Here is a 142,976-nt window from a genome sequence, read left to right as displayed (position 1 = left end):
GGAACAGCAAAAATGACATTTCTTACCGATTTTAGTATGAACAACATGAACAAATACACAGTTACATATATTAACTATTTACTGGTGTGTACATTAAACTGTTACAATATTTATGCAAATGAATGCAGCATTTTTACACATTGGTTACATTCTATGGCATGTAGCCAATATTTTTGCATTTTCTTGGCTGCAAAAGATCACTCTAAAGACTGCAAGAAAACATAGAATTTGATCTTTGACTTTCAATATTTTCTCAACTCCATCTCAACTCTCCCTTCATCATGTGTTCTATTGACAGAGAATCAAAGAATCACTAAAATCAAAAAAGACCTCTCAGATCATCTAGTCCAACCGTGCACCTACTTTCAATATGCATCCAACTAAACCATGTCCCTTAGTACCAAGTCTACATGACTCAACCATCTCCCTGGGCAGCCTGTTCCACTGCCTAGTCATTCTTTAGAGAAGAACTGTTTCCTAATACCCAACATGTGCATGTATACATATGTATGAGGGTTGCTTTAGAAGTAATGCCTCCTGTTTTATTATGTTGGCCCACAGCACCAGAGGTGGATGTTGGTGGTAGAGTTTGAACCTTCCCACCGACATTGCATTACATTTTGTTGCTGTGTGACAGATGGCAGCAGAGGGGCAGTCTGACAAAATGATGTCTGATATGGAATTGCGTACGAAGAAAAGATGCGGAATAGAATTCCTCCATGTGGAAAAAACTGTACCCACTGACATTCATTGATGCTTGCAGACTATTTATGGAGACCAAACAGTGAATGTTATCACAGTGAGGCAGTGGGTGGTGTGTTTCAGCAGTGGTGACAGTGATGTGAAGGACAAGCTACGATCCAGATGGCTAAGTAGATTTTTATGAGCGGGGCATGCAGGCTCTTGTTCGCTGCTGATAAAAATGCATATCTAATGGTGGTGACTACATTGAAAAATAGCATTTTTCAATGAGAGATTTCAATAGAGAATTTGCTCATTCGAATAGTGTTAATGTGGTCTTTGTATTTGTTACAGTTTCCGTGGAAATAAGTAGGAGGCATTATTTTCAGAGCAACCTACGTATTTTTAAACAATATGCACATCTATGTGTTCATATACACAAATATATGCATAGTTCAGGAACATATTAATAATAGTTACATTGGCATATTATTTGCTCCAAGTAAACTAACCAAGTGGGTTGATAAGGATATATAGTCTCCAGGTGATAAACTTGCATAGGTGTGTCTCAAGCTAACTTTTTGGCACAAGCAGATCTTGGCCACACCTGAGCATATGGGTGATCTTCTGCACTCTACTAGAAGATAAGTGGGACTTTTCAGATTAGAAGAATGAAAAGGCAACATTACTTACGTGTGTTCGTGACAGATTCGAAGCCACAGGTGAAGAAAGGTATCAGTAGGGCCAGTCACTGGAAGGCAGGGAAAATCTCTGTAAAAAGATAACATTCTCAGCAGCTATGTTTCTTTCTCTACTTACGCCCCGCTAACCCCATTGAAAAGACAAATGCAAATACATGCATACCTATATGTGTGTAGGTACATAGCAGGTGAGGACAGGATGATGCACAAAAAAAAAGAACAGGAAAAAGCAAGCTTTGCTGGACACAGTTCTGAGCGTGCCCCTTGATCACTCAAATCTACAGCCTACCCATTCCCACTGAATTTGTTATGGATGGACAGGAGGAAAGGAGAGCCTAGTAACAGGAGTCTCTGCAGGTAGGCTTCCCTTTTCCATGAAGTGGAGAATCATTAGTGGATTAGGAAATTTCAGTAGGCTGCAAACTGCCAAGGGCTCATTGCATCTGATCGGGCTCCATGTGGGATCAGCCAAAATTCAAGTCATATTTCTAAAAATGTTGTTCAAATGTTTCTTGAACTTGAGCAGCTTCAGGCCATGACCACTGCCCTGGGGAGCCTGTTCCATGCCCACCACCCTCTGGTGAAGAAACTTTCCCTAATACCTAGCATGACCCAACCCTGATGCAGATCCATGCCATTCCCTTGGGTCCTGTCGTTGTTACCAGAACGCAGATCTCAGCACTACTCCTCCATTGCCCTCGTGAGGATCTGCAGGGCACCAAGAGGCTTCCCCTCAGTTTCCCCTTCTCTGGACTGAACAAACTAAGTGATTTCAACTACTCCTCATATGTCTTGTCCTCTAGACCCCAAACACCTTCACAGTACTCCTTTGGACATTCTCCAAAAGTTTTATGTCTTACTTTGTAGTGCCCAGAACTGCACCCAGTTTTGTTCAAGGTGAGGCAGCATAGCACAGAGCAGAGCAAGACAATCCTTCCCTTTGCCCAGCTGACAGTGCTGGGTTCAGTGTGCCACAGGGTACAGTTGGCCCTTTTGGCTGCTAGGGCACACTGCCAACTCAGATTGAACTTGCCATCAACCAGAACTCCCAGATCCCCTTTTGCAAGGGTGCTCTTCCACCTTTTGTCCCAGTCTTTATGTATATCCAGGATTGCCCTCTCTCAGGTACAGAATCTGGCACTTGCTTGCTATAGAAGAACAGGTACAAACTCAGTGCGGGGACAACACAGGACCTGGACTGAGAAGGAGGCTGACAGGGAAATCCTACAGAAAAGTACACCTCACTGCAGTGAGACAGGTACAACATCACAATTTCTAGCACACGCACATAGATAAGTCTCATTCTCTGCTGCTGTCATATCAGACCTTCATTACTGTAGCAGGTTTCTTTCTGGCCTCAGCAACTGCAGTGCAACACTCCTCAATGCCATCATTAAGCTGCTCGTTGTTTTCATCACATCATCATTTTACATCTACTAAATTCTCCTTCCCTATTTCATATCCTTGTCTTCCAAGACTTTTCCTAACTTGTTATTTCTCATGCAGAATTAAAAGCACAACTTTACCTTCTAATCAGTCATATCACTAGCCCCCATTAAACGCTGCTTTTTTTGCTATTTTCCCTGTTGCCTTCTTTCTCTGGAAGAAGTTTCTGAAGTATATACAAATTGAGTGCGTTTTTTACTTAAAATCACTCCTTAAAATCTTCCTTTTCTGGGATGCCAACACCACTCAGGCTGCCAGTACGCTAAAACTGTTACCAACCACCACACAAAAGAGCAAGCACAAACAAAACCCAATCTGGGAATGAAAAGAACCAAAGCAATGAAGAAAAAAAGGAGGACACAGGAAAAAACAGCAGAGTCTGACAGAAAAAATCCCAGTCAGGGAGCTGCAATGTGAGGATGTATGGAGGAACTGGGGCCATGGGAAACAGAAACTCTGTGCAGCCTGATCAAAAGGTGCTGTGGGAAAGGGAGGCTGAGAAAGGGGGCAGAAAAACCACAAAAGTAGTTCTATGAAGATGGAGAAGAACAAATATCAAAGAAGATTCTGTCAAGGAGCAGCGAAGGACAGCTTTTCCCATAGGGACGGGCAGCAATGACAACACAGCCAGCATGGCAGGGCCTCATCCATCCCCCTCTGCCTCTGAACACCAAAGACCTGGAATTGGCGGCCAGCTTCAGCCAGTAGGATCATCAGGGAGGGCCATGGTGACAAGGTCCTAAGAGTGGGGTTGGTTGGGCCAGGCCTATGGCCAAGCAGGTCTCTGGGGTGCTGGAGCCCAGCCCTTCTGCAGCATTGATGGGGCAGGGGCTGATGGCCCAGAGGTTGATGTTCTGGCCTTGGGCAGAGTGGAGAGAACCTTGGGGGTGTGCAAGGTTAGTCAGGGCCCTGTTCGTACTCAGGACCTGGCAGACCATGTAAGAACAAGATTTTTATCTTCTGCCTGGATACCTGGTAATGGCTGCTGGATCTTCTTATGTAAACCGCTAATTCAAAATCCCAGTATGCATCAACAGTCACACCATGGGGGAGTAACTACTTTTTCTTCTTTGGAATCTAGATGAGCCTAAGGAACTTGCAAAGGAGGAAGAAAAGGAAAAAAAGAGTATAGAAGAAAACCTTAGAAAATGGTGCATGCTTGTTTAATGGGACATCTGTCCTCATAAAATCCCTGTGTTTGTTATTATACCAATTACTAGGTATTACTATAATTACTAGGTCTTCGGTTTCCTGACATACCATGACAAGGTATGCTAAGAACATTTGCAAATATGGTTCCAGAGCCTGCTTGGGTACCCAGAAAATGGAGAACAGAGCATCACCCAGACTCTGAAAAGCTGGGTGTCTCAAACCACACAAGAACATTCTGTCAGATAATTCAAATTCTTACCATAGTTTCCTGATTCACTGCAAAACTTCCCCCTTTTACCCTTTTGCAGGAAACCTACTGCACAGCCCTAGAACATATCTATCACCTGTGAACTGTATACCAAATTGAGCATAATAGCACGTTTCTTTAAACAACAACATGCAACTATGAAAAGCTATTGAAAAACGTCTTAATGCAGCATCATAATACCATGCACAAAAATCACTGTTAGTGATAACTTATCAACCTTGGTCATTCTTGTGGTACTCACCCTGATAGAATAACCAATAGTGCAGCAGGTTATCTTCTGATCAAGCCTGGGGTTGAAAAGGATGAGACCCAAGACCATCAGAATTGTCTGCTGACAGCAACAAAATAGTGAGATTCAGGCATGCTGGATGTCATTCCTGTCACTGGTGGAGAGTGATCCTTAGCACAAATTCCCCCTGCTTCCCTCACCGTCTCTATTTGCATGACCTGCTCAGATTCTTCCAATTCTGGTACCTCAAAATCCCACTTGCTTGCACTTTACTCCCAGCACTGCCTTCCCCTCCTGCTGGACAAAGTATTTATACAGGCACCAGTGATTGTCCCTCAGCCATAAGCCCAGGTGGGCCCCCCTTACTCCCCAGTCCCCATCTCCAGTTCTCAAGCTTTTAACCCAGTGTCAGCAAATCCTCACCTCATCTCCAAAAGGCTTCTCATATAATTCCCTGTCAGTTTGCGAATCCTGGCTTCCAGCTTCCCAGATGCCCATCAGGTCTCATCCTGATGCTGATGTTCAGCTTTCCCCATGCATGAACAAGGTCTTTGCCTGCTCTAACTGCCAAACTACTCCCTTAATTTCCTCAGTCAATCTTACAGTCTCCCCACCCACAACACTTCTGAGCCCAGCTCTTCAGATCTGTCTCTCCTTCCTCTTCCAAACCTCCTACACAGCCTCACTGCTTCTCACTTCTGAGGTCTGTAAGCACATCCCATGCTGTTCTTTACCTTTTCTAGCAAATTTAGTATCTCCCAAACAAAAAATGACAAATTTTCTTTTCCATTCCCTCCCACACCAATTTTCTCACTGCCTTTCAAGGCAGTTTCTTTCCACTGATTTCATTCTTTGAATCTATTTTGCCAGTTATCCTCAGCACTTCCCAAAAACATCTTGCTCATGCTTGCCTTGCTATTTAAATGGGGTGGCTTACTTCTCAGCTTACTTCCCTGTGCCACCTCAACCCAGCTAAGGTTTCTCTGAGAATATACATCACCTCATTTTTAAATGCTTTCTGCAACATCTGCAGAATACCTGAAATTTTCAGAGGAAAGGTTACCAGAACCACTTGATGTGACAAAAAAGATCAGTATAAAAAGGCTATCAGCTATTTTTGCTGAAAGGCTTTTAAAAAAAATAATACCCACAGGCAGATATCCAGCACAGAAAAATTCTGCTTGAACACTTGAAGTTTGACAAAATCCTATGCAACTGTAAATTGTATTGAAATAAGAAGAGTCAAGATGTGTTTTATCCTTAGCAAAGCCAGAAAATGAACAAAAGCCATTCTCTCTTCAGACACCAGAATCCCTGCAGCATCAAATTTTAGCTGTGTGTTCAACTTCTCTGTTCTCGAGAGAGGTAACAGAATAAAAAACAGACAATTAAAACCCCTCTGTAGATGCACTTCATCATGGCATGATTTCAAAAGCTCAGAAACGTCCCAGTTTGTTTACTGAGATTCCATGGCAATTTCTGAATGCATAAATTAAAAAAATAAAAAATAAAAAAAATAAAAAACAATCCAAAGAAATCTTCCTTTGTACAGATTCAGCTACACCATGAAAATCAAGGTAACATGAAAACAGACCAGCAAACAAATTTTACTTTACAATCAGACAACCTCAGTGGGGATTACTGTTACTTGAAGGAATGAAAAAATAGAACAAGACTCAGAGAATGACAAGCAGGTCAAAGAGACATGTATTTCACTTTATGCTCGTGTCTGCAAAGAAAAGGGAGAAAAGTTCTATATTCTTCTTACCTGAATTTCAGGCCAGGCAAGGTGCTTCTGTACGCACACAGATGCCTTCCCAGGGGAAGCGTCTGAAACACCCTGCATATGTATTTATCCTCTTTTTGATGGAATGCTCAGCTAAAAGATGTGACTGTTTCCTTCTGAATGTTTAGGTGATCATCTCAATTTGTATATTACAAAGCAGTGTGCTGTGTTTGTCTCTGGGTGTAACGAACAGCATTTAACCACCCCCTGTGTATGGTCTACAGCAGCTTTCAGAGCCTGCCAAGTACTTGAATAGCAGCCTGCCAAGAGGCTGCCTGCTAAGCAACCAAGAGAGAGGATAGTTGGGAACATGAGGGTAAAGGTAATCTGGTTGAAAAAAACTGTGGTGTGATAATGTATGTTACTTTTAGATAAAGAAAAAGAGCAACAGCAATTCAAACCCCATGACTCTATGCAAGTAGATTACAATAAACCCTGGGATACAGCAGGTAATTTCTCAAGGGAAACATAGCTAAGACAGAAGGAATTCAGCAGAGTTGGCAGTTGCTTAAAGAAATGATGTTTAGGGTACAAGCACAAACAATTGCACACAGTAGGAAGATAGGAAGTATGGTCAGAGACCAACTTGGCTAAACAACATGGTCTTCAATGACCTGAAACACAAGAAGGAGAAGTACAGAAAGTGGAAACCAGATCAAACTGCTAAGGACAAGAAAGAACAGCATGAAATAATGAAAAAAATCAGAAAGGATAAAGCACAAATTTAACTGCCAAATGCAACAGACGTAACGGATAGCAAGACAACAATGAAAAAGGAAAAAAAACCAACAGTGATAGATCACTTACAGAAGGGTAAAGTACACTGAGCATCACCTTTCATAAGGGGGGATCTGTAAAGGTATAACTAAACCAAGTATGAAAAAATCCTTGTAGAACAGGAAAACAACAGGTTTGACAATAATTTGGAAAGACTTCAACTCACCTCAGGTAGGTCTCTACAGCACATCTCCAAGAAAGCTCAAGTCTCGCTCAACAGTGACAGGAACCTCAACTCCAGACATAGATATCTATTTTATAGGTAGCTAAATTAAGGTGAAATTAATCCCCTCCATAGTGAAGGCTAGGCCTGAGGAACTGCACTGGCGGATACCCTGAGAATACAGTGAAGCAAATTTGGAGCTGTTAGTTTCCTCTCTGAAAATTCACAAAGTCACGCGAAAAAATTGTGATGCTCATCTTTTAAAAGCCAAGAAATGAGAAAGAGATCAATTTGGAAAAGTCTCGGAATTAATAACAAAAGAAGTTATTCATAGAAGGTTTAGAGGTAATTTTAAAAGCTAGTAGCTGACATGCCAAAAATATAAAGTAATTTACTTTCTATAAAAGGGTAAGAGGTTTCAAATACAGGAGAAGCAGATCATACAACTTGTTAATTTTCATGCTATTCACATTGATTGCTAACATTTTTGTAAGTAAATTGTAAAACATAATGAAAGTACTTTAGAGGGAGTACAAAACTACCTAGGAAAAGCAACCTTTATAATTCATTTATCATCGTTTGTTTTCAAACTGCAAAAAAATATAATCAATGAGATTCCAGCTGTGCCTGTTCTAGGCCAGGTATGTTTTCGTTAATGACGCATAAAGGAATGATCCTTCAACCGTGCAGAAAACACAAAGCCTAGATGAATAGCAAACCCATTTCATGGTTTGTTAAATGCTGAATGCTCTTGTCAAATAAGAAGTTTGTAAGGGAAAGAAAAAATAGTGCACTACACTTGTCTTTACAAGTGGGAGGTCCTTAGTGGGACTAATACTTTGTAAAGACGTAGGATTGGCAGTTACCAATGCCACTTAGGCAGCCATTGCATCAAAAAGGCCTGTGAGAGTTGTAGTCTGTCTGAAGCTATACATTTTAAACTGACTTGACACTACTACAAGAAAGCAAATTGCATATTAGAAAGATAAACTTTTTTATTTGTAAGATACATTAGAGAATCTTCCCATTATATTTCTGGTTAGCAAACAGTGGCATTGTGTCCTGTTGCAGGAAAACTGTTCTTGTAGAAGGCACACCAACAGGAGAGCGCACAGGGGAGAGCAAAGAAAATGGGCAGAGATCTAGAAAAAAAAAGGTCCCCTCTCCTTCCTCTCCCCCCCAAAGAAAGGAAACTATAGAATTGGGAATTTGGGGAATTGAGATTCCTAAGTCTGAAGAACAGAAAGCCAAGTGATGTTCATCTATATCAGCTGTCTGCAAAAAAGCAGAGATTGACTGTTTTTATCTGATGTGGATATTAATTGAAGGGCTTAAAAAACAACAGCACTAAAGTTTATAATATGTATCAAGAAAATCTATTACAAATGAAGATAATGAAATACTTAATTTCCTAGGTACAACTGATCCTCTTCTATAGCTTCAAAATGCAAGAGCCCTCTTGAACTCTTTTCCAGTACGCATTTTTTGCAAGTCTGTGGCTCACAGTAGTTATGTACTTTAGAAGTCCCATCTTATTGCTCTTGAAAAGATAAATTTATCAAAGTTTCCATGCTAGATTATACCAGCTAAATTGTTTTGATATAGTGACTAAGAGAACCAGCAACACTACTGCTATCTTCCAGAAACTAGTGTACCTGAGATTCAGCAACTGCACAGCTTTCCCAAATGTTAAAAATCTGTCTTTCTCTTTTCCTGGGGCCTCCTAATGGAGTCTGTTATAAAAGTACCTATAGCTATACCTATAATAAAAGTTATATACTTTTATAACTCAAGCCTGCCTTTCCTGAGAGCTCTGCTGCAAACCGCTAAAACAACACACAGCTCCTTTGCCAAAGGGGACACTTATGATGATGGGACACGGAAGGGCGCTGCACCAAGGGAAGTGAGATGTGGGGAGGAAATGTGGAGATGTACTTTGTTAGAGGGCTGCAGAATCAAATCACTGCTTTATAATCTCTGAAGTCATTCAGGTGTTTCTTCACATAAATCAAAATCCAAGTTCATGTGATTTTAATGAAGTGCCCTCACAGGGTAGAAATGATTAAACTCCTTCAGCCTATCCTCTAACTTGGTCCATATACAGATGAGCTTGGCAAAAGAACATTATATAGATGTCCATCAGAAAGAAGATCTGGGGAGCGTTTGTTGTATTGATTCACAACAGGAGTTCCTAGGATGCGTGCCACCATTGCCAGCAGAATATCAGTGTTACTGACTGCCCATATCACTTCTGCAATTCACTTATGTTGACAATTTCAAGTGATTTTATACAAAAAAATATGGTCTTCGGAAGCAGTTTTATACTTGCAAAAAAGTTACTTTGTTCTCATTTTAGAAAATATTGGAAAGATTAAAATCCATTTGACGCCGCTTTCTGACCTTTCAAATATCTACTGAATAATGAAAACAGATGCTTTGGTTCTCTGAGTCACATCTTTTAAAATCAGTGTAACATAACCCAGCATGAAGCTCAGGCTTATCCAATATATAATACTCCCAGAGTCACAGAACAGATTTTTTTTTACACAAGGTTCTTCACCTTATGATTTTTTTCCAGGAAAATTTAAACTTTTCTGAATGAAAATTTTGGTCAGACCGATGTATTTCACCTGAGCACAGACTTTTCAACTAACCACCTAATCCACCTAGACTCAACATGGGCTATCAGTGCCTGCCATGTAAATGCCATTATAGCTGCACTTCTGAGTCCTTCCTGTAGTAAAGATAAGGTGTAATAAAATAGAAGTCTGATATAAATAAGCTTAAAAATCCCAAAATCCAAGTATTAGCACAGGAAAAAGCAGTTATCATTAGGAAAAAGTTCTGATTCTTATGGAACAAATGAGGTCAGTGATATTTTCAGATTGGATAGAGATCTTGAGACACTTAAACTGTTTTCATAGAATCATAGAATCTCCAAGGTTGGAAAAGACCTAAAAGATCATCCAGTCCAACCGTTCACCTATTCCCAATAGCTCCTACTAAACCATGTCCCTCAACACAACATCCAGCCTTTCCTTGAACACCCCCAGGCTCGGTGACTCCACCACCTCCCTGGGCATCCATTCCAGTGCCTGACCACCCTTTCTGAAAAGTAATACTTCCTCATGTCCAGCCTGAATCTCCCCTGCCGTAGCTTGAAGCCATTCCCCCTGGTCCTATCACTAATGACACGAGAGAAGAGGTCGACCCCCAGCTCACTACAACCTCCCTTCAGGAAGTTATAGAGAGCAATGAGGTCTCCCCTGAGCCTCCTCTTCTCCAGGCTGAACATTCCCAGCTCCTTCAGCCTCTCCTCATATGGCCTGTGTTCCAGACCCCTCACCAGCTTTGTTGCCCTCCTTTGAACATGTTCCAGAGCCTCAATGTCTTTCTTACAGTGAGGGGCCCAAAACTGGACACAGTGCTCCAGGTGCGGCCTCACTAGTGCTGAATATAGAGGAACAATCACCTCTCTGCTCCTGCTTGCAACGCTGTTTCTGATGCAAGCCAGGATGCCATTGGCCTTCTTGGCCACCTGGGCACACTGTCGGCTCATGTTCAGCTGAGCATCAATCAATACCCCCAGGTCCATTTCCTCTATGCAGTCCTCCAGCCACACCGCCTCAGGCCTGTAGCGTCGCCTGGGGTTGTTGTAGCCAAAGAGCAGGACCCGGCATTTGGCCTTGTTGAAACTCATCCCATTGGCTTCAGCCCAGCTCTCTAGCCTGTCCAGATCCCTCTGTAGGGCCTCGCTATTCCCAGGCAGATCCACACTTCCAGCCAATTTGGTGTCATCTGCGAATTTACTGAGGGTGCACTCGATGCCCTCATCGAGGTCATCAATAAAGATATTGAAGAGGACAGGCCCCAGCACAGACCCCTGGGGAACACCACTCACGACCGGTCGCCAGCTGGATTTGACTCCATTCACCACCACTCTCTGTGCCTGGCCCTCCAGCCAGCTCCTTACCCAGCCAAGAGTGTATCCATCCAAGCCTCTGGCTGCCAGCTTCTGCAGGAGAATGCTGTGGGAAACAGTGTCAAAAGGCTTTGCTGAAGTCTAGGTAGACCACATCAACAGCCTTTCCCTCATCCACCAGATGGGTCACTAGATCATAGAAGGAGATCAGGTTGGTCAAACAGGACCTGCCCTTCATGAACCCATGCTGGCTAGGCCTGATCCCCCGGTCATCCCGCACATGCCGCATGATCTCCCTCAAGACAATCTGCTCCATAACCTTCCCTGGCACTGAGGTCAGGCTAACAGGCCTGTAGTTCCCCGGATCCTCCTTACGATCTTTCTTGTAAATGGGAGTCATATTGGCAAGCCTCCAGTCTTCTGAGACCTCACCAGTCAACAAGGAGCGCTGACAGAATCACAGAATCACCCGGGTTGGAAGGGACCTCAAGGATCATGTAGTTCCAACCCCCCTGCCTAGCAGGGCCACCAAACGTACACATTCAGATGCTGACAGATGATGGAAAGCGGCTCGGCTCTCACCTCCGCCAGTTCCCTCAGCACTCTCGGGTGGATCTCATCTGGCCCCATCGACTTGTGGCAGTCCAGTTGGAGCAGTAGATCTCTGACTGTTTTTTCCAGAATCACAGGGGGGTTAGTGTGCTCCCCGGCTGAGATTACCAGGTCAGAGAGAGGGCTATCCTGAGGATAACTGGTCTGACTTTTAAAGACAGACGTAAAGAAGGCATTCAGAACCTCCGCCTTTTCCTTATCCTCAGTGGTCACATTCCCAGCCTCATCCAGCAAAGAGTGGATATTCTCCTTTGTCCTCCTCTTACTGTTAATGTATTTATAAAAGAGTTTCTTATTCCTTTTCACCCCAGTGGCTAGGTTAAATTCAAGCTGGGCTTTTGCCTTTCTGATTTCACCTCTACACATCCTAACGACTTCCTTGTATTCATTCTGAGTGGCCTGTCCCTCTTTCCACAGGCAGTAGATTCTCTTTTTTTCCCGGAGCCTCAAGAATAGCTCCCCGTTCATAGTTTATAGTTTTATAGTGTTAGTACTCTTATAAGGAAGTTGTCCTTATACCAGAACATCATGCTACAGCCTCAGCATTCTGTCACGTACAGTGACCTTTATAGCACCATTTTCCAGGAGCACATTTTGCTTCAGTTGGTTAGACTGATGAGAGACACTAACTTTAACAGTTCTTATGAATAGCTACAATATTTAAAACTAAACAATGAATAACATAAGCAAATGCTTCTCCACAACTTCTATTCCTCCAAAAAGAAAATAAGCAATAGCAGTGTCTATCTAGGTTTAGGAGCAGTGATTGTAGAATGACCAGGGTTGGTAAAGACCTTGAAGATCACCCAGTCCAGCTGTTCACCTATGACCAACATTTCCCACTAAGCCGTGTCCCTCAGTACAACATCTACACATTTCTTGAACACCTCCAAGGTCGGTGACTCCACCACCTCCCTGGGCAGCCCATTCCAGTGCCTCACTGCAATCTTGGAGAATTATTTCCTAATGTTCAACCTCAATCTCCCTTAGTGCAACTTGAGGCAATTCTCAGCTAATTACACGGGAGAAGAAGCCAACTCCCGTCTCACCACCACCTCCCTTCAGGTAGTAGTACAGAGCGAGGGTTAGCCAGTAAAAGGGTATCTACATGCAGTCCTGCATTAATACCCTCTGGAAAGGCCAACCAGTCAATAAAATAAATAAATAAAATGTGTTTTTTCTCCTATCTAAGAACAGTCATTACCGAACCCCGTTAACCACACTTTTGAAATTAATGCTTCATTGATTCTTTTTTTTCCACAGATCCTAGTTCAGCCAAAATGTGGCAATACAAGGAAAACAGAGCTTTTATGGTGGGTTTATATATTATTTAAGAAATCAGACATGGTACCACGCTGTACTGCCAGAATACAGGTTGTACAACTGTGACTATCTGCAGCAGATGGCAAACGTCTGTACAAGCAAAGCAGGAAAACGAGGGAAATGCCAGAAGCACTGTGCACAGTCATAGCTAAATGTTCTGTTCGAGGTATCTACTGCTACATCTTCAGAAGAGAGGAATACTCAGATGTATAAGACATACCTTTCTTTTACACCGCAGATTACCTGAGTAAACACAGACAATACAGACAACAAGAATTTCTAGCTATAAGCATTCCTAGCATACGTGAAGCCTGAGAAAAAGCGTGACGCCTTGTATCAGTTTTCTGTGCTTTAGAACCACCAGTACATTTCAAAAGATGAAACTGAATAAGAAAAATATATAGCAGATTGTAAGACAAATAGAACAACAAGCTAATATTTAATTTGTATTCTCAATAAGCCTTGATATCTCCCTTTCAAACACTATGGGAGCCAAAAATATGAAGGAAGCTTACCACCAAAACATTATGGTACGATTCATCGTACAGGAGAAATTGCTCCAAAGTTTAGAAGCTCTGTTAGAGGAGGATTTTCAAAACAGCTTCAGGTTTTGATACATAAGAACGTAAAAAATCAGAGTATTCTGGAAACACTTCCACTAGTGAAATGACAGCAGAAGAAATTTGTGTGAGCTTTTGGATTCTCTGTACACTTTCATGAATAAAAATGGGTTTATGGCATCTTATTTATAGCTGAGAATGTCGGAAGTTTGAGGGGAAAAAAGATTTTGTGCTTTGTGAGGATTTTCCAAGGTTTACTTACAGCTATACTTACTCTAACAGAACAAACAAATAAAAAAATACAAAAGCGGAAATTGAAGGCATTAAATAAGAGTGCGTCCTGGATTTTAAACAGCAGAGAGAGAAAAAATGCAGAAAATTTAAAATGTAATATCAACTGAAATTTAAAATAGCCTAGGAACAACATCAACACTTCTTACTACTTCTTGAAATCTATTGCCTACAAAGCATTTAGCATTTTAAAACAATCCAAAACAACAAGAAGTCATTAACTACTGCAAAATGATTCCTGCGTCTGAAGAGACCTACTGAAAAGTCAACTGCCTTTGACATCACTAACCCTAAAGTCAGAACTGAGTATCTTTTAAAACACGCATACAGAATACAGATGCTCTGATTTTCCTGTAAAACACCCAGAGGGGGAATAAGGTCATATTCTACAAAAACAGAAAAAAAAGAAGACAAGTACCTTTACATTTTCTGCCTCTGAAGCTGCTTGCGTGGATACAGCTTTTACAGCTCTGGTTCCAGTTTGCTTTCTGTTTACTCAATAGTGTAGCTCATAAAAAGAAGGTGTGACCCTTTGATGCTACATGTACAGCACAACCCCTCCAGCTCTCACAAAGATGTAAATAGACAATGGGCCAGTCCTACCGACAGCGTTCTGCAGATGGACTGCTTGTGTTGTTAGGAGCAGAAGGGCCGCAGTAACCTGGGTTTTCTGAGCCTGTCTCAACACCTGCTGACATTAATGAAATGTCTCTCACCAAAACCCTGAGGTCTGACATGGGACACGGCAACTCCCTGCAGTTCTGGAGGCTTTGCTGGGACTCATCTTTTCTTTCCTTTTATACCCACCTTTTACTTCAGAACTGAGACTATCAGCAGTGAAGCTTGGTTCTCAGTTTGAAAATGAGACGCTGTGTGGTGAGACCCTGACTGACAGCTGAAGACCTGCATCACTGGTACTCGTCTATCCAAAAAGGACAACACCCCAAGAAGCACATCTACAGCATAGCCCTCATGTCTTCTTTTCCTTTAACGCTTAATTGACACAATTTCTATTAACAAACACTGTGTTTTGTTTGTTGATGATTCAGTTAACAGTGCAAATTACTCTCTTAATAATTAATATTTGATTTTATTTTACTTGTAAGAACAGTACTTGTTGACTACTGCCTGTTTAAACAGAAAGGAAAAAGAGCCATAGCACAAGTTCACTGGTAATCACTCCATTACTTTTGTTTGTTGCCTGTATTTTACTTAACCTCTCTAACTGATAATCAACAGGTTTGATTATGAAAAGCAGCCAACCCTGCTTAAAATGTCGTTGGGTTGGGTTTTTTTGTTTGTTTGTTTTGCAACATAGAATTTGTCTTCAACTCTTCTGTCTCAACTCGCCACCACTCTTGTATCTTCTTGTATCTTCTCTAATCTAAGAAGATATGTGAATTTTTCCCAGCCTGAATTTGCCCAAACTCTGTCAACCAGCCCTAGAATCATGATAAACATTTCTCCAGCTAGACTGAACAAATTTCTATCATCAATCTTTGGTCTGTGAAGTGAGACAAAGCCAAGAATGAGAACAAGTCAATAAAGGCTTGGATGACCTGAAAACAGAGTTCAGGTATATGGGTTATTCTTATGATTTTCCCCAGTCTACGATATCTTCCATAAAGTACCAACAGAAAGACTGGAGCTGCCATAGTGAAAGACCACTGATACACAGAGAAAACACTCAGCTTCCTTAACCCAGAGTTTGAAATGCAGTATTTTCCAGGTGCCTGAAGGGCTGCCTACTCTTTCTCGTCATAAGAGATCTTGCAGCAGGTATTAGTTTCTACTCTCTTCTAGCCATTATCTTTTAAAGCAATGACTTGCAACTTAATATACTCTAATATGCTTTAGAAATATTACACAAACTCTACTTTTAAATGCAAAGAGTATTAGATAAAAATCAAACTTACATACTTTCAATCTCAACAGCAAAATCTAGGGAAAAAAATTCCAAACAACTGAAACTATTAAGTGGAAGACACTGTACAACTTTAAAAGCAGGAGCATATATATACGATGCCCTTTACCTCCATACGTGGATAAACTTTACCATACATACTCATGCTATAGCTCAAAGTGTAATATCAGTTACACACAAAGTGGTTTATTATTTATCCCAAGTAAACAAACAAAATTGAGTGCTATATATTTAAAATCTCCAGAAGATAAATTTGTAAGTGCAGGTGTGTCTCAAACAAACACTCAGTAGGGAGGAAGCTTGGTCATAGTCAAACACAGGGTGATCTTCAGCACTTGATCCAGGGATAAGATTTTCCACGTCAAATAATGAAATTACAGTAATTCCTGTATGTGCTACTGATATGTTTGACTGCTATGGCAAACAGTTGAAATGATAGGATTGCCAAAAGGCTGGAAAGATCTCTGGAAACAGCTGCATTATCAACTTCAGCGCGTTCTCCACATAATCTCTGATAATCCCTGAATGCTGGTTGGTTCACCATTCACCCTTTCCTTAATTCAAAGCTATTTATATTTGATTACTTACATAACGAATGCCAATTAAAGTTTGTTCTGAGCTCTGATGAAACCCCAAAGGTATCCAATACCTCCTGATGCTCAGATCTGGGGCTTTCCCCCCTTCTGATAGAGCAGAAGAAGGGAAGTAACATACGTTTGAAAGACGAGAAAAAGCAAATACATTCATTAAAGAATATAAGAAAACTAAAATAGTATAAGCAGATAAGCTCCCACAGTACTTCAGAGTACAAGTTATCTAACTGCTCAAAAAAACCTGCTCATAATTAGTTACTTGCCCTTCACAGCTATTACCGCTGCCTCTTCTCGACAAAATCAGCCTTGACCTGCTGTAACCATAAATTCAATAGTCTGCCACATCCCATCCACTCTCCTTTCCATTTTACCGTTCAATCATACCAAACATCAATTGCTCCTTGTTGCTCTGAAGATGTCACGTGTCTTTACTCTTTGTTCATCAAAAGTGCAGCACCCTCAGCTGCAAGATTTTCAGAGTGATAATATATGAAAGGCTTCCCCAAAGTCCAGGCAAATTAAAGCCACAGAATTTTTTTAACTAGACAATCTCTTTTATCAAAGATACCAGATCAGGACAGCATGGTCTACCTCTAGAAAATGTATGCTCCATTTTTTTATTTTGTCTCACCTTAATTACTTCCTTTTGCACACTGTTGAATCAGACTAATGGCCCCATTGTTGGTTGGGTCATTTTTACTACCACTCCTGACCCTTCTTTAGTACAGGTACAGTATCTGCTAGAAGAGTAACAGACGATAGTTCTGTGAACAGGATCAGCAGTCAACTGGTAGCAGATGAATTTCATAGATTTGCTAGAAGAACATTGCAAAATGTTTTGTTTACCTGCACATAAACTGAGTTTCTTGATAGGCATGTAGATGTATAAGCATCTTGTTCAAGCCTGAATATAGTAAATGTACTACAATTACATTTTGAAAACTAAATTTCCCCCCAAATTTAGGAGATCCAAATCTAAATGCCATGTTTCTGCCTTTCTGGGTGCTGTACTCAGATTGACAGTTATGTACTCGCTTGACTTGTGTTTTTGTAATATATGCCTTCTAGCATCCATTTGATCAATTCTGGCTAGCCAAATTTATTGAGGTTAAGATAGGATATTCTTGATGTCATTGCATTAGAACATTTTTTTCCTAGGCTTAAAGATGTATCAAAAAAACTCATTTATGAAAGAGATCGTACATTTTAGGGTAGCCACCAAACGGGTAGAGCAAGAAATAGAGCCAAGCATACAGGAGGAAGTATGTATCAGATAAACTTAACCATATGCTTAGGTTTGCTTTCTTTTCAGAGAGAAGTTCAAGAATGGTAACATTTTAAGTTACAAGCCTAAATCCTTACAAGTTAAGACAATTTGATCAAATCTGAGTTTTATTCAGTTTTCCACAATGAGAAAAACTGTAATCTTCTACATTCAGTAAAACCTTTGTTATACATTCTACATTGCTCTAAGAATTTTTCATGCCAACATGAAATGGAGAAATAAAATTTGCCTTTGTAGCTTTTCTGCTAGTTTCGAAGCCCTGCATCCACATTTAAATAATGCTTACATATGTGTATTCCAATTATTTTTCATGCAACTCAATAATACTTTTTGACATTTCCAAAACTGTAGATTTTCTTTATTCATATACTCTCTTATGGCGTCAGGGCAAAAGAAACATTCTGCAGATAAAAGGTTTTTTACAGAAAAGTTACAACATTTTGATTTTCTTTATTCTGTAGGCTGAATTCTGAAGTCCAGCAGCCTTTCATTTTAATTTGTAGAACAAGCTAATAAGAACATAAGAAATTCGAGGTATGATTCAGAGGGCTGGAGCACCTCTCCTGTGAAGAAAGGTTGACTGTGCTGGAGATCTCTGAGGAAATCTCACTGCAACCTTACAGTGATTGAAGGGAGCTTACAAGCAAGGGGGACTGAGTTTTACATGGTCACATGGTGACAGGATGAAGAAGAATGGCTTTACCCTCAAAGAGGGAAGAATTAGGGCAGATTTCAGGAAGAAAATTTTTACCCAGAATGGGGAGGGACTGACTGACACATGGATGGCCCATCCCTGCAGGTATGCAAGGCCAGGTTAGCTGGTGCCTTGAACAGCCTGGTCTGGTGAGTGGCAGCCCTGCCCATAGCAGGGGGATGGAACTGGGTGGGCTTTAAAGTCCCATCCAATTTAAACCATTCTTTGGTTCTGTGACTGCCTGAAAGAATTGGCATCACAATACAGAAATGTCCCTCTACAGACACACAGTTCAAATAATGCTGGCAATTAATAAGCATCTGTATTATTTTCATAGGCAGGAGTATAAATGCTGACTCCTGATTTAGACTGGAGCTCACACATTATGTACACCAAATTCCACCAACCATTTACCAACGTATACAGAAACTCTGTAAGGTTTGTCCAAATAATCTTGCAATAATTTAATACTTTCTTCAAAACATAAAGTTTGCAGTGAAAAAAGGTTGAAAAATGAGAGAGACATTTTATGTTAGTGTATTTCACTCTGTGGATTCCTTTATCATGTTTCTCAGGACTATTCACTGAACTGGGGAAAACCCACACAATAGTGTATTATTCACATGTGGGGTTGGTCATCTTTGGCACAAAAATAATTTCCTGTTCCCTTCCCCAGGTCCTTCAGGTATGTCTGAAAGACATTCACATCCACACTGATCTTTATGCCACTGATTTCAAGTGCCAGACTGCATGTCCAGAGAAGTCACTGTTCTTCTGATCTGTTCATTCTATTCAGTAGCAAGTGGACATTTCTAGAAGGCTGATAATGCAATAAAGTTTGATTAAATTTCAGAGTTGCTGAATCTAAGAAGCAGCTCTTCCCCTGATTTTTTTTCCGGCTGAGTTCATTCTGGGCCATCATTTCGGAAATGTTTTGTACCCTGCGAGGCCAATACTGGGACATTTTTGGTACTTTCTTTGGAATAGAAGGCTTCTTTTTGCTCTGCTATCACATCTGTGACATAGGGAACCTTGGGTCAAAGCATGTTCAGTAAGGGATTGTGCCTAACGAAGTCCTTCCAATAACCCTTATGCACAAGGAAAGTAGTGCACGCACAATACGTAGGTTGCTCCAAAAGTAATCTCCTACTTCTTTCCATGGAAACTACAGGAGATACAAAGAGCATGATAACACCACACCAGTTGATAGAGCAAATTCTCAGCTACAAAACATAGTCATGGCCATTAGTTATGCATTTTCACACCAGCAATGAACAAGAACTTACATGCTATACTTGCAAAAATTTGCACTGGAAGAGCTGGCCCACTGTCACTTTTGCCACTGCTGAAACACACTAACCACTGTCTCACTTTGCTCACTTCCATGTCAGACACCATTTTGTCAGATTGCCCCTGTGCTGCCATCTGTTGCACAGTAACAAAATGTAACACAGACTGGCAGGAAGGTTCAACATCTACTGCCATACTACCAACATTCGTCTCTGGTAATGTGAGCCATCATAAAATAAGAGGCGTTACTTTTAGGGCAGCCCTCATATCGCTGGTAACAGTTACCCAAGCCTTTACTCCTGACCACCCCCACCTGCTCCCACACAAAAAGACAACTTTTTTTTTCCAGAGAAAGCTTCTCAGAATGTTCCTGTACTCTCCTTAACATCAGCATTGTGGTTATTTCCATTTCAGAAGCAGGGATGTACCTCTGATAACTCTCCTGGGACTGTTTCCATTCCTCTTGCTGTACATCTGAGAACAAAGTGATCAGCTAAATCAAACTGCATTTACATTGTGTGGTGCCAGCACTTGTGGTCAGTTAACAGCATTCATTACTTCTTCACACAGCGCCAGATCATCTTGATTCACTTAGTAGCAAAAGCAAGTTTGCTTTCAGCTTTCTGATAAGAATATCTCAATTACATATGGTATAGCCATTGTGCCACATCTTTTTAGATTCCATTACACATATGTAACTCACTTTTTTGATTACATACGAACATCAGTACGAAGTTACTTGTCTTAAACTACACCCTGCCAGAAATGATAAGGCTTTATCTTAAACAGGACTTAAACAGAGCTCAAAACACACTGGAAGCGTGCACTGCTAACTGCTGAGGCCTGCTATTACTTAAGAGAAAAACAGCTTCTGTTGGGATGTGCTAAGATCAGACCATCTTGCACAAAAATCTGCCACAACAAGGAGCCTACCTACCTCTGTATCAAGGAAGTGTCCCTTGACTACTCCACAACTGCTGTCTGTGATTTGGGTGGACCTTTCTTACTGTCTTTCGCCTGCTCTTGGGAAGAACAAACCACTGTGCCACACAGCATAGCCACCTCTAAATAGCAACAGTCTAACAAAGGGGCAGCTTTAGTCTGTATGCTGCACCCCAAGTACTGGATTGCCAAGAGCTAATTAAGATGACTCACATGGAGATCGGCTTTCCACAACCCATTGGAGATAGCGAGGGGAAGCAGTAAATCTAGAGGCATGGACCCCAGGTTAGAAAAGAGCAAAGGTTTCTTGAGGCTGGATATGCACAGCCAGCATTCCTGATGGGGGCTGCTAACAACGTGAGGAGCAAACTTTCGGAGGAGAAAGAGCTCTTGGCAGGCTGATTTTTAAAGAGGTCAGCTAATATATTTTGAACTGTCATCTTAGAGCTGTCCTGGAAACCTGCAAGTTACGGGGGGGGGAAGAAGTGAAAGAATCCTTTCAAAGATGCAAATAATGTTTCCGCTTTTTTGTCAAAAAATATTTTTTTCTTCTTTTTTTACTGCTGCCACAAAGAAGCTTTGAGCCGTTGCAGAGGCATGGGGGCATACATTGCGTGCTGCTTGTACAATACATACAAACAATTTTATGAGGAACTGGGGAAGGTGAACGAGGAAGAGGAAAGAAAACTTCATTGTTTTCAGGTATCCTCCTACACCAGTAACTGCATACCTCACAACAACACAGAAGAGGCTGGGCTTTTGCCCACAGCTTTGAAACACTGTCCTTTGGGTCTTAAAAATTTATTGAAGTAGTTATTAAACAGCAGATTTTACCTGCACAACATAAATGACTGTTTAGGATAATCCTTGATACTGCTTATCACTTCATCGTGGCATATTTGACAAACACAGGACTTGTAAAATCCTATTAAATAGAACAGGAAAGTAAGGCCTACAGAAAGATCTCATGACTTAGTCTAACATGTGTGACTAATGCAAAATAAAGCAGAGACACAGCTAAAATGAGCACAGATATCCTGGCATTATGTGAATTGTACTAATCTGCAAGATTTGAGCAAGTCACAGCTTCTGTAATGTCACTTTTGATACTTGTCACTATTTGAGGAAGATCCTAAGGAAGATCCATTTAGGGAATGTTTCAAAGAATAAAATGTGAATGAAGATGACTTGGGGAAGGTGGGGCAACAAGGGCCAGGGGTTATGTTTTTTCCAGACACTGGTATCAGACTACTGCCTGAAAAATATCCTTTCAGCTACCCAACTAAGCTTTGCAAAACTGAAAAAAGTGATCTTCGTTTTTTAAAGATAAAGCTTTCCTTCCCATAGTAAAACTGATTAAGCATGGCTTTCATCTGCTGTTGCTTTGAAGCAAAAAGCAAGTCCTTTTCTGAAGGAGTGGCATCAACTTCAGTTAAGAGATAGAAGGAGCTCTGGTTTGAGCTAGCAGTCATTTCAAGGCTTAGTGAGACAGCAAAATTAGTATTAGAAGTCCACATGTTATTATGTGCCTCAGATAACTGTCTGCTCCAGATTCTCTTTTTTTTTTTTTTTTCTAGCAACCAGGGCACTGTGCTGCTTCTATCATTTCAGTTCAGTATCAACTCCATTTTCTTTCACAAGAGCAGAGACTTGCTTCAAAAAATCCTGCTGTTTCTTTCTTCCCTTGTCCTATTTTTGTACGAGTAACATCACACAATAAGAAAGTAAAGTAACAGCCTCCTAGACACATCTCCCAGTTGAGATGCAAGGTGAGATGCAAGAATGGCTTCCAGCGGATTTGGACTAGATGGTCTTCAGAGGTCCCTTCCAACTCTAAAGATTCTATGACTTTAACATTTCCCCACTTGAAGTAAGAATAGTTGGGTGTTTTTTAGAAATCCATCCCTTTTACATTCACAATGTCTGTAGGAAAAAAATCAAGCTGCAGCTATGCTTGCTGAAAAGCAGGGTGACTTCTGTGGCCCAATACACACAGCCCAGTATGAATTTCACTGATTCTCATTGGTAGAAAAGACTTTGTGGCCTCTGCAAGAAGAGATCCTAATTTGTCTTGTTTTGCTCTTTGACATCACGGCTGCAAGCACAAAGGAATAATCAGACTTTTACTGCCATATGCACTCTTAGTGAAAAAGGTACCTGAGACACCTTAAGAAGAAGTACGCCTAGTTTCTCTGTCAGAAATCTCAGAAAAATTGAAGAACTAATCCCAGTGGCACTTCTAGTGGAGAAAAACAGATGTTTATTTTGGCCTCCAGACAGTCCTAGAGGATGAGGATTGGAAACCCATAGAGCAATCTAATATCATCATGTCTGATACTAAGCACTATCTCTGTACTATTCTAATTTTAAGCAAAATGGCTGACATAAACAAATTAATATGAAGGATCTGAGCAATAATCACATATTTAACTGCGTAAAGATTTTGGAGGATCTGGGACAATGATTCTAAGTCAGGCTAAACATTGTTGATTTTAATCTATGTCCTCTGCTTTAGATAATATAAATAAGATGAAAAACCAGACACCTAAGAGCTTTCCATCCAGAAAAAAAAAAAAAAAAAATCAAATATCTGATAGAGATTTCAGAGTGTCGACTTGGAGTTGGCGGAAAATTGGTTTAGGAAGAGATACCTATCAAAAAAAGAGGTCAGCTGTAAAAAGGAAAATTATGTCAGTCTTCATTTATTCAGGAATTTACGACTGATGTTTTTACTCATGGAATTAGGCCATCTGCATATCTATTTCTTGCCAGTTTTTCTTCCTCCTACATAACTGACTAGTGTTAGATTTAAGTCTTCTCTCATTATTCTAGAAGATGCTGGTTTCTGTGTAGGGAATAAAAGGAAGTTCATTGCTAAAAGGAACAGAAGAATTTCACATAAAGCACTCTGTAATGTCCTACAAACCACTCCCCATCGCACAGAAAAGAGGTAGGAAAAAATCCCAACATTTCTGAAGTACAGAATACATAACAATTTGCAAATCAAGGTTTTTATCCTAAGCTAGGTGGGAAAGAGCTCCACAAGTGACCTCACCACAGGCATCTTCCATGGCCAGAACTGACTGAAGAACAGCTGCATAGTTTGAGTGACCACCAAATAAATCTGAAATTTTGATCCAGCTTGCTTAGGAACACGAAGAGAGATTAAACGCATCTACTTACCCATTAATTTATGTCTAGCAGTACAGCTCTGTTCTGGTAACGAGAGAAAAAAGCCACAACCCTTCCTCAGGCCAGCATTCCTGAGATGAAGCCCGTGTTTGCAGGGAGGCTCCTGTTTCCAATCCATGGCATGGCAAGGGCCTTCAGGGCCTGCCCCACCACTCCCAGCCAGACACAGAGGCCAGGTCCCATCGAGGGCCCAGGTTCATGGTGCTGGGGCAGGCGGGGCCAGAAAGGGAACCCCTCTTCAGAGCTGGGGCTAAGGAAAGGCCACAGCAAGGTGCTGAGGCCCTACTCAAGCTGCACCACAGGTAGAGTCTGTGGCCCAGCACCCCTCCAGCACAGTGAAGCCCATGCAGGGCTGAGGGCCCAGAGCCGAGCTCAGAGGCGCCGAGTGTGGGAGGCCTCAGATGAGGCCCACCAGGCCCCTCAGGCCTAGCAGTGCTTCTCCATGGCAAGCCTTTAACCAGCACTTACAGCAAGCCACACGCCTGAGATAGGGCCAGCTGACAGCCTGCCTTAATTTCTTTTAGTTTGCTGCACTTTGTGAAACACATGTTCTGCTAAGCCCTTCAAAATTCTTTCACTTGAACCTGCTGCTGCTGGCAGCCAAGGGCTTCTGCTCTCCCCTTCACAGCCAAGGCTATAAGAGAGACTGTACAAGAGATGGAAAAGGCGTCAGCCTGGCAGTTCCCAAAACCTCCTTCGGCACATTCTATTTCTCTTCCCATTTTGGGATCTGTTCTTACAGCTGACACATCCACCAGGCCAGCAGCACCCCCAGCCTTTCAGAGAGCCTTTGTGTTCTAGGCACAGCGTGGTGCTATGTGCGATATTTCTTTATCCTCTAGTGCATCTTTGTTTCTTCTTCTTTGTTAGGGTCTCTGTCACAAGATAGACGTACAGTTTAAATGGCTGTGATCAACTTAGTTGCATTCACATAGCACAATCCATACATCATTCTTCCATAAGTTTCTTTGTTTCCATCTATGGTAGGCAAAAAGGATGGATTCTGGAGCTGCCTCCTTTTATTATCAGGTACTGGAGTCCCTGTACTCATCTCAGAGCTGAACCATTTCCGCCACTTAAGACCCAGTTAATGCAAATTCTCTGGGGCTGCAACAATCCACAGTGTGTTCACCTCATGCTTCCAGCTCCCTTGAAGCACTGTAATGACTACTACCTGAGATAACAGGGTTTTGATTTCCAAGGAAATGCTCACCAGCTCTGGTTCTCTTCCATGTGTGTAGTTAATCATTTTTTAAAAGCAATATCCCAACACATTTTCCTATCTGCCAGTGTAGTTTTAATCTGATTTGTTGAAAAAAGATAAGCAGTGAATAGAAATAATCATACCACTATGCCATGACTGCTTTTTCTTTTTTTTTTAAAATTCATCTTTTAACAGACCTTCAGATAATCCTCTGAAATGTTCAGTTAGCAATTGGAGTTAAAATCTTTTTTTGTACCTTGTTTGTTCAGTCTTCAGTCCCACTATTCTACTGGGAGAAAAAAAAAAAAGGATAGCATGAATATCTTGAGCCAGATATAATGCATGTACCAAGCTTCTGCAGTCTATTCATGAGCAACTGTGTTGTATAATTAGACAGTCTAATTTTAAACACTGGACAGTTTTTCTTAATTTTTTTTTTGCATAAAACATAGCAACCTCTGATCTACCACAATGACACCTCAGAATTCTGGTCTAAAACTTGTAATTAAAGTGTTTTTGTCTTTTTTTTTTTTTTTTTAACATACAGTTAAAGTACTGTAAAAAGAAAAGATTAACTTAGAGTGTTAAGTACAGACAGAAATCCTATATATCTCTCACTACCTCACATCAACAGCCAATTTCAGAGAGTTTCAGCTTCAGAGAGAGACAATTACCTTTACATCTTTGTCTTCTCTAAGAAAAAAAGATCATACAAGGTATATAGCATTAATTTTCAGAGCGTCTCTGAGCTATGCTTTGTTTTCATAATTCTCCAAGGATTACTCTGCAATCTTTGGCTCACTATTACCATCAAATTTTAACACCCTGTCCTGTATTTTAATTTGAAATAAATTATTCTCTTTTTTTCCCCTCACTTTCCCCTTTTTATATACATTTGAAAATATTCACTATTCCTTTTACAAGCCTTACACACACACGCACACGCACACACACACACATACACACACACACACACCTATTTTAGAAACTTCATGAAAATTTAGAAAGTTTACAATCTATTTTCTTATTTGCTGTTACACTGTCTCAGGCATTCTTTTTTCCTAGAACATTTTTAATTTTATTTTTCCCTTGTGCAAATAACAGACCACAGTATTCACATTTTTAATACTGCCTATTATCTTGTAAGGAAGTCCCCTTTTCAACTTTTTACTGGAATCCTCCTCATTTTCCAAAGATTTTCAGTTAAGCCAAGTAAGAGTTTGGGCTTAACTCTCTAGTCTTATAAAAGCCTTTTAAAATGTCTGTTCTTCATTCCACAGTACTACCAGATCGTGAATAGTCAGTACTCCATAGAAAGTACATACAGTTGTATCCTTTTACAAAATATTTGAAATTATACTGATCAAATGGGGAAACAACAGTGCACTGTTCATAGCAACCAATAAGTCATTATCACATTTAATATGCCAATTCAAACATACCAGATAGTATTTTCTTTTTACGAAGTTCTAGATTTAGTACATGAACTCTGAACCGTTCAGTGAGAAAACAAGCCACACCAGTACATCATTTAGGCCATTTTGAGCAGCAGGCCCTAAATTTCTGCAATTACCATGGCAACTTTTCTTTGGTATTTCTATCTTTTTTTTTTTTAAACATATATACATTCCATATCTTTGGCATATTTCTACATCTATTGTCACTCGAGTTTACAATTTTAGCCACTTTTATATTGCTTTATTCGCTGAAACAAAAGTGAAGCAAAATTTTACACCTTTTTCCATGATTATTACAGAATTCAGACATTTAATTGGCTTTTCTTTACTGTTCTGTTTATCAAATCTCTATTGAATATCTAAGTATTTATTGGAGCACAAAAACATTTGTAATTTTTTTTTTTATTATTATTTTTTTCAGTGTAACTGTATCTTAGAATCACAGAATCATCTCAGTTGGAGGAGACCTTTAAAGGCTATCCAACCCTACTCCCCTGCAATGAACAGAGACACCCACAGCTAGATCAGGTGCTCAGAGCCCAGTCTAGCCTGACCTTGAACATCTCTAGGGTTGGGGCATCCACCTCAGCTCTAAGCCACTGGGTTCTAGAGCTTCACTAATCTTATTTACAGTGATTTCCTTTTTCTACCTTCAAAAAATTTGAGAGTAGACCTGTACATCTGAAGTACTCATCCTCCTGATAAGACTAAAACAATAAGCTATTTATTTTCAATGTTTTATTTTTACATTTATCTCTGAACTATTCATGTGTTGAAAAGAGCTTCCTTGCTTTACATTGAGAACCACACTTAAGAGCAGTACAGTTTTCTTATTATTGTTGAAAACTAATTTAATGCTTGATGAATGCATGTTAAGAATTCAATCAATAAGCAGATCTATTAATTTCTTGAGATATCTTTCCCTCTATCTTCAAAATAACTGATTTGTACTGTACAAAGTAGATTTCACAAAATCATACAATGGCTTCGGTTGCAAGGGACCTTAAAGATTGTCAAGTTCCAAGCCCCCTGACATGGGTGGGATTGCCAGCCACTGGATCAGGCTGCTCAGGGTCTCATCCAACCTGGCCTTGAATGCCTCCAGCAATGGGGCACCCACGTCTCATCTGGGCTGCCTGTTCCAGCACCTCACCACTCTCTGACTGAAGCATTACGCCCTAATATCTAATCTGAATCTTCCCTCTTTTAGTTTAACACCTTTCCTCCCCTTCCTTATTCATGTAAACAGTTGTTTTCCATCCTATTTATAAGCTCCCTTTACGTACTGGAAGGCTGCGAGGCCAGAGCCTTCTCTTCCTCAGGCTGAACAACCCCAGATCAGCCTGTTTGCACAGGAGAGGTGCTCCAGCCCTCCAATCGTTTTTGTGACCTTCCACCAGACCCACAGTCCAACATCTCTACATCTTACTGAATCAAATCACACACCAGTTTAAATCTATTATTGTAAGCCTGGAGAATAGAATTTTTTTTGAATCCTAAAGGACTGATTTCCATGAGAACAGCCATAGTTTTATTCAGTCCACAGTTTTCTGTGAAATTCCCATTCTGTGTGCCAGAAACCTTGTCTTAATCTTGATGCATTTCACATCTTAATTTAGGTGATGAGGCTAAGCTGAAAGTACATTCAAACCTGCAGAGAGAGAGAGCTAGATGGATGGAGAAAAAGAGATGAAATCACCATTAAGGTATATGATTGTTTGACAACTTGAGAGCTTTAAGACCTTTAAGTTTGTTGAGAAATATTAATATGTGAACATAGCAACCATTTATCTTTTCTGAAAGCTTATTGTGTTGTTTTAGGGTAGATTTTCATAACATTTGTTTGTGACAGAGAAAAAAAGACAATTTCTCTTAGCTACTCTTACTTAGCACCAATGCACACATTGTGTAGTCCTTCCCATAGAGCACGAAATGAAACAGCAACTCCAGTAAGTATTCCAGGATATAATAGCATTTTCTTTCCCTATCTTCTAATTATTTAAAAAAAAAAAAAAAAAAAAAAAAAAAGAAAAAAGCTGTTTTGTTTTGTCCCCCCTCCTCTCCCTGGTAGGAACAAGCAGTTCTGCAGAAAAGCAATGCAAGAGGACAGCATAGAAAGTTGCATGTTCTCTGAGGGGGGAGTTACCAGCAGTGCAGTGATGGAGTGGCTGACATGCAGAGGGACAAGGGGTGATTTAAACAAAATACAAAAACCAGCAAAACAGCCCTGAAGCGAGATCAGCTCAAGCAGTTGCATGTAAATAAGAAATGTCTATCAGACATCATTAAAGGAAAGCCCACCAGCCTGCCATTCTGCTCCTCTGAAGTTTCTCTACACAAATGCATGCAGCATGATGAATAAACACAAGGAATTAGAGGCATGCTTGCAGCTGCAGGCTTGGATCTTTTGGGGGGCAGAGTCATGGAGGAAGTGCTCGTGTTGCTGGAGTGGAATGGATCATGCATTATCAACCTGACTGCTCGAAACAAGAATTTATGACAAATCCCCATCACAGTTATCTTGCAATTAAAGAAGTTGGCAGTGTCACGTAGATGACATCCAACAGGCTCTGTAACAACTTCCCCACAATCTTTTCTCAGAACAGCACAGTTTAGCCAGCTAAGCTCAGGCAGCACAGGAGATGGTGAGTACAACTGCCTGCCAAAAGAAGAATGCTTGTTCTCCCACAGCAGCAAAAACCCTGCACTGCTTCTGCACATATTTCTGCAAGCAGCCCATTGCTCTCTTGTTCCCAATAAGAAGTGCAGGCTTCGAAAATTGTCATTGGCAACTGCTCACCAGATTCATATCTGTACTACACAAACTGAAATGTACTTGAGCATCTGTTTCCCCCAGTACCAGGAAATCCTTTTTTTCCCCCTAGTTCCTCTGCCCCTATTCCCTGCATAGGGAAAAAAAAAAAAAAAAAAAAAACCATCAAGATCTTTAGCAGCAAGTCAGATACTTCAAAGATCCCATTCCCACAATTCCTATGCAAAAGTTAGATGCCCTCAGGATACATTTTCTTCTTCCTCCCATAGGCTGTTACTGAGTCCCAGAGAGTGCTCCTCTCTCTGCTCCTTGGCCCTCAATGTCTTGTAGAAAATGCGGTAGTTGACACTTTGTTCTCACCTTTGTTCCAAAAGAGGCTGAACAAACAGAGGCAATAGACCCATCTGTAGTTAAGTGTACTGGTTTCAAAACAAGGTCTAGTTCAGGATGCCCCGGAACAGAAGCTGTTAAGAAGTCAGGTTAAGATATCAAGGGGAAAAAGAACTTTCTGCCCTGTTTCTTGTACTGCTATCTAAGGCAGGATAACGGCCCAAAAGGATATTTGATTAGACTCAGAAGAGTCATTTTGCTGCCCTTCCCAACCTAGAAGAGGAGCACTACTTCACCCTCTAAAAAAAAGTGATTAAATATTTGCTAGCATAACTTCTGTCAATCTGACTGCATTCTCGCAGGAGCCCTTCTTCATCCAGCATTTGTTCCTCTATTTTACCAATTTGCATGATTTTAAACTCCTCTTGCTGAATACCTATTATAAAACTTACCCCTCCCCCCCACTTTCTCACCACACAATTTTACTATGAAACGTTCAATCCCTTGATAGAAAAGACAAACGAACTCTATACAGGCTGGTCAGATCAGTCAAAAAGTGAAGTTTTTAGTAGCTGTATGTCTGTCAGAAAAAGTAAAGTATTACCTCAAAAGAGATTCTTACAAGTTTTCTGCTATTTTCAGTGAATCCCAAATCAAATTTAAAGATCAAAGAGATTATTCTGCAAAACTTCTGAACTCCTAGCCTGATTAATAGCTTCTGGATTCTCCGCTCTATCAGTGGAGACTGAGTACAGTCCTGGCATCTGATGCTATTTCTCTATAGCTTCATGATCTGCTATCGTCCAGAACAACAACAAATCATCCTTACGTTTTGGAAACAGTCTTCTACATAACAGAAAAACAGTCCTCATCTTTTTTTCCTCGATAATGCAATAAGTGGCTATTAAGTTACTTTTTATTATTATCAAGAATTAAGAGACAAAAAGAAACATATAAACATTTCCTTGCATCAAAGTGGAGCACAGCCCAAGCAATTCAACAGGCCAGATCTCCACTACTTCCACAGCCAAATGCAACAATTTCACTCAGATCTGAAGGACTCAGTCCTCCCCTACCAAGTGAAATCCCCTCAAAAATCCACAATTTGCTGTTTTTAGTCAGTGTTAAAGCACCTTGCCTTATAACAACAACCCAAATGCTAATCCATTAAAAGGAGATTCATCAAATCAAGCAGCTCAATTTACTTTCAAAATACGAGTTCTCCCTTAGTTTTGTTTTTTTTTTTGTTTTTTTTTTTTTTTTTTTTTTTTTTTTGCACGTGTATGCATAACAACTCTCCTCACTAATAGTTGCTCTATTGTCTCAATGTTTTGAGCAGCTTAATTTCAGCCACAGGATTTCTGGACCAGAGCCAGCAGATTTTCTAAGTGCTGAGCCTTCATTGTCTTCCATTTATAGACACAAGTACCACGTAAGACATTTTCATCAATTTTATGTGATTTGTTTTACTGAAAAACTTCTGATGTGATTGATTTCCTGAAGTGTGTGCTGTAATTATTTGTTACTCTTTAAAAATGAAAAATACCATTCCTAAGCCTCTTGTGCTCCTCAAGGTGAGTTTTTGCATGTGTTTGCCCAGGTGGAAGGTTACCACGGCTACCTGACATGGCTGAGTGGTACTTTACCTTCGATTTGTCAAGCTGAGCAATTTGTTTTTAATACTGAATGATTTTTTACAATACAATATCGGTCTTTTCCCAGGATTAATTTTCAGCTACAGTAAAAAAGCAAAAATGTAAACATACACACACACACACACACTTTGATACAGAAACCAAGGCAACAGTAGCCCCCAGGCCTACTTCTTCCATCATCTCATCAACTACAGCTCTGTTATTACAAACTGGTACCAAAAAGCCTTGTGAAGGCATTTATAGAAGGGTGCTCGGAAGGCAGTGCTGAGCTGTGGGAGTTACATAGCACATTCAGTAGCAATGCTGACTCCTTGCCCTTCTGAGCTCAGAGAACTGGGAAAAAGTTGCCAGGTTTCCACAGGTCAGCCTTCAAAACACTGCCTTTCACCCTTCCTGTGACCCAATATTGTGATCCTCTTTCCCACATCACAGCCATTGTTGTGCTGGGGCACAAGGAAGAAAAGGAAAGAACACAGGACAAAGGAGCAGCTGGAAACGTTGCCATCTTAAAAAGCTCTCCCTTCAGTCCATTTTTCTTCAACGTGATAAAAATTGAAGAGTTTATTTCCAGGCAGAAGTTGAGAAACAGGAAAACACAAAGGGGCTGTAAGCAGCTTTCAGAATTCAGATGTCCCCTAATTTTAGGCAGCTTACAGTTAGGAACCAGACAACAAACGTGTCATGAGCTTACTTACTCTATGCTGGATTACAGTGGATCTCACTTCCTTAGGACAGCAGGACCAGTGAAATCAGCTAGGCTGTCTGCCCAGCATTCAAAATGCACGGCAGCCTGCTAAGACCTCAGAATCAGTTTTCAGTGAACAGCACAAAATGACCACCAAGAGGAAGCAGTCTTACCCCGTGACTGCAATTCAGGTCACCCATGAATGAAAATACTCTCTCTGAGGGCTTCATCCAGATCCCAGTGCCTACCCCAGTATTCCCATCCATTGCTGCAGAGGCTGGGCCAAAAGATCAATAGATCTTTACATAGCACTATGGATTCTGTGTTTGCAAACTCTTGGCCATTGATTCTTATAATGTCTCAAGACAAAGTTTATAAACATAATTTTTCTCCCTTAGTACTGTTATCTGCTTCTAGAAGAGTACTAGGTACAGCAGACTGTTAGTTGAAACAGGCAACACAATGACAGGAAAACTATGAGCACATGCCCTGTTATTAAAAAGTCTTTAGCGCTAAGCAGTAAAGGGATTTTGGCTTAAGATGAAAGTTTTTGCTAAAGCTTATCCAAGAAAGGATATCTCATGCTGTTAGAGTAGTTCCTCACCATTCCCAGTGTTTGCTATGCTAAATTGCTCAAATACTCACAGCAGATCTTTCTATTAGGAGCAAAGCTGAAACCCCCACAATTTTCCAAGATGCTAGAGTTGTTCTTGGCCTACTTTTATATTTTTGTCATCGTATTTTACTACCCTCAGCTTTCTATCTATGAGCACTTGAGAAAGTATTGTGGAAATTTGCAAAGAGTAATAAACTCATAATCAACTAATAGTCAATCAAGCAATCCAGATACAAAACTGAAAATGATTGTTTCTGTTTTTGTTTTTCCAAGTTCATTTAGTTTTTTTCAGATATAGAGTGCATTTACACAAACCTTCAAGTTTTGCCTGGATAATGGAAAAACAGTTTGCCTTCAGTGTTAAGATACTTCCTACTGGAGAGTTTCATTACATGAAGAACAGCTATTGTTTTTCATTACCAGTATACCTTCAAGACTACGAAATAAAACTTTTTTTCCTTTTCCTTTGTAAACAATTTGCTTTTCTAGTCACATAGATCAGTTTTTTTCACTAAATCAAGGGAGTCTAGAGCATTACAACTGTTTAACATGTTTATGATAACCGCAATCAGAAAAATCACTGGATCAGGGTGCTCTTTGGAGAATATCTAGTTTCATTGTGTTCTAAAGCGTAACTGGGATGTAACACTTTTATTCTATCATATCACCAAACACCAAAGAAATCAGTTGCTGTTCAAATGAGATGAGAAATACCTGTGATGTACGAGGAGCTGAGGATGTACAAAAGCTGCCATCTCAGCATCCACACATGGGCTGCTGAGTTGCTCACATTCAGGCCGCTGCTTCCCAACAGCTTCTCATTCACTACAGCTTCCAGTAAAAGGTCTAAAAACTGATAGCCATGCATCTAGATTGAGGAGCTGAGATTATTGTTTTAATGCAGCAATTTCACCTGCTGACAGACCCGCCATCACAAATTCCAAACAAGTAACGAGGCAGTTGCCATTTACACTTGTGCTTGAGGCCAAGACTCTTGCCCCCAGCTGAGGCATATGACAACTGCACATTTGTCTGCAGTCATAGAGAAGAAAACAAATTTAAGAACAGTCTTCTCATGAAATATGAAGTCACAAACAACAGGGATTTCAGATTTTGGGCAGTCCTGTGTGGAGCTAGGAATTGGTATAGATGATCCTTATGGGGCTCTTCTGCCTTGGAATAGAATCATAGAATATAGTATTGTGTTTGATCCTGGGTCATTTTCCACAGCTGTTGAAATCCAACCCCCTCCCTGCTGTTAAGTCAATATCTTCAGAATTTCTTTTCTGTAACTGGCAGAGCAGATCAAGGTACCATGAACTTCTCTACTCTGGCTGCAAAGCCACATCACTTCTGAACAGTTATTCCCATTTCTCCAAATCACACAATCACAAGTCCAATGTCCAAAAGACTTAATTGTCGTATGAACATGAACTCGTGACAGAAAATTATCTGCAGTTTTCACTTTTATGTGCATTATTTATCATTACTTTCTACTTACAAATTTCATCTGAAATGAGTAACTCTGCCAAGCTTGTCAGAGTATTAAATTGCATACATACACTGCAGATAGATTTTATCAACCCGCATTCTTTTATGCAGAACAAGCTGATGGAGACTTACCAATAAACCAAAGATCTGTCCTGGTTCTTCAGTTGCAATCACTTCTGCTAGGAAATTTATCTGACCCAGATAACTGCAAACAATATCAAATTAAAGAAATTGCTCACATGATATTCCTTCTAGCTGGGGGGTGAGGAGGTCTAGCATCTAGAATGGCGATGGTGGTGATATAGAGCCACTTAGGACTTAAGCGTTCCAGCTAAAATCAAAAGAGAAATGACCCGTTTATTTGGCTGCTAAACATCTCCCTCTGAGAGGCTAAGTTACTGCGCTGCATTTATATCAGTATTTTAAGTACTAAAGTACTTAATTCCCACAATTAAGAACCCCAAAATTCAAAGCTTAAAGTAGTCTGGACACGATTTTCTTCTAGTTTCAATGGGGAAGGAACAAAGATGCCAGTGAAAGTTTGAGTTGACCTCCATGTGTCCTTTTATCCCCCAGCATGTGTAACCTTAATTCCTGTAAACTCTTAAGTTTTCAGATCTCACTTTCTTATTAACCAGTTCATTCCTTTTCCTTCAAGAAGCACCAGCACATCTCATTTTTTTCCTTTGACTCTCCTTCCCATAGCCAGTTGAAAACTATCAACCCATCCTCAAGATCACTTGATAAGATTCCTTTAAGATCTGTGATTTTGCACATATGCTTGATAGCACACTAATTAAAAACAAACAAACAAACAACCTAAGGAGGGAAACCTATTTTGTTATTCCAAGTGCAACAAGGAAGATAATCAAGTCCGCCACAGCTCTGAGAGCAGTCTCACTCTGTCTCATTCAGGAGATGAATGCTTTAGCAGCTTGGACTACAAAAGTAGCCTTTATAGTCATGAGACAAGTGGAATTTGTGTTTTTAATGAAACACAAGAGAGATGCAAACGAACTGGCCTTCCAACGGGTTCCATTTGATTCTAGTGGTAAGAAGAGTAGAGAGTGATCCAGCAGACAACAGCTTCTCTTGCAAAAAAAAAAAAAAGGCCTTATTTTTCATTAATTATTTTACAGTGTTAGTATTCTATTTTTTATATTTCTAGACTGATAAATGAAGTGTAAGTTTCTGAAAAAACAAACTTCCGCAGATAGAAAACTCTTTGCACTTCAGATCAAGGGATAAACATAATCAACCTTATTAAACCAACAAACCAAGTTTATTTATAGAAGTCTGTACAATTGTAATGAACTATATGCTAGGACACCAATGAAACAGAGCAAACAAGTCTCTCCCTAATGAGTGGGAGATATAGTCACTCACCTTTACATGCACTTAAAGGAAAAAAGATTACAGCTTTCATACACAGTTCTGTAACTATTCGGAGTACTTTCTTGATGTATTCTCAATGTAAGAGGTTTGCATGATAATTTACTGTTTCCTCTCTCTCTCTCTCAAAAAAAAAAAAAAAAAGAAAAAAGAAAACCAAAACAAACAAACAAAAACAAAAACCAATCCAGTATTTCAGCAGAATCCAGAGACTTTCAGAGGGTAGGTGGCAGTTTGATAGTTGCAGATAAACAGGACACTGTCCATCATTCAGTTCTGCATTCTAAACTCACTGCATCTCCCATTTTGGTCATCTCCACTAGAAGTTTCTTGCAACACTCTATAGGTCTTGACATTTTTACTGCAGTACAGCCTACTCACATTAGCACCGAGTGCAGACGCTTGCTAATACCCATGAGTCAAAGGCAAGCACGTTAAAAATACTGAATTTGAGTTAACTCGACCTCCAGAGATCTCTTTCCATTGAACCCAAGCGCCGAGGCACTGCCATGTGAAAATCAAGTTTTGGGCTGCTTGATTTTGCAATTATTTCTGCAAAGCATTGGAGAGCGATTATTTTGAAAACTGGCTACTGCAAAATAAGTTTTGATTTTCTTTTTATTACAAATCGTTAACATCATTGAAGCTGTTGAAAAAACAAAATCATATCAAATGCATATCTACACAGTGAATTACGATGTCTCCTATGAAGTTATTGTGGTAGATTCCATAAATCCACTCTTAAAAAAGTTAAAAGTACATATATGTGAGAGCCTACAACAACTCCAGAGAAGCTGCTAGAAAAGGCCATCAAATAAAGCAGTCTATGATTACATATTTACAGAATAATCCATTTGTCCTAGAATTATGGACTATTCAGTAAATAAGTACTGAAATATCCCTAATTATTTCTTTACATGGTAGATTATAGCTGCTTCATATGTTGATTTTCTTTTTATACACAGTTCATAGTATCAATCTGCACACAATTACATGATGTTTCTTTAAAGCTACCATTAAAAAGGAATAAAAGAAAGTTAAATAAGAACTAGATTAAAGTTTCATTAAGAATCCAACAAGAAGGTAGTATCACACACAGGTTTAAACATAACCAGAGTATGATGTCAGAAAAATAGTAATGCTCTGACACAAAGAGAGCATCAGCATTTTCCCTCTTTGGGGTCCCCAGAAACATTCCTATCCAGTTCAGTGCTTAAATTAGCATATACGTACTGGCCTGGGTAGGAACAAGCACGTGCTTCCACGATTACCTGAACGAGGGCCTCTAACCTTTTAGATTTCTAATTCTCTTTTAATTTAGTTCTTAGCTCCATATATTCAGTTGCATCTTGTTTGGAAAAGCTCTTTGTTAAATGTAACTTATTTACACTTCGATTTTTTTTTTTTTTTTTTAAACACCTGAGTGATAATTGAGCTGTCATCTTGTGTCCAGTCAAATATTCCATAAAGCCATACAATTCTTGTGCTAGTGTTGCACTTCACTCGTACCAGATCTCATAAGAAAAATATGCATCAGCTACCTCTCACATATTACCTGCTGACCTTTCTACTGTGTCCTTACTGCGTCCTTCCCCTTTCACACAAAGTGATTTTATTTCTTAATCTTTTATGTTTGTTTCATAGAAGCCCAGTTTATATGGTTCACAAGGCAAGAAACAAATGTGAGCTAGACCCCAACGAAGACGTGATGACTTAACAAATACATGATACTGGAGGCTGGGAGAAAAAATAAAGCCCAACCAATGAGCACCCCAGGGACACCCCAGAAAGAGCTACTTCACTAAGTAAAGCTGGAGACTCCTGATGTGCTACAGATGACAAGTCCAACATCAAGAGCCGTGTACCTCTCTCATCAATTAAGCGTAAATAAAGAAGAGAACATGAAGTTAAACAGCTATATCAGCCAAGCCGTTTTAGTAAGAAGAATCACATTTAATGAGTTTCTTTCTTGCAATTTCAGATGCTCAAGTACAGCTGGTAGAAATTCAAAACAGCCGTAAAGAACTGTGACAGACTGATACAAATAGTACTGCAGCTTAAAAATGATAAAAAAAACACCTGAAAAAAAGTCACACAACCCTCCCAAAAAAATTTACACTTTGAACCTAAGCCAGTTTTTGAAGATTCCCTTCTCCAAAGCTAGAATGAAGGAGGAGGAGGAAGAAGAAAGTGCAGGTGACCTTCCAGCCACAAAGGTCTTGCGCCAATGTTTATTCACCGTGCCTGTGGTGGTATGTAAGGGGAGATCACCAAGTGCTGATTCTGCAACCACCAAAAGAGATCCCTACAGAAATCCACACCTCAGGCTAATACTGAACACAGAGTGGACCAACGAGCTGCATCAACAAAATAAAAACAGAACTCAAACTAAAAGAAATGGGAAGACCCCAAATAGCACAGATCCACATTTGTGAGGGGGGCAGGAAGAAAGGGCAAGAAGGGAGGTCTATACAGTAAATAGTTGAATGGTTTATGTTACAGATGACTGGCAGTTTTAAAGAGTCTCTTCCCAGCTCCATTGCTGCTCCAACCCAGAAGGGAGAACTGAAAGGGGAAGAAGAAAAGGTAGGACATCATCATGGAGCATGCAGGATCAGAAGCAGCAGAGCGGGCATGCTCAAATAAGCCCCCGCCTCTTTTTGTAGTCCTCCAAATTCAATGATCTCCGAGGAGCACCATCTTTTGCTGGTGGAGCCTTGGAGGTGATAGCCAGTGCCTTTGATTCTGTTGGGGACAAGGGAAGAGTGAGGACCAAAATACAAGAGAAAAAAACAAAAAAAAAAACAAAAAAAACCCAGAATTTTACTTCTTGTTTTTGCTAACAAAAACCACCACCAAAGCGTATTTGGCTTTTCTGGAATACATCAGGTTAAAAATTAAGAATACAGCCATCTTACTGCTTATCTTCAAAGATAAAGCACATGCAATTTGGCCTTAATGTCATCTGCAATACCAAAGACAGCAAACAGCAACTTTATAGAACAGCAGGTTCATAAATCAATACTTTTTTCCACATAGTGCATATGCAGGTTATGGAACAGGACAGTATGGGCTTATCAGGCTTCAAAAAGTGACTCCACAAATTCATAGAGCAAGTATAAAGGTAGATATCATGATTTATTAAATACAACATTCACATCTGTTCCTCAAGAACTATGTGAGACACAAACACTGCAGATTAGAAGAATGAATCAGAAAACTCTCATATTACCTCCTTTTCTTTGTAGATGGAACAAGGACATACATACTTTCAGTGCAACACAGTACACCTCTTCCTCAGCAAATATCACTAGCACATGTTCACACTTCCTCAATGTGAGACACTTCACAAGAAGACAAACACAGAGTGCTTGCTCCCATTTTCAAAAGCCCATGACTGACTCTGAAAGAACTGTTCTGGAAGAAGTGAGCTCTTCTATCATATCCCTCTACAATCGTACCAAACAGCAATCATTGCCCCAGACTCAACTGAAACACTTACCAGAACTGGGAACCTGAAGATCAATCTTTACATCGAAGTCATGGACTTTGAAAAGATCTTCTGAGAGGTCACTGGCTGATTTAGAGTTCACATCTTTATCCTTCCCTTGACCCTGAAAGAAGAATATGTAAATATCCAACCCACATCCGTACAGACAAAGGTCAGAGATAAGAATACTTTTTCCCTTCACTTAATCACAAACATATTTAGTTCAGCTGTTATTGCTAAACAAAGTTAACTTTATTTCTCCACGGCAGAAAAAGCTGTTCTTTTTCTACAATAATGCTTCACACAATACTTATTTCTAGAACTGAAAAATGCCTATTTAGTTTTAGTCATAAGCTTCTAGGGCAAAATGGTGACAGTGGGAGGAAACATAACAGAAGCAAAATGGGAAACTTGCCTTACTCATGTCCTTTGGAGCATCTGGTAATACACCAGATCCATATTTTGCATTTAGCTGGGCAAGAATAGCAGCCTGGACAGCAGGATCTCGGGACTGCAGGGGAAAATAAAACACTGCATTTAAATTGGTGGCCATCTTTTTTTTTTTTTAAAGACAATGCTCACGCTCATTCATACAAAACCAACAGAGAATGGGGATCAGTTAGTCTGATCTTCAGGATTTCAAAGACAATTAAACTCATTCTAATAGCTATGTAATGCATTAAACTAAAAGTTATCCGTCAGAAAGTCCTTCTTTAAGATGACACTATCTTTTTTGTTGTTGTGATTTGCTCCTGTGACTAGACTTAACACTACCCTCAGATGTACTGCTTTTATCTTTCAGTTCTGGCTAAAATACTGCACTAGAGAAGAAACTGTTACAAGACTATTTTCTTTACATGATAATGGTTGTCTAGTATAACAATTTTACTCAATTATGATTCTACCTTTCAATAAATAATCATTTAATAAATAATCATTTAGCTCAATTTCCACAATAAAATCCCTTTTCTGCTTTGCTAATCTGTGGAGACTGACAGTGCCAACTTTACCTGAAAGGAGAGGAAAAAAAAGTAATTTAAAAAATGGTACTGGTGGCATTTCAGAATAGGCTTCAAAGTTTCATCACTTACAGGTAAGAGGTGATCCTTCAGCTTCATTATCCATCACTAATGTATCTATAGATGGCAGTAGCAGTTTTTGCCACTATCACAATGGAATTCTGTGTTAAACTGCTTTACATCACAGGCCCAAGTAGTCTGGGGCCCCCTTTCACAAATCTTTAAAGATGATCTCAACTAATTAGAAGCAAAACCAGACCAAAAGTAAACTGCCTTCCTAAAGCTAACTAAATACACAGTAAGTATTTCTATGTGTTAGAATTCACTAAAAAAATACACAGTTGCTTTTCCATGTGCCCACATAATTTACATCCTCTATGTTGGGGGAGGGGGCACTTTTTTCCCCTTTTGGGGGAGAGTAAGGTTAGAATCTCAATTACATCTCATCCTGGCACCCGGTATTTTAATAGCAGATGGCACAGCTAGGCACAAGTACAAGCAACATTTTCCTTCCTACTCTCTCCATTGTTTTCTGCTGCTCTGCAAATTGCCCCAGATGAACTTCAACATTATACTTACATTAGACACTATTGTGGGCTTGCACTGCCGCCTAGTAAAGGGGTCCATTTGCTGGTTTTTCATGCTGTGACTTTCAGCCTGAACAAAAAAGGCACACCATTTTGCAGTTAGCTGCTTACATCCTTGTAAATCTTCCCACAGCACCCCAACCATGCACACACACACACCAGGTACACACAATATCAAGGTCATAGAAAAAACAGTATTACAGACAAGAAAGATTTTTTTAAACACCCACCGCCCCATATTTTACAAGTCAAAACTGCCCTTTCTGAATACAACAGAAAACACCCGCACAACAACCCTAAGGGTAACTGAGGCTTTAGCATTTGTTAGGAAGCTTAACTTTTCTTAAAAGTGTCATCACAGAGAATTCAATACTATTTTCTTCTTCAAAGTCTCCTTTCTGATATCTTTGCCTTATAAAATGTATTACATTACTACTATAGTCAGGAATCTCCTGACTGAATTGGTCAAAAGCAAAGCAATACACTTGAAAAAAATAAAATCATATCACTTGCCTATTTAAAAGTTTTATAAAATCATTAAAAAAAGAGCAACTTCATCATGCAATTATCTTGCTCTGCATCATTTCATCTCTATATACACAGAAGTATTAATTTGGCATTATTTACCACAAGAGCCTTCTCAGACTCAACAATATTCCACTCTCTATTTCGTTGGTTGATGTAACTGCAGAAAAAGGGAAAGAAAAAAAAAAAGAAGGGAGGGATAAAGAAAAAGAAAATGACTGTCATTTATCAACTCTTACACAATAAAAAGCCTGTCAGCATTCTTGCATCTTCATCTGACCACAGATTACTCTTATTGGAATGCAACTGCTACCAGGGTTACATAAAGAGTTTCTGCTTTTGACATTTTTAACTGAATGACACATACAAGGAAGCGGAGGCGAATATCAGCAGGCAAATATTAGCAGAGCCATCAGTATGCAATCCATACAACAAAGAAACAAAGACTTACAGTTAAAACACTGCTGATTTAATTGATTTCACCACTCTTCCTAAAATAGCATCAACCAAAATACAGAAAGTGCCCAATATCAGTTTCCTACCTGATGGCAGAAATGTTTTTTGTTCGTTGACGATCCAGGGCCTCTGCTCTCTCCTCAAGTTCATTTAGCTGATCTTGAATCTGTTTGGCCTTATCTTGGTCCCCCAAGTCCTCTGCCATGGCCTTCAACCAAACAATAACTTATTAAGCACTACCTTTTTTTTTTTTTTTTAAACCACAGAACTAGTCAAAGAAATGAGGGATAGACCCAATAATGAGCCAGCAAACCCTATTCAATTCCAAATGTCCTAACCACATATAATGAGAACACAGCAGAGAGCTAAACTCCCCTTTGCAGCTTAAAACAAAACTGGATTTCTCATTCTGAAAAATTCTGTGAACTAAAGATTACTTAGCACCAATAGGACCAGTCAGCTAGCTGATTCAAGTTACATGATTTAAGCTACATGTTTGAGTAAGTTTTATCATTGCTATTTGACAGCTCAAGAAAAGACACTATTTCTGCAATTGTGAGTTGCCACTTATTTTAGCAAGCTGGAGAGCAGAACGAAGAAAAACAGCTTATTATGCCATCTGGTGATAACAAAAAGGAATTGCACCCCTCTGCACCATAAAACTAACGATTTATATATTCACACTTAGTAAAAAGTGACGATCAAACACTGCAGTTTAGCAAAAGAACGTAGAACATATGATTAATATGAACTCTTAGGTTTTGTATGAAACGCAAATGTCCTGAGAAAGGGCTGTACCAAACAAAACAACGTTTTCTATCTGTCTTCTGAGATACTTAAGACAGTTTGTTTACTTGTCTTCTGAGCTTTGGCTTCTCAGCACTGTTAAATCTACGCATTTCAGGAAGTGTACATGTAAAGCAATTTGGTAGCAGGTAAATCTTTCAGCAATGTATTCTTTTCAACACAAACCACTGGCCATTATCAAAGTAAAAACTGTTCCCCTCAAGCAAAAGGCAATTTAACACTAGTTTTGAAAACAACTGTCAAGTGTTACTAAGGAGTAGCTTACAAAAAATAAAAGGAAAACTAGTTTCTAAAGCTGAACAGCTTGAGAACTTCAAAGGACACAAAGAGACAGGTAGAATTGTTGGCAATTGCCTTCAGTGAAAGAATGCAATAGCTTAAGCTGGGTTACTTAAGTATTCTGAACTCAGTAATGAATCTTGAGATCCACCTCTTAGCTGTATACTTAAAGTTGAGCTTTCAGCTGATTACTGCCAAAATCCAGAGGAGCTCCAGTTCTTCAAAATCAAAGACTGTACTAAGCTTGCAGGCATCGTCTCATCTCTCACCTTCTCCTTTAACAGCTGAGTTTTCTTCATAGCATAATTTGGAGGGGCTTTTCTGAACCTTTCCTTCTCTTTCACAATCTGTAAAACCAGAAGAAACAGCAAAGAAATGCAGGTATGCAATGTCTACTTTAATACTTGTACTCTAGAAGCAACAGATCAGAATCATCTAAGAAATTTACTTACTGCCACAATATTTTACTCATGCTCTTTCTCTGCTGCATTTTTTGTTTTGTGACTTGGTAATGAGTTACAATTCCATTCCCCTCACTTAATGACCTACAAAAGTCTCATGCTAATCACATTTGGTCAGTATGAAGGAAATAGTAGGCTGTAGGAACTGTAATAAATGCATCTATCACCACGCTGTGAGCTTTTTATAATTTGAGAGATACCTTGCCATACTTTGATTAGGAGTTCAAAGCCCTGCAACAAAAGTTGAAGAGGAGGTAACAAAGATGAAGTAAAGCAGAAATGTGAACCAAACAGCTGGATCACCAAGATACTCTATCCAGTTATAAAATCTCATTTTCTTTTTAGGAAGGTGATACCATGATCATTCTGCTTCTAAAGGCTAATCTGCTACTCAGCTTTTAAGTACTGCCATAGCCTCACAATAACATGCTGTTTACCTCCTCAATATCCTGATCGTTAAACTTGTAGTTGAGAGCTTCTTTGATGGACACTTCCTTCTTGTTTATCTCATCTAATGTGGGTAACTGCATCCCAGCAGAAAACATCTAAATGAAATAGAGAGTTCATTTTTCACTTAGAATACCAGCTGTAGAGGGCTGCTGAGAAGAAATTAAAGACTGCCAAACTTACCGCTTCCTTCCACTTCATAAACTCACTTTCAGTGAATTCCTGATTTGAGACAAACTCCAAACGAAACACACGCTGATCACTGCCATGCCTGCAAGAAGAAAAACGTAACACCCCTTTGTGAAGGTACAGAGCTGTAATCTTATACTAGTTGGTAATAAACTGACTCATAAAACCCCAGAACAGACACTTAAGGCTGCTCTTTTGGCTCACATACTATTTATTCCTAACTTCAGTAAGATCAGCCACAGCTCAGGAGCTTCAGTCAGCTACTAGTACCAACAAATAGTGCAAGGGAATACTTGATGACATGTCTGTAGGGAACAGTAGTATCCTCAGTAGAAAAGGGAAACTGACTTATCTCACACCTAAACTTCAAATCCCCTATTTGGTGACCCATGGCATGATCTTGGGAAACAAAGTTCTTTCACATTTGGACCGGTAGAAGTAATCTGTAAGTAGTACTGAATTGTACCAAACGCAGAAGCCAGCTGCAGTTTAATTTCTCATTCACTGGTTAGTCAAGAGCCAGTAAGCCTTAAAGATTACATTCTGTGGAGACCTGCTACTAACCACTCCTAAAATTAGTTGCCATCACGTATGTTTCAATCAAAACACAGAGTTCTCTCCTGAAGTAGCATAAGCAGCTACTGTATATCACCGTGGATGCAGATAAGACCTATTTTTTTCTGCTGTTACTGCATATTTTCACCCACATCTATTCTCCACATACTTTCCCATTTCTTCCAAATGATGAATTTCTTCTTGACCTATCTCACCAGGATGTTTTATAATGTAACTGTTAACCTTCACCTGATCCTAGAAGGGCTGTAAAGACAAGCGAGAAATCTAAAACTATATTCAACTTCTTCCCTCCAAATTACTGTTTATGTTGTAACACATAACCAGACCTCATCACTCATGCCTTTAATACACTTGATTATCTCAACACTTGACTAAAGCAATTGTTGGAAAAAAAAAAAATAAAAATACAGAAAGGCTCTCATCATCCCTCTGCAGGAAACATTACGTGATATAAAAACAACTTTGATCCAGGAACTGATGAGGGTTATTTTTGTATCTCACCGCAACTGCAGTCCTTTGTTTGTCCGGGTACCACCGAGTTGGTAAACCTTTGCAGTCTCTACCACACCAGTTATTTCAGCAACCTGTACACAAAAGAAACAAAAGAATGAATGCAAATGCATGTGTTTGTGTGTGTGTTCCTCTAACATACCTGGGCACGTTTAAGTCTTTTCACTAGATATCAAAAACCTTAGTCTCATTAACAATTCTAACCAGACCAAAGCAAGCAGGACTCTTCAGCAGCCATTATCAGGTACTGAATTCATTGCACCACGCATCACCTTCAAATTGGCAAGAAGGATTTTTTGGTTGCTGTTATCTTCTTAGTCTACCTCCAAGCCAAATGATGCACACTTTCCTATTTTCCCTTACATTAAATTAAACTAAGGTTAATTGAATTTCCAAAATGACACCATAGCTATCCACACACTAAACACAGCCTCCTCTGGGACCATTTTAATGCAATATTAGACAGTATTATTACACCCTATGGTTGTAGTTACAGCAATGATAGAAACACGTGTTCGAAATCATCTTCTCTTCTAAAGCACATTGCTGTTGAAATGTGAGAACTGAGATCATGCAGTAACTGGGGAACATTTCCAGAAGAAGGAGCAACTCTTACTCATCCTTACTCTGTCAGAGTACCCTGAACTCAGGTTTCTTACACAAGTGAAGAGACAAGACAGCAAGAACCAAAGCAAGAACAGGCTTCATTAGTGCTCCTTCCCTCATGTAATACACACACACACACCACACACATACACTGTATACATTCATACATTTACACATCTGTATGTATCATGTCATCAGCCAGCTTGATTTAAAGGCCAATAACTGTTTCCACATCTTCACCTACCTGAACACACAGGTATTTACCTTAAAAGTATTTTTCTCCATTTCTTTGGCAGCAACTACATTTTCTGGCTAGAAAATACCTTTTTTACATTAATCACCCTAATCATAGATTCCTCAGAAGTACTAAGCTGCAAATACTGTACTACAGCACTACAAAAAGAGCTAAAACCCTTGGAACTAAACTCACCCGATAAACAGGTTTGCTGTTATGATTTCCAATGCCAATACGGACAAAGCAACCAGTGACTGTCTTGGCAAAGAAAGGCATATGACACCAGCGTTCCAGCTTGTGCCGTGATAACCGTACTCGGTTCAGTTCTTCAGGCAAAGACACTGGCTGAGATTTAGGAGGAATTTCCTCTTTCCTGCAGTGGGAAAGATGAGAAGGAAAGTGAACAAAATAAGAGATATAATTATCAGAGCAAGGCGCAGTAGAAGTTCCAAATATTTAAATTACTAGTAAAAAGAAAACAAGATTAACATACCAGTTGACCGTAGATACGTAAATTTAACATTCATGAGAAAGGTGTAATGCAACTGACTAATGTTACCCATTATCTTTGCTACCACAAAGCAGAAAGACTTGTGCACCAAGCCAGCACATCTTTCTCTCTGGCTAATATGCAAAAGTTCTACAGCAGCTGAACTATAGGACTAAAATCTAAACTGTGTAAATTGGGATTAGGATAACACCTAGACACACTCATCTGTCCCCACACAATTCTCTAAAACAGATCTACCTAACGTGAGTACCTGTGTTTTTCATCCCACAATAATCGTAGTCCTATGTTTACTACTTACTCTTCTTCTTCATCCGAGGATGAGGATCTGGATGAGCGATCACTTTTCTCACTAGACTTATCATCCTCTTCCTCCTCTTCATCATCAGAGTATACTTCACTAGTCTTTAATGGCTGTTTTTTTGCAAGCAATTCAGCTGGAGGAGAGAGAAAAAAAGCAAGCCGTGTTTTGTTTTGTTTTTCCAATCAAGCTTATTTTTTTGTGTGCTGAAATCTCATTGTTAAAAAAAAAAAAAAAAAACCACTAAAAAAACCCCAGCATAACTGGAAAGCTGTTATCTTTATATTAGATACAAGTACCACATGCTTAAATCTACTAGCAAACTAAACACTCCATTGTATATATTCAAACTGAGAAATCAAAGTAATTTAACTGCCAACTTAGATCTCCATTGTAGTTATCTTCAGCTTCCCTACTTGACTGCATATAGCCATAGCAGATAAGCATAACAACTGGATATACAAGTTAAAAAATATCACAGTCAGACAATTTATTCTTATTTTGCATGGAAAATAAAAATCTCACGTGTTGGAGTTTGGAGCCACAATTAAAACCCACCAGAAAAACAAAAAAGTAATGCATTAAAAGTCCGTGACAAGAAGGACAAGATGACTTGCCAGTGAAGAAACTAGCAAATGCAGACAAGATAGCACAAGTACAATAACCACGGTTTGACGATTCAGAGATGAAGTAACGGACTCAAATACATGAATTAGACATTACTTAGTAAGTGGTATTCAGTAAAATATCAGGGAAGTTTGCTGTGTTTTCAGATCATTCCTTATGGGGGAATAGAAATATAAAGAGTTAAGAAGTATCAAATAATTTTCTAGGTCATTATACTGGTCAAAAGACCAAGGAAGATGCAGACAGATCATTCATCCAAAGCGTAGGACCGCTGCGTTAATTAGAAACAGGCAGAAGCACTCGCAGAAAGCAAAAAAAGCACAGAACAAACAAAGCCTTCATACCTGTTCTGTTCTTCCTTTTCTCTCTTTCTGCTTTTAGTTCCTCCATTGCCTGAGATTTCTTGTCTAATTTCTCATCCCGCTTTGATCGTCGCTCTTTGTTATGTGACGTGACCTAAAAATATGCACAGAAATCCCTTAGCACTGGGGAGCAATTCATGAACTAAAACGAAAACAATGGTTTGCAGACCAAAAACTCTTCAAATGGAAAATATTAACAAATTCAATTTTAAAATCATCAGGTGGTGTGGGTTTTTTTTTTGTTTGTTTGTTTGGTTGGTTTTTTTAAGTTTGTCCTTTCATAGTCTAGGGAAGAGTAAATATACAAAAATAAAGGACTTTTGTACTTTGTGTCAAGAACGATTAACACATTTATTCTTCAGCATTTCTGCCATCAATCTCAAGCTCCACATTAAGAAGATAAAAAAAGACTAGAGAAATAAAACTGAACTAAAATTCTGTAACTAACAAGTCATGAAGGAAAAAAAAAGGATAAATATTAATCTCAAAGACTACTTCTCAGGCCAAAACACTCGTTTTCCTTCAGCAGCAAGGAGAGCTGATAAATTACTAAAATCAGATATAAAGTGTAAAGTCTGCAATAGGAATACAAATCCAAAATGCTGGAAGTCTTCTAATTCTTACTAAGGTTCTAACTAGAATTAGAATGCAGTTTATGTAACAAATGGTCATTGAAAGTAAGTCAGGCGTTTCTGGAAGGCTACACTTTTATGTACATGTATGTATGTATGCACTAGCACACTCTACATATGGATCTACATACATATCATATATGGTCAATATGTGTAAGTACATTCATATGCAAGTACATATGTGGAACTGAGAGGGGCGTGGGGAATGAGACTCAACCAACTTCAAGTGGGCCTGAGGGAAAAATTCATCTCACCCAACTTAATGTAGGTGGTAAACATCTATTTCATTAGAAAAAGAATGTAGGCTGAATTTCCCCCTCTGAATACATCCGTCTGCACAGAGGAGGCAAGAAACTACAAGAGTAAACAAACAACGATTCACAGATGGCGTTAAGCAAGATTAATTTCATCACATTCTGGGAAGCTAACTGCCCAGACTTCTAAATTAAAGGCAGGCTCTCAACCTAACAATTCAGCCATTTGAAACTATAATTCAGTTACACAGGCTTCACTCGCACACACAAGAAATGGCATTGCCCTCTTTCTCCTGGAGATACGAAAAAGAAAAAAACAAACAAAAAAACAACTTGTGTTTCTCCTAGAATTCAAGCTATTCCTTCACACAATGTAAAAAGCTGAGTAGTTTCTGGCTCTCTCAAACTTTAATTTGTAAGAAGGCAGCATATAAGAATTCCAGACTGAATGACAAGCCTTGTCACAGGAACTCCATGTGTAGCCACAACTCGTTCTTTATTTTGCGTTTTTCATTGAAAGGAGTTATCAGTGCACCCCTCAGCAGGCCAAAGATGTCAGTCTCTTTTTAAATGAACTTGAAAAGCTAAAGATAGCTTAAGCATTGAAATGAACCAAATCCTGACCTGCTTACTGTGCTGTTTGACATTTTTAAGGGAAAAATGTCAGGGGCAGGGAGAAACAGCATCCCATCTCCTGTTGCCAAGGAAAAAAGAATCAGTTACTAAGATACATTTCATTTCCTACCTGGGATTCTTGGATCTGTGTGAGTTTTTTCTTCTCCTGCTCTTCCTCTTGCTTTTTCTTTTTCTCTTTCTTTTCTTTCTTTTTTGCCGTTTTCAGTTTTTTCTTGATTTCAAATCTATTACATATTTGAAAGAAAGAGCACATGAAAGAATGCTCCCTTCTCAAGTGAGCCAAGTACCATTACATTGCTATCTCAGTTTAAGTGGTCAGTAAACTTCAAGAAACGTTTGCACTGCTTGGCCTAAGATAGTTAACCCCTTAACTCTGCCCCACAACACTGGTGGGTCTTGCTCCCCTCCCATCCTCTCTTCCCCAAGAAAAATAAGATAAAGAGAAGCTGAGCACAATAAAGTTCAGGCTTACAGAAGATGAGAGCTAGCTTAAAGGGGTGGGGAGACCACATACTAATAGTTTCTCCCAAGAACCCTACCCTTATGTCAGCTTAATCTTTGCCAGAATAGCGACCATTGCGTGCTGCCTTCAGCTATAAAAATAAATTGGCATTTACACATAACTTGAACCTTAACAGCAAAAAAAACTTGGTTCTTTTAAGCCACCACCATGCTAACTTCTTCCTGCTGAAACTCAACCCATCTACCTGAACTCACGTCTGTAAGAAAGAGAAGTCACAGCAAGTCACCTGCTACAGCACATTCCATCAGACGCAGGCATTTTTTGTGATTCACCGCTTCTATTTTGACCTTCCCTAAACATGTTATCCTGAAATCTCATTTTTAGCCACTGGGCTCAGAAAAGTCAATTCTGCTGGAACCATCCTGTGGCAGATTCCACTGCAGCACACACTGGTCACTGCTTTAGCAAAGTGTGCATGTGGATTAATAAGCAAAAGCTTCCAGCAACTGAAATTTAAAATGCATTATCCATATGGCACATTTCACCTTTAAAACAAAGCATAGCACCCTGGACACAGGCATTGTGTCACACGCCCTGTTTGCTGTCATCTCCAAAGATTTAGCAAAAGATACATACAGACAACATTCTGAACAATTCAACTTACCACAAGAAGTTAAGTAACCATCCCTCCCACAACCACCTCTTAGCTCTACCTGCCAACCCCTTCCACTGAACAGGACAAACTTGTTTAAGATTGTATCAGAAACTCGAGCTTAAATTCTTTTGCTAGTTTGTATCAAGTATTTTCATGTGATTACTTAAAAAGAAAAATATTCAGTTATAAAAAAAACAAACTATGAATGAAATCCAGAAAAATGGTGGCCTTCTACCTGATCTAAGCCTAACCTTTCCCCCATTTTGATCTGTTTGAGGAGGGCAGCAGACAAGAAAAGACACAGCAAGTAGTATTAAGAAGCACATTCAGTCAGTGCTCTAGGATAACTAGATAGCTGATTATATTGATTTGATTCACACGATAGTGTCCGTCCTCTAGAGGAATTTCTCAGCAAACAACAGAAGAGTCACTGAAGAGGGAAGAAAAAGAAGAAAACGTGCCCCACATACACCAAATCTTTTGTTACGTAGGTGCAGAAAACAAGTGAACAACCTACAAGGAAGCTGCCTGACAGTAAAGCATTACAGCAACAAATAACACCAGAACAGCTAAGGCAGAAATCCACAAATGAACCCTGGAAAATGACATGTCCAAAACCATTCGTCTATATCCCCCTCCCTTCTACTAAACCCCCAACAAGCTTTATACCCACAGAGGCAACCTGTAGTTCTGCTCTGTGCTTCACTATTGCTTTTTGAAAAAACTGACGAAGCTCTATGGAACTTTATTCTTTCTCATTTTCTAAAGTAGCAGCATATGACAGTCAGTACAGGAAAGACATATGAGGAAGTAATCCTAATGGCTGTCATCTACTGCTTAAAGCAGCACACAGGGATAACCGCACACATTCAGCAGCTATGAAACTTGCAGAAACCAACCTTTTTCAAGAACATGCAGAATTTCTGCTGTATGCTTTAAACAAGCTTTAAGGACAATTCACACAAAAATCTGTCATGAAACTTAACCTGCTTTAGAGTGCTAAATGCCTAGACCTCAGACATGAGAGCACAGTCCACGCAGCCTCCACACAGAAAAGTCCAAATTAAGAATACAGAAAAAATATCTGTAAAGAAAGATCAAGCTGGAGAATATTAATCCTAAAGCACTGGAACACTTTGATCTCAGTTTCCTATACAATGGTATCTACGAAAAATAACAGAGGGAATAACAATTTCATGAACACACAGAAGGGTTCTCTGCTTTTCAGTTTGACACTATGCAAGAGTTAGACTTAATTACTTGCAATCTGCTGGACTGTCTAGCTATTTACCCCATTTTTCTGCTTTATTCCCTCTTCTCATTTTTTTTTAATTATTATTCAGTGTTTTAAACAAACAACATAAGTTACCTGCAAGTCACAGAAACAGCAACTTAAAGTTCCATAACGTTTACTCATATAAATGAGAAAATAAACAGTTCACACAATATGAAATATGTAGGATATGTTATACATCACTGTTTATGTGTAGGATTTAATTTCAACAGTCTAACTGAACGGTGCATTGCAGAGGATTTAACTCAGTGCTGTTTATACAACAGCCTGTATAAACATGCTATCAAATATCAACAGTCTAAATTTACCTTCTCTTTAGCACTTCTCTCTTCTCTATCCGATTAAACAGCTCCTGTTCTCTCTCCTTTTCTGTCATTTGTTCCAGTCGAGCCCGGTCTTCTTCATCTCCCATAAGGTCTTCTCCATAGCCATCATGGAATTCCTCATCTTCAGATGAAGAATCTGAATCTGAGCTAGATGAGGAGCTGTTGCTTTCCGAGTCAGACACTTCTCCTAAAACAAAATCACAAGGCAGTAAAATTCAGCTGGGGCAAAGCCCAACCACTTCAATGTAGCGTGTTAGCAGAGGGCATATATATGAAAAGTCTGCATGTAATAAAAGCAGAACCCACTAAATATTTTAATATAGGAAGATGCACATACTGCAAAAAATGAGGAAACAAGTAGCACTGTGTATGAACAAGATGCATCATAGGTAAAATTCTTTGCAGAACAAGAAAATCTTAGGAGCCCTTTCGATTAGTGTTTGGGTCTTACGGTTAGATTTCTATGCCTACATGCTTACATTACTTGGAAGTTTCCTGGACATCCATAACACCTGTGTGTGTTCACACCTCAAATGCCACTATGAGCCACTGTCAATATTCCTTATTACAGCAAGTGAAGTAACCAAAAATGGTCACTCGAAGACTGCAACTGTAGGCACTGCTACATCACAAGATGGAATTAAAGCACACTACCCTTGTAACTGTCAAAGTTGCAAAGCAAGCTGCATTACAGCAATAAGTACCCTCAATTACACCTGGGCTTAGGGAACAGCTGAATCCCCAACAATACTGGGTAACACTACCTTTGAACTTGATCCAATGCTGTGACTATCTCATCTAATCAATCACATTACACCAAAATCCAAAAGCAAACAGATACTAGAATTCTTTATTCCAGCGTCAGCCAACCCTCAGTATTCCTGGAAATTTCCAGCTTCACAACCTTACTCACTTACTTATAAGCCTTGGTTTGTATGTGCTTATAGGTACAGGTTCAGTCACTTCATGCTTTGGACTGTCTCCACAATGCTTTAATGTACCTAAATCTGTAAGTTTCTTCAAATGCTTTCTTAACTTTGACTTTTAGTATTAACTGAAGTTGTAACTAATCACCTGCAAACCTTCACAGACATGATAAAAACAGGAAAGAACACAAGAAGTCTGCCCAGTGTAGAAACAGTCAGTAGTAATGTTAAAAAAAAAAAAAAAAAAAAAAAAAACCAAAACACCTGACAAAGTTAAGAATTAAAATTGTGACTAATTTAAGTGTAAATGTGCAAAACATCTGATTCAGGGCAAACACATAAGATAAGCTTCTGCTTGCATTACACAATCACGGAATTGTAGGAGTTGGAAGGGACCTCTAGAGATCATTGAATCCAACCCTCTGATAAAGCAGGCTCCCTACAGCAGTTCCACAGGTAGGTGTCCAGACAGATCTTGAATATCTCCAAAAAAGGAGACTGTGCAACCTCTCTGGGCAGCCTATTCCAGTGCTCCATCACTCTCACAGTAAAAAAGTTCCCCCTTAATTATTTAATGTTACATTCATTCTCTTTGTTGTCACAATAATTCTGTGAAGGCAAAATACACCAACTGGAATAAAAGTAAATGCTACCCAAACTACAGATGGAAGGAAGAAGGGTGCTTTCCAGAAGAAAGTCAAATAATTATGTCATACATTCTCCAACTGAAGCAATATTGAGTGATGCATTTCCAGTGGAATGCCTACAGCCACGCTATGTTGAATTACAGTAAAAATACATTACAAATACAAATTGCCTGGAACTATGGCAAGTTGAAGCCATTCGGTCTGCCAGTAACATAGAAAAAAGCTCTCTCAAGTAGTCTTTAACATCACCATTTAGCTTTACTTTACAATATACCCAAAGATGCAACTTCACTTGGCATTCTGCTGTAAGTACATGCTGTATGGAGATGGACAGGTATTATCTTACCCTCTTCAGGTGCTGAGCTCTCAGCTGAGCTGTCTTTATCTGAGCTGCCTGAAGAGGCAGCTTTGTTCATCTGTTTCTTCATGGCTCCTTTCTTCTCTGCCTTACCCGCCTTTCCCTTTTTTTTGTTTTTAGAACCTCCAACGGTCCACTGTAAGGAAAAAAAACAAGGAAGGGATCATAATGCAGGAACACTGCTCCTCCCTTCTCCATCCCTCCTCAAAACACTGGAGGGAAAATGATTGGGAAAAAGTCCAGTATCTGACAGCAGCAAATCAATCATACAAAGGGTGGGTGGGAAGAGGGAAAAACAAAAAATCAGTAGGTAACTCAGTAAATGAAAGCATTTTATGGTAGCTTTTTTCTTTTATTTATTAAAGGCAAAAAGTTATCATTCAATCGAACAGTTGAGAAAACACTCCTTTAAAATAGGACGAACACTTCAGAGTTCAGTCTCATGTACACTGGGGAAAAATTACTGAAGACAGATAGCTAAGAAAACAATTTAAGTAACAGGTGTCCAGATGTATTTGTAAAGGTTATCATCAGCTTACTGCTATTAAACAGAAGAAGCAACAGATGCATCTCTGAAACTAGTTTGTTCAAGAACAAATTTTAGATTTCACAAAGGAACGCTCATTACCTGAGGCTTATGGATAGCTCAGTTTTGCCAAGAGTTTGCAGTACCTGTGTATTTTTATGCCAACAAACCAACAGCACTCTCATTCTTAGACAGTAGTGCCACCTTCTGCACCTTACATATAGTGCACAAGTCGGAACCACATCAGAATCACAAAAGAAAAAAAAATGCCTAGGCTTAATTTTAACTTTGTCTTAGCACCATATCTTCACTTTAGGCTGCAGTTTCTAAGTTTGGGGTCTATGCCACCACATATACATAAGCATCAACTTCAAGCACTAGACTCTCAGGAGAAGAGGCAGTATTTACCTTAGTGTGACTTCTTACTACATTTTTTCCCTGGTCCCAACCATATGGGTAAAGCCAGAAGGAAACAGAATTGACAAGGATGGTGTGTGTGATTGACAAGAAGATTTTAAGGCTTTACAGTGTTCTGCAACATGCTGCATCTCCTAGAATTCCTCCAGATTCTCTCTTCAGAAATAAAATGGTTTGTTTCTAAATAAATACATTTAGAACGTTATCTTCTTCATAGCTGTATGCTGCCCTCACCACTCATGCACATCAACAGCTCAAGCATGCCATCTATTACCCCTCAAAAAGGAAGCAAGCAATGACAAAAGCATGCAAAACAATGCTTAACAGAGATCTTATATGGAAGATTATAGACTTTTTTCAACTAAACTATACATATTCATAAGTATATGTATTTACATTTATATGTATTTACATTTAATCTTCAGTGCACACACATTTCAGGCTTCTTCATCAAATCTGACCTCCACTTCCACATCTTTTAGAGTATACCAAACATCTCCAAATGGACTTCAACCAAGTAGTCAGAGGCTACTACCTCATCTATCAGTATCCTTAAAATTTCCCACCCTTTGATTGAAGTCACAACCATCCTTGTACTTTCCACATTAGTGTTTACTTCAACATCACTTTTAAGTGTCAGCGACGCATTCAAATTTATCTGACAAAGGTCAGGCAGAAATTCTCTTTTCTGAGGGGTAAGAACAGCTACCTAGTGGTGAGCCTTGGATTGCAATCCATGCCTCAATCTCTTTTGCATCACAGGACAGGTGAGAAACTGCACAGAAAGCATCTAATTTTGTATCAGCCTGAGCTTGTGTTTACAACTTTACCGGTTCCCATACCGAAGCTCTACTTGTTCAGTGTCACAGTGCTGCTGCCTAACTTTACCAGTATATTGCCACTAATTATCCTGGTCATCCAAGCCCAAGAAAAAGAAATAAAAAAGCACTACTGGAAAGCCATGAAAGGCTTGGCAACTCACAGCCCAAACTGAAGTCTCCAGCCCCTTCCTCCTATTCTAGCACATCTGCAGAGATCAGAAAGGGAAACACATGTTCACAGCTAGCATTAAGTAAAAACATACATCCAGATACAGTCACCAGAATTTGTTTGCTTTGCTTCCCTTCCCTCCATCTCAGACATAGAACCATAGCTTCCAAAAATCTGTCCTTCACTGCAGCTCCTCCAGTTTCCCTTTCCCTCACTCGAAGCAGGCAGCTCCAGTCAACACTTCCCATGTAATATCCACAGCTACAAAGCCTACTCCGAGCAGCCTCTGCCTCCTTGGCCACCATCTGGAACCCTCCACAGTTCCAGATGTAGCAAGTTAATAAACCCATGCCAAAGTGTGCTGTAACATTGCTTTCTGCTCATTTTTTTAGTAATATTGAACAATAGAACTTTATGGTTCACTCACAGGAAGCAGACAGAAAATATTTCAATTTTCCCTCCTGCTTCAAAGGTTCACAGAGCTGATCACTTACATATTTCCCCAAGAAGCCCAAGTGAAGATACAATATCCAGAATGGACTGCCAACACAAAGTGTCCTTAAAGTCAGCCAGATTTAGAAGTCAGCTTCTAAAAAAGCAACCAAACAAAATGATTGAAGAAAATAATTTATAGTCCAGGAAACCTGGACCATATTTCAAACGGGGAGATGAAGACCCCAAGAGGAAAAAAAAGGAAAAGTGAGCCGTGATTGTGCAGAATGAAGTAGAATTCTTACCAGTGCTACTCAAATAGCCATCAGCCTATTCACACAGTGCCCAAACATACTAGCCATTCAGTTTTCCTCTTTGCAATTAGCTATTCTTCCTGCTTTTTACATCAGATCAGGCAGAGTTGTAAAACTAAGTTTACCAGCCCATCCTTGCCACATCCTCCCCTTCTGAACAAGTGGGTTTTTTTTAATATACAAACAAAAGGCAAATTACAAGTCACAACTTCAAAGCAGACCAGGACCCCTCACCAACGCGTTCTTTTTCTAGCCCAGATGAACTTACATGCCATGGCAACGCAACATCTTCAGTGCCCAAGTAGCAGGACTGCTTCAAAAGTACTGCTGCCTGTTTTATGATGCTGGCCCACACCATCAGAGGCAGACCTTGGAAGTATGACAGTAAGGATGTCAGCACAGTGGGGCAGTCAGCGGTGTGCTTCAGCAGTGGCAACAGTGGCTCAGCTCCACTGGTGCAGATTTTTACCAGTGTGGCAGGCAGGCTCACAGGCATGGCTGTATGGCACTCTGTAAGCTGGGCCAGTGCCAACAGTTCACCTCCATTAATGCCACTGACAAAAAAGGCAGTCCTCCACACAACACAAACTGCAGTTTCAGACTGAAGACAAACTGCAGGCAGCATGGACATTAACATATGGCAGGATTTATAGTCTTCAGGGTTTTTCAAGATGACAATGATCTCTACCACCACCCTGACAACTAAACAATGAAAAAAAAGCCCTTGTTACTTCTCCTGTCTTTCAGGGTCTGCACCCATCATTCAGAGAGCCTCAAACACCTACACAGTGACTACTGTCTAGCAATTAGAAAATCTAAGGGGTCATTTCAGGCCAAGAGGAGACTTGAAGTATAAACACCAAAACGGACAGGGGAGAAGGAGGCAAGACTTTCTAAAGTCATGGAAGAGGCTTTTTTCAGGAACTAGCTGAATGAAGGCCAAAATTCACCTGTCCTCCCCTATTGTCTGAATCTCACTCAGACCAGCTCACAAAAAAAGGAACTAAGAAAAAAAGAATACATTTAGTAAGTTTAATTTCAGTGTAAGCTGCAAATTAACACTTGCTCTGGAGTTATTTTTAGAAGTCACTGTACTGAAAAACACTGAGACCTGCAGAGAGACAACATGGAGATGGCAGATATCAGATGTTCTTAGGAAGCACTGTACTCCACAACTCTCATGCAAGACTCTCATGCTCTGAGATCTGCGTCCCTGTAGGTTATTCCCATGTTAGCCTGCAATTCAAAGTTACTCGCCAACTAAATTTTGTATCTGCTTTGTTCCCACCTGGTTCACAACACTTCTTGGTGCATGTTAGCCTCCAGACCAGTAGCCTGCACAACTCCAGTTGACATCTGCAGTGTGTGCTTCCATGCTAACAACAGCCACCTTTATCTTCCTTAAGGACAGCTCTACTGTTCTGCGTTAACACCTGAAGGAAATTGTCTCCACAGAAACTCAAATTAGAAAGCGTACAGCCGTGTAGAGGCAAATTAAAACCCACTGTTTAAAATTCTTTAAGTTTGAAGAAGTATGGCAAAGGCCCCACAGGAGCAGAGAACATGTCCAGTCTAACAGGCATAGTCAAGCAGCATTATGAAACAAAAGCACACAGGGAAGACATTTAACACACTAATCTCTACAAACCCACAAGATATCCCAAAACAGAAGGAACACATGCAGTTTTCTGCTTATCTGTGGTTTACCAAAGCTCTTGAACTTTCAACACAGATTTAAACTTTCAAGTCCTTTCCTAGTAACAGCAGCACAAACCCAGAATTGACTTACTGTCTGCATGAACTCTGCTTTACTTTTTCCTCTGTTCCACAGCCCTTAGCATGGCTGAAGAGTTTGTCTCCTCCTACCAAATCTGCCTATAAAGGCCAAAGAACAAATCCTCAGTGAATTCCAGTCTGGTAACAAATATTCATGACCTAACTTTCCATGCCTTGAAGTATCCTCTATTATCACTCTACAGCTGTTAAAAGGCACAAGCAAACCCTTCAATACATTAGAATGAGTGTAAAAGGATGCCATCTTATACAAGCATTGCTATCACACCCTTCAGGAGCATTGCTGCTTTTTATCTAAACTAAACTGATGTTAGTGAAGCAGTTCCAGAAGTCATCCAAGCATAGCAGAGAGAATTATCCATGAGCGACAACGCCAGGATAAAAGGAAGAGCAAAAACCTAGAGTGAACTTACCACAACACCATCTACACAACACCTTCAATCCGCAACGAGGCCAACACGTACTTCTACTGCAGTAGCCTCAAAAGCAACTGACTAGAAGCAAACATGCAACAGGTTGATAACACTCTGGGATGGTGAGCTCGTGAATGGTCACAGCCACACGTTGCTCATCAGTTACAGAAACCACCCTTACACCTGCGTCCAGCTTACTGTATCTCTTTGAGAAGGTGGAGGTACTTGCTAGCACAAAGCTTTGTGGGCATCGCTGTTCATCTGCAGTCTAAACAGCAGTTCAGCCAACTCAGCATATATATTTGGCAGACCCACCAGAATACAATTCAGTGCATCTCTCCTACTTCATCATTTATAGCTCACGCTCAGGCTCTTGGCTGGGTAATCTGATTAAGACAACAGGTCCTTAAGAAATTATAGAACTCAGTATTTGCACACAATGAACATCCAGCATGGCTGAGTTTTCCCAGAAGTGCACTCTCACTATAAAAACAAGCAATACACAGATGTAAAGATCTCATAAATCACTTGGGCACCACTATACACGTTGTATGATTTGTACAAGCTCTTAATTGCAAAAAACGCATCATCGTTCTCTGCCCTAAGTTCCCCAAATTTTCTTCCCTATGGAAAAGTAGAACGTGGCATTAAGTCTCCAAAGCAGAGACTGAGGCACCTTTCCTGTATATATGCAATATACCAACTATCCTGGAACATTTAGGGCTAGCCAGGAACCACAAAGGATGTAAGCTTAAGCACATTTACCCACAGCAACAATTTCCATGCTGCTGCCTCAAAGTCCTCATCTTCCAGGAAGTCAAGCAAAATGGTTTCAGCTTATAGACCCCTCCTCCTAACCCCCAAGCCTAAGCAAACCCCAGAGCAACCATAAGAGCACTAAGCAAGACCAAGGTTGTTCAAGCAGGAACATTAAGCAGTGAAGTCCAGGGATGCACACAACACAGTGACTGGCTAAAGCAGAGCTGTCGTAACCTGGCCTGTCTCACCGTGCTACAAGAAGCAGTTCGGAATGCATATTTCAGGCACAGGAATAGAAGCATGTCCTAATTATCTCTTCTCTAAACCTTTTCCTCCTGCTGCTTGGAAGTCAGAAGAACAGTATCGGGAAGAAATGTTACATAGATATGGAAGTTCCAGTTGCACGAGGCACAACAGAGTTACTACTGCATCTGTAAGGTCCGTGCGTATGAAAAAAGACAGACTTGACTTCGGAAACATTTGTTTTCCTAGCACTGCTGGGAATGCATTGCTGTACACCACACGTAAAGGAAAGGTACACCTTACATGTAGTTACACTAAAAAAAATTGAATAATAGTATTTATTCTATCAGTTTTCACAGATAAACAAAGGGGAGAAGACCATAATCAAGGTGCTCTCCAAACCTGCTTACATTTTCAGATGAACTGATCGCCCAGCAGCGTGGGATAAACATTGCTGTGTGCTGTGAGTTCAGAACACTCAAAGCAACAGGTTGAGTGGTAGCTCAGTAAGATGGCTAACATCTAGTCCATTCACAATTTTCTCATTCCTTATTTGACAGTAACAATAATAGCAACCAATTTGCTGTGTTGGTTTTGTGTTTTTTGTTTTGTTTTGTTTTTTTAAATAAATGCTTGAAACAGTGTCCCAATCATACTTATTAAAAAAAATCCAGCAAAAATCTACAGCACTAAATATACTAGAGTGTATGCACTCTTAACATGTACTGGAAAAACTTACAGAATCCCAAATGCTGAACAGTTAATGGTTCATCACTGATGCTTCCTGCAAGCTGTCACAGTGAATAATCCCTCCCATAGTATTGAGGGGGGGGAAAGCAGAACAGTTCCTTCCTTCATTGTTAAGAACAGATGCAATAAGAGACCTGCCATAGTACAGAAAGCTTGCAAACCCTTCAAGAAAACGTTCTTATTTAAATAACTAAGTGACCCATTTGTCAGATCCTCTGTTTTAATAAATCAATTTCAATTTTCACTTGCATAATAAAGCACAGACTTTTCCTCAGCTCTAGAATGTAGCACCAGATAAAAAAAAAGACATGTAGCAGACCTGTCTATAGCACTGCTATACAAGAGTTTGTCAAAACCCTAAACCAAAGTAATTCTAAACTCTTGCCTGCCTTCCTTTCTTCAGAAAGACCAACAAAACCAGCCCCTGCTGCACACTCAAATGGTTGAAGTATTTCACTGTAGAGTTACTAGAGAATCAAAGCAGCAAAATAGGACAGTTCTGCTGTGAAACAGTCCTACGTGCTTTAGCCCTCCTCCTCTCTGAGTAAATTCTCCCAAAGCTGAACACCTCGCTCCCTTGAATTCAGAGTCCAGCTTCAGCTACTTCATTATCACATCAGCCACAAACACCATACAGCAAAAACACTAGATGTAAGGAGATATGTCAGAAACATTCATACCACACGAACCTGGGATTAAACAGGCAGTCAACTTCACCACATTCACATTATTTTGTGTACAGTTACTCTAAGCTCATTACTCACAACAAAGATAAGGCTTTCTGAGTACACATCCTCTGAGCTAAATGGTTCTCTACCAGTTCCACTGATGGCCTGTCCCACTCTACAGTATAAGCAAGCTAAATACACCACGTGACAAATACCTTCACCACAGAGGTAGAGTCAGACAAATCAGAAGTTCACTGCTAACATGACAAACTCACCTCATCATCGCTGTCTGATGTCTCAGAGTCCGAAGATGCTGTAGGTTTGCTCGCTGGTGGCTCCTTTTCCTCAGAGTCACTTCGTTTCCGTTTGGCCAATGACAAGAGCTCCTAGTGAGAAAAAACACACACTGATTTTAGAAAGCCATAATTAGTTCTACCTATCCAGGTCAGTGCACGCACACCTTCCCTGTGATATTGGAGTGGAACAGGATGATCTCCACTAACTGGGAAACAAAGTCCCCTCACATTTAATAAATATGCATATACTGAGAGTTTTAATACAGCTGAATGTTACAAAAGGATTTTGAAAGCCTTAAGTATCATCACCATTACTTTTTTGATATAAACAAGATCAAATACATCAACTTTCAGTCAGAGATATTTAAATCAGGTAAAAATTTAGAAAACCCTAATTACATTGCCCGAAAGCCAAATGCCACTAGAGAGAAGTGCAATCAGTGCTGGGGCAGTTCATCTTGCTTCCCTTTTATTTTTCAAGACATTTGCAACCATACATGTTATAAAGAAGATATATCACGGCTGATGCTTTTAGTGAGACTGTTCAACTCTGTTTCACTGTCCCTAGGTGCCACGGAATGCACTAAAAGCAGCAGACACACACAGAGCAGGCACCAAGCTCAAACTTGTGAAGCAACCCCAAAAGCCACACAGGTAATCACAAAGAAGTAACGGCTCACGAATAAACTCCCAGTTTACTGTGAGTAAACTCTAACAGACTGTTCAGATGACAGAAGCAGTAATTCAAAACAATTATTTCTGAAGCTGCAGTACTGCCTTTGTAGTCCATGACAAATAATTTACTACTAAAACATTGCTCTGGGGCTGATGAATCTTAGTGGTGAGTAAAAATAAAGCCACACCAACTTCTGCAGGCTTGGGAAGACAATACTGGATGGGCTTGAATGAATTTCACAACTGGAAGATTATCTCCACAGCAAACAGATTAGAGTTTAGGACCACAAATGAGAACGTAAACATTGCTGAAACTGACAGCCTATACTTTTACCAGCAAAGTTGGTAATGACATTTCACAAATCGTTTTCTGAAGACAACATGCTACACTAACAGAACGTATTTATACAATAAGCAGCTTTCTTTAGGAAGCACCTGGTGTTTTCTACAATCATTTTCTAGACATCACCTCTAACAACTGTTGCTAAGTAGTACTTACTCCAGCACAGATTACCTTCCATCATGATACCCCGGAGTTAACATTCACTGCTGCCTTTACTCCAAGCAGTTTGCCTCTTTCTTTCTAGCCTTACTCTTTCCATTTTCTGTGTCAGCACATGAGAAAGACTCCTACTCCTTCAACTCAATCAGCCCAGCTCCCTACCAAAAGCTGTCAAGCATTTAACCAACAGGGGCCTCACTCAGCATACACTCATCCTTGAAATCTCACCTCAGGAACAGCCCCGCTGCACAGTTTCCACCCTTGCATGTGCACGTCCCTGCTGCGCACAGCTCCCCAGGGGACAAAGCAAAAGCAGACAGTTTTGGTATCACCACCAACCAACACTGAAGTAGAGCTGTCGATGCACACTCCTAGCAAGTAGCAGAACTGCGCAGTTGCTGCTCCACCATCACTCTGCTCGCCTTATCTATGCTAGGGTTAGACCGACTCCTCCTGTTTTCAGGTTCTGAAGCGACCACGGAATTAATACAGCAGAGTGAGAAGCTGACAGCTTTAGAGGGCAGCAGTACTATCAAAGCAGGCTCTACTACGGAATGTTTGTCTAAAGGGGCGTAGAAATTGCAGCTCCAGTCTGCAAAAGCATTTCTGAGCATTTGAGGTGTTATTTATTTATTTGCAACACAGCAACAGCTTCTCTGTTAAAAACTCAAGGTCCGGCACACAACTTGAACAGACGCATGGGCTCCAACACGTGAAACCAACCTAACTTCTTCACAGAAGAAGGGTGACCACAGAAGACACACCGCACTTGGCCTACGTCTTTATTTACCACCTGTCAGCACGTGCCGCCCCGAGAAGGCCCGTCCAGAGAGGAGCGCATCCCCTCCCGGGGCCCCGCGATTCCCACGGCACGATGCCCCACGCCGCACCCCCCGCCCCGGGCCGCCGCCGGCAGGGCACGCGGTCCGAGTGGTTTCCACCAGCGGAGCCGGGCCGGCAGGGCCCGGGAGGGAGCACCAGTTCGCAAGCCCCCGGGACCGGCGGTACGGCCGGGCACGCCGCTCCCGGCGGGGCGGGAGGTACAGCGCGGCTTCCCGCGCCCTCAGCCCTCCGGGCGCTGCCTGCCGCCGGGCCCCCCGCCCGCGCCTCAGGAGCCCGAGGGCCGAACCCACGCGCGTCCCCGCGGGCCCACAGCCGCCGGCACGGTCGGGCCGAAGCGGCGCCGAGAAGTCTCTCCGCGCAGCCCCCGCGGGGGCCGCATCCCTGCCGGGCCGAGGGGAGGAGGGAGGGAGGAGAGAGAGGGATGGCGGCTCCCAGCCCCGCGCGGGCCGGAGGGCCCGGGCCGGGCCTCTCCGCGCACCTGGTCCAGGTTCTCCTCGCTGCCGCTATCCTCGGTGTCGGAGTCGATGAGGACGCGGCCTTTCCGCTTCTTCACCATGGCGGAGGCGGCTTCCCCGCGTCCCTCTCCGCCGGCGGCGGCGCGGCGCTCCGAGCGGCCCGGCCTGCCCCGCGCCGCCCGCCCGACCGGGACACAAAGGGCACCGCGCATGCGCACAGCGCCGGGGCGGGAAGGAGGGCGGGGCCGCCGCCGCCCGCGAGGAGAGAGTGCTGCCTCGGTGGTCTCCGCGCCTTCCTAGCTTCGGGGGTCGGGGCTCCGCGCCGAGGCCGCTCCCCCGGCCTTTTCTCCGTGCAGTCAGCGTGCCGCTCCTCCCCGTCCCCTGCGAGCGGTCGTGTGCCCCGCTCCGCTCCTCGTTCAGCACAAAGACACGGGGAGGGCTTCTCCGTTCTTCCGCGCCGTGGGTCGGGGCGGGCGTTCGACCGCTGCCACCAGCGGAACCCGCGCGGCGCGGAGCGCGTTCCTTTCCGGGCCCGGAAGCGCCGAGGAGCCGCAGTAACGGTGAGTGGCTGAGGTGAGCGGAGCGGAGCGGTGGGAGCGGGCCCGTGAGTGAAATCGCTGTTGTTACGGCGCGGCCCGTCCTGCAGCCTGATTCGGAGAGAAGCGCGGCGTTGATAAACGTCCTTCTTTGAGAAGCGCTGCTCCTCAGGTCGTTCTTGCTGCTTGTTGCTCGGCAGTGCCTAAACGTATGTGGGGTGAAAGGGATTAACAGGAATAGCTTTTTTTCTACTGTTTAATTTGACTCTTTGGTGTTTTGGTATTTCGTGGGGTGAGAACGTACTGGGAGAAATACTGAAACAAACTAGGGGGCCGAGAAAGTGTAATACTGGGCATTCATTGTTATTCCTTCTTTCCTAATGGCTTGGATTTCTAATTAATATCCTTTCTATTAAAAAAAAACACACCCAATGCTTGTAAGACTTTAATTTTTCTTTTCTCTTTTTCGTTGAAGGTGGAGATTAATTGCAGTAACAAACCAAGATACCTCCAGATACTAATTTGGCTGTTAAATTAATTTCAAACCCATAAATTGCCTTGCTGGAAGCAAATTCTGTGTCTTTACCAGCATGGCTGTAGCTGTTACGTTGCTGAATAGCGTGTGCTTACATGGTAGATGCTGCAGACACAAAGTTTTGCGACCTTTGCTTGGAACTCTCCGTGTTGATTCCATGTCAAAATGTTACAGCAGCTACAGGAGGCCAGGGTCACAGCCTGAGGTAACACCGTCTTGGCGAAACATTGATTTCAGCTTTAAGAAGGGCATTAATGCCTTAAAGACTCAGTTAAGCTTGCTGAAGAAGGAGACCGAAGACCACCTAAAAGGACCTGATGGCCATTCGTTCAGTCAATACATGTTGGAACAGACAAAGGTGATGTGGGTGTTTCGGAGCCAGGAAGATTTAAATAAATGGGTTATTTCCTCCGATGTGGAGATTGGAGGAAAAAGTGAAGTTTACCTAAAATTGGGTAGGAACAACCAGGGTGCTATGCTGTATGGAATACTCAATACTGAAGTACCTCGCGATGGGGAGACAAAATACAGTGGATATTGTAGTATGAGAGCCAAACCAGCAGTGGTAAGTACAGCATCTGTTATTTGAGTGCTTTTCTATAATTCCAGTGATGACAAGTGGACTGTTGTTTACTGCAGTTGTAACTGACCACCTTCAGGATTATTACATGCTCTGTTTGTATAGATGTCACTGCTGACCTACTGACCTGGAAGGAACTTGAAAGTCTTACTCAGCTTTTCTCTTTTCTTAGAAGACAACACGTTTGGTCATTTGCTGATGTAACATCGCTTGTTAAGACAGTCCTGTTTGCAGCCTCATCGCAAATGAGGAATTTGTAGTGAGCTTTTAGATCTGAAATTGATATGATTAAAATTGATGAGTCTCCGAATTTTGAATTCATTGCATGTGTCACAAGGACAAATATGCTGGGCTTCAACTGGGTCTCTTTATCAAACTTAGTTTAGGCGAGTTTGTCTTTATTTCCCTGGCAGGAAATTAATGCTTTGAGACGTTTTCATAAAAGTCTTGCCCCTACTGTGTATCAGAAAAAGCAAGATAAATGTTCGATAATTTTGAGTTGAACAAAATGTAAGCGCATGGCTCCTATCGCACTGCTTCTTTCATTCCTTTTATTTAAACATCCTTAAAAAGAAAAATAACACTTTGACTCAGCATGTTACTAAAAACCTTTTTAGTCTGTACTGTTGTTTATGATTCAGCACGAGTAAGCAGCTACAAGTCTTCTGAACTGTAAACCTGGAGAGCAGAGAATGTCAGCAAGGAAAATCAACAGGCAAACGATAGGCAGAATCGATAGCCACAGACTGGTGTGAACACCACGGACTGGTGACACCAGCACAGGGGAGTTGGGCAGGAAGTTGCATCTCGTTGGAGTTAAATTGCTCTGGCCTTGCGTGAATGTGACTCAAACTTTCTTCTCCTAATTTTGAAGTAGCAAAGTGTCTGTCAGTCCAGCTTTGTAATACAGTTTGAGATCAAAAGGTGAAAGCATGAATACAAAGACTTATTCAAGTAAAAAGGGTCAAAATTGGCAAATCATAAAATCAAGTAGCCGCAGTCTTTGCATTAATGGGTTAATTGTCTACTGATTGTGAGCTTATAAAAGGAAGGCTAATTAGGTAACTGTAGTAACCATATCAAGTTAAGGAGAAACCTCTGGATTTTTGGTGCAAATTTTGGTTTGGTTTGAGCAATTCTGGCCAAGAATATCTCCAATGACACCCTCCTGCTCCAGCAACCTCAGTAACATTCTGCAGAGGTTACTGGATCTGTCAGAGTGCAAATCACAACTTTGGGACTTGGAAGATCTTTGGAAAATACATTTGAGGATTGAATGTGCTTGTAATCCAGATCATTGTGCACAGTTAGTGTCAAAAACCTTTGGAAAATGTGTAGGTGCTTTTAGTGCTCACGTCAGTCTTCAATGAAGAAAGTAAGTTACCATAGGGGATAAATTATCCCACATTGTAACCTCTTCTGTGTAGTGCTAACCACAGAATATTAAACTTAACTACAGGCCTGGTGTGCTATTACAGAATTTGTGTTCTTGCCTAGGAGGGGATTTAGTCTTAGGATATAAATCTGCTAATTACAAGATTTATAACTAATGCATGGATCTTCAGAGCAGTGATACTACGTTTTGTGGGCTCTCATACAGTGCTGAAGGAAATTCATTGAGATGAGACTGGTCTGATGAGGAAGGGCCCCATTTTCACTGTATCACAGTAGATACTGCTTGTAGTGAGAACAAGGGCAGTGATTCAAGCAGTAGCACTTTGCTCTTCATAATGGAGATTTCTTTTTAAGTATGAAAGGAATAATTCTATTTATTAATATTTGTAGGGATCTTTTGCCAGGAAGAAGTATTATGACTGGTCAAACTTCAACAGTCTGTATTTACGTGTCCGTGGCGATGGCAGACCTTGGATGGTAAACATTTATACAGACCCTTACTTCTCCCACCAAAAGGATGACCTGTACAACTACTTCATGTTCACCCGAGGAGGACCGTACTGGGAGGAAATAAAGGTAAACAAATGAGTAATAATTAGTAACAAATAATTAGTAACACTAATTACATTAATACAATAATATGTTGATATCTACTGAGTATTTTAAATAATCTACCGTGTGTCTAAGTGTCCTAAGTGTCTGTTGTTTGCTGTTACAGGAGGCAGACCTTTGAGTTATGCTGATGCTGTACATATGTAATATATATTATACTATATACTGTACTATAGTATGGGAATATATATGTACTATAATACATACATTATGACAAATGTATGTGTATACTTAAATGTTATGAGTTTATTAAAAAAAAAAAAAAAGCAACAAATTCTACTCCTATCTGAAATTGGCTTCCTGAGCTGAGGGCTCATTCATTCAGATTAACAAAAAAAGACCCACCAAAACCAGAATCTCCTGGTTGTCACACCTGTGTGTGGGGCTGTACTGGGGCTCAGGAGCACCTGCCATTCTGTACCTGTGATTGTCTGGAATCCCGTGGGTCACCTTTTCTTAACACTGGAAAACAAGCAGCCAGGCAGGGTGCATAGTTAGCTCATACAGTGGGTGGTCAGAGTGTGCACTGAACAGATGCAGCTACTGGAGCTTTGCAGGCAGTGCCAGGAACTTTCTATGCAATTACCATTTTATCTGTAATAATAAATGGACTTGATGTAAGATTTCTACCCTGCAGTGTGGTTTGCCAAACTTGGAGTCAGTTGGAGCCTCAGAGGTATGTGGGCTGTTAGTCACAGCTTTGAATCTATGACATGCAGTAATGTTGGCAAGAAGTGGGAGTTTCAGCTCTTTTCTGAGGACACTGAAGTGTGTCACTGCTGGCCTGTGTGTGTTCCTCACCCACACCAGCCAGTTCTCTTCTCTTGTATCATCGTTTTATTTTTGTGAACTGTTTTGCTAGAATATTGATGTCTTTGAATGAAATTTGCAGTACAAAATATGCAGATTGGATGTATATGAGCTGTCGGTGAGCTTACAATGCATCCTAGACTTTTTATTAATTTAAGCTGACATTGCTGGAAGCAGATATTCTAGATGTGAACGGCTGTCTTCCATGCTTCAGCCCCTCCTGTGCCCTGGCTGGCTCAGAATCCAGCACAACCGCTGGAAAAGGCTGCCACAGGGCAGTGTGGGGCTGGAGCTGGCAGCATGTGGCTAATGGGTGACGCTTCTCACTGATTCTTTGGACCCTGGAGTGCTGGTATCAGATTTGGTGTTATTTTCTAAGGCAGCTGTTTGTTTTTCTTTTTTCCCTTGGGGTTTTATTCTATAGACTGGTGACACTAACGTCCATTTTTCTTTTGTTTCTGCTGTCAGATTCCGTTCTCCAAATTCTTTCTGTCCAGTCGAGGAAGAGTACAGGATGCCCAACACCCTATCTGGTTAGACAAGGCAAGTTTTCTATAGGCTTAATCTGTCAGAAACATACTTTGAGATTGTATTGTTGTTGTATAGGTAATTGAGAAATCCTTGGGATATTCAGTGGTTTTAAATTTAAAATTCAATAAGAGTCTCTACTTGTTTTAAAGTACTTATTCCTGTGTTCATACCTTTGCATACAAATTATCCTACTTTGTGATTTCCGTCAATTTACTTCAAAGTAGTTCCACAGATATTTTTAAGAGATTTAGATAACTTGTCTGTTAAAAAATAAATAGTTTTTTTAAAGGAATGATCAAAATGACTGAGATATCTAAAATGCAATTTGGCACAGTACTGCCAAAAATAATAAAAGCAAGCATGTATCACAGGCAACGTATCTAGGCATTACGAAGGGATAAATTCCTCAGTACACAGAGTTTAGGTGACTCCTGCAGTCACCTGTAACAGAAAGCTTTAAAACTTCTGTAGCCTGCACAAGCCAAGAGCTGACTGCAGAGCTCACTTCTGGAGAAGATAAAGCAATTGAATCCTTAGAATCAATCTGAGGAGCGTTACTCTGCTCTACCACCTTAGCTTTACTCTGCTACTTATTTAGCATGCATGTGCAACTTATGTTTATCCTCAATTCTCAGCAAATTCTCAGCATGCAGTTATTCAACTTGAATCTGACACATTCCTGCATGTACGGCAGCCCTTAAAGTCATGGGTATGGATCAGACCTGCACTTCCAGCGCAGATTCCCTAATCCCTAAAATACCAGGAGCTTTGTAGGTGTGCAGCTACTTATCACCCAACTTGATTTGAGAACAGTTAACACTGGAGTCTCTGAAAGGCTGGTGATGGACAAGAGCAGAAGGCTTTCAAGGCAAATGCTACAGGCTAATGGGGGACATGTCTGAGCTCCAGGAATTTGTATGGAGTTTATTACAATTAGAATAGTTATTATTAAATAAATTAGTGTTGCAATTGAGAATGAATGAGGGATATTCTTTTAAAAAATGCTATTGTAACTGGAAAACTATGGCTAAATAACTCAGTGTGTGATATAAAATTCAGGAGTAGTTTGGGGGCACTTTCACAATGTACCAGGCCTGTCTTGGGATGGAAGTTCCATCCATCCTTAATTACATTCTATTTGTGCTTCCTGTTCACATCAAACTGCTAAAAAAAAAAAAAAAAGTGACAGAAGTATGTTATTAATTCATCTTATCGTGACCAAATTGACAATATTCAGACCTCGAAGGCTGAAAATGCCAGTATTGCTCTAGACTCAGGCCATTTTCAATATGTTTCAACCTAATGGTAGAAAAGCACCTGTGAATCCCATTGGAGCCTGTAATGAAAATGTAGTAATAAAGCATTTGTGCCTTTGGAGATACTGCTGCATTTTGAGCAGATACCCCTCTTTTAAACTGAACTGTTGTGAACTATTTGTAGGATGTGGAAGTGGTAGTTACAGGTTGTAACATTATTTTAAGATTTATTCTAATGTATGCATCTCCTTATTAGATCAGTACCCTTGGATTCACACTGGGAGATAAAGTAGATGGTCCCTTCCAGCTGGAGATTGATTTTATTGGCCTGCTAAATGACAGAGCTCACACAGAAGAATTTGCCTATGAAACATATGAAAGGAATCCTAGAATATAAGTTGGTTCTGTGTCCTTTGGAACATTCATCAGCTGCTTACTTAATTTTTAAGCATTTTATAAAGTGTGAGAATATCCTTCAAGTTGTTATAATTATGTAAACATTAAATGTTAAGTGGATGAAGTGTTGACTCAGTAATCTGACTAGACTGACACTGTTGGCATCATCAAGCTGCCAACAACAGGCTGAGAGCTTGTACCTACAGGAACTGGAATACAGCCTGGTGAGAGCTGCAGTACATGCTTACTGTGTATTAACTGCTGTCTGGGTACATTTTAACTTTTGTCCTGATCTTTAGGGGAATAAAAGTATTCTGTTAACGTGGTGTTGGTTTTTTGTACTCAGTTTGATTTTCTAATACACTTTTTATAGGGCTGTAAAAGACTTCAAAATAGGTTGTAACTGGAGAAGTTACAGTGTGAATTAATACAGTGATAATACTGCTGAAGTGTGTCACAGCTTCTGAAATTTACAAAAGAACAGGACCTGAAATATGTCAGACTTGAACTTTTGGCACCATAAGGAACTAAAAGAAAAACCTGCTGCTGCCAAGAGCAAACAGTAGCACTGAAGGGGATTTAGCTCTTATTTTAGAGTTATGGGTGATAAGAGCTACAAAGCAGTAAGACTAAGCTGTTAAACAGAAGTAAGGTTCCAGGCACTGGCAATTCCCTAGAAATGCACCTCAGCTTTATTAACACTCTTACCCACAGCCTATGGCCCAGGAAGAACAGGTGATGCTTTTCTGTGGTGTTGTTAGTTAACTGTGTTGCAGAAAGGCACAGTGTCAAGAGGTGGGGCAAATGCTCAGTTCCCCAACCCCTCTTTTTTGTCATCCTCAGTAATTTAAGAAATACTTTAAAGAACAATTGCTGAATGGTTTCATTTCAGATGTCACAAATAGTCTAGTCAAAGCCTTGACATCATTTAGTGTCCCCTCCTTAAATGTGCCTTAAAAAAACTAATCTTAGCTCTGCCTTATATGGAGACCACAACAAAGCAAGTTGACACCATCTTGCATCAGCAGTTTCCTCTTGCACAGATTTAGATTAAGAGCAGAAGGGGAGCAAAGCTTATACTTCCTCATGGTGTCAGAACACTAATGCATTCACAAGAGGGTATGCAGGCAAATCAGTACAGAAACAAATCTGTTCAGAGATAACTGAGTAACGTGCAAACAGAACTGGTGCTACACTAAGGAGGTAGGGAGAGGTAGTCACAATAGATAACTGGTAATAAACAAGGTATGTACAAAAAAATTTATTTCCCCCCCATTTGGTTTATAAAAACAATTAAGCTTTATGTTTCAGCATTTGATATGACAGCACTGAAGTATTTGCTCACCTAGTATTTTTGAAGTACTAGTATTTGCTGAGATTACAACTGCTGAGTTACCTTTCCAGTCACAGTTTTTCATTCATAACACATCCAAATAGCTTTTCTGAGCTTTTTTTTTTTTTAAATAATATTAGTTTTTGCATTTAAGGCATTTAAACATCTCACTCTTCTTAGCATCTTTGAAGTATTTCAATTGTTTTTTTTTTTTTAATCATCTGTTTATTCTAGAAAGGACCAAGCCCAACCATAACTGATCTAAGCATCCAGTACTAGTTTGTAAAGCCACTTTTCATCTGTGACCTTACTGAAAAAAAAAAAAAAATAATGATAATTCTGCTATGCCTTGTAGTTTTCTGTAAACGTTGTAGATTTCCAGAAAGCATGCATATTTCTTTCCCTGGAGATTCCCTACCATTTCACAGATCTACAGTAGGACACACTGAACAGTTGCTACAGGTTTTAAGGATCCACTTGGATAACAGAGCAAGCAGATATCTCAGTTCCTTTAATTGACCAGTGGAATGTTTTGAAGCTTGCAATCCAAACTATGCGTTCTAGTGGATAACAAACATTTTGGTGAAGTTTGCACCAAGTTATTAGGAGGCTCCACGAGCATCTCTTTCCTACTTGCATTTTCTCCTTTGGCATCTTTTAGTTACACGAGATACATAGTGTGATACATAGCAACGTTACAAAATATCAGTAACCAACTGGAGAGTTCTGCAGCTAGAGACAGTTCTCCAAGGAGATGAGAGTTCTGAACATTTAAGAGCTTAGGAGCTGATTGGTAAAACGTTATGCTCAGATGCACTGTAAGGTCTTATTCAGTCATCTGTGGATTCTACCTAGCTAATAAACAACCTGACCCATACTCTGAAGCACAAACAGCACAAATATTTACATGCGAGAAACAGTATTTACAAGTGAGATCCCAGCTATTTCTGGTTTTACCTAACCCATAGATAGTCCTCTACGGTTTCTAAGAGCCTGAGCTTTCTTCTTTTTTCTCTCTTGCTCATGCTTCTCCCGCCTGTCTTCCCTAAAGGAGAAAAAGGAGAGAGACCATTTCAGATTACAGTAAGAGCAAAAATAGAAGCAACCTCAGAAATATGAAGTTAACCAGGGCTTAATACCTGTTCTAACAGTATGCGACATTAGCTATGCAAAAGAAGACTGCTCCAGTTAGACATTAGTCTGAATATTTAGATTCAGTTGAAATACTTAAGCTTAGATGCACAGGTCTAGCACTCAAGGTAGCAACTCATCAATACCCAGTTTCTTTTGAGATAAATCACCCAGTGCAGGAATTGATAGCTTCTCACAGAAGGAGATCTATCAAGTCCATAGCTGCTAGATAGGTATTGAACTACAATATGAATACAAAAAGTGTTCTTTCCTAAAGTGTATATTTTAATGCTCAAAGAGATAAACGAGTCATGATGTTATTTTAAATGACACTATTCATAAAAAGCTGTTGTACAAAGTATTGTACTGACCTTGTCTGGAGATGTGGCTGTTTGTAGTCTCTCTTATGTGAAGTAAGGCTGCTGTTGACAGACCTCTTTGGGGGAGCATTTTCCTTAAGTTCTCCCCAAGGTTTTAGCCGTCCTACAAATTAGAGGCAAAGAGAGGATACTGAACTACTACAGCTTAGCAACAGCGTGCTTAACAACTTCTTGTGAATTTTACACTAGCTAGCTTCTCCTTGGATGGTTTCCTTTGAGAGAAAATGCCTCTTCAGCTGCATAATACATTAGCTTCATCAGCCCATTTCTTATGAGCAGTTTTTCAGGTAGCAGTCTCTATGCAACAAACACTTCAGATGTTTCGCCTTTGCTAAGAAAGTGCACTTTTTAAGCAAGCATTATTGTGTACAGAATTATCCATATATTATATTCTGTATATCCAACATAATACAAGAATGTTTACTCCTCTATTTATGAAACTTTTGTTAGAGATTTTTTTCTCCAGTAGGGAGACTCTCAGAACACATGAAGTAGGACTTTCATATCAGTGCACAAACTATGTGGAAATCTCAAGAAATAGGGTAAAAAAAGAAAGCCAATTCACACCACAATGTAGAAAGTTTGCTCAGTGGCTTATTTTATGAACACTTTGCTATAAATAACACTACATGCATGATCACAGTACCTTTGTGTGGTTGATACCGAAGCGGCCTTGAAAGACTTGCTTTGAGATCAAATATCTTCTTGGTGCTTGAGGGTTCTGCAGATTGAGCTGTGAACTTGAACGGGGTAATAGCTACAAAAGGCATCAAGATGTCATACTTACTAATGGTAGCAGGAACATCGGTGTACAAAGCAACTCAGGAAGTGTCTGAGGACCATGTGACAACTGTCAAGACTAAAAAGTTATTAAACACTACCTTCTGCCACTAAAGAAGAAATTGCAAACAGCTCACTGGCAAAAGGGAGCTTCCAGAGAGGGCAGAAGTCATGAAATATCTTTTTGCTCTGATTTTAGATAGCATTCTGGTAAGCAGCAGATCTGCTACACCTCAGGTCAGTTGAAGTCATTCTCACATTAGTTCAGAATCCCTGGATTCACTGATCCCACAGTAACTCTCACTTTACTGACATCTAAAAGCACACATAACACTGTATGTCATGTTAGTAGCTTCTCACTGTTGATGCAAGAGGAACAGCCTACAGCCATGAGTAGGTAAGTGAATTAGTTATGTGGCAATGCACTGTATCTGCTCCACACAGCTCACAGCACAGCCAGCCCCTCACCATCAGGGCAGCAGCTCCACAGCCATTACTCAGCAACAACCAGACAGCCTTGTGCTATTTATTAACCCCATCTGTGCTGAGACCAGAGCACAGGGGGTGCGGTGCAGTGCCAGCTCGAGGAACAGCAAATAAGTTCCTGCATTTTGACACACTGGCTAAACAGTGCTGTGAACAGCCAAACAAATACGCAGCCTTACGCTTTGCATTTTGATGAAAGAATTGAGAACAGGTTTCAAGACTGCCAAAAAAATTATCGATTTTTTTGGTCTATTTGCACTTCCGTTTTCAGTCAACATAAATGTGTGTTCTGTACATTTTCAAATGGAACAGATAAAGTTGCAGTCAGATACTCAACTTGAAACTGATCGTGTCTCTCTGCTGGATTTCTGCACGCACTCTCTTACCAGAGAGAAATACCTCTGACTTCACATCATGTCCTATTCATGCCATCGCCTTTTTGGCAGTAAACAGTTTGTGAACAACTCTGGTGCTTTCAAGGATGAAGCATAGGAGTAAAATTTCATCAGAAATCTCCTCACCAGAAGTGCAGCTCTGCCACTGAGCGTGGCTGATGCATTAGTTTAGCAAAACCAGCATGCACTGGTGTTTTTCTTTTGCTCTCAATTGTTATGTTTTAATAAAAAATATTAAGCATTTAAATGTTTTGTTACTGATGCGTGTTAATTACAGTATATATTGTACAAGGGCTGCTCCAAAAGTAATGCCTCCTATTTTATTATGTTGGCCAGTGACATCAGACATGGATGGATGTTGGTGGTACAGCAGCAGAGGTTGAACCTTCCCACCAATATTCCATTACTTCTTGTTGTTGCGTGACAACAACAAGACAGACACCAGTTTGTCAGACTGCCCCTCTGCCATGGAAGCAAAGGTGTAGAAATGAATTCCTCATTGTGGAAAAAGCAGCACATGTTCACATTTGTTGATGCTTAGCTGAATGCCTATGGAGGCCAAACAGCAGTTGTGAACAGTGAGTAGAGACTTTTTTTTTTTTAAAAAAAAAAAAACAAAAAACAAAAAAACATAGCATGTAGGTGCTTGTTCATTGCTTGCAAAATGCAGAGCAAATGGTGATTATGTTGAAAAATAGCATTTTGTAGCTGAGAATTTGCTCTATCAAACAGTGCCACTGTGCTCTTTTCATCCATTGAAGTTTCAAAGAAATTAAATAGGAGGCATTGCTTTTGGAGTAATCTACATATATGCAGCCCAGTGCATTTCCTTCTCACTGAGTGTGGCCAAGGCGAGCCAAAAGGTTGGACATTCATGCTTTAAGGAGAACATGCGGCCTTTTTTTTTTGTCTTTCATGCCACTTAACAACTTACACTAAACTTGTAAACACAGTTCTGTAGCCAGAGAGGAATGTATTATGGCTCACTCAAACTGATTCTGTGCTGAGGTTTAGGTTATGCTTTAGATGTTAGTTCCTCAGCTCAGCTGCTTAAGGTGCCCCAAACCATATATTGAAAACAAGATTTTATCAGTTTTACCCTTATCTGTTTTTAAGGATGAGAGACACTGACAATTATTTTCCTAAGGTCATTTCTGCTCTTTTAGGATAGTAATTCTTACATTTACAATAAGAACTGGGATACCAAAACAGACTCGCCTAAAATGACTAAGCAATACCATATACAGCCCCCTGCATTTTTCTAGTCCTTCAGAGGAAATAGATTATTTCCTTGTCTCTGCATATTTGTTTGGAAAAGAGGATTTTCACGTTTAAGGAGAAGAAACGAATAAAAACAAGAAAACATCAGCAGTGAGACCTCCAGCTGCCACCCCAACAAAAAGAATGTCAGTATTGTCATATATACTGAGGTCAAGAACTTAAAGCTGATGTACTTAGTGATGCTGGGGCATCAATTCTTAGCAACACTTTGCTGTTGCAGATTGCTAGCGATCAAAAGACTTATTTTCCCTACAGACAGGGTTTTATAGGGTTTTGGATTCCAAACTAACTAGGATTGCAGAGGTGATGATATCAAATTGTCTTAAGATGCGTGCATCCTACAAGGAGAATGAGACCTCTGAGAAGACATCAAGCCCACATCTTCAGTGACAATCAGAAAACTGGAAACTGAAGGAAATAAATTACTGCAGTTTCTAAAGAATCACTCATTCACTACTGGATTAAATTGAAGTGTATAATCTATTAGGTTACTGGTCCACAGGTTACACGAACACTCAATAAAATATGTCTTGATGTGAAAAAGACAAGTATTCAGTAACTACTTTACCCTTTAATGCAGGCAGATCATTATTTCTCGTGCTTCTCTTGCTGTTTTTTGCATTTAGGGGTTCACAGCTCTTCTGGCTGTCAGGAGTGCAGATCTCTTCCACGTATGGAGACATCCTAGATGGAGTCTTAGTAAGGGAACGTTTATGTTCATTATCTTTTGTGGCTTCAGAGAACCTGAAAGTTAGAGATAATCAAGAAAAGTCACATGCAAGGAATGCAAGCAATGTCACAAAACAAGGAGCAAGTGTTGCACTTACAATAAAGCTGGTAACTAGCAAAGACATTCACAGGTAACAAGCTGCACTAAAAATACCTTCAACAATTTTCAGCTTGTGAACCATCATTAACAACTGTAAATAACAGTGGAAATTTTAAAGAGGTGACTATCTTGCTATTTCAGAAATCAAATGTATTTGAATGCAATAAGCTAACTGCATACTAAGAACTGTGTGCTGCAAGGGTAAATAGACACATTTAAGTATACGTGTGTGAGATCATGAAATAAATTTAAAATCTTTTGTGAATTAATAGTCTCATCAATAAAGATACTGAGCTGAAAGCCTGCAAGATATGGGAAAAAAAAAAGTTAATATTGAAGAGAACTGTATTTCAAGCAAGTTTGTGGATGTGCATTTGCATTTCATTACATTTTTGGACAAATGACATGGAAATAAATTCTGAAAGAGCTTCAATTTACACACTGTGAAAGAATCAAGTAGGGCTGCCGCAGAGAGGAAAAAACATGCAACACGAAGCACAGAGACAGAATGAGTTATTTCTGTTTGTTGTCACTTCCACAGGAAGAAAGAAAGTGATACAGAGTAATTGAAATAGGGTAAATAGGAAGAAGAAGCATGGAAATCAAAATTGCACATTTAAAATAGAAACAAAGCCATCTGGATTCAGTTTGATATTTCAAGGAACGATCGGTCTTGAATTCTCAACAGTCAAATAACTTGATAGGAAAAGTTACAAGTCCCATAATGTAAATAAATCATTAGGAGTTGGTCAATAATGGAAGATGTACTGACTCACCAGTAGAAAAATCCACACGTGTAATATTTATTCTGGGACCAAAAAATAGTCCCAGCAATTATTCACTTGGCACACAACTATTAGGAAGTGAAGGTTATCAGAAAAATTCAAAGGAATGCAATAGAGACACAAGATTCACCTGTCATTAATAGGGTGATAAGTATAAAATACAGTGTCTAAATGTGAACTTCAGCTGCTGTAAAAAGCCCAGTGAAAGCAAGTAGTTGGTGTCAGTACAACAATTAAAAGCCAGGAAAAACAGCAGAAAAAAATGACTTTTGCTGAAAGGAAAAGCGTGCAAAAGAATACTTTTAGGGACTGTATTTTCAATTCTTTAAGAAGATCTTTTTCCTCAAGACCCAGAAAAGTCACTATTAAGCTATTAAAAGAATTACTTATAATAAAAAAATTAATCAGGAGATGTTAATATAATTGCTTACTTATAAAAATAATGAAGCATGCATAGTATCTTAAATGCAAACAAGGTGAGGCTTAATAACATCAGCTCATTTATTTAGCAAGTCGTGATGACTTTCTGGCATCAGTTTGGTTCCCATCTGTTAAAAGCAACCTGCTTATATCAGTTGATCACAAGAAGCCCTACTGTGTTATGGGCACAGAGTATCTGAAGTCTCTGCAAATTTCACCTGGGATACTACATAAAGTTCTGGTTGAATCATCTCAAAGAGGAATTAATCCAAATATAGGAGACACTATTAAGTTGCTGACAAAACTGAATGCCTACACAGTGAGAGAGGGAAAAAAAAATTTGATTGGTTTGCTTAGGAAAATGCAGGTTGGAAGTGAGACAAATTTCCTCTGCAGTCAAACATCTAAATACAGAATCAAGATAAAAACATTTACTGTACTGCCTAAAGCTGTCAGTTCTATCTTTCAGCCTAGCTTTCTATCTGTACCTGAGTCATACTTGGAATTGTAATAAAGCAGTCAAATCACAGTCTACCTTTATTATTTTCAACATGTCATATTACATCAGTGACAGCTTCATTCTTATTACCTGACATTCATTTTGGTTGTTGAGAGAACAGAAGGATTAAATGAGGATTTCCTAGGCAAAATACTTTGACTTCCAGCGTTCAGCAGACCGCGTGGTGAGCGTCGCAGGTTACTGGGAGTGCAGGTGCCAGAGAATCTGCCTCGTTCTGGATTGGGGCTGAATAACAATGTTTTGCCACTGCTGTGTTTCTGGGGAAAAGCAAACTGGGAGTCAGCACAATCTGCTAGAAGTTGTTCCATCGAGAAGGCAGTTAAGAAGCAGGGAAACTATAGTGCGTATGACAACCACACCATCTCTTATGCTTTGAAAGGGAACAGGAGGGAAGTGTTTTAATCTTAAGATTTTACACGATTAAATTCATCTGAAAGCATATATTGTAGAAGTGCTACAAAGTGCCTTTTTCTGGTGCCCTTCAACGATTTGGGTTTTTTTGGCCAGCATCTGCCAAAATCACTTCTCTTAAGCATACATTCATACACTGTATGCCTTAAAGAAAGAGAAATGTAACGTTCAGAAGTTCAGTGTTACTATTTTGGTATATCCAATGACATCCATCTATTCACTGACACATTGCTATTGCTTCATAAAACTGCCATGCCCAGAAAGAAGCTTCCCTTACAGGTGTCAGATGTGCACTAACTCAAAGCCACTGGAAGCTACACGTTACCTATTAACGAACTAGTAGGTAACGTATGTAGTCATTGGCAAAGGTTCTTTAAAGCACAAAAAACCCTTTGTTTAATCCCTATTTTTTGGAAAACAACCCATCCCATGTTATGTTCTGCTGCAATTCAGAAATGCCTGTTACCAGAAGTTCCAGGAGACCCTTTCACAAGCAATCGTGAATTACATTTTACACATGATTACCAAGCTAATTATTGTTTCCTATAACTATTTATAACCGTACTCAATTAACAAATAAGTTACATCAAACTACAGAGAAACTGCATAGAACCAGTTATATAGGACTCCAATTAGAGAGCTCCATCACATATATGCACAAGGCCAGCTTCTCAGCTCTAAAGAGGCTTTGTGGGAAACTTAAGGAGAGCCTTTGTGGAAGTAAAAATATGGCAACAATGAAAGTCTTCGTTTGTTAGCACTTACCTTGGCTTCACTGAGGGAACTGCTGCAGGTCTCATGCATTTTTTTCTTCCTCTCAATGTAATCAGCAATGGACTCCATTTTCTTGAAGTGAGCTTCGTGCAGCCTTTTAAAGTCTAAGAAGTTCCAAAAGTAATAGGAGTCATGCATCTAACAGACTCCTAAGGAAGCTTGCTACAACACAGAAAGTTTACAACACAGCCTGTTATGGCCTCAAAGACCATAGCATATTCCTCTAAGTAAGGTTGGGTACCCACAGGTAAGCGAATAGCATGCAACAACATCTACATCACCAACACGGTTACATGGTGGATGCTCTAGAGAATTCCAGGGTCAAAGGAAAAAACATAAATACTTCCATTGTCAAGTAATAAGAAAAAAAAAGTGAGTATTCTACAAAATGATGAATTGTTATGACAACTGTAGTATTGATAAAGTAAAAACAAGTAGGAATCGGGAGTCAGAGCACACCTTCCTAACTCTTTGCTGTTTTGAAAACTCCAAGTGTGTTTTATCCAGAAAACACCAAATAAACAAGTGGGAAGATATACATCAGTGTAATTTTTGGTGTTCTGGGTTTGTTTTGTTTTTCTGCTTTGCTTTTTAAAGAGAAGACAGCCTCTTGGTTCATAGAATCCAGATTTGTATTTTTGCAAAACCTGCAATTTATCTCCCTTCATACACAGGTAATACTTTCTCTTTTTAAGCATGGAAGATTATCTTACTTGGTGTAGTAGCTTTCAGCCCTGTTTTCCCAGACTTAGATGCACCACCAACATACAAAGGAATCTTCTGTCCTGCAGGATGAGGATCACCTGGCACAGTAAGATTAAACAAAACTATTACAACTACTAGAAAAATATTTCAACATCACTAAAGCTCTTTATTAAAGCACATGAGGTGTGTTTTGCCACATCTCCTCAAAGTGGTTTAGGTTTCAAGAAATAAAACCTCATTTGAAGTAGATAAGTCCTAAGTATCTCAGAAGCCTTGTAAATGATATGTCAGTAAAAGCATGCCCTGATGAACTACAAAGCGAAGCACAAGTTTGGCAGTCACACCAGGTTATTTTCTCTCAACACTGAAGTATTTCACAGGAGGAGTTAACAAGAGAACTTTGCTTGTAGTAAACAACTACAACTCACAGGTCTTTATCCAGTTCATAAGCGAATGTTTTTAAAATATTGATAACTGAAAAAAGAAATATCTTCCAGCTAGCCTTTCTGCCACCACCTTAAATATGCACACAAGAGCCTCAGCTTTTTAAATCATTGCTGCCTTCAGGTCAGTATTATGACAAAACCAACACGCATTAAGTGTAGTTATAGTCTTTCCTCTATTACACAGCTATCTTACCATCTGAAGTTACAGTTGAGAGGAAAAAAAATAAAAACTAAAGCAATACAGATACTTGTGGTTGCAGTTATGGGAAGAGATTAGCACTGTTTGAAGTGTCAATGTGAAACTAATTTTAGTACTGCTTCAGCCAAAGCATTTTTTTACATATTTTATTTGCTTTTAAAAAAAGCTTCATAGAAAACTTTTGTTTTCTTAATTAGCTTTAAAGTTACATACGACCTCTAATAGGAAAGGCTTTAAATTCTATCAATCAAAGATACTCATGGTACATCACAAGGACTGTGACACTTAACAGGAGGCAAATAATGGTACATGTCCAATAATTTTTTGTGAATCTATCAAGCAAGATAGGGAAGACAAACTTAATTCCTCTCTAGTTCAGCTGCATGCACAAAACAGTGGAGGAGCAGCGAGCCCATATTTTCAGCAGCATCATACTCTAAGGTCATGAAAATTTATCAGATACAAAAGCGATCCACCATTACACTGCCTAACAGCATCTGTGTGTTAACAAATTAACAAGGGTGTTGCCTGCGTATCTTTTTATACTAGCTGTACTTCCAAGAAGGCAGTGAAAAAGCCCATTCACCTAAAGAAAAAGAATACTGAGGCATTTTCCCTTTTTGTGCTATTTGGCTCCTTTAAAAACTGGCATCTCAGGTGTATTCCAGAAGGCGCTGATCCTAAACAAAGCAGCAGGAGGATCAAATACACTCAGACTCCTTCACTGAAAATATTTACAGACAAAAAATAACCTAAGTAGTAAATCTAAAGTACCACAAAGCTTCTGTTTGTGGAAGTTTTTACTTACGTTCTGCTCTAGTGCTTTTAGTAGAAGTCCTGTTTGGCTGCTGCTTCTCAGCAGTAGCTGTGCTTGGATTCTCATCAGCTCTTTTTTTAGTAACTTGGTCCGCATTTTGGAATACCATTTTTTCCTTTCCACAATCACCCTGAGGCACTTCGTTCTCCTTTGTTTCAGAACGCCCCTACAGTTAAGCATACTTCATTAAACTCTTTGTTCCAATTGAATATAAGAAAAGGATTTTGTTCTGAGAGCAGCTGGTCAGCGAAACCAGTGTTTCCAGAGAGGTGGGGTAACAGCCATGCTGAAGAGTTTTACAAAAATTAGCTCACATAAAACCCCAAGCATTGTGATCCAACCTCATAGCTGACCCTGCTTTCAGGGAGAGAATGAGGAAGAGGCTTTATGAAACACAATGTAAGTCAACCTAGGAAATATTTGTAATTATCTATATTAAGGCTTTTCCCTGCACAGTTCTAACATTCTAGCACGATGTTTCTTCTATTAACAAAATTATTTTCAAGAAAAAGTCCATTCAATTGCTATGTTACTTTTGACTATCACAGCTGTAGTTACCACTGGCTTTCATTTACTCATGCTGCTAAAAGGACCAACACCTCTCGTGTCACCATTTCCCTACCATTAAGTTTTCTGCACAATTCTGACTTCACCCACTCATCCACCCGAATTGTGAAGCTCCAGTATACATTCAGATGTATACTATGATGAGCGAGTGAAATCAGTCCTACACTCAGGGTAGTAATCATGCACTTCCTCAGAAGGTTTTCTTTTCTTAGACTAATTTCATAAGTCATTTCTGTTCATTGTGGAGTAGCGTACAGTCCAATTAGACAAGGTCTGTGGTATAAAGTACAAGTTCTTGTTTTCTGTACACCTACATACAAAAATGAAACCCTTACCTGCTAACCTGGTAGCAGAATTAATCAAGCCTTTATTTATTTATTTTAAATCTCCAGTTTCATTGCAAGACACAGACACACAAAAGAAAGCAATACAAATTACCTCCATCTCAACAGAGGGCCCTGTATTTTCTTCACTGTCATTAGCTTCCATATCAGAGCTCTTCTTTTTCCTGGTTGTTTTCTTTTCTTTACATCTTTTTGTGACAAAACGTGCTGGATTAGGCATAAATTCCTGCTGACAGCTCGGTTCAGAGTCCATTGAAGCAGGCACGCTTTTTTCAGAATTCTGTATCAGAAAAGTACCATAACATGGAACGCACACATAGCAGATAGGCGCTCTGAAGGGACAGCTTCAACACTATTATTGGAAAAGGCACTTCACACAGACGAAAGCAAAAGTACACTTAAGTAGTACAGTAACTAACTTGGCAATATCTAGATTTCCCAAAACACCTTAACTACATCTCCATGAAAAAGCTACGTAATAAAATGATTGTAGTACTTATATTCAGTAAGCGGCTACTTATATAAAAAAGTAAGCAGCCACTTAGTATTTGAGATCTGACTTGAATGAAGCTGCTATCCTCCAAAATCTGTTAAAATTATCCTACAGAAATATACACATACAAGCCACAAAAGACTACACAATTTCCTCATGAATTTAGAGAAGTAGGTTATAAAGGCAAATTTTAATATGAGTTGTTTTAGAAAAAGTAGACACAAATTTATCAAAAGCATAAGGAAGTGTTAGATGCGATATTTTGGCTCATAGGAAACTTAATAAGAAAAGCAATTAATATAAATGAATAAAAGAAATATCAATTGTATTGAATCATAGAATGGTTTGGGTTGGAAAGGATCTCAAGGATCAGCAGGTTCCAACCCCCTTGCTACAGGCAGGGTTGCCAGCTGCTAGATTAAGTACTACTAGATCAGATTGCCCAGTGCCCTTTCCAACCCGGCCTTGAAAACCTCCAAGGTCACAATATCCATAACCTGTCTGGACAACCCATTCCAGCACTTTGCCATTCTCTCAGTAAAAAAAAAAACTTCTAAATCTAATTACAATCTAAATCTCCCTTCCTTTAGTTTATGACCATTCCCCCTTGTCTTGTCACTATCTACCCATGTAAAAAACTAACTTCCCTCACGTGTATAGGCTCCCTTTGAATATTGTAAGGCTATAATGAGATCTTTCCACAGCTGCCTTTTTTGCTTTTGTTATAATGTCAGTGTAAGTGAATTGCAGATGTAAAAAGCTTTGGGATTAGTAAGTATAGAATATAAAATGAAGAAGTTTAAATGTCAGTGGTTACAGGGAATGATTTTGTATTGATACTAATAGATAAACTTCAGGCAGAATTCATGCCTTCTGTTGTTCAGGAGGGCATGTCAAACATTCACACACACATCTATTAATACATGAGCGCGTTCAACTAAAAGCACCATTGAAAAAGTACTTTTATTACAATTAACACCACTAAAGCATTCTTTCTGAAAAAGAAGGGCTGCTTGATCATCTATTACCGTATTTTCATTTTCTTGCATTCTTCCTTGGAAGTGTTGCTTCAGCGCTTTCAACAACTTGTCGGCCTGAAGAAAAACCAAAGCGACAGATGAACTTAACACTGCCTAAGGAGACCGCCTGAACCCAGAGAGGGCTCGTGCCGGCCTAGCCGCCCTGCCCAGCGCCAAGCGGACCGGGCCACAGCGCTGAGGCCACAACGGCCACGGCCGCTCCCGGACACGCCGCCCGCCCCGCCGCCCTCAGCGCCGAAGGGACGCGGTTCCCTCAGCGCCAGCAACACCGCGGGGACGACGGCACCACGTTCCCGCACCGCTCCTCCCGGCCGCCCCCACTCACCCGGAGGTTGGCCCTCAGGCCGGCGGCCTTGGCGACCTGTTGCAGCTCAACGTACTTCAGCGCGTCTAAAGACTGAAGCTGTAAGGAGAGCGCCATTATTACCCCACTACCAACCGCCACTCTTCGAATCTCGCGCTTAACCGACACGGAGCGCCTTGCTCCCGCCTCCACCGTTCGAACTTGCCCGCCGCGGCCGGCCATTGGCCGGGCCAGGTGAGGAAGGCGGGCTTAGAGGCACAGGAATCGGCCAATGGCTGCTGTGGCCACCAGAGTGCTGTTTTTCAATCACGATTGGCGCAGGCTGCTCGGGAAATCCCCGCCCTCTAATGCTTGATTGGGCGCCAGAACGAGGAGCCGCAGCCCACCGCCCAATGGCCCCGTGCTGCGAGAATTGACGTCGCTATTGCCCAGTAACAGCGCTCCCATGGCGAGGCCGAGGAGGCGGGCGGTGCGCTTCAGCGCCGGACGGGAGGAGATGGCGGTGCGGAGGCAGCTGCGACGATTCTTCGAAGAGCCGCAGATCCGCGGCACGATCGTGGTGGAGCGGCCGCTCTCCTCCGAGCCTCCTCCGGCTCCTGCTCCCGCTTCGGCTTCAGAGGTGCCGCAGTGCTGCGAGCTGCGAGCGGAGGACTGCGCCGTGTTCCAGTGCCGCGGGTGCTGGGCGGTGCTGGGCGACTCGCTGCATCTGTGCGCGCTGGAGGAGCAGCGCCTCGGCCTCGTCGTCTGCCTCAGTCAGTGCTGCGGGCCGGGCTGGGGCTGGTTCCGCCTCCGCACGCTGCTTCTCCACGCGCTTCTCCTCTCTCCTCAGGAGTCACCAGCAACGTGCTGTGCGAGGAGGAGCTGATGGTCGGCCTGGAGGGAGCCCTGACGGGATGGTGCGTAGCAGCGCCCTTACGTCACTTTGGAGTCTCAGAGCCTAAAGCGTTCCGTGCGATGCGCTGTGGATTTAATCTCTCCTTTCAACTTTGATTATTACAGAGGTTTTCCACGCCTGTTTGAATCTACGCTTAATCTGTGTCCTCTTGACAAGTGAGAAGCTGTATCTATGGTTTCAGAAGCTTTTATTTAATAATAGAATTGCTCTGCTTTTCCTTTTAGTGCTTACAACACGTTGTCTTGTCAGTCGTGTGGTACAGTTGTGGGCTTTGTTCTCTATTCTGCCTTCAGAGACCTGACCCATCTCCGAGGCTTCTTCTGTTTCTTCAAGAAAAGCATCTTCTGGTGGGTGCTCTGCCCAGTGTTTTGACGGTCAGGGATTTCATGGCAATTTGCAACTTATTCCAGCACGAATACAGCTAACACGCACCTAACAAAGGCTGCTTTATTGAGAGCGTCACTGGGATTTTAATATTCTGTTCTCACTTTGTGTCGTCATGATTCCATTCGATTTACCTTATACTTTCTGAGTCTCTTCACATCAAAGTTTAAATTCAGCTATTTGCGGTACTGAGATCTCCTTCAGTTCCAGACCCACCTAACTAATGTCAGAGATAAAACAGGTCTGCGATAGATGGACCTGATTATAGAATCACAGAATTGTTTGAGTTGGAAAGGGCCTTTACAGGCCTTCTCGTCATCTAGTCCAACTCCCCTGCTATGAACAGGGACACCTACAGCTAGAGCAGGGTGCTCAGAGCCTGGTCCAGCCTGATCTTGAATGTCTCCAGGATCAGGGCACCTACTTCAGCTCTGGGCAACCTGTTCCAGTGCCTCACTAGCTGGTACTGAGGGGATTTTATGATTTGGAAGTAAATGTGTTATGGTTTTTAGTATTTTCATTATCTAGGTACTTTAGGGAAGTACTTTAGGGAAGAGTTTTATCCGCTTTAAAATCAGCTCAAATAGTCTGTCTAAATGAATGCAACTACTTGTTTTCAACTGTTTTTCTTGTTTTTCCCATTCCCCATTTGTTTTCCAGTTATCTCTTAAAAAGCAAAATGATAATAGAAGCTTCTAAGGTGAAATTTCCTGCTGTGACCCTAAAGGATCAAATAGAGAAAGTAAGGTTTCCGCATGACTTTGTATGAAAATAGCAAGAAATACTTTTTGATACCAGTATTTTTGGCTAACTAAAAAACTTAATAATATTATTTTATCTGTAACACATATCAAGTTCTAGCTAATTTTCTGACAAAAGCATGGTTTTTCTTTTTTTAGTGAATGTGTATGTGTAATTTTGCTACCCAAATGTTGTCAAGAGGGAAGGGTACGTACTTCTCTGCGTATTGAAAGCAAAACAGAAAATCCTTTTTAAATAAAACTTTCCCTAAATATTGCTAGCTGTGTTGTTCCTAGAACTGAAAAGTCACTGTTGAAGAATAAAAAACACGTATACAGATTTGTCAAATTAAAAGGGATTCCATTATTTTTATATGGGAACTGACACTAAAAAGCACAAATGTCATCCAGGCTTAAGTTTCCCTGAAGCTGAAATAGATCATTCTGAGGTAAAAGTATGAGTGCTTCATTGCAAACACGCGTTGAGGGATTTTGGAAAAGTTGTATGTTGATTAGAGCGAGTGTTGGACTCTAGTGTTTGCTTTTTAAAATGTATCTTAAAGATATATCTTAAAAGATGTAAAGATAAGATAAAAGCTATAAAGATATATCTTGCCTACAGTACTTTTCATGTGTTAACTTAAGCCCCAAACTCTAGAAATTTTTGAAGGGTTGTCCTAAACTGATGATGATGCCATCTCCAGATTTTGTAAAGCAGAATCATAGTCTATGTAAAAAAACATGTAATGAGTTAACTAGAAAATACTGCCCTGATCACAGCAACGCTTCAGCAGCTCTTCAAGTGCAACATTTCCGTGCATCTCTGACACACTAATTGTGCTGGCCCACAATCATTTTTTTCTAGCACAGGTTTCTGATTTGAGTCCTGGTTAGTTTTGGCTTTTCTAGACATAGAACATAAAGTCCAGCATCATTTTGCATTTTGAAAGTCACCTGTGCTTTAGCTGCTGAAAGTGGGATGCATATCATTGAACATTAAACATCCAGAACAGTTTTCTCTAATCTTACAACTCCCATCTCTCTTTTTTCTTCTTTTTTTTCTAGCTGAAAGAAAGCCTTGTGATGACACACATGCGCATCGAATTGCTGATGAAGAAGGTGGAGCAACTGAAACAAAATAATGTGGCAGAAAACAAAGCTCTGCATCACATGGAATTGTCCTAATGCCAGGATATGCAATAGTCGATACCAAGAAATATTATGCCATTTTGAGGAACTACTGGAGTCGTTTCTGCAGCTCTGCTAAGTTTCATCATCTAGCATGAACGATTTACTTGTGCAGCATATAATTCTCTAAGACTGAACTTTGGTTGTGATTCTCCATAATGACTTCAAAGAGGTAGAATACTTTTTGCAACAATAAAATCAGGGCTATAGAACCCTACCAGACACACTATCATAACAATAACTGAGAGGAAGCGTTGTAATTTAAAGGTTCTTAAGGAGTTCTAAAGTTTTGTTGTATCTTTTCATATATATAGAATATTCATGGCAGCTAGCTGTCAGGTGATTCATTAGCTACATCTGGTATGTGAGACTTCTGAATAGCCTCCCAATGAATTGTTTGAAAGAATCTGCTTGTATATGTGGCCTGCAAAAGGAACAAGTTAGCATTTCCCAGAAGCTGCACAGCAGTGCTTGGTGACTCTATATGGTGCAAAGCTAACAGATTACAGCTAACAGGTTACAGATTTCAAATCAAGGTACAATGCTTGTTTCTTCCAAAGTCACCTGGAAATGCAGTCACATGGCTGCATGGATCAAGTTCTGTGTGCTCCATGAATCTTACGCTGTGAGCAGCTGCCTTCAATAAATTTGACTCTTTTATTAAGACTTCTGGATGGTCTTAGTCTGTTCTGATCAAGTAATAACACAGCCTTGTTAAGAGCTGTTCTGCTGGGAAGGAAGCAGATCTCTATTAAATTCCTCAACTGTGAGCTATAGAAATGGTTATTATCCATGTTTTACAACTTCTTTAAGTGCACAAATGCAGTACTTTTCAATGACAGCTAAATTTGGGCTATTGAAACACCTGAAGGCAGTGTTACTCACTCTTAAAATCTGCTTCACCGCCTATAACGATAAATGTTTCTTTCAGTGTATGCTCTAGCCTGAACCCTTAACTGGAGAGCTGTTGTTCTCAACAGCTGTCACTTTATACTCACGTAAAGTCTGGAGTTATATTTGACTGCTTCATTATTAAAAACAAATAATTTTTTTAAAGACTTCTTTACCTAAATTACATTTGAAGAACTGCTGCTCTTTGACTGGAGTTCTGTCACTAAACACACCCTGTGCAAACACCCTTCCCATCTCAGGTGTTTTCCATTATGTAACTTCACCTTTGCATTACTTCTAAGTGGCAGTTATTTGTTGTTGCATCAGTCTCAGAAACATGATTGATAATGGGACTACTCACTTCTGCCCTTCTGTTTGCTTTTTTTTTTGCGTTGACTTTTTTCTTGTCATAAAGCTTTACATTTGTACTACGTATAATATAAATAGTATTAAGTTCTCTTGCTTCATTTAGCTAAGAATCCACCCCTAAGAGAAAAAAAAATGCAGCTGTTGGTTACATTTTTATATATTATCTTTACAATGTGTTTTTTTAAATAAAAATGATGGGATTCACAAATAGGTATTATACAGACCTTGTTAGTATCATGCGAGTTGTAAGCTCACTTTTAAACTGCATTTGGCTGATCTTTTGAACTGGAAAGACTTCAGCTCTACTGTGTCATCGTGTGGAACTTTGTGCCTACTTGTCAAAAGATGTTTTTTCCTGGCACTGACTACTGCCCAACTGATCTGCTGGCACTCACAGCAGTACAGTTTAAGTAAAACCTGTTTTGAAAAGCAAACCACCTTAATTTAAAGAAATAAAATGCAACTGTATTGTCAGCAGTCTGCAGCAAACATTTACTAAGACAGTAATTTAAACCTAAGGCTCCAGTTTAAGTGATGTTTGAACTTTTCTTCCTGAAAGATTCAGCTTTCAATTTCACCCTGTCCCAGGCTCAAATTCTGCTGGAATCTACAGTTAATGAATGACTATACAGTTTTACAGTGTGCAACCAAATCTCTAGCTAGGTATCTTGAGATGTGTAGCCAGGGCCAGGCTGGCTCAGAAATATTTGCTTGAAAAGCAAGTCTCATGGTCAGGCCACAGCTGTCTTTATTCCTAAATGAGCTAACTGGCTGTTATCTTCTCTGGAACCTATAAAGAAAAGCAAGCAGAAAATGAAACAAATTAAGGTGAAGTGAGTTACTGAAGCAACAATCATACAATTAGTGTTTTATAAGCTAACATAAGAGTTAGCAATCTCTGAGAAGTTTTGGAAAGTTTACAGCAGTGTTAGTAGCCATGGCTTCTTCAACACAGTCCTCAGGAAGTGGTGTCTTACTGCTGTCTTATAGAGCTTCCCAAAATTGCTTCTAGCAGCAGTTGCAAGGAAAGTTGTGCCTACCTACAGGTTGTGAAATATTGACTGAAGGAATTGTTGAAAAGTTTCAGTCACCAAAATAAACACTCCACATGCATGAGAAACAGTTTCCAGAGAATTAGTCCTTGTAGGCAAGCCACTTTACAAGCATCCCAAGCTCTCTGCTACTGTCTAAAACAACCTTTGAAGCTTTTATTGGTAACTTGCCCATCTTAAATTAAGTTGCAATAGAGTGACAATTATTCTTGGGTTGCATTCCTGGAAGCTGGAGAGCCTCTTGTGACAGAAATCTGCTGAAACAGCTGGATCCAAAGCAGCCATACAGCAAATGGGTGTTTATCTCAAATTGTTAAGCACTGACAAAGGTACAGCAATGTTTCAGAAGTGCAAGAAGCACCTGACTGAAGATGCAGTGTATTGCAACTTGGTTAATCTGTCTTTTGAACAAATGACACATCAAGTCTTCGTGCATTCTCAGCCTGTGCTGCTTTATTGCTAAAAAAATTTGTATACAGGTGCAGAGTTTCCAAGTTCATTTTTAAACAGTTCCTCTTTACAGCGTCAAAAGAATAAAATCTTATCTTGAAATCCTCAAAGATGCATAGATATAAAAGCAAGCTGCCTTTTGGAAAAAACATCAGAATTTGCAGGGAAACATTCTTTTACTGTTACCATGTAAAACACGTGCAATGCAAGTACACAGATCCTAGTGATACCAGTAATTCTCTCCACTAACCCGTGTGAGTAATGCCATCAGAAGTTCAGTATAAGAAGTCTTCTCTAACCTGGTTTCTAAGTATTCAGCTTATTTTTAACAATCTATAAACACCTCTCCTTTGCCATTAGATCACATTTCTCAAAAAGAAGATGTCTTTACTGAAGTCCTAAAGTAGCTTACTCCCCAGGTTTTATATTGGAGAGGATAAGCGTGAACAATGGATTCAAGTGTTTGCTCATTACACAAAAGAAAACATACATAACAGTGTTCAAAACCACATGAAATGTTCAAAAAAAAAAAAAAAAAAAACCAAAACAAAACAAAAACCCAACTCAGCATTAGGTGGCCACAATTAACTGCTGGGCTAAACTTGTTTCACCAATTCCATTTTTTCTTGAAGAAGTCGGCTCAAAGGATTTCATTTCATCTAACTTTGTACAGTAAAATAGTTAAATCTTCTCTTACAATATTCCTATATTTATTTGGCAATTCTTGTATATCTAGAAAGCATTCGTGACAAAAACATGGCCCCATTGTAAACCCAAATCAGGGTGCTTTATGGATGGTTGGCTACAAAGTATGAACAGGAGTTAACTTGACACAATTCCTTCCTCCAAGACACCACCTCTTTCTGCTTAAGAAAGAGGACCGAGCCTCTGTACATGGAGAAGTTTTCTGCACAAGTTAAGCCCACCTGCAAAATTAAGCTAAGCCAGAAGTATGGAATTCTGCAGTAACACGCCAGTATTCTACTTGAAAATAGCAAAAGCGTTGGTGACATCCGCTGTGCTGTGTTATTTTCAAACCACCAGCAGAAATCCACTGCATTATTCACTAAAGGACTTGGGAAATATTACTGAAAGCAGAATAAAAGTTTACAGAAAGATGGCACCCAAGTTCCCTTTTACTTAATAAGTGAAATAAAGAAAAAATATTATATTGCAACCCGTGTTGCAGAAGATAAAGACCTTCAGTGATCAAATCTCATTTTCTGTTTTTAAAAATCTCCTTTTCAAAGAACTTAAAAAATATACAAGATTACCAGTATTTTCAGGTTCATTCCTGCAGATGCCATTATTGCTGGCTGGTACCAGTATGCTTCAGTACAGCTGCCTATGTGGCTAGAGAGTTACCTGAAAATACTGTCTATTAAAAAGCTATTCAACACCTGAAATATATGTACTGTGCTTATTAATTTCAGTCTTCTCCAAATAAGTTCTCTCACCACAGACAAGCTTATTACCTACTGTCTGGCAAACGCTACACTCATTTTGAGTCTGTTGTTTCTGTTACTGTTTTTTCTTTTTTTCCACCAGTTGCTCCTCCCTGCACCATGTAAGAAACTCTGCACCCTTTTCTTTGCTACAGCTGCAGCAGGTGAGAAACCTCATCTCGCCCCTAAACATGCTTAGTTCATGCCCTGCTTTTTACATGCTCAGGGCACTAATATGAACCAGACAAGAGGTTATGAAGGCGAGTTCTGCTGATCCTGGTTCCTGATTTACAGTTTTGGTGCCATGCTTCTGACCCTATCTATACATTCTGCCCCCTTCTCTACAGAGGCAGCACATTCTCTAAGAACAAAAACAAAACAATCCCAAAATTTGAGAATCAAAGCAGGAAGTTCAAGCTATTGGTATATAATTTCCTATTGCTTCATTATGTATAAATGCATATCTCAATTTACTGGTAATAACTACATTACACTAAACATTGTGAATCATGCATAATTAGAATACTAGCTCTAAGATTTGGTTTGTGGGCCTGTGCCATTTTCCTTCAGTTTCTCCATGCAGTTCTTCGTGCCTAAGGCATCACAAACCAGACACCTTTTATTTGACCTGCAAACGTGCTCATTTGGAGGGGAAGAGGAGAGAAGCAGACAAGACTTACACGGGACACGCTAAACAGTAAGCCACCTTTTATCTTTAACCTCACATGTTGTAAAGCCTAGGGAAATCTGTCTACATTACAACCTGGTACGTAGGCTCAGAGACAGAAACACACTCCTTGCTTATGTCAAGTACACCTACACTTTCTCAAAACTCAGGAGAAAGTGCAGAGCAGAATGAAAGGGAACAAATTATGGTAGTGTTCTGCACTGTTAAATGAGACACCCTGGTTAGACTGCTGGCTTTTGTGTGCCAATCAAAGTGCTACAGGGGCAATATGCTGGATTGTTCACTAAAAGAAAAGCAATGGAATCTAACTTGAACTGCCATTATGCAGCTCTGTACCCGAACAGCAAGCTGGATGAAGCTCTGAAGGAAGCCCAGACTGCTTACTAGAGAAGCCATTATTTCTAAGACTGGTTATCCATCAAAAAACATTCCTCTTCCACACTTTTCCATTTTCTGCTCAAAAACATACTGCCAACCTTTGTTAACGTAACCCTTGTATAACACATTAGTGCCCTAAAGCACACTACAGTTTGTTCTCACTCACCATCAAGTAGCCTTTGCAAGCCTTTTATTTTTGCCCTACATTTGACAACTATGCTCAGCTGCAGAGGTTGCAATCTGTCAGGTTGCAGCTCCCAGCACAAGTACTGGCTAGACTTACTGCAGCAGCATCACTGGGCAAGGGACTGTACTTATATGTAGCTTTTGGGGTTGCTACTGCTAAGTGGGTGGTGTCAAGAACAACCTCAGTGGTGGTCACTACACTTTTGATAACTCACAGTGTTGTAGCATATAACACTGCTACTTAGTTTTAGAAGCAGTGAAGCCAAGGAGTTCAGTTTGGAACAAAAGTCATGCCATAACACAATTGAAAGGCAATGGAATTTCCTTTGCAGCTGTGAAGATTGATATCCAGGATAGTATACACTGAAGCCTGAACTGAGAAGAATATGCAGATAGCTTGCCTAGCTACAAGTCTTGATTCCCTCCCCTTCTCTAAGTTAATGAGACCTTGACAATTTCTATTCCATCACAAAGTTCACACTTCTGAAGCCTAAACATGACCATGTTTTCATTGTTAATTTGCTGCTATGTAAATGTACTTGCCAATCACAAGCAATTAGTAATTTATTTAATGCAGTTGGATCACAAAGCTTCCAATGTTATCAATAATTCAATAGCTGGAATTTAAGCTGATTTTAACTTCCCAGATCAGTTATCTTTTCATACTCATTACACATGAACCAATTTAGACATGTTTATGCTTATCTTGGTTACTTCATACTGTAAAAATGCTCACAGCCCTTAACAATCCCACTATCAACTTATGAAGAGCCAAAAGGCTTCATTCTAGGTCACCTCAGAACATTCAATGCCTCCCTCCAGCTGGAAACTGCATTCCAAATTACTTCAGCTTTCTAGAATAAATCTAGCCAGCCAGATCTAAGCTTCTGATGCAGTAATTCTGTTCAGAACACAGTACCATCTGTGGGCCATATAGTCTCCACACACTTCTGTACCTGCACTGAAATCACAGTCAGCTATGGATGCTTTAGAACTCCTGTGGCTCCTTTATGTAACACTTCGACAGCAAATGCTTTGCTGGGTGCAGAGGCTACAGCTGTAGATCAATATCCCTTTCTGTAACCAGAGGCTTCACAGTGCTTGCCTTGGCTAGACTTCAAACACTAACAGTAACCAATGGTCTGAAACTGAATGTTTAGCAAGTCTAAAATTATGTTTGCTGTACAGTAACATTTTTAGAATCCTGAAAATCTCCTTTGGAGTATACAAATACTGTCTATTTTATTTTATTTTTTAAGACCTGTCATTCATATAAAGATCGGTCTTTTTAAACAAAGAAGTACCTACAATAAAATTCTAATTTCAGAAAGTTTCTTTCCACAGTCCAGTTTTGGAAGGGTCTAGTTTCCCTTCAGAGGCTGAGCAAGCACTGGACTACGAAAAATGAAAAAGAAACAGGGAAACTTCAGCTATCTGAAAAGATATTTCAGAAAAAACTGCCTGCTTTTTCCCAGCACCCACTGACAGTGCTTCAGATACGTGACACAGCTCAACAGTAGTACAAGGTTAATGAACTAAGAATTCAAGTGCCAAATTCCCTCCAATGAGAGGAACACTAAGAGGAATTCACCCATCTTAGGAAAAGAGACTTTTCACCCAACTCCCTGCAGCACAGAGCGCCACAAACTTATTTGGTTATTACCCACCTACTCTACTGTACAGCCTTGCTAATGCAAGTTATTTACTATCACATGCAAAACAGTTATTGCTACTAAAGTTCTATTTTCTTATTAAATCATCTTATGGCTTTGTTTGCATCAGGGATTCTTCCCCCTACGTACTGTGCTATTTTGCATTCCAGTTTCAGAGGTATTTTTTTCAATTGATTCTCCCAAGCACTAAACTACTTTATTCAATGGTACAACTACTTCTGTTCAGAATTGAACCTAAATGAGCACAAGTCCCCCAGAACTCTGCTGTAAATGGCCCAACAACCCAATTTTCCTGGCAAAGCATTGGATGCAGAGAGACAGGGGGACGTTGTTATCTACACTAACTCTGCAAGGATTACTGGTTTTGCATCAAAGAACATGCTACTTGATTGATTACTTTAGAGATATATCCTATTAAAATTACAAAACCGAGCCACCCATTCCATCCCCCCTCCTAATGGCCATTTACAGGCAGGTCTCAGGAAAAATAAGATGCAGTATCCTCTCTAAACCAACAAGAGAATTTTGTTCTCGTAAAGAGAGAAGTGTGTGAAGAGCAACACTGGCACCAAATAAAAGATTTTTTTCCTAGGAAATCAGAGGATGCCATCCACAGAGCACTACACACCTCAGGAATCATACCAGTCTCTTATCCGACCAGCCCAAGCTGCCCACTGAGTGCTAAATCAGTTCAACTTCCCCGGGTCTAAGTTTTCCTTCTGAAAAAAACAGAGGGAGAAATGTAAGTTATTAAAATTGAGATTAGAGCTGGAAAGCAATGCTGGGAGTTACCCAAAATACGAGATACTGAATCCTCAATAGGTGGGGAATCTACGATCCATAGGCTAAATATTGCCTGCTGAACAGATACAGGCTGCAATGTTGATTTTCAACAGCCCTTAACCCTACTACATTCTCTCTTATTAAGATGTGTGTAAACGCAGGATCCACCAAAGGTGTTAAAAGATTCAATAGGACTTCAGAAAAGAAAAAAAAACAACCAACAAACCTATCCATTATTGCACAAATTGTTTAAGTCTTCTATGTAAAATTGGCAGATAGCATTTTGCTACCAGCAACTAAATGAGAGTAATGTATTGTTTATTGTAATTACATAATCAGATTCGAAATATATGTATGTTTTTAACTTAACAGATTTTGCAAGTAATATTAAGGTAGCAGAGAGGTGCAAAAAATGTACGCTAACTCTTCAACATATTCATAATCCTGATAATATCATATGATGGGTTATACTAAAACTGAAAATGCTGCTCAGAAGAAGAAAACACCTTCAACAGAGACTAAAAAAGAAAAGGATAACCTGTGACAGAGATGAGAACTTTGGATGCTTACGTACACTAGTTTACAAAGATACACTGAAAACAAAACACTAACGATGATTCTATGAAGCCCATTTCTAACGATAGCATTGTCAAAGGGAGGATACTGCATACTTAGACCATGTTTGTGATATTTCTACTGTATCCTTTCTATTGTTAATTACATTATCATCACGGTTTATTAATAAATTTGTCACTCTGAAATTGTAAAAATACTACTAGGCTCATGCACTGATCCTAACATGGCACTACAGTTTGCTACAAAGCACTAATGCTTATGGAACTATACACATCTCAAAATGGAAGACATTGGTGATTTTGTTGTTTTCAAACAACTTGTAACATCATTTTGTCCACAAGTATTAAAATATATATATGTATATATATATATGATCTATTGCACATGCCCCTTGTTTCTGTAATCTTTCACACAGGAAGATTTCCAACCAACACAGAGAAAAAGTGGAGCAAGAAAAAGTAAGTATGTTGAGGCAGCATTTCCTAACAGCGGTTTTATAAGAGGCCGCTGGAAAGGTATGGCAGTGGGGTCTTCTGGGCACACATTATTGGAGTATTACTTCTGAGAAAGCCACAGATCTTTAGCCCCACTAAAAATATTATGTTCTAAGCTACAACTTGAAAACTAACATTGTTCCATTGCCAGGGTTAGAAGTCAGTTCTATTTTTTTTTTTGTTACAACGCAGGGTTCCAAAACGTTGAGGGTTATTCTTACAGAAGTGGAAAGGGCTGAAAGCGTCTACTCTCTAGTCAGAAAGATCTTTATGGTTTTGTTCATACCCACAGAAGAAAAAATTTCATTCCTGTCCCCCAGTATTTTGTTATCAAGCTCTGCGAGAATCTACTGCTAGCTCTAATGTTAGAAGGATGAGTATGGGCAAGAAGAAGTAAAAAAACCAAGATTCAGAATCAGATGATTTTTATACCAGACACTTTTCAACACATAATCCTAAGATATTAACAGTATTTTCCATCAGTTAGAGATGGATCCTGCTTCTACAGACATCTACTATGGTAGATGTTTCCTATTGGTTTCAACGTAAGAAGGTTCTAAATGAAAAATGTGCTTTTCTAGATGCATCTGGTACCAGAAAATTCAGATCACATTCAACAAAGAAATCCTATATTCTTAAAAGAAATCAGACCAAGTTGGTGGTTGCCTCAACTGGATTAATGTAACTCATCTAAACTAATAAAAGGAACACAGCTTATCACAATGTTGCATATAATTTAAGTGCACCTCTGCTCATTACAGTGGGCATAATTTTGATACGCAGTGTCTTAACCACCCTGCTTAGCTTACATGTTTCCACGTATCAGACCCAAAAAAACGGGAAGGGCTTTCACTAAATCTTACTGTTACAATGCAAGTCTAAACACAGATCTAACCTTACTCTGAGGAACAGGATCAGTACCAACATCTGTCCTTCCTCTGCCATGGAAACTTGGTCCCCATAAAATTTCACCACATTTTATGTTTCAGAACGCCACCCTTGCAATTTATCAGTAAGGTTTAAGAAAGATTTCAATTGTTGGCTTTTCCAGCCATTTTCAGTCCGTCTGGCTCTCTCCAGTAGTCTTCTGAAACAAAAGACAAAACAAAACACCCCACCCAACCATGCTATTATTCCCCAAAACATAGCACTAGAGCCTATACCCCTTATTTGATCAAGATTTAAAAATATTTTAAGCTAAATCATATTTTGTAATGTTTGGATTAAGGTGCACTAAGAAATCCAGACTTGAAATGGAGATTATTTTTTGCCAAGAAATCTTACTTGCCATATCCAATAACACAACAAGGAGCGTGTGAACAGTATAAGATCCCACCTCAAAATGATTGAAAATATCTTATTTCATCACAAACAATGGAGACAGAGAACCCAGTGTAAACATAAGAACAACAGATAGCGCCTTAATTTGGGAAGGAATAAGAGGAACCAGAAAAAGGCCCACTCTACGCATTTCTGCTATCTCTCAACTCGTACCTCTCACGTGGCTGAGCTCATTCTGGGCCTAGACGATGGAAACACACAAGCCGTCTCAGTTCTCAGTCGCAACAGAATTAAGAATTTGATTCCATCAGCAATATGAAAAAGCTGAATCTGTGTCATGGAAGCCCAGGGGGTAAGCTGCAGCTTTATACCTTGGGTCTCTTCCATCTCATCAGAAGTTAATTTCTTTAATAAAGAAGTTCTGTCACATCTTTTCAACTGTAGAATGGTTTTGTTCCTTTTGCTGCTAAGGATCCATAAAAAGCCCAAAGGAGGGAATGATTAATGCGAACTTAATCATTATCTTGTAACCCTAGAGGTCCTTAAAGCTTCATTTTTCTTTGCTAAAAATGAAGTGGTGCAGAGTAATTTCTCCTTCTGCTCAAAGTTCTTCATAGCCAGAACTTATGTGGGTTTACACACGCAAATATACATTTTGATCACAGATTGGGATGATGCTGTTACACACTACAGACAAGGTGATTCTGCACTTGTTCCTATGCATTAGCTGCTTTGTGTGAGTTAACATCAAGACATTTATCTACAGAGTCAAGCCAGGATCCTGAACTACAAAATACCTGTTATGTGTGGAACTTCTCCAGTTGCTTGGCAAGTTTCTTCCTCGTAACAGAGCAGAAAGTATGTCCTGGTTTCTCTCTGCATACATGGCAATGCATGCAGATACTTTATATGTCAGGAATTTCAATATGACACAGTGAAGAACTTAATCTTCTGAAAATGAGGAAGATATCAGTGAAAAACACCAGCTTCCACTTGCATCTGATTGCAAAGTTTTTTCTTATTTTAAAACAAAGTGCAGATAGCCAAATGAAGAGCTGGCACTGAAGACATTTCTTCAGGTAAACTAATGCTGACTTCTGTTACTTTGCTTTTGAGTTCTGATGAAGCAGTAGGTTCCTTCCGTAGGAGATGTAATCTCAGGAATCAAATGTTGGGTGAGATGGCTGACACAAGAAGGGAAGAGATCTTTGTTCATCCAGCTCCATGAAAGTGAAGGACAGGGTTTTGTTCACTAGAACAGAAACAGCCTGTGAGCAAGCAAAAGGACAATCATCTTAAATGTTAGGAGAGGATCTGGAATTCCAAAATGAGAAGGAAGAAAGGTAGTTTAGGAAACAGAATAAAACGTACTTCACATTAACACAGTCGCTGGTTCATTATTTTTTTTTTTCTAATGGACAAAAATAGTTGGATTCAGACTGCAATTATCCCTTGTTCTATAAGATCTTATATACCTCATTTGGATGTCCATAAACTGGCTAATGATAGACTATAGAAATACTGAACTACACACTTACTCAGAAGCAGTGCATCCGAAAGTACACCAATGTTAAAAAGCTACGAGACTTCTCAACTGTGGCTCTGACATATGCTATGACAATGTTGAGATAGTACTGGAATGCACACAGAGAGAATAAAGTTTGCTATAGCAGGTCCCAATTCAAAGAGACACTCTAAAGTGTTACCTAATTAATGACAAAACTGCCAGTGCTGTAGCAGAAAAAAAAAAAGCACTTATGACAGCTGTAAAATCACAGATCAGGTGGTTGGTTTTTTTTTTTTTTACTCATTTTCTCCACACTTGTCCACAGCGTAGACAGAGTTCGCCAACTGCCATCTTGTCACTGATCTCCTGGCCTTTCGTCAGTGACACACCCAGAATTACCTAGTCACAGAAGCTGTTAAAATATGTTTGTTTTTTCCTTTAAGGTTGACGTCAGCCTGGATTAGAAGGTAACATGAGTACAGTCCTGCATTCTCCTATTCAACAATGAGAGATGTGAAAAAGGAAGCGTTTTTTCTCTCTAGTTTCTTTCTCAAATATAAGAGCATGAGGATACATCACGTTTTCTAACTTTTCCCACCCCTCGTTTTCCCCGATCTGTCCTTGTGTGCCTTTCTCATATTACTCTAATTACCTTACTCCTTTAGTTGTTCAGAAACAATCTTCAGGTAATAATTTTCAACTCCTATATTAGAAGTAGTGAGTAGGCCATGAAAATGGCAATACAGCACACCGCCATCACCTTTCACCTTCTTCATGAGGCACGCAAATATTTCAGCGGATCATGAGCTTGAGTATCCATGCCCACAACTGATGGGAAAGTCTTATTCTTATCATGAAGGTGAGGAAAAACAGACCTGCAGAGATGCAAAAAACACGCCAAAGATTTATAGCTAAGCTGAGAATGGAATCTAACAGTCTGTTATATACCTTAACTACCAGAATATGCCTACTTCATTTACAGGGAAAAATAAACAAATCAAAATTCTAGAAGTTGATTGTCACACTCAGACATTTTGAATTCGCTTTCTTTTACTTGATAATTGACATTTGGTTACATTACTGTTCTTCCAATCCTTCTGTTTAACAAATCTACCTTTAAGATAACTACTCTAAGATAATGGAATGACACGGTTGCTGTCTCAGAAGAGTAAAATGACAACATGGATCAGGTACTTAATAACTTCCAAAGCATTTATTTCTGTTTGCATATACACAGTTAAATCAAGGTTTATTACAAGCAAAGCCCAAGTTGAAATCTGCGCTGAGACAAAATTCCAGTTCTCTAAAAGGATTCTAAGTTTTTTCTTAAAATCTCACTAACTGATGCATTCAGTAAGGGAAAGAAAGAAAAAAGGGGAAAGAAGGGAAGGTAGAGAAAGAAGGAAAGGAACAAAAAACCTGGTAAGTTTAGTATTTTATATTTAGTACCTACATAATCTTTTGGTTCACTCACCACTATTTTTCAACACAACATTCTCTTCAGAGAATCTAGAGAGAGAGATGAAAAATTAAATGAAATTTACATCTAGGAAGCTATTCAGATAACAGATTATTATTTGCACAAGACACAGAAGATCATCTACGTCTTCAAGGAACTAGTTAACACTTTGAGGCCTTTTACATTAAACACGAGGTTGCTTTTCAGATGATCACTGCTACCGCCTTCTTTCAGTGTGAGGGAAAGGACGGTTAAGTGAGTCAGAGCTAAGTACGGAATACCCAGGATGGGTAACTTTAACAGGATGGAGTGGGAAGCACATGCCCAAAACATGCCTGGAATGCTTTGGTCCAGAAACCATTCTCCTTCCTGAAGTAAAACCATGTGTGTAATTCCTTCCATAGAACGCAGTATAAGCAGTACTGATTTACCTTTTCCCTGGAATCTGCTTTGCTGGTCACAGCCCATATTAATCTCATTATATCTGGAGAATTAAGTATACACCAATGCTCAAATTAATTCACTGTATATATTTTGAAAATAAGCAACAGTTTATAGTAAGCTATAATGTGTCAATTTCATAGGAACTGAGGAGGACACAACAATTTCAGCCTCCAGTAAGGCAAGGAACTCTTGTATAAATATAAGCCACTACAGCAAGGAGTCAAAATACCTTTTCTCAAGGATGCTGAGCCACCAATTACAAGCGTAGTTGGTTGCTCTGAACACACCTCTCAGATCACACAAAACTACTGGCAGCCTCACCAAAGTATTCCTGAGCTTTCACCCTCCTGCACAACACAGTGCCACTCTCGGTACTTCTGCAGGCAGCAGAGACCTGCACCTCCAGAAAATCTGCACTGAGCAGATGATCCCTAGCACTGGGCTTCAGGCTGCTTGGACCATCGTCCTGTTGTCAGTTCTGACTCTCCTGATTTGAGCCCCCCACAAGAACTTGACAAGTACTGTGCAGCTTCAAGAGGCTGAGGAATCAGTAGTAACTGATTACCAAAACAATTGATTTAATAAATAACAGTTATCTAATTCTCCAAGCTTACTTATCAAGCAAATGGAAACAAGACATTGTCCAAGATTGGTCTTTGAGAAGTTGGGTTTTCCTTCACTCGTCCTAAACCTACAACTTCAGAAAGTCTTTTTACAAAAAGGCCACAGGTGACATAAATAAAATAAAAAATAATGTCGCACCCAATACTGATTATTTATTTTAAGTTCACTGATTTTGGATACCCCAGTTTTTAACCAGTCTTCTTGATATGCTTTCTATCTGATTTCCATAGGGGATGTGGGAGAAGGTTCACAACAGCATCAAAAGAACTTGCTAATGCAACCAGATATAAATCAAGGCTATTTAAAATTAGCAGGCAGTGAAACTGACAGTGACAGCAGCAACTCCATAATTAAAATCTATGGGAAATGCAGGGGAAAAAAGTTATTTTTCTTGTTTCATACATTACTCTGAACATATAATCTAGAACAAGAAATACCTGTGAAAACTCAGCATTATATATATAGTTTCTTTCCTGTTAAACATTTCAAAACTACTATTTTACAGAGTTTTGACCTATTGCCCACTGATATTCCTTTCATCTACTGTAACTAAAGGTTAATTTCCGTGAACTCTGGGGGGGGAAAAAGGTCAATCTATTGACATAACCAGCACACCAGAAGTACAACGGACACTAAAATGAAGAATATACAACTATATAACCTGAGAAGTGTATGAGGAAGACTTAGAAACAGGCTTATGGAAAAGGGTCACAGAGACAAATAGTCAAAAGTTATATTTGATGGAGATATGTGAAAATGCATAAAGCAAAATTAGCACTTAGGATACCATGTCCATTGAGGACTTTCCAATAGCTTAAAGTGCCAAATGTAACTAGAAAGCTGATAATGACAAAAGCTTATATTACAAAACAAGAAGTAGCATAATCATAATATGTATATATACATACCATCACAGAGCAGGTACAGGGCTCTCAGAAGGGCTTGCATTATCAGCACCTTAGTTAGTAGGTCCTCGGGTGCATCCTTCCGCAATTTCAGGAGACATCCCATCTGGCAAGAGAAAACAGTGACAATTCACAGAACGGAACAGGGTGGAGAGACAGATCACTGTCAGCTCCAAAAGGATACACTGAGTGCACCAGCAGTACAGAACAGACAACACGTTGGGAGTCCATAGGACATAAGAACTTGCCAGCTGATGTCCCTTGTCCTCTGCAAAAGATCCCTGACTGCTAGACAGATGAAGTAAGCCATACTCCTGCCACACTCCCTTGGCTGCTGGACGGACATCTCAGGCACTGCACACATCCAGCTGTTAATTAGATTCCAAGCCTAAGTCACTGTAACCTGTTCCTATTTAAAATAAATTTACCCTCACCTCCTCTAAGGTTCCTAAGGATATTTCCTATCTTTTTGGTACACTGCTACTTCCTACAGCAGTAGATAAAATAGGCAACGCTGTTTCACAGCTGCAATTTCTATACATATCATAGTGACGGAATAGATAGGTCCTATGGCTCTCTACTTTTCAAGCAAAGAAACATCCCTGGTTGCACATCCCATTTTAGGGAAACTGCTTGTGCCTTTGCGTCTTCCATTCAGGTAACCATCAGCACTGCTTTCAATCATCATTTCTTTTCTAGTTTTACAGGATGAACATGGGAGGTGTTGAAGAGGTACTTCAGACTCTTCACAGACTCGGTCAGAAAGTGCAGCCTTAGTCAGCCCCTAATTTTTGACATCCCAATGAGAGGTGTAAGATGCACAGCCTAGGCACATATTGCATAGGCTCACAGCACCACAAGCAAGACTGTAAAGCAGTGCAATCTGTCAATGTGGCAATTTCTTTTTCTAATTTATTTTTGTACGACTTCTGAAAGTTCTTGAGCATTCAAAGCAATTAAGAATATATACTAAACCAAATGTACTTCGTTACTGCTCAAAACTGTACAGCTTCACATGAAGAGAGCCGATAGGTTACCATTCTTCTAATTACAGTATAAAGAAAACTTATCTTTATACATTATATGATCAAGGCAAATCGCTTGGTATATTTCAATCATTTAATTTCAAACCATTCATACACAGACACGTCTAAGCAGGTATACAGCAGCAGTCTTAACACTGGGTTGCTCACAAGCTGCCCTTACTGTTACTAGGAGAATGATACAGCATAAGGGATAGAAACATGCTGCAGCACATACAAAGCATTCCTTAGGAAATGGTCTTAGAAGTAGCTACTGCTTTTAGAACTGGTTGCCAAATAACACTTAACGTTTCTTCCAAGCTATTCCATTGGCTACAAACAAATTTCTTATTATCAGGTCATGCAAGACGACATTCTGTGTCTACACGGGATCTAAAACTTGTCATTTAGCCACTTTGGTGGGTTATCTTTTTTTACTTTTACCTGACAGTGAAAACATAGCCATTTCGAACTCTGTAACAAACTAGATTTAAAGAACTATTATAAAACATGAGACACAAGGCACTCCCGTGCTAGAGACGGCTTCCGACCCGTACACGCAGAGAAGGGCAGGAGGATCTCAATGACAGCTTACCGACGTCTAAGGCCCTTTTCACCTCCCTAGCGGTTGCCACCCGCGCCGCTCGGTCCACCTCGAACCCCGCAATGGGCGCCGTCCCGAAGTTACTTTGCTCCGTGGATCGCTCCCGCTTTCCGACGGCGTCGGCTAGCCCGGAGCCACCACGTCCCGCGTCAAGAGGGCGCGGAGCCTCCGGACGGCAGCGCAACCGCCCGCCTCGGCTCCCCTCCCCGCCGCGGCCCGGCTCCGCTGCCGAGACCAACCAAGACCACCGGGCGGTCGCTTCTCACCGGGGCGCCGCCCGCGGCTCTGCCGTCCCATCTCGCCCCTGAGGGCCGCTGCGGCGGGGAGGCCGCGCTGCGGGGCGGGGGGCCGGGAGTCGCCCGGGTGCGCGCCGGATCCGGCCCAGAGCCTAGGGAAGCGGCGGTGCGACGGTGCCCGAGCCCGGCCCGGCGAGGGATCGGGGCGGCTGGATGGGCGCGGCCTCCCGACGGAATCCTCGTCCACCTGCTGCACTCACCTGAGCGCGGCCAAGGCCGCGGGGCCGCGGCCGGCCCAGCCCCTCCGCCTCTTCCTCTCACTCCGCCATCTTCCCCTCCTCACCGCGGCCACCCGGCGGGGGGCTCTCGGCTCCCGGCGACGGCGTCCCGCCCCCTCGGCAGCAAGCCTATTGGATGCCGCTCCCAGGCATCCGCCGTCCGGCTTGGACGTCGATTGGTAGTCGGCACCGTCCGTCACGGATGCTCACCGCCCACCTCTGAGGCTGCCCTTTCCGATTGGCTCCGCGAAGAGCACACGCCCGCGGATCGACTGGCTCGGGCCGCGTGAGCGGGCCGCCCTCGGGCGAATCCTCCCTTGACCTCTACGGGAATGGGAAGGAGCGGCTCGGGAAGGAGCGGCCCCGGCGGAACGGGCGGCGCCCGCGGGCTGAGGCCCTCCGGCCGCAGCTCGGCGGGGAGGAGCGGGCCTGCTCCACAGAGCATGCCGGCGGCCGCCCCTGGCGCCGGGACCGACGCTCCCCGCCCTCCATTCGGCGCACGTTAACGGTCACGTCCTCGGTGCCGCGTACGGAGCGGCCGAGCCGAGCTGAGGTGGGCCGCTCGTTAGAGCGGCTGCCTCCGCTCCCACTGCCGGATCCCGTGCGCAGACGCATCTATTTTTATCGCCCCCGCCAGCAACTGTAATTTTACGCTTGAAGACGACCGGTGAACGCATCGAGTAGTGTGAAGGAGTACGGATCCATTCACAGAGCTCCCGAGAACACCCCCAGCGCGCACTGACTCATCACGGCTACAGGCGGCCCGCTCCGCTACCGGGCAGCTTCGTGCCCGCGGTCGTGTCAAAGGAAACCTGCCGCCTCCACTGCTAACATCTGAACACTATTCTCAATTTTTTTTTATTTTTTTTTTTTTTGCGGAGATCTGTTTACATCTGTACAGATTCCTTTTGAAATATTTTAAATTAAACATGAAATCTCCCTTCTGTACAACTTGTCTACCACCTCTCACTTCACAACTCAAATACACAGGCTGCAGAACACTGAATAAGATACTCAGTTGTAGACAGCCTAAGCTGTAAACTAGAGAATCATGTTCTTGTAGTTTATCCTTGACTAGCATGGGGTATGGAAGCCTCAGGAAGGTTGCTAACAATACTTATCAATCAGCTGCTTCTCATGAAGGAAGATAAAAACAGCTTCTCGATAACCAATGCCCATCTCTAAAACTAGCCTATAAACTTCAGTAAAGACAAAATACCACAAGCCTAAGGTTGCCGTCCTATTGCTTTGCATCCCATACAGCTTCTAGTTGATTTGAACAGCTAATAGGAAAGTCAGATCTGCTTTTTTCCTTCCCCTTTCTTTCCTCCACCCTCAAGGAAAAAAAAGCACCAAAACACCCCCCACCCTTGTTTGGAACCATGGAGAAATGTAATGCTCCTGTTCTTACAGAATCCATGTTGTAGTGTTGCATGTGCTCCTGCGGAGGTCCTGTTTTGGACTACTGGTTTCTTCCACTTTACCAGCAGAAAGAAGGGTTTTGGCAATACTCTCAAAGTTATAAGAATTCATTTGTAAAGCATGCTAGCTATACTATTGCACTGGTACTTAATTTTTCTAGCCTGAGGATATCAGTTACAATAAATTGTGTGTTTGTTTTTTAATACAGTGGAAGGTTTATTTATGGGTTGATAAATACAATATCCAGTCTCACTGGGACAATAAGGCACAACTGTAGGTTACAACTATACAGCCAGAATAGGAGAGCAACACTTTAAAGCAGATCACAATGCGTACAACTTCAAAAAAAAAAACAAAAAAACAAAAAAAACCCCAAAAAACAAACTACTTCATTAACATTATTACAATCCTATTTTACATGACAGTCAAAACATTTTTCCTCATACAGAGGTTTTTAATTTGTTTCTGGACTTGTGCTGCGCACTGCAAAACAAAGGATAGCATTTTATTCTGCAATTCCTTAATTTAAAACAAACCAGAAATCCTTCAGAGACCTGCATGTTATTTTACAGAAGTAAATGAGTCAAGGAACAAAGAAAATAAAACGAATATTTGAGGGTAGTTTGAGACTGGCAGTATTTATAGAAATATAAACAAATGACAAAGAAGCAGTTGTAACACTGATTCTTCAATAAAGAAGCTCCTAGGGCTTTTTGGTTTTACTGTAAGGTCTTCCCAGACCATAGGCTGCTCCAGCTGAACTAGGTGAGATCATTTGCCAATCTAACCACAGAAAAGTGTGCTGCTGTTGAACCTTCAATACTTCCGACATCTTGATTTGATTGGGAGTAAATATATTAACTGTATTAAATGAAAGATAAATGAAAGCATAATTATCTTATACTTGCAGAGAGATTTATGTAGGAATATATTCTGAAATATCACTGGTAGTACTCAAAATATGTACTTCCAAGCAATATTTGCATGCCCAACCTTCCATAAACACACCTAGTACAATCAACACAAATCTAAAAGACCAGGACTTCCATACTGAAAAGTGCAAATAACTACTAGTGTCTAGGTCACTAGAATTAAGAAAAAAAAATAAAAATCAGTGATGTTCCAAAGACACTTATCAGGGCAGTGACAGAAAGACAAATCCCAGTTTTTGGCATGAATAGTTTTCTTGCATTATGTATGCTGGTAAACAAGTTTACACCTTCAGAGGCAAAGCCACCCGAATGGGAAGAGGCATCTTAGAGTAAAGCAACCTGGAAAAGGTACTTCATGTTTCACCTGACTTCATGTCATGTCAAGTTTGGAAGCTACTCATAGGAAAGAAACATTCCTGCAGCAAATGCAGAAACTATTTAAGTGACTTAGTGCAGAGTTCCTATTTCCTTTGAGGACACCATTGTCCATCTCCACCACACATTCTCTTATTCTGTGCCTATTCTCCTACTGTGAATCAATCCCCAAAAGAAGGTCTCCACACCATACCTCTGGACTGTTACCATGCATTCTGTGCTAGTTTGCAATGACACCATAAGAACTATATCATCTTTTTGTAGAAGTCAAGATTTGAAAGCAGGGAAGAAAAAAAAATAAAGAGCCAACTAAGGAAGAAAGAGATAGCTATGATGTGAAGCCACTACTGGAAATGAAGGTGAACAATTATCACTGCACTTAGTATTTGAGTAGATACTCATCTTCAAGAAGCGTTTCAGAAGGCATTTCTGTGGCATTTTCCTTTTTCCATTCTCAGATTCAGAACTCAGAAGAATCAGTTTGTAGATTAAACTGCAGTACACCAAAAGGAGAAACATTTACTCATAACGCAAAAGGAGACAAGGGAAGAAGTAAAAATTAAAAATGGAAGGATTTTTTTTTAATGCTCCTTTCCAAGTTCCATGGCAGCTACTTCTCTTAGTTCCTGATGCACAGGGAATGTTCACATTGGTAGAACAAATCAGTGAAGGGTTGGAGATGTATTTTGTATGCACCAGTAACAATGCTTTGGGGGAAGGTGGCAAGGAAATAATGAAGTTCTATTCATTTTATAGTAAGGGTGGAAAGGAATGGGTTCTCCATCCATCAGTGAAGAAAACGAATACTCATTTTCTGCTCTACGTCCACCTTCTCCAAAACCTGCAATAAGATCCAGAAACAGTTATTTTAGTTAATTTACACAAGATATTTCTTTCTTGCAAGTAAAAAAGACATGGGCAGGAACATAGAGCATCTTCAATTTGGCATGACATTCATCTAGAGACTGCTGTGTTTTGTTCTGGAAAGAAACTCCAGCCATTTAAATCTGAAGAAGGATGTCAACTAAAATACAACTGATGCAGGTTGCCAGTAGTCCAGAAAGGGCTGAGCTATTCTCAAAAGTAGATTGTACAAGAATGCATGGTGAGGAAACAATGGACTAGAAAAAGGGACACAAGCAGTTGAACTAAAAGACCACAGCAGACCATTTTAAAGCTGAATTTAAAGTAATTTAAGTTCTAAGAGATTCCTGGATATCATTTAGTTCAGCTTTCTCAGTGCGTAAAGCAGGGCCAGCTAGATTAAGTCACTGAAGGTCTCACCCAGTTGAGTTTTAAATTTCTCAAAGGAAGAGGGGTTCTGTATCTCTAGCACCTGATCCTACTAAGAATTTCCCACATTACATTTTGTTTATGCTGCCTCATCTCATCTTTGTCCATACATCCAGGATGTGTCTGATTCCTATCATCAATCCCATCCCACTACATTAAAATTGTTACTTGGAGGACCACTTTTTTCTGCTGACTACATAATGGCTCCTTACTGCTAGCTATGCCTGCAACCATCAGGAGATGCAATTAACAGGACTACAGCTAGGAGTCTGTATGTTAGTATATAATTGGTTGTGTAACAGAAAATATAAAGTGAAATTGGACCAACACAGCTATACAGAATTATTTTGTTGTTACTGCTAGTCAGGCTATTTGTGTAGAAAGAAGCATTTATAATAATATTACATTGTTTGTTGCATTGCAAATCTCTATTGCCTCATTATGAGCTGGTTTCGGGAGTATATTGTTATCTCATTTTTAAGCTCTTGTCACTATTTCATTAACACCTTATTCTACAATATACGTTTAGGATCAGATGCCTGAAGTAGTCTTCTCATGAGATGAAAATTCTGCAGTATGTTCAGTGCTGTAGCTTACACGAGAGAAGCATGGACTAATTATTTGCACCCTAAGAGAACAGCTTAAACATCTGTCCTAATAAGCCAAATGCAAGCAGAAGAAATACTTCAACAACTTATTTTCCCATCTGCATTTAAGTCTGAATGATCTGTCTGTTTACAGCTGCATTTACTTGTGTCAAATACGTAATTTACCAACCTTTACAAACTCTGCAAAGGAGATGGCACAATCCCCATCTTGATCGGCTTCCTGGATTGTCCTGTCAGCAATGCTGCCAAGCTGCTCATCTGAGATGTTGACACCAACCATCATCCGTAACACCTGTAACGTATGTAAGTCCTTAGATTATTATTTTTTAATCATAGGTGGTATAAATACAAGTATTCTTAATATTATTTCTCATGCATGCTGTTTAGGTAATGACTTAGAAGAACAACTCAAAGATTTCCATGGAAATATTTCTGGACAGTTTGGGTAGTTTTTTTTTTTATTATTACTGGTCCTTATACATAAAGAATTGCAGGAAAGAAAGCTTTCTTCTTCAGCCAGCTTTCTCACTAAGCAGCTGAAAGACACAGAAGTAGTAAAAAAAACTTCTGAAACTAGAAAAGAATAACATTTTGTTCCAATGCTTCTAATTTTTCCCACAAAATGTATGAATACTTGATTTGAACATCTACCGTTCAAAATGCTTCCTACAGGAATTTTCTAAGTATATGCACAAGTGATAGCAGCCATTACCCCCTAACATTTAGTAAAGCATCTTCTGCACAGATTGAAAGTGGGCAGTTTCAGTCAAAATCAAAACCTTGTCTTACATCAAGAACCACAAATTGCCATGTCTACCTCCCAGGATTAGCAGTATGTAATTACTCCTAGCTTAAGCCTAGCTTAAATGCATACAGCCACTGATGAACTTTGATCATCTTTGCTGGTCTTTGCTGCAGTTTCACAGAGTTTTATTCTAGTTAGAGAGTACAATGACAACCAGAAGAATGACTGCATTCACCCTTAGCAATGTCCCCTATGAAGTCATGTTAGAAAGTTGCAGAAGACAGCTCTTAAGAGACTTAGTGTATTTGTTGGATTTTTAAGCATCTCTATCGATCAGACCTTCCTTATAGGAATCATTTCTAGTAAGATCTCATTTAGCCTAACACTGTAGTTTAAAACTAAATCTAGAATCCCTGGTTTCTATCAAACCAATGGTTTGATCAAACAATCTGGGCTACCAAATGAGATTAAGGCTTCATATATCTAAAGCTTTAAACCAGAGATAACAAATAACCACAAATTCCTGCAAGAATTCCATCAAGATTGTTACCAACACCCCTCTTCATTCTAAATGGTGTGAAATGACAGATGATGGAATAGTCTGAAGTACCTGAAGAAGCTCATCCCTGGAAATCTTGTCATCCTTGTCTAGATCATATAACCGAAAAGCAACTGCAGGGAGAGAAAAAGAGCACTGAATTCAAGTGCCATTGTTTTTCTTCCTGACAACTACCTATAAAAATAATAACAACTCATCACAAATCATTTTAAGATAACTCATGTAGAATTTTGACTCCACACAATTCATGTTCAGTTCCATAGAAGGTTATTACCACATTTTTGCCGAGAAGTGAGGAACATTAAGTACACACGTAAGTACTCAAAGTTACAGAAGCATTCTACTTGCAGAGTTAATTCTTCAAAGCCCTTAATCACAGTGGCTCTAAGATGTATTCACTACTTTGACTTCAGAGCCAGCTATTTTTACAATTGTCCTTTACCTTCCACTATACTCTTGCTGAGATTTACAACAACTTTTAAGTGCTCTGGGAAGCACTGCCTAGTGCATTCAGTAAGCACTATATTACACAGAAGACTGGAGAAAGATATAGAAAAGCCCATCTGTGCACAAAACATGGCTTCTTAATATGATATAACCATTGCAAACCATTTTTAAACATTTCCTAAATGTTTCATAACAAAAGACATATGAACTTAAGATTCAAACAATTCTATCAAATCTTACACAAATATAGGTTGACTACTGATATTCTGGACAGGTAAGATTGCAAGTTCATTTAAAAAAAAATCAGGTTATTATAGGGTATCATTCCACAGGGAAAGACTGGGTAGAAGACGCTAAATCCCTTTGCTCTCTTCTCAGAGAGAGAAAAGAATCTGAATTGCTTCTAACAGAAGGTCCCTATTTCTTACAGTGGAGCTTGTTACTTCGGCTGTTCAGTGGTTCTGGTCCATTCTGGTCTTTGCTCTTTTCATTATCTTCTATGGGCCGGAAGTGGGCTAGTGTCCTCATGAATCCACGGAAATTCACTTGGTCCTCCCTGCACAAGCATTTTAGCCAGTCAGCTTCAGCATAGTTCATACAGGTTTTTTATTTCAATAAAGAACAGTAAAAATGTCTCAGTTGTCCATACCATGGAAATTCTTAATTCCTATCTACCCAGGGTTTAGCAACCTGTGATCAAAGGCAGCTCTTGTGTGATATACAAGGGAAAAAACCTGCAAGAAGTCTTGTTACGGACTACTCCCCTCTTTGCCCACAAGCAGTGTTTAAATTCAAGCTTTCACCTTTTACCTTTGCCTAAGTTATCCTGCAACTACACCCAAGTCTAGCAGTACGTCTTGCTGATCTGAATCCTGGCCTTCAATACTGGAAATCTGCCTCTTTGGACTCATGCTGCAAGTGTCATAAGCTACACCTTAAATATGACGCAAATTAAAAAACAGAAGTTGATCTGTTAACTAAGGCACACTTAGAAGGCAAAAAAAAGCAAAGAAAAAATTTAATTAGTTAACTGCAATGCTACTTCACCTAAAGTATTACTGCTACAAGTTTGCTTTAAGAATCAAAGTCCATGCCTTTGACCTTCTTCAAAAGCAGGATAGCAAGAAGAACAGACAATAGTGACATGCAGGCAAATCTTGTCACTGAATAAAGCATACAAAACTCTCTCAAAAGAGACAAGTGTCTCTTATTATGTAATGAAAGCATACAGAGGAAGCAACATACCAACGTGACTATGAGAAGTTTGAGATGTTGAGTTACCACCGAATTCAAATTCTGTGCTTTAATCATCATTTCATTCCTATTAAAAGTAGGAATGTACTGACAAACTGTACATTTTGTGACTATTCACAAATCCAGGCAGTTGGAACTCACCCTTCTGAAAAAAAGGCATTGATAATTCGGTCTCCCAGAGGATTGATGGCAAGCTCCGGAATCCGCTGGAAGTCTTCACGGCTAAGTGAGGTAAGAACACAACAAGCCTGCATAAACAAGTCTGCAAGTCACAGGAGAAATAACTGCTTAAGAAGAACTGAGATGCTAACACTATCTGTGCTAGAAGCATCCCTAGAAATGGTGCTCACTAGTTTTCAATTTAAGGAAGGAAAACTTCTGAAATGATTTTGAAGGAAAAGTAAACTTCTTAAACGATGTGTTTTGGAGCTACATCTGGCAATGATTTCTCCAGACTAGTTCACTCCAGATTCTAGGACAATATCATGCTATGCTCCTCCACATATACTTGCAGGTGATCTGCACTGTTCAGTTTCATGAAAGAACTTCCTACATGATGAATGCTAAATTTCATATTTTTATCTCCCACTAAGAAGCACTTCTATTTTAAAACAGTAAGTTCAGTCCTAGCTTGTGTACTAGATGCTGCTTCACCAGTTCATTGCCAAGATTCATTGCTCTTGCCAGCCTTCTCCTTTCTACTCATGATTATATATATAGGCACATGCTAGAATAAGCATAGCTACACTTATTGTTAGAACTTTTTTTCTGCCAAAGAAAAAGACAAAAGCTATGCTGATCTAAAGTAATTCCTTCATGCCAGTATGATCATGAAAACAGTGTCCACTTTATTATTAAAATCGCCTGGATAATTTTTCTTCCAGCCTAACAATATCTCCTTGACAGGAAAGTGGGGTAATCCTGTCATTGCCAAGGCAGGCACACTAAGCAACTCTTTGTAAATACCTCCAGAAACAAAGTTTTTTTCAATATAATAGAGCGCAGCAGTTCATTGGTATAAGATATATTTCATGGTCATCTGGGCTTTAAAGTACAATAATAAAATATAACAATAACAATTACAATGTTAATATTGTACATTATTATGTATAATAATATAGCCACCATATTAAGGCTACAAAAACCAAACAAAACCCACAAAACCAGCCCCCGTAATCCCAGACTCTTCTGTCCACACTGTAAATGAACTCTGAAGTATTCCTAGTACTTAGTTACACCACTGCACAGTTAGCCCCAATTATAGCACATCTGTTACAACATGGCTAAAACTGTTTGACCTTCTAATAGAATGACCTGATCATATTTTTAAACCTACATCTGCTCTGACCAGGTCTGAATTATTTTTAATTGGCAAAGTCACCATCTGCATAACACAATCAACTTGTTACCCTACCCTCCAGGACTGCTACCTTTTCAAGCTATAGCTGAAGGGCAGAGCATGCATTAATGACTCAGGTATGAAAAGCGGTGATGTGGAAAACATGCACCCTAGAAGCAACACTTCAGTAACATAACTTCAATGCTAGCATTTAGGATCTAAAAGCAGCAACTGCTCTCAGATTCCATTCAAGGCAAAAATCTTCACATTTCAAGGTTTTCTACTTGTATATCACTATTTCTTAGTATCAAGCCTCAATTAACACTCAGCATTCCAACTTCCAGTTCTACTTTATAGCAGGAGATTAACAATTAACCACAAATAACTCCCCAGGTTTCAAACCTATTTGTCCTGTCATTATCAGGATTGCAGCAGACCATTTTTGCTTGTTAAGAGCGCATTACTGAGTGAGTGTTATAATTGAAATGGCTCTCATGGCCATAAAAGTAAATTAATGCATGATGCAAGTTATTCTCCACTTCATAAAGGAAAACTTCCTGCAGTCATTTGGGGCCAACTTCATGTGGCTGAGGCTGGAACTTGCAGGAAAATCAGATGCCCTCTGTTTCTTCTGTTTTAGTAACATAGCAACTTCTAACATGGTTATTTCCAGGGCTAGGCTTCAACTAAACCCTTGCTTAAACATAACGTGCAAAGCAACCTTTAACTGCATGTTATTGTGGAGACCGGATGTTTTATATGTATTCCAGAGCATTCACAGATTGCAGCAAGGAATTTCTCAATTTTAAGACTGGACTCTATTTTCCTCCCATTATTTCTGGCTGTCCACCCTTTTACTTCAAAATGAGTGGGTGAAACAAAGTAAAACAGTACATTTAACATGAGGGATGGAAAAAAGGGGAAGATGACCACAGAGTGAAGACAATAAGAAATATTTAAAGCTTCTAAAAAAAATTTAAAAGGGTATAATTCAAAGTAGAGTAAATAGCACCATGGTCAGATTTCACAGGTTACTACTGAAAAGACATTTTATTGTTCTCTTCCCCCGTCAACATCAGCTTTAACATTTGTCAGACTGTCTGATGGTCTAACGCACCTCATTAACAAAAAGGAAAGTTCCTCGCTTTTTCTTCTCCATTCTCTCAATTATCTTTGATTAATTAGACTAATTTTTGAACAGCTTCTCTTTGCAAATACCACCACAGCTGACAAAGATGTGCCAAGAACATGGAGAAGTGATACAGAAAGAACTATCACCCTCCTCTTTCAACAGCCATGTCAGCCATCTCATCTAACTTCAACCTTACACACAGTTTATAAAAGTTTAAAAATGGTTTCTTAACTGGGGAATAATTGCTTTATAAACATTAGGAAAAGAATGCCAAAATAACTAGAAGAAAAGCAACAGAAAGCAATATAAAATAAATGAATGGACAGTCAAGGACAGAAGCATGAACTATTATAGTAACCCATCATTCACCAATCCAAATCCATACGCTGCCTGTTTTGTCAGTTTTAGACAAAGCTAGAAATCCTTCACATTTTCTTAAGCAAAGGCAAAGAATTCCATACTCGGAGAGTTAGCTTGTACACTGTTGTTAATGCATGCACTATCAGTTGGAACTATTAAGAACAAGCCTAGAACTTTCTCAGTCTGAGCTGATTGAACTTGCTGACAAAAGTCAGCAGATGGCCCTGATAGTTCATTACCCTTCTCCCAGCACCAAAGGCTTTCTAAAAGTTCTCCAAGAGACAGTCTTGTGAACAGCATTTTTAAGTGCAGAATTTGCACAAATAGCACAGTATGTCTGCTCTACCATCAGCTTTCAGAACACTTGCCTACCGTCCTTCACAACTCACCAGGCTAAACCGATCGCTGTACAGCAAAAAAATACTTTTTAAGTGTTTAACATGTCATTTCCCAGTGCAGAAGTTGCCGCTATACAAGAGGCTCCTAGACACAATATTAAAATAAAAGACAACAAGAACAGTTACCCTGGCTTTTACAACCTGTTTTCATTCATATGGCACAAGTCAGTTTGGCAATTTTGTTTAAGAAAATGAAGGAAATACCATGTTTTCTCTACACTTCTAAAGAACTGATAGCATTCACCAGTTGCTGCAATTCTAAGCAGAAGATAAAGAGGGGGCAAAAAAAACAACATTCCTTCAAAATTATCTGATGACAATAAGCACAGTAACTTCTTGCTTACCCAGAAGTTATTTGATCAGTATTTCAGAAGCCATGCTTTCTAAGCTTCTGACCCACTACCCCCAGCACTGTTTTTCAGGAAATACTTTTCCATTACTTAAACTTAATGACTGCTTCCACATATTGTGAGTGCCATAACAGGTTTCAAAATTTGAATGCCACTTTAACACAGCCATGGCTGGATACGGCCGCGCTCAGAGGCCAAGAATGCAAGTTCACAGAACAGTTTGCACACTTGAGGATTTTTCCAAATGAACTTCATTTCCTTTTCCAAGTACCACATGGTTATCAACAGAGACAGTAAAACATCTCCTGATATTTAACCCTATGAAACCAACCAGGTTGCCCAAGGAGGATGTGAATGCCCCATCACTGGAGGCATCCAAGGCCAGGCTGGATGTGGCCCTGGGCAGCCTGGTGTAGTTGTTGGCAACCCTGCACACAGCACAGGGGTTGAAACTAGATGATCACTGTGGCTCTTTTCAACCCAGGCTATTCTATGTTTCTATGAACTACTAAGCAATATGCATCTTTCATAGAATATATGACTAACTATTCCTCTTACACAAATCAAATATGATCACTGTGAATTTTATAAAACTTCAAATTCATCTACTGAATCCTTAAAAGTTGAAGGGAGGGACTGAGAAAGCATGTGCATCCAGGTTCCAATTGTGCTGGACTGTTGTGAATACAACCATCTTTAACCAAAGACAAAATCCACACGCAGATTTTGAAGATGCCGTTAGTATTCACTTCAAGTAACTCAATTGAGACATTAGTAGTATTTTTACCTATAGATCATCAGCTAGTCTGTTAGTCACAACAGCCAGGGTTACAATTTATGATACATCAGGTTCGGTGACAGGACAGGTTTAAGCAGCTCCCGCCCATCCCATCAAGACAATTGTTCCCACCCCCACACTCCATCTTGCCATCCCTTCAGCTATGCCAGTCCATGCACTTACAGTACAACCACAGTTCAAATGACAGGCTAAAAATATCTACACAAACCAAATGGGAATTAAGTGTACTTTTAACACTGATCAAAACTGATCACTTAGACATGTTTACACAACAGGACAGCACAACTTAAATGTTAACTGAGAAGTCGGCAATTTGTAGCACCCAAAGGAATTGCATGAGTCATGGAAGTAAATGGCAGGAAGTAGTGTTATGTGTGGACAGGTTTATAGAAAGGTCTAACTTTATAGGCCATTCTACAGCCACACTTTGCAAGATCAGATCATGGAAAAAACCCAGGTGATCGCTGAATCAATGTTTACTGGGTTTGGGAGCAATGGAATAGCTATGAAGAAAATTAATCCCATTCCCACCAGACCAGTACACTATGTTAGGAGGTCTTTCCTCTTCCCGCTGTCCTGCATCATCTCAAGCTTCTGCACTGGTTCCAGCATATGTGGCTATACAGTGATGTGAAGCAAAACCTGTCTGTAAACAGGTTAGATCCCCTTTTTTGTTCATTCTTTTGGCAAGTTTTCAGAAATGTACATTAGCTTCCAAAGATGAGCCTTGAACACCAAAATCAACACAGAAAAGCAAGAGACTTCCAGCAAGAGACTACAGTCTTAGACCAGTTTATGTTGGTTGCAAAACTGCAGTTCTGGCATGTTCAGTCATGACCAGCTCATCTGTTAGATGTCTGTAGGCATCATCAATAGAACAGTAAACAGTCAAGTATAATAAGAGTTTATAATTAGTCCAGTAAATAAAGAGCAAAACAGTAACATGTTATACAATAACCAGATAATGCTTTCCAGCAGTTTCAGTGGATCAAAGTTAAAAATATTTTGCAGATGAGATTTCAGCTTCATTTTTATTTAACTGTCTATTAGGCTTATGTGATAGGTTTTGGTAGCAAGGGACCCTCTATCAGCAGAGCACAGCAGCTGCCTCATGTTAGGTGAGAGCCAGCTCCAACCAGCTCAAAAGAGCACCTATCAAAGGCCAAATCTGAGCCAGCGTGCAACACTGTTTACAGCTGTGAGAGCATATTTAAGACCAGGGAAACAACACTGCACAACAGCTGGGAGAGAGGGGTGATAAAATATGAGAAACAAGACAAGCTTGTTTCATCACATTTTCTCTCCCAATTCTGTTGAGGAGAGGGAGTGAAAAAACAGTAAAGTACAGCAGAGCCACCAACTAGCGTGAAACCACTACAAACTGCAGCTAACCAGCTCACTTCTGTGCAGCATTGGAACATCTTGCACATTTTTCATCTAGTAGTTAGCTACTACTAGAAAGAAAGAATCTAGTGAGTACTTATTTAGTTGCAGTGACTTAGTTCCAGCACTTTCATGTTATTTTTGAGCATATTAACAGACATGGTTGTTGTTAAAGACATGGGGCATCATATATAATTAGAAGTTCTTGCTCTCAAAAAAATCTTTCTTTTGAAAACCAGGATAAGGATAACCTAGTGGAACAATTCTTTTAATAATTACCTATAAACTAGAGGCAGCTTGTAGTATGAGAAGCAACAATTAAAAAATATGGTTAACATTTCTAAACATGTGTTGTTAGATCCTCAATGTCAACTGAGCTTTCCTGTATTAATTACTACAAACCTTCAGCTCTATGGTAAAGAGAATTGTTATTGAGAGTACCTTTACTCAGTCCAGCAATCAGATTTCTTTCATAAAAGAAGTTTGAAATTCCATGCAGACACTATGTATGAAGGAACCTGTTATAACAGCCTCAGTGATTCTCTACATGAGAAAAACATGCACACATCCCGCAACAGCAAGCCACCATTAAAGACATTTCAACAGAAAGAGACAAATTAGTGTCAGTACCTACCTAAGAGTGCCATTTTCTCCTTTGTCTAGGCTGGTGAAGCGACTATACAAGCGAGTGATTTGACTGTGGGAGACTGAAGAAAGAAAAAAAAAAAAGAGCACATCAGTGATTCCCTGCAGGAGCACACCTCACTGCACCTAACTGCACTGCCAAGAGATCTGAATCACAGTTCCAGTGTTTCTTTTATTGCTGGAAATTTTCTCAACAGCCTTCACCAGTCTTCTCCATGTCATTCGAGACACTGCAGACCTTTCTTGTAGCATCTTTACTTCTTTTCTTTGTCTCTACTCCTGTTGGTTTCTTTCCTCCCACCTTTAGGTGGGAAATGTATTGCTCTTCCACCTCTACAAAAATGACTAGGCTTGATACCTGATCACTTTTTGTTTGTTACAGGATTGTCTGAATCTAAACAGTTTATTCATTTTGTGGTTCAAAGCATGCTGCAGGCTTCTAGAACAGTGAATTCAAAACTGAAAAGCCAATTTCTAAACAAGTTCAAGAGAGAGCTGAAAAAGCAAGTGGAAAGAAAAAAATTACTTCAGACTAAATCTGCAATTTACAAGAGTTATTCCAAGGCCACTTATTAAATTTAGCACAATGGCATCAACATTACCAAAATATTAGGCATTTCAAAGGTACCAGACATCCAGCACCTTAGGGGAGTCCACAGTCAGAACATCTAGAATATTAATTCTGTAAAACTGAAAGAATATTTGACAGAATGTTGGCTTCTCAGAGCCCCCTCACAACAAGTTAGTCAATACATGAAATAAGACTGAATTGGGCTGTAATGTTTGCTCAGTAAAGGTGTGATTACATCCAGTGTTGAACTAGCACATACTGCAATGTTTGGATTGAATTGTTTTAAAAGCCTACACCAGCCCACATACAAAATTTATTTGGGAACAGGTTGCACAGCACTTGTCTGATCTGTAACAACTGAAGTAAAATTATTTTTATCAGGTCTGTTCTTTTCCAGCCTATTTGTTTAGGTTCACCTGCTCCCTCTTCTAGGATGACCTGCCAACAACTGTTCTTTTTCATGTCTCCTAAGCAACCTTCATTCTTTGCACTGGGTTGGGCAACTTGCTCAGTTCCACATAAGGCAACTTCTCTCCCATCAAACAGGGCAGCTTGCTCAAGTTCAAGTTAAGCAACACACACAGCAAGTAAATAATGCTATTTTCAAGACTTCCAGCATCTGCACTTTCTTCTTTTAGATACCATACATGCAATCATAACAACGGATTATGAAGTGAGTACCCTGGGGTTACAACTTTGGTTTAAAAAAAAAAAAAAAACAACAACAAAACTTTCAAGTCCTCCATCTCTCATTTTCAAGTCAGTGTACCCAACTCCATTTTTGGAACACCTCCACAACAGAATATGATGAGTTGGCACATATTGACAGGAGACAGCATTTGTTGATATCATACTGGACAAACAGCATATCATAGCAGTATGACAAAGGAACCTGATTCAGATCCAGCACTGCACTCTTTCCTAATTTCCTATTTGACTCTCATCCTTCATGAAAGCTGCAGCATCGGACACTTTTCAAAGCTTCCTCAGGCAAAAGAATTCCCTGCTGACCTAAAGAAAACCAGAGCAAGGTTTGCAACTTACAACCGCTTCTTATAACCAAAAACTAAGACTTGAAGCTTCTTGAAACATGACTTTATCTATAATACTCATTAAGGCCCTTCTAGAAGTTTAAGTCAAATCAAGACTGTAGCTGTATCTTCTATTTTAATTTTGCTAATTAGAAAATTTTGAGCAACGAGATATGCTGGAACATGACCAAAACACTAGCACAAGATCATATAAACATATGATGTTTATCTATTTCCAAATACATCTCAAAAATGCAATATATACAGAGAAAAAAAATCAAACCTGGAAAAGCATTGCAGATTCACATTTCATTTTTTTTTTTTTAAAGCATCTTTAACAGTGACACTACCTTTATTTATGATATATGAAAATATATTTCCTAAGCACATAAATAACCATAAGAAAATCCATCACCTCTTACTACTTAAATAATTCTCTTAAATCCTCATATAAATGCTAGCTTATTATTAATCCTTACATGAACAGCTTCAAAGCATGGGAACAAAGAGTATGAACCAAAGGCTTTGAACACTGTTACATTCCAATGGCTTTCCAAAGAGCTTGCAAGAATGCTGACAAGCAACATCTTGGACATCCTATCTGTTTTTCTTAATAGTGATTACTGAAATGGCAAAGTACTTTTCTCTCAGATTGGAGATAATCTGCCAGCAAGCACAACTCTTAATAGGCACAGTAGTCTCCAGTTCCTGGGAGCACTGCCTTTGCAGATGTTTCTAAACTTACTGAGCTAGTGCTCTCCATCACGACATAAAGAAGTATGTAATACAGAACTTCCCCCTGAATTTAAAATTTCATTCAAGAGATTTTTAGTGTCACTGTACGGCTTGTGAAAGACCATGCTTCAAGCTCCCACAAAGATATCGTTTCAGTCTGTTCAACTAAGAAGCATTAACACATAGCTTATTACTAATATTAGTATTATCAGCTATTCAGTTTTGTGCTATATAAAATTCTATCACTGAATTCATTCCAATAAGTTAAATGTTAGGTCTGCTCTTTTGTACTTAACTTCAGATGAACTAGAACAGGCATTTTCCTCAAGGAAGCCAAAACAGAATCATTCAGAGAACTTACCACATCAGTCCATCAGCGGCATGTAATACTGCCAAATTGTTTATTTCAAGAAGTCCCTTTCTCAAACTCTTTAACAACTGAAGTATCATTAGCATCAAGTTTCTAGCAAATGATCAGATAGCCTATTCAGTAATACTACTTCAGTATTCTTCCTGCAAACTTTGTTCCAGGTAACTTCAGAGTCCTGTATTTCTCCTATCTTGTACCTCGCATTAAGTATAGGTTCACCTGTGTGAAGCATGGAACAGTCCTACAGGTTGGTGGAATTTTCCATCTATCTACAGAAGTAGAAAAGGCAGAGGAAAATACATTCCTAGACTCCATTTACAGACTGAAGAGGGAAAAAAAAAAATTGATGAAGTTCAAGAGGCACTTTATGACAGCTCACAAGCAAGCACAAATCAGAGAATATCAGTAATACTTGATTAACCAAATTGCATTTTTCAACAGATAAAACTGAGTAATAAAAACACAGAAATTAAGTAAATTCAAGCAATAGATTTTAAACCTTCTGATCACAAACCATTAACATGGGTATTTAAGTAAAGCATTTAGAGGGCAACTAGAGCTTGATGGGTTTATTGCTCAGAAAGTCATGCCTGTACAACCACCTCAATTTATTTAGCCATTCAAAAAATAAAACTGTAGGAATTAAATCCAATCAATAATAAATCAAGTACGAGAAGGAAAGAAAAGTAAATTTTCCCTTTTCTTAAACTTCCTGGAAGAGCACTCCAGATTTAGGGTTTGTTTTTTTTTTAAGAGCATATTAAATAGCAAGGCCACCTCCACACTATGGATTTTTGTGGTTAAAAAAGAATATAAATGCAGATTTTTACATTCCCACTTGTTTATCATAACCCTCCTGTACAAAGTTCACCTGACACAGGGAAAGGATCTCGGAAAGTATGTTAACTCACTCAGCTGTCCAATACATTGGCCAATACTATCTTAGTTCCCCTGTAGCGTTTTCTGGACCCACTCATTTCCCTGCCACAAATAAACTATTGCTTATGACATACACAACTCAACATTTCAGTAGGAAAAAAAAAAACCAAAGTATTTTTACAGAGCAAGGAAAAACCAGCAAGCATGAACAGAGCAAGAATATTGTAAGAGACACTGATTTGACAAAGAAAAACCAGAATAAAAAGCAAACAGCAGAGCAATACTACCTCTGCTCTGATTAGATGGAAAGCAGCATCACCATCATCCCTCACCCTGAGGGTGGAGAGGCAGTGGGGAAGCAATGGGTGCCCCATGGCTGGAGGGCCCAGAGACAGTGGGGAGAGCCCTGCACACGGCTCCGGTTAAGAGGCAGCTACACTCTGCTAATTGCTAACTAAAACAGAAATTTATTTTTTTCGTTACTGTTGTTCAACACAAGACTTCCACAAGTTAAACTAGCTCCCCCATACCCCCAACAGCCTCAGCTGTAGCAACACAACAACTAATGCTGGGGAGAAAAAAAAAAGTACTACAACGAGAGAGCAAAGGCCCCCGGCCAGCAGCTCTCAGCGGCCTCCACGGGCACTTCCCAGCCCACCCAGCCGGCAGCCCCGCGGCCTTCCCGTCCCCGTTCTACGAGCCGTGCGAGGAGCCCGGCACAACCGGCCCAGACGCCTCTCGGCGAAGGACAACCGCTGCCCACTGCTCCATACTCACAGCCTGTCTCCTTCTTGATCTCCTCAATCTCCTCGTCCCGGAGTAGTGTAGACGCCCGGGAACCCATAGCTGCAACCAAAGGCAGCGACAAGACCTCACCTCCCCCTCGACCTAACCCGACGCGGCGCTCAGCAGCGCTGAGAAGCTGGGCGGCGGCACGCCTCTTATGGCGCCGCTCCCGGCCCAGCCCCACCGCCCGCCCCTCACCGCCTCGCGGCCGCGCGCATGCGCACTCCGCACCCGCCGATCGGCCCGCGTCAGCGAGGTGAGCTGAGGCGGCCTACCGCTCCCAGCGTGCTGTGCGCGGGGCGGCGCCCGCCGCCGTCTCCGTGCGTGGGCCATGGAAGTCCCGCCCCGCATGCTATAAGTAGGCCTCGGCCTCACTACCGATCTACCTTGCGTCGGTGCGCGTTGAGGCGGTCATGGCGCTCAGCTTTCAGTGCCTACAGGCCGCCCTGGGCAAGAGCGTTAAGCTCACCTTGACGTGTGGCATCTTCCAGGGCGTGCTGCAGCACGTCAGTCCCGGCCGCGACCTTCTGCTGTACGCAGGTTGGGGCTGACGGCGGTCTCCACGTCCTATCGGTCGTGTGTGGGGCTGTTGGGTGCCTTGGCCTTACAGCAGCCTGATTAGCGGTGGGGCGCTGCCTTACGGGCTGACGGCTTCTGTTCGTTTCTTTTGTTTTCTTGTGAGTAAGCCGGCTCAGAGCGAGTATGGCCCCACAGGGCTACGGCCGGCAGGTTGTCGAGGCGGCGCCCGGCTGAAGTGGATGTTAAAGCAGGCATCAGGATGAATAAATTGCAGCCCTAAGGTTAACAGTGACTGCATTTGTCTGTGCTTTCTAATGTGAGATTGCATGAGTGCAGCAGATTGGAATTTCGACTGTTGAGTGTATAGAACCACTGTGTAGAAATTGTTTTGTAGAGTGGTAGAAGTGTTACAAAAAAATACTTAACCTAGTGTTTGTTGGATTTTTTGAGTTACTAGAACTGCGTGCTCCACTTGTCTTGCTTTGTTCTACAAGTGATAAGCTTTTGCCCACATGTCTCCATTTTTCTACTTCCTTATTGCAGTAAAGAACTTGGAAACTGGCAGGAGCTCCCCAGGAGTAAAGGTGTTTTACAGCCGAGAAATAGTCAATGGTGAGGCCTTAATGAGTGCTGAGGCATGGGGTCACGTGCATTTGGTTCAGTCCAATTTTGGTCGCTGCTGAATTCCTCAGTTGCACAACTTTCTAATAAAACCAATGGGAATTAGTGCTGTGTAAATCACACAACTTTTGTTCCGCTGTTGTTTGCTGATGAAATAATAATTCCCCACTCTGTGGAGATCTTGTGACTGTCCTGCATTAAAGTTTATGAGTCAAATAATAAACAGCTCAGTAGAACCACTGATGAAAATAACAGCTTGAAGTTAATCAGTTCATTTGCATGCACTCCATGTTTATTTCCTGAAGGTGGAAGGAGTAATTACACATTCATTGTGTTACGTTCTTGTGTTTTGTGCCAGGCTGGGAAGTAAAATTACCAAATGTTCTAGTTAATTTGGCTTTGCTTTTTACTTGCACAGGTAAAGGTGGTCTCCACTAAATGCTTACGCAAGCACTTCTATGATTCACTAATGATAAAAATACGGAATTGCTCATATAAATTGTTTCCAGTATGTAAGGGCCCTGTGCACTTCTATTGGCATCTGCTATAAAACCTTGCTTCAGAAACAATGAGCTGAGGAGGAAGTAGCTAGAAAGCAACTACTAAACTTATCAAGTGCTTAACTGTGTCCATTTTTCTTTTTCCCATGTACCTGTATTCCTAACTATATGTAAGGTAATTAGTTGTAATTCTGTATCGACTTTGGTTTTAGTGGGATGCAAGCCATTAGTTAGCCTTGTTTAAATACTTAAGTTCTGATATACCCCTTTTTACAGACCACTTGTGTAAATTCCTACATCAGAATGAGTTTGAAATTATTTTATTTGCTTTGAGGTTTTTTCTCATATAGCCATATTCTATTCTGGTTTGTATATTTCTCCTTTTTTGAGAAATAATTGTCATAAAGTTGCTACCAGTCAGCACCAGAATATAAATTGTTAACTTCTATTGCAGTGGAATTGCTGGATGAACCAGATTCACAGAAGAGAACAGCAGTGCTGTCTGAGTATGTTGAAGTATTTCCTTCTTTTCATAAAACATGGGGTGGGAATGTACTTGGTAGGGAGGCCAATTCCTGCATTAAATATCTCACTGGTGTTTAAACCCAACTGTGCCAAGTTTGTATTTTACCTTAAAAGAGGTGAGCAGGATGATGAGTAGCAGATCTCCACTGTTTAAAAGACTTTTTCAGGCTGTAGCATATTTCTTTTTTTTCTTCCCATTCATGTTCCTAGGTATAATTCTCTTGATTTATTTGTGGTTTTGGGGTGAGTTTGCCATGAACATTTCTTCTATGTTTGTTGAATAGTTCCAGGGCAGTTGTACATAGGAGTTAAGTTTATACAGTTGCTCTGAAACTTACATAAATGGAGCTTTAGGTAGCTTGTAAAATTATGCTTTAAGCTCCTGCAGTCTGTGGTTCTTAGATGGCTGCTTTTGAGTCTCTTGGCATGACCTGAATAGTTTTTTCCTTTTAAGACAAGAATGAAATGATATCTAACAAACAGCCTTAAAATATAGCCAACACATGAACTTCTAATCAGCAATAGTCTTCTTGCTTCCTGTTGCCTTGTCTCTTTTTTGCTTTGAACAAATATACATGTGTACATATGCTCACTTGTGTAGCAGATTTCTGAATTAATCCTTCACTATACCATTTTAGATGAAAGATTCTTCATGTACACCTAAATGTGAATCAGAGTTTTGTTTTATCATAGTGAGATAGATCGCCATCTTTACAGCCCTATAATCATAGTGGTGTGGTTTTATATCAGTATAAAGGAATGTTCACTAGTAAGTCATATTTTGCTCTGAAGTAATCTTTTTTTTTGTCTTGGAATGTCCTGTTGTAGCAATGAAGCATTGTATATGTGATGTATTTCAAATAGATGACTGTTTGCTAACTTTTTGGTCTTGACTTGCTACTATTTGTGTTATTAAATAACCTTCTTCTAAGTATAGCAAAGTTTCAGTGGATATAACTGTTTAACCTATTAATGAACTTGTAAAACCAGCCTTCAATTATAATATCTGATCAATGATTTAATTATTATGGATTCAGTGTAAAGATTTGCAGATGTTTAAGCTGTTGGGGTCTTGAGCTTATGTCAGGCAATTCATGCCTTGTAATTCTTTCTTCCCTTGAAACCTTCATAGCTGAGCTTTGCAGTGAGCATCTGTTTGGTTTGTGTTTTCACCTTTTACTTTCAGACATACATCCCAAGTTTCATGTAAAATAAAGGTCCTGGGGACAGAATAAGCTCATGTTTGAATAGCTTCAAATTCTCCTTTTAGAATTGGGCACACATGATTAGGAAGTTGCTTCATGTGTAGCTGTTTGTTGTTGGATGCAGGTGGATAGCATTGCATGAAGAATTTTTCCTTGTTAAAATATCCAATCCTGTAATCACATATCCAATGTGTAATGTTTTACTTTTGGGCATGTATGTATGGCTGCTTTGCTCCTGCAGGTGCGCTTCAGCTGTAGAGGAGAACAAAGGAGCAGACATGGGAACAGCACAGGGTGGCCTGGGGAGTTCTCCATGTGTTTCCCCAGAGAGGCAGCTCAGAGCCTTGAATAATTTAAACATGAACTCCCTCCCAGGTAACGTCAGTGTTAGTTGTAATGACAGAAAGACAGGGATGTTACAAAGGAAGGGAAAAGATTGTTCACTTATGTCTGAGGATCTAGCTTAGCAGAGGAAACTCCCTAGGGGAGGGATCTCCAGAAAGAGCCTTCCATGGTGGCAGACAGCTGCTAGATAAGGTTCAAGAGATGCAGCCAGGCTCCACTCCTTCTGGTTGCACAGCTGAATTGCCTTCACCTGTGTTCCTGGGGCTGACTGGGTCTTTTCTCCAGGTGCTCAATCAGTGGGTCAGGCTGTGACTCAACAGTTTCCATACGCAGTCAAGTATAGTTGCTTTGTGTTAGCCAGTATCTTCCCTAGAAGCTGCAGTTTCTTGGCTTGCCTGTTATCTGGACAGGCTGTGCTCTGCAAGAACAATGGTCATGGACAGATAGGCACGGAGCTAGCTTATCTGCAGACATTCTTTTTGCCTTCAGATATGTACATGACATCAAAAAGAAACTCCTGTTTTCAGGAATGTTTATCCTGTGGTTCACATCCGCAGTAGAAGTGGCAGAGTAGTATCATTGATCTTTTGGATAAGTCAAAGTGCTTCAGTTGGTAAACATGCCTCTGGTGATTATTTAATCTTGTCCCTGAATTGTATGTGGCAAGACAAATAAATGAAAACTCATTAAGGCTAATGCTCTTTGTTATTGTGCTGGCTGTCATGCCTGAAAGGTGCTTGCATTGAATTGGTTGAGTGATTCCTGCTGTATGTACAACCACAGGTATGGATCTAAGAAGTAATAGGCTCACTGCTCTTATAAAGCCTTGACAAGCACTCTTTGCTTGTGTAGGCTGAAGGAAGGTTACTTGCACTGGCCTTGGAAGTGGGGGGACAAAAGGGCAAGGTTGACATGCTTTTAACATTTTGCCTTATCTTTGAAATTGAACAGTATCTCAGTTCAGAACATTTTGTGCTGTCGTGGGTGTGTGAATGGGGAAGGGAAAATCTTTGAAAGCCTTTCTTTTGCTGAGATATTCATGAGATATTGTTAGGCAGGTGTTTAAAAATGCTAAAATCTGTCTTAGATTCTGTTAGTTTAGTGCTCTTGGTCATTTACCTGTTGGCGTTCTATGGTATCATTGTCTTTTCTGCTTTCACCTTCCCTGGAATGCCTGGGAATTAGGGCTGTTTTAACAGGTACAATTTCATTAATTGGAATCTGTCTTTTTCCTTTATGTATCACAAAGACAAAAAAAAAACAACAAAAAAAAACAAACTGCAACTTTTGAGTATCATTTTTTCCATGGGAAAGTAAGAATTTTGATTCATGCTGAGGACTGTGCACATTGGAAGTGAACAGTTCAGAATCTGAAGCTGTGGATTCCCCATTCTTGAGGTTTTTTCTGCCTCCTGCAGAGGGATTGGAACTGGATGAGCTTTAAGAGCCTTCCCAAACCGAACAGTTCTGAGATCTCCAATTCTTATTCTATTATCTGTTTATGTGTGTTAAGGAAGTAGAAAGATAAGAGTTGAATTGCTGAACTAGAGTGATATTATAATTGAAATATATACCATCTGTAAGAGTTTGTTCAAGCAGAGAAAACATCTTTTTTTTTTTTATTTCATTTTAGGGAAGGAGGAAGAAGAGAAAGTAGAGTATACAGTTGTTAATTGTTTCCAGGAGAAATTTGGCTCAGCAGTGAGTATTAATTGAAGCTCTCATGTGGTGTATATGACTTTAAAGCCTCTTCTGTTCTAATTGTAAGTACAGGATTGTGAGCATTGCTACAATGAGTTCTTATGCTATGAGTTCTTATACTGGAAATCATCTCTGCAGGCTGTAGTGAAATTTCAGTTCTAAGTAGTAAATGGCTTCTTGAAGTCAAGTAGAAATGGTGTCGGTGGTGGTGTTAAGGTATGTTTAAGTTGTGCATACATGCATAGAAAGAGTTTGCAGCAAATATCATTGATTGTTGATTATGGTTTTCAGAATATATATCAGCTATAAACTGAGGTGAGGGGTCAATATTGCTAGTAAGTGAGCAATCACTTAAAAAGGTAGCAGTACCAGGATTTGTTGGTGTTTGGAGAGGGAATTGGCAGTGCTTTTTTTAATGGACATTTGGAACTTCAGAAATGCCTGGACCTGGGCTTTTTTCTTTAAATCGTGTGTAACATCAGTGAATTTGGAAGGAAGGCTTTGCTTCAGATCTAATGATAGACTTAGTAAACCAAATAGTGTTTTTAGGTCTGAATTAGATCTGTGTGTCCTTGATGCCGTTTTGTCTTGCAGCTAAATCAGATGAGCTTTGGGTACTCCTTATATGTATAGTGCACATGTGAATAAAATAATCCTTTTACCACAGGGGAAGATTTCCCTTACTGCAGAGGAATCTAATTTTTGCTTGAAAAGAAGCTGGCTTTTTTTTCCTGCTCCTTTTATATTGCATGTGCAGTATGGGTTAGTTTGTCTTAATTATCTGGGAGCTTCAAGTGTCTGTGAGAGTAGCAGTTTCATTTCTTATACCTTAGAAGATGAGTTCATCCAAAAAAATACCTCCTTTGTGATCCTGAGAAAGCTCCTAAAACCTACTTAAGAAAATTTCTAAAGAGGAGATCAGGAGTCTATATTATGTAATATAAGTTAATCCATGATCTCTGTTAAATCTGTCATTGTTTCTACTTCTGTAATGCCATGTGTCTCACTGGGCTGATACTGCCTGTTTCTCTTGGATCACTGTATACTTGAGTTTTGTTGTTGTGATTTATATTTACATTTCTTAAATTTGGATCATGACCAGAAACGTCCCACCTTACTATTTGTTTCTCTGTCTATTAGTCTCTGGCACTATTCATTTAACCCTATTTTTCATTAGGTGCTGCACCTGAAACAACAGGGTGTTATCAGTGTTGTTGGAGAAGGTGTCGCTTTGTGTCGTAATGGGAAACTCTTATGGCTTCAGGTAAGAAACAGATGTTTTCCAACAAGTGCCCCTACATAGTAGCAAAACTGGGAAATGTTTTGGGATGAGCCTTTGTTTAAGACTTACATAACTGCTTTGGTAAATGGATGTGATTTTCTTCTAGACAGATTAAGCATTTTATGGAAGACCTGTTGCAGAAACAATTATGCCACTGTAAGGCAATCTAATAAGTAATCTATATTTAACATAAAGTTGTTTTTATATATGGTATGAATTATAAGGTTTATTAAATATAAATAAACTATATAGCATATGTGTAACATTTGTTTGCAAATATAATTTACTTGGCCTGCCATCTATATTTATTTGAATAGAGGTAGAGATATTACAATAATACAGCTGTTGTCCATTAAATAGCTACAAGGACTACCTAATCACAATGCCAATATAACTGAATTAGATGGAAGGATTAAAATCTATCTGAAGGTAAAATATCTTGGTTGATGATTGTGTTATAAAAATTTTTGGAAAAAAAAAGAGATGGAAAGGAATATTGTTCAATCTGCTCAAAAGCACCTTGGTTTGTATTTAAATAGGCTTAGGACTGAGCAAAGCAAAAACTTGTGTGGGAGTTTTGTACTTCAAACTTGCAGAAGTGTCCACCTGCTGTGGCATGGCAAAGTAGTTAATTTATACCAGCTGTTTTTAAGACATCAGTTTGAGCATAGATTAAAATTTAAACTTTTTCTATCTGCAATGGTGTGGTGGAGAATGATGTCCTTTTTTTTTTTTTTTTGGTAGCAGTTTTTCAAAACAAAAGGAATGCCATGACCATGAGAATTTTGCTTGATGGTGTCAACTGCTATGTCACCATAATAGATGTAGGAATTTATTTGGAGTAATTCAGCTAGAGTTTACTTTCGATATGTCTCAAAATGCTGGCTTAAAATGTGTATAGTAGACTACTGGATCTTTCTTTCTAGCTTCTGTATCTCTACATGTCTGAAAAAAAGACTTTCTCATAGGTTAGCATTAAGGAAACTGAGCCTGCTTCCCTTAATGTAAACGTTCTCGTGACAGATTGTCTTGTATGTAACAGTGCACTTTCTCCTACCTTCAAATCTGTTGTGTTTTTGTTCCTCGCTCATCTCTGCACCTCAATTTGTTGTAGATGGCAACAAAAAGTCACATTTTTCTATTTGATATTTTCCTTCTGGGACCTCAAGCTTTCAGAAATGGATTACAAACTGTGCTGGAAGATAAAAACATTTTGAAGGTAAGGGTGGAGGGGAATGTAAGGACATTTAAGGTAGTAGGGGTGGTATATAGATGTGTCCTGTTCACCAGAGAAGTTGTGGTTGTACACATACTTGTCTGACAGCTCTTTTTTATTCCAGGTCATGCATGACTGCCGTTGGATCTCAAATTGCCTCTTTCACCAGTACAACGTACTTCTTGACAATGTCTTTGACACACAGGTACCCTTCAGATATTGTGGTTGGGAGCAGACAAGGTGTGCAGTCTGTTTCAGTTCTCACTGAAAAGAGCAAAATGAATAAAACCAGACTGGAAAAAAGCAAACAACGTTCTGTGCAGTTACTGCTGTCGGTTGCTTTGCTTTGGGTTAACAGATAAGTGGTCATAACATTTGAATTCCTTCCATCACAGGTTGCTGATGTTCTGCAGTTCTCAGTGGCAACGGGAGGCTTCTTTCCACACTCCACTTGCACATTACAGGAGTGTCTGATGCAGCACTTGAAGATACCTTCCAAATGGAAAATCCTCATGAAGCATGAGCAGCGAATGGCTTTGGTGGGTGATTTAATGAGGCACCTTCTGAAAACTGACTTGTAAGCTGTGCTTTGCCCTTTTACAGATTTTTATTTTAGTTTTTAAGAGCATAGTACTGTTTAGTGGTTGGATTGCTGTAGTTAAGGACATTTTGTAACAGTCATTTGGGAGACAGATGCAAGCTTCAGCTGCAGTATTTCTAGTATTGCTAGTATTTCCCAATAGTTCATTTGAAACCGAGGTATTGAAGAAACACAAAACTTGTGCAATAGAAATTATGTGTAAGTTGTAAGAATAGTTAAGTGTATTATGATACCCAGAACAATTCTGAAACCTAGTCCAACAACAAGATGGTTAAAGTGAATCTAGAGTCAAGTAAGGAAAAGGAAACTTGATGCTGGTGCTGGAAAAATTAGAGTAGTGGTTCAGTGGCATTTGCTGCATCTTTAGAATTCTACCTAGTTTCAGGTGGATAGTTAGGTGAGAAGGAACCTACTGGAAAAGATGTATGTTTTTTCCTGTTGCTGTGTTTTAAGCAATTCCACCTCTGAGCCCTCCTCTGTTGTATTGGCTGTATGCAAGTGGCCTTAGAAGCTGCAAGCATTCAGTAGCACTAAAGTAGATAGCATCTGGAGATTCAACAGCAGAGGAACGTGAAAAAGTTTTGTTATAATTTTTACTTCTTAACTAACTTCTTGTTTGCATTGGGATACACAGGAGAATCCTGATATGTTGTTCTTGAGACCCTTTCCATCTTCTCTGCTTCAAGTACTTGCTCTGAAGGCTATGTACCTTCTGCTACTCCACTCGTCTCTAATGGATAACTTCATGGCAGACCTCAGAGCTGTGGTACATGCTTACTTAAGTACTTCACAGAATGGATCTGAAGATCACCTTGGGAGCATAAAGGTAGGAATGTCCTAGCTTGTTTCTCGGTTCAGTGAAATAATCTAAGGCTCATATGGATAAACTCTGGAAGACCTAATTAAAGTCTTTTCATTTTCGGCAGATGTAGACCCTGCTTTATGCCACATCTTGCTTTTGGTGCTTGGTAGTGGAAGTGATGGTGTCTACATCTATCTAGCTGCATTTCCAGTCAGTCTGTTAGCATAAATCCACCTTAAGTTTGTGTTGCAGATAGTGAGCTACGGCCCTTAAGGCACAGGCATATATGTATTGTGTTCATTCTGGTCTGATACAGAACTTCTGGGCTCAGTGGATGGTGAGTGGGTGTAGACATGAAAAGAGACAGGCAGCTGTGAAGTGGTGTTATCTGGAGTTGACAGAGTTGCTTTATTTTGGTAGGAGACATTATTCCCCAAGACTTGTTCTATTTTTCTCCAGTCACATCATCATTACTTCTGAATTATTTTGAATATACTTGTTCTTGAAAAATGTTGTCTTTTGTCACCCAATGATTTTTATTTCTTCCTGATTTCTGCTCTTCTGAGTTATCTGAAAATAAAATCAGGTAACATTTCTCATTGTTAGTTATGTAGATCAAGTACTGTTGTCTCATAAATACACTTCCAAGTATCTTGGAGTGGCTTTTGTGTGGTGGTGGACTCCTCTGTAATTCCTTGGTTATCTTTAAAAGGGGAGAGGTGTGTGATTCTTTTGCTAAGGAACTTGACTTTCTTTGCTAATGGAAAGATCAGTTCTGTGCAGACAAAATAGACAATTGTATTGCTGGGTCTATAGTGAAGAAGTTATAGCGGGGATTGCAGTGACTGTGAAAGATATTGCTGCTGTTGAAATAAAGAAAAAGGTAAATGGTCAGACATCCTTATTCATCATGACAGAACAGAACTAACTTGTGTTTAGATTGTGTCACTACCTCATTTTTTGCAGTTGGAAATATTTTGAAGTATTTATTAAGAAAGCTGGATGCAGATCTGTCTTAATGAAATTATTTCTTTTCCTGGTATAACAAAGCATTCAATCCTGGACTTGAATCCTTTGGGTACTATATTAAGGCTCTGAACAGTAAATCCAATTATTAGGGATGCAGTAGGAGATAAATTTACATAACCACAAGAGGTCACAGTTGATTCACAGGTAGATCTGAAAGCATGCTTGTTTGCTTTTGTTTTTTTTAGAGTTTTCAATAATAGGAGTTTGTTCTGTGGGGAGAGGGAGGAGCTTGAATCTGGATTTCCAGTGTAAAATGCATGCAAAAGTAGGAGGGATACACGGAGAAAAAAAGCAGTCCTTAAAAAGTGCAGAGGATAAAATAGTCCTTAGCACTGGGTTGCTTGGAGAATTTTTAATTGGTGTCTGAAACAATTCTTTTGTAGATCCATTTACTCCATAAGATTAGCCAAGGAATTAATTTGAACTTCAATTGGCATTTTGAAGGCCTATTTAATATCACATTTAAGAAGAATCTTGTAGAATAGACAGTAAAAGTAGCCATTTTCACCATTACTTCACTGTGAATCATTTTGTTTCTGTATCTTACAAGATAATCACACAAATGAAACTCTTGTATTAAGAAAAAAAAGTTTGATATGTATTTTTATCAATTGATATTTAAACACCAAGCAAATCTCCTTGGTTTAGTTAAATGTATTCTCTTTTTTTGTTGTCCTGGCTTTATGATTTTAGTTACTGGTATTCCATATCATCACATCATACAGTGAACTGGGAGTCTCAGAAGAGAAGAAATGTCTACAGCTCCCAGAGAACTTTGCTATTGTTTTTGTTTTCTGGTTGGTGGGAAAGATAAAACTGACTGGAAGTCCTGGGATTGGCTCTCTTTGCTCCATGGTGGATCAAAGTGAGAACCTCATTTTTTCAGAAACTTATTTGATTTGGCATCAATCCCAGTAACTTGTATGTCTGCTATTATAATTAGCACATTTTCCTTCTCAGATTGTTGCCACTATTTGTTTTTTTTCTTTCTTTCCCTCTTTGTTCCCTTTCCTCTTCTTCCCTGCAGTCTGTTTGGGCCGGTGTGCCTGCTGTCCCCCTCTCACAGACACAGATCTAGAAATAAATGAGTCAAACATTGAACTTCAGCCCGGACTAGCATTGTAGCATCCTGCTGATTTTCCTTGGGACACTGCCAGAATCCAGAAATTCATCATGCCAACCACTGTTGTGCATTACAACAGAATCAGATATACTTAGTGAAAAAAGATGCTTTGGCTTTCCAGTCTGAAGTTGGCTGTATATTGAGTGATACTGAACAGCAATCAATGTTGAACAATAACTACTGGGTCAGTTAGCAACTTGTCTAATTGGGGGATTCTGTTTCTGAGAGCAGAGTGGACATATTCTCTGTTGCTCCTAATCTTGGAAATAGCAGGAAGAAGCGAGTGTGCCGCCTCATGGAGGAAAGCCAAGCCTGCACAGTTGCCTTTATGGGTTACTTCATCTTGTAAGAGTTGAGGAAAGACAAGTGTGAATAAGGCTGATGAATATAATTATCTTTGCCATTCTTTGGGCCTCTGCATGCCAGATCTCTGTAGTCAGTTTTTCAGGAAAATCTCTTCAGTGAGAAAAAGATCCTGTGTATCCAAATAGGCCCCAGTAGTGGCAGAATGCAGGAAGCACTTCCTGAACAAATGCAGAATTCTCAGGAGTGCTTGTTTTCAGACTTACACGTAACTGCAGGTACCAGTGCCTAATTTTGCCTTGTCTGTTGAAAATTCATGACTGCTAGTGAGTGAGCTTGTTTGGTTGCAGCTAGCTTACTTCACTGGAACTGTGGGTAAGACGGTATGAATAAAAATGGATCAGTGATTTTTATTGCTTTTGCAGCAATAAACCTGAATGAGCAGAATGAGTAGCAGTTATGTATTTTGTGCAAGTAGTATGTAAATGAATCTTTGACACAGATTGTAATTTTCATGAACAGTTCCGGCTCTCACCAGTGATAGTGCTGTTTTCAATTGAGGTTCCATCCATATTTTCTTCCCCTTGTTGTGTGTTTTTTTTTTTTTTTTTTTTTTTTTTTTTTTTTTTTTTTTTTAAGCTGTTTTGCTGGAAAAGGCAAAGAACCAGAATATTTCTGGGCAGCCTTGCTGGTGAGACTTTCACTTTGCTTCTGGATGGTCAAGTGCAATCTTCTGTCATTTGATAGCTGTTTCAGCAGTAACAGAAGATGCACTGAGTAGCTGGCCTGTGGACTGGTACACCAGGTTGGGGGAGATAAACTGGAAAGGTGGCATGATGCAAATCCATGGACTAGAGCTTCTTTTGGGAAAGAGTTACAGAAAAGATGGGTATCGAGCATTTTGCTGGCATTTGTTAGCAACAGGAAAGGACTTCCAGTGACTATAGCAGCCAGAAGATGCGATCATGCAGCACTCTAGTTCATACAGTACTGGGAGAAGAGAATGGCTGTGGGGCAAATGAAAAGGAAAGGCATCTCATTGATCTTCAGTTTCATATATCCTTGTATGTTGATGCTTTCTGTGGTTTTGTGTGTCACTACCTACAGAGAGTATTTGAATCTTCTGAGTAGTGGACGTTTCCTTCTAAGCACTTAACATTCTACCCTTGAAACAGCAGCGAAACAGTAAATTCTGACCTCCAGTAGTTCACTATCAAAATCCTCAGCTGCATGTTTCTACGTCTTCCTCAAAGTGATGATCTGCCATCACCACAAAGTAAGAATTCAACCTGGACTTTCCAACCTGAAGATATATGCTGTTTCTCATATTTTCAGTGCAACTTTCTGCCAGGAATATAATTATTCTCCTTGTGGATGCAGACATGAAGTTAAATGGGCTCTGTCTGTAGAAAAGAGCTAGGAAAGAAGCGGAGTTAAATTTCTTCTCATAGATGTGTATTGTGTGTGGTTAGGTGCTTTAAAATATGCTGTGTTCTGATGTGTAGGACTTAAATTCAAAGGAAGGAACACTGCCTGGGAACCAAGTGAATACACTTGTAGAGGTGCAGTGTTTTGAGTGGTGTCAGTTTACAAGGAGAGCTTTGGAACTGTAGAGTTTTTGCTCTCCACCATTATCCCTGTGCAGTAGAAATATTTCCTATGCACTTCAGGTAAGGCTGCAGTAGATAAGATGCAGTGCAGTAGACCCGATGGATAAGCAATTGGTTGAAAGGCCGCAGACAGAGGGTGGTGGTCAATGGCTCTATGTCCAGGTGGAGGCCGGTAACAAGTGGTGTCCCCCAAGGGTCTGTCTTGGGACCGGTGCTCTTTAACATCTTTATTAATGACATCGATGAGGGAATTGAGTGCACCCTCAGCAAGTTTGCTGATGACACCAAGCTGAGTGGTGCGGTTGATACGGTGGAAGGAAGGGATGCCATTCAGAGGGACCTCGACAGGCTGGAGGGCTGGGCTCGGGTGAACCTAATGAGGTTCAACACGGCAAAGTGCAAGGTTTTGCATTTGGGCCGGAAGAACCCCAGGCACCCGTACAGGCTGGGAGGAGTGGTCCTTGAGAGCAGCTCGGCAGAGAAGGACCTGGGGGTCCTGATGGACGAGAGACTGAACATGAGCCAGCAGTGCGCTCTGGCAGCTCGAAAGGCAAATGGGATCCTGGGCTCCATCAGGAGAGGGGTGGTCAGCAGGGACAGGGAGGTGATTGTCCCTCTCTACTCGGCTCTTGTGAGGCCCCACCTGGAGTACTGTGTCCAGGTGTGGAGCCCTCAGTACAAGAAAGACATAGAGATCTTGGAAGGGGTCCAGAGGAGGGCGACTAAGATGATCAGGGGGCTGGAGCACCTCCCCTATGAGGACAGGCTGAGGGAGTTGGGCTTGTTCAGCCTGGAGAAGAGAAGGCTGCGGGGTGACCTCATTGCAGCCTATCAATACCTGAAGGGAACCTACACCCAGGAGGGGAGTAAACTCTTCAGAAGGGCTGACAACAGCAGGACTAGGGGAAATGGATCCAAGTTGAAGGAGGGAAGATTTAGGTTGGATGTTAGGGGGAAGTTCTTCACAAGGAGAGTGGTTAGGCCCTGGAACGGGCTGCCCAGGGAGGTTGTGGATGCCCCGTCCTTGGACGTGTTCAAGGCCAGGTTGGACGGGGTCCTGGCAACCTGATCTGAATGTGTATGTTTGGTGGCCCTGCTAGGCAGGGGGATTGGAACTACATGATCCTTGAGGTCCCTTCCAACCCAGGTGATTCTGTTATTCTGTGATTCTGTAGTACCAGATAGCATGTTCATGGCAGGTGATGGCAGAAAGTCTGTTCTATCTGTAAACAAAATTGCATGCTTGAACAATAAGTCTTCCTAACTGGCACATGAGTGAGGACTGCGCATGTTGTAAAGGCAATTTTCATGCAGCTTGGCCTTAAGTGATTGAGGAAGTAGATTACCTCTCACTGTAGCATAGATACTGGGGCATTCAGGAAGCTGGATGTAAATTTGAGTGGGTAAACAGACTGTGAGTGGGGTTTTCCTGTGAGAGGTAAGTGCTCTGCTATTTTTTCTATAATTATCTCTGTATTATTTGGCCTTCATCTGGACCTCTGTGAACTTCTAGGTGCAGATTTTGAGGGATGTATCTACCCCTTACAAAAGCTATGATAATGCTTTCCTGGTGTATCCAACCTTTGTATTTGTTCTTCCTGCTCTTAGTGTTTCTGCCAGTGAGCTCACAGGGGCATCTGATTTAGCAACATGTAGCTTCCTGTAGCTTCCTGTGGACCTTCTTTGAATATTTACTGTCTTCCCATTTGTGAGTATCAGGGCAGGTTTTAAGCAAGTTGCTACTGTTGCTTGTTCAACTATTTCATCTTCAGTAATCTCGGGTGATCTGTGCCTTGCTGTTTGTGATAAGGTGTTGGTATAAATGTTTATACTGTTATCTGAAACATTGTAGGTACATAAATGGTTTTGGTGTTGGAATTGCTACATATTTCAATGTTAAATACGGGAGGGAAAAAATGTTGCATTTGTTCCTGTGCCGTTTTTGGGTTCTGCTGTTGCTTTGCCCAGCAGCGTGGCTGATGTTTTATGTGTTTCTGGAGTTTAAAGAAAGTTTTTAAAATTTGCTTTCTTATACTTTTGCTAAATAGTAATTTTTTCTAGCCTGTCTTTTGTTTGCTCTGCAACTTCATCCTTATTTTCTTCATTTTGATGTGACCTTAACTTTATTGAAGGATAGTTGCTGCATAGTCTCTGTTGCCCTGCTCTGCAGTCCTGCTGGTTTCCTTTTGCTTTCTGTGATATTTTGCTTTTAAGTGATGTTTACTCTGTGCTGCCTGTATCTCGAAGTTGTCTCTATGCTACTTGACAGGATTTAAGCTGTTTGGCTGCCTTTTCCTTCTTGTTATCAGGCTTTCTCATTTGTGTAATTTCCCTTTGTAAGGATGAGAGCAATGATGAATTTTCTGATGTTTCTCCAAATGCAGTGAGCATTGCAATCCTTGTTAAATAGCAGCTCCTTGAATGTAATGTTCTGAATAGTGTTTCGTCAACTGCTCAGAACCATGTCAAGAAGTGCAACTCCTTTTGTGAATTTCCTAGGCAGCTGTTCCAGACTTGCAAACTACTGACTATTCTACATGAGGCTTGTTTGCTTAGGATAGAAATACTATGATTTGGAGAAAAGCCAGGAGAGGTGCTCTTGCAGTGACTCCTGCAAGGAAACCTGAACTGACTGCAAGTCTTTTGAGGCTTTGTAAGTTAGTAGTACAGAAGATCACTGGAGCAATCTCAATCCCATACACAAAATATCACTTAAATGCTGAAGATCTACATAATAAGGGCATAAACAGTAAGGTAGGTCTAATATTCTTCCCTTTAGGCTGCCTTTGAGAGAAAGGATAAAGTCCTTCCCTGCTCTCCTCCCCCCCAGTATAGTGTTTGTACAAGCAGATAGTTAATTCGTGCTGTAGATGTAATGAGATGATTGCGCTGTTTTGTTGCCAAATCAGAGGAAACTCTTATCTGGCACCAACGAAAGTAGAGCATGTGTATGTATATGAATTGTTTTTATTTCTTTTCTTTTTTTCCTTATCAGCCTACTTGCATGGAGCTGCCAAAAGAGCTGCGTCAGCTGGCAGACATCCAGAAGCTGCGAAGAGAGAAAGCAGTGAAAGAGTACAGAATAAGTGAGGATGGTCTTTTGATCAGACCAGTCATAGAATTAGATGAGAGGAATCCACAGAAGGATGAAACCCACTGAGATGACAGGGTCTGTCTTCCCCCCCCATGAAGCCACGTGTCAAACTACATCCTCCAAAAGTCAGGATCTACTTTATGAAGTGAAGGAAGAAAGTCAAAAACAAGTGTCAAGTCTGTAGGAGATCCTCAGACCAATCTCAGGTTGACTGTAAAAATCTTTGGTGCAGATAAATTGATAAGTTTGTTATGTATTTGAGGAATACATATTTCAAAGAATAAGACGGAGCTATTCCCTATGCAGGAGCACCAAACAAATTTCTTCTTTACAAGGACAGATGAGCAGATTGTTAAGGGGAATGTTGACGGTCTCTCTAATCCTAATTTCTGACTTGAAATCTATTTTGAGATCTCTTTTTCCCCATGAGCTATTTTGGCTATTGACTTTTTCTTTTAGTCTATTTTATCAGACTGTTGTGTCGGAGCTTTTGTTGTTTTCAACTGTTGCAGGTATGTAAAACTCTCACTCAAACCAAATATGTGAATGGGGAAGCTTGTAAGGTGCCTGATCTTTGTGATTGGAAAGGGTTTGCTTGGGAAAGTTTAAAAAAAAAAATTCTGGCCAGCTCATGTGGGTTTGGCTTATAGACAGATAAGTCTCTTGGCACAGCTTACAAGAACTTGCATAGGAGAGTGCAGGAGATCACACCCTACTGAGCAGCATTGCTGGCAAAAGCAGCAGAGGTGTACAGATTAAAAAAAAAAAAAAAAGGCTCTTTTCTGCCAAGACAGAATTACTGTATCCTGACTGGCAAAGGCAGCATTCTGCTTATGAAGTTGCAGCCCACCTCTGTCAGCACTACTGTGTCTTACTCATATAGATAAGACAGTAACAGTAATGTCTGTATACAGAAAAGCATCTGTTCTCAAAGTAAGGGAAAGCAGTTAAATTTGTGTAAACCATGTATAGAGTTTTTTGGTTTTTTTTTCTAAGAAAAATAAGGTAGGCAAAACTTGTTTATTTCCAGTGTACTTGCATTGTCTGTTATTCATTAAAATATTAGACCAGAAGTATTTAAATAAAGGTTTTTGAAATTCTAGATGTATTTATTTCTGAAAGTGTTAGAAAAAAGTTGGAAGGTGTGATTTTTGACAGTGCACTTTTCTGTATTTTTAAAAATTTTGAACAGTATTCTGTAATTGAAGTGTACAGTTGTTTTATCTTGGTTCACTTTAGAAATAGAACAGGTTTGAAATGTTTCTTACAGCTTTTTTTGTGGATGTCGAGACTTGTTTGATTTGGTCTACTAGAAGATGTTGGGTTGGGCCCCTCCTCAGCACTTTTCATCTGTAACAAGACTTTCCTAAGCAGCAGTGCATTCTCAGAAGTCAGTGAGTTGTGACATGAAATATGCAGGGTCTTCAGAACCAGCACAGAAGTGCTTGTAGTGTATTTCCAGAACTGAAATCACCTGGGCCCATCTGGTCCCATTACAGAAAAATGGGGGAAGTTGCAGGGTATTGGATACTGGGGGTTTGGGACTAGTTGGATGTGAAGGTGTTGAGTCTGGGATGTAGAAGAGCGATGGTAGAGTGTCCTTATGCCGGGTATGAACAAAACTGAGATGCACACCTGGGCTTCTCAAGGAGAAACAAAGTTCTGGTTGGAATAATACTATTAAAGAATAAGGATTTTCAGATAGGAGCTGGACATCTGTGCTGCTTCACCAAAATCTTCAGGGTAAACAGGACTGCAGCTCTCCCTTGTATTTTGCAAATGGTGTGAAGAAATAGATTGGGACCAACTTGTCAGTCTTGATGCATTAGACTGAGAACCATCTTTTTTAGAGGAGAAGTAGGACTTCACAAAATATTTTTAAATTGGTAAATTTGTAATGCTGCCCCATGCTAGCACTTGGTATGGTTCATTTTTCTAAGCTTGGTAGTAATGTGGTGCACTTCTCTTCCTTAGTGTAACTGCTAGGCTGTGTGCAGGTAATGACAGCTGTAGAAGCTTGTTTGGGAGGTGAAGCAGTCTTGCTTTTTGTTTCTCAGCTGTTGTGCTACCATATGCTTTCTGATACGTTGTTAGAGAATGTAGAGAAGAGGTACCAACTGCTGTCTCCAAGCAGAGAGTGAGTCGAAGTACTGCAGGTGATGAACGCACTGAGCCGTGATACCAGTCAGTGGTTTCTGGGAGGTAGCCGTGCCGACAGCTGCAGTCCTTACGGTGCATCGTGCCCTCACCATCACATTCCGGCCGGCGTTGTCTCAAGCTCATCTGCCCTAACTCTTCGCGTTGCAATATACCAAAACGCACGCAGCTCTGCACGCGACAGCCGTTCTGCCGGTGCCAACCGCCGTGGGGCCGCCCACCCCCCCGCTCCCGCAGCTCGGGACCGGGCCGCTGCCACCCGCCCCGAGGGACTCCCGGCTGCCGCGGCCAGCAGCCCCACCGCCCTTCCGGCGGCTCAAGGGCGAGTGCACGTCACTTCCGGTGTACATCCGCCTCCCGCCGTAGGCGTCGCGAGAGCTGCCCCGCCTCGCGCGAGACTCTCCGGCTCACCCGGCCGCTTCGCCCGAGTCCCTTCGGCAATTTCCGTCACCGCCAGACTCTACCAATCGGCCCGAGGAACGCATCGATGGGCGCAGACCCCCCGCGGGCTACGCGCACAGCCGCCGCCCGCGGCGCGGGCCCGGGGCTCGTACGGCGGCGGCGGCGACGTCGGCGGGACGGCGGGGCAGAGGCGCGGGG

At 40.3% G+C, this 142,976-nt stretch overlaps 7 protein-coding genes and 1 long non-coding RNA gene across 16 annotated transcripts in view; 3 read left to right on the top strand and 5 right to left on the bottom strand.

Moving 5' to 3' along the window:
* Window positions 1-6,561, bottom strand: part of LOC128086566 (carbohydrate sulfotransferase 9-like) — a 12,533-nt gene extending 5,972 nt beyond the window's left edge. For 2 of the 5 annotated variants that reach the window (XM_052695345.1, XM_052695350.1), the window contains exons 1-3: window positions 4,901-5,936; window positions 4,490-4,579; window positions 1,375-1,452 (exon numbers count right to left, since the gene is read on the bottom strand). The gene's annotated coding sequence lies outside the window, so the exon portion shown is untranslated. Of the gene's footprint in view, window positions 1-1,374; window positions 1,453-3,800; window positions 4,038-4,489; window positions 4,580-4,900; window positions 5,937-6,245 lie in introns of those variants that run through there. The other 3 variants (XM_052695348.1, XM_052695347.1, XM_052695349.1) reach the window with 3 other exon arrangements.
* A 28,741-nt stretch (window positions 6,562-35,302) lies between these two features.
* RTF1 (RTF1 homolog, Paf1/RNA polymerase II complex component) lies at window positions 35,303-63,914 on the bottom strand. Its single transcript, XM_052696289.1, has 18 exons — window positions 63,711-63,914; window positions 61,192-61,302; window positions 53,599-53,746; window positions 51,662-51,866; window positions 49,051-49,165; window positions 47,402-47,513; window positions 46,431-46,566; window positions 45,817-45,994; window positions 44,772-44,854; window positions 43,689-43,776; window positions 43,496-43,603; window positions 42,867-42,944; window positions 41,598-41,719; window positions 41,158-41,215; window positions 40,523-40,600; window positions 39,340-39,435; window positions 38,937-39,048; window positions 35,303-38,179 (listed from the first exon to the last, which is right to left on the bottom strand). The coding sequence occupies exons 1-18, from the start codon at window positions 63,897-63,899 to the stop codon at window positions 38,073-38,075; spliced, it is 2,124 nt and encodes a 707-aa protein (XP_052552249.1). The 5' UTR covers window positions 63,900-63,914; the 3' UTR covers window positions 35,303-38,072.
* Window positions 63,915-63,943: 29 nt separating this feature from the next.
* Window positions 63,944-70,664, top strand: NDUFAF1 (NADH:ubiquinone oxidoreductase complex assembly factor 1). Of its 4 annotated transcripts, none has more exons than XM_052696294.1 (5): window positions 63,944-64,260; window positions 64,699-65,323; window positions 67,124-67,309; window positions 68,624-68,698; window positions 70,199-70,664. In XM_052696294.1, the coding sequence occupies exons 2-5, from the start codon at window positions 64,814-64,816 to the stop codon at window positions 70,337-70,339; spliced, it is 912 nt and encodes a 303-aa protein (XP_052552254.1). In that variant the 5' UTR covers window positions 63,944-64,260; window positions 64,699-64,813; the 3' UTR covers window positions 70,340-70,664. The 4 variants fall into 4 exon arrangements, with proteins under 4 accessions (XP_052552254.1, XP_052552255.1, XP_052552256.1 ...); XM_052696295.1 differs by having other exon boundaries at window positions 64,003-64,247; XM_052696296.1 differs by lacking the exon at window positions 63,944-64,260 and adding an exon at window positions 64,267-64,395.
* A 908-nt stretch (window positions 70,665-71,572) lies between these two features.
* Window positions 71,573-85,062, bottom strand: NUSAP1 (nucleolar and spindle associated protein 1). Its single transcript, XM_052696290.1, has 11 exons — window positions 84,800-85,062; window positions 84,463-84,528; window positions 83,036-83,221; window positions 82,022-82,196; window positions 80,577-80,666; window positions 79,855-79,967; window positions 78,748-78,935; window positions 76,693-76,868; window positions 73,829-73,939; window positions 73,174-73,285; window positions 71,573-72,716 (listed from the first exon to the last, which is right to left on the bottom strand). Exons 1-11 carry the CDS (start codon window positions 84,998-85,000, stop codon window positions 72,629-72,631), a joined length of 1,506 nt encoding a protein of 501 aa, XP_052552250.1. The 5' UTR covers window positions 85,001-85,062; the 3' UTR covers window positions 71,573-72,628.
* Window positions 85,063-85,204: 142 nt separating this feature from the next.
* Window positions 85,205-88,651, top strand: OIP5 (Opa interacting protein 5). 2 transcript variants are annotated; one of them, XM_052696297.1, is made up of 5 exons: window positions 85,209-85,530; window positions 85,608-85,674; window positions 85,898-86,020; window positions 86,718-86,799; window positions 87,863-88,651. In XM_052696297.1, the coding sequence occupies exons 1-5, from the start codon at window positions 85,224-85,226 to the stop codon at window positions 87,980-87,982; spliced, it is 699 nt and encodes a 232-aa protein (XP_052552257.1). In that variant the 5' UTR covers window positions 85,209-85,223; the 3' UTR covers window positions 87,983-88,651. The 2 variants fall into 2 exon arrangements, with proteins under 2 accessions (XP_052552258.1, XP_052552257.1); XM_052696298.1 differs by lacking the exon at window positions 85,898-86,020 and having other exon boundaries at window positions 85,205-85,530.
* Window positions 88,652-90,728: 2,077 nt separating this feature from the next.
* On the bottom strand, window positions 90,729-105,455 carry LOC128087067 (uncharacterized). The gene is made up of 5 exons (XR_008209643.1): window positions 105,313-105,455; window positions 103,194-103,296; window positions 101,233-101,267; window positions 100,411-100,633; window positions 90,729-99,519 (listed from the first exon to the last, which is right to left on the bottom strand). It is a non-coding gene; the product is annotated as an uncharacterized LOC128087067 (long non-coding RNA).
* A 1,488-nt stretch (window positions 105,456-106,943) lies between these two features.
* On the bottom strand, window positions 106,944-123,929 carry CHP1 (calcineurin like EF-hand protein 1). Its single transcript, XM_052696299.1, has 7 exons — window positions 123,735-123,929; window positions 119,361-119,433; window positions 113,107-113,187; window positions 112,140-112,267; window positions 111,316-111,377; window positions 110,130-110,252; window positions 106,944-108,900 (listed from the first exon to the last, which is right to left on the bottom strand). Exons 1-7 carry the CDS (start codon window positions 123,799-123,801, stop codon window positions 108,847-108,849), a joined length of 588 nt encoding a protein of 195 aa, XP_052552259.1. The 5' UTR covers window positions 123,802-123,929; the 3' UTR covers window positions 106,944-108,846.
* A 154-nt stretch (window positions 123,930-124,083) lies between these two features.
* EXD1 (exonuclease 3'-5' domain containing 1) lies at window positions 124,084-141,481 on the top strand. The gene is made up of 11 exons (XM_052696292.1): window positions 124,084-124,283; window positions 124,806-124,874; window positions 125,838-125,889; window positions 127,355-127,488; window positions 129,092-129,159; window positions 130,337-130,423; window positions 131,556-131,660; window positions 131,782-131,862; window positions 132,053-132,196; window positions 132,893-133,084; window positions 140,121-141,481. Exons 1-11 carry the CDS (start codon window positions 124,157-124,159, stop codon window positions 140,283-140,285), a joined length of 1,224 nt encoding a protein of 407 aa, XP_052552252.1. The 5' UTR covers window positions 124,084-124,156; the 3' UTR covers window positions 140,286-141,481.
* Window positions 141,482-142,976: the final 1,495 nt, after the last annotated feature.

The sequence above is a fragment of the Tympanuchus pallidicinctus genome, unplaced genomic scaffold (genome assembly GCF_026119805.1).
Source record: "Tympanuchus pallidicinctus isolate F22 unplaced genomic scaffold, pur_lepc_1.0 scaffold3, whole genome shotgun sequence".
NCBI classification, from domain to species: Eukaryota; Metazoa; Chordata; class Aves; order Galliformes; family Phasianidae; genus Tympanuchus; species Tympanuchus pallidicinctus.
Note: the sequence above shows the minus strand (reverse complement) of the source record. Positions and strands in the feature narration are given on the sequence as shown.

Bases quoted from the DNA above. Each gene is read 5' to 3' on its own strand.
- RTF1 (XM_052696289.1), bottom strand. From the start codon at position 63,899: ATGCGCGGTGCCCTTTGTGTCCCGGTCGGGCGGGCGGCGCGGGGCAGG. The intron at 51,867-53,598 runs GTAAGATAATAC...ATTTTGTTTTAG, and splicing joins GAGCTCAGCACCTGAAGAGG to GAGAAGTGTCTGACTCGGAA. The intron at 40,601-41,157 runs GTAAATAATGCC...TTTTTTGTTCAG, and splicing joins AGTCTGAGAAGGCTCTTGTG to GCTGAAAGTCACAGCATGAA.
- NDUFAF1 (XM_052696294.1), top strand. From the start codon at position 64,814: ATGGCTGTAGCTGTTACGTTGCTGAATAGCGTGTGCTTACATGGTAGA. The intron at 65,324-67,123 runs GTAAGTACAGCA...TAATATTTGTAG, and splicing joins TGAGAGCCAAACCAGCAGTG to GGATCTTTTGCCAGGAAGAA. The intron at 67,310-68,623 runs GTAAACAAATGA...TTCTGCTGTCAG, and splicing joins CGTACTGGGAGGAAATAAAG to ATTCCGTTCTCCAAATTCTT.
- NUSAP1 (XM_052696290.1), bottom strand. From the start codon at position 85,000: ATGGCCGGCCGCGGCGGGCAAGTTCGAACGGTGGAGGCGGGAGCAAGG. The intron at 82,197-83,035 runs GTAATTTGTATT...GCTTAACTGTAG, and splicing joins GGCCCTCTGTTGAGATGGAG to GGGCGTTCTGAAACAAAGGA. The intron at 72,717-73,173 runs GTCAGTACAATA...TTTCTCCTTTAG, and splicing joins CAGCCACATCTCCAGACAAG to GGAAGACAGGCGGGAGAAGC.
- OIP5 (XM_052696297.1), top strand. From the start codon at position 85,224: ATGGCGAGGCCGAGGAGGCGGGCGGTGCGCTTCAGCGCCGGACGGGAG. The intron at 86,021-86,717 runs GTGGGTGCTCTG...TTTGTTTTCCAG, and splicing joins TTCAAGAAAAGCATCTTCTG to TTATCTCTTAAAAAGCAAAA. The intron at 86,800-87,862 runs GTAAGGTTTCCG...TTTTTTTTCTAG, and splicing joins TAAAGGATCAAATAGAGAAA to CTGAAAGAAAGCCTTGTGAT.
- CHP1 (XM_052696299.1), bottom strand. From the start codon at position 123,801: ATGGGTTCCCGGGCGTCTACACTACTCCGGGACGAGGAGATTGAGGAG. The intron at 113,188-119,360 runs GTAGGTACTGAC...TACCTCACTTAG, and splicing joins GGAGAAAATGGCACTCTTAG to CCGTGAAGACTTCCAGCGGA. The intron at 108,901-110,129 runs GTTGGTAAATTA...ATCTTATTGCAG, and splicing joins CCTTTGCAGAGTTTGTAAAG to GTTTTGGAGAAGGTGGACGT.
- EXD1 (XM_052696292.1), top strand. From the start codon at position 124,157: ATGGCGCTCAGCTTTCAGTGCCTACAGGCCGCCCTGGGCAAGAGCGTT. The intron at 124,284-124,805 runs GTTGGGGCTGAC...TCCTTATTGCAG, and splicing joins CGACCTTCTGCTGTACGCAG to TAAAGAACTTGGAAACTGGC. The intron at 133,085-140,120 runs GTAGGAATGTCC...TTTCCTTATCAG, and splicing joins ATCACCTTGGGAGCATAAAG to CCTACTTGCATGGAGCTGCC.